Source organism: Xiphias gladius, chromosome 4 (assembly GCF_016859285.1).
Source record: "Xiphias gladius isolate SHS-SW01 ecotype Sanya breed wild chromosome 4, ASM1685928v1, whole genome shotgun sequence".
NCBI classification, from domain to species: Eukaryota; Metazoa; Chordata; class Actinopteri; order Istiophoriformes; family Xiphiidae; genus Xiphias; species Xiphias gladius.
In genome coordinates this window covers 10,469,935-10,614,113 of record NC_053403.1, presented here as the reverse complement: position 1 = coordinate 10,614,113, position 144,179 = coordinate 10,469,935, and the positions used below count along the sequence as shown (strand labels likewise).

Genomic DNA, 144,179 nt, shown 5'->3' with positions numbered 1-144,179 from the left:
TTGGCAAACTAAAATGAGGCATTGTTTAAATCAACTACAAAAGCCTTCAGTTGTAGACACATCAAGACAAATAGGTTTAGTTTACAATGAAGAAAACCAGTTCGCCGACACAGTTAAAGTTTGTATTGTTCTATTTAAAACTGCACTAATTTCAGAATTGACTGTTTCTTTTTCCTAAGACATTCATATTTCAGCATTTCTGTCACTACGTACAGTTTTACAGTAATTCAACAATTCCAGGCGTCTATTGTATGCATTCTGAATGTGCAGGCTGCACTCAGAGTCTGAAATTGTCAGGCAGTCACTAGGCTCATCTGTTTGCCTCATCTCTTATCTCTAAATTGTCATTTCAGTTGACTGACACCCCTGTAGTTAGTGGCCTGGAGTATTTAGATTGGTTAGCAGCCCTCAAGTATTTATAGTTTCCCTTTACCTTAAAGAAACGGGTTGAGGGAAGAGAAGCCGTCTCGAGGCATTAGTGTTGAATATAAGGCTACTGTACTTGATTAGCGTGTAATAATTAGCATATGCGTGTAATCAGCATTATTGTGCACCTCATAGCCCTGTGTGACCCTGCTTTGCATAAGACCACAGAAGAAGCGGCGCATCCCTCACTTCTCAACAAACGTGGTGTCAACTTTGCTTTGCTTCTCTCCTTCTCCTTTCTTCAGCTTTCTTTAGAGGCATTTTACTCCATCTCCAGCATGTTAAGAGCGTTAGCCACAATGCCAAGGCCTGGAATGCATAGCATTTGTGTTACTCTTTTTTATCTCCCTCTTGCTTATGATATTTAGAACTCATTTCATTTTATTATCTAATTTTGCTATACAGTTTCTATTTATAACTCACTCCCTTTTCCTGTGTTCTAACCGCTGTTCTGCTATCCATCTGAAATCGAGAGAGCCCTTGTGGCCGCACTGAGACAGTCTGCCTAATCCCCTCATTGAGCGAAGAGAAGAATGAAACAGGCCAGGGTGTGGGGGAGCTGGAGTGTTTATTCCCCATCCTTACCCCCACACCCCCCACTCATGGGAGGGCAGAAAGCCACCCCCTCACCAGCCTTCATCCCATTGCCCACTTATTACATTTCGCTCCCAGCTGTGTGTCGTCAGTTTTACTGAATCATAGTGTGGTTATCTTAGTCCCCGTGATAAGTAAATGTGGTATACTGTATACTGTAAACACCAGATCAAAGCCTTGTTCTTTCTATGATAATGTAAAGTTTGCCTTGACTCTGTTTAAATGACTGTCAGCTTATGCACTTGGTTAGTGACTCATTGGTAGTGTCTGAATGTCCATTAAACTAGTGGTGAGACAAATTGTATAAGGATTAGATTATCATGTGAGAAGCCAGCAGTTGCACAGTCACTTGTTGACAGCCAGGCCTGCATTTGGTGTTTGAAATCAATGGGATCAATCCACTTCTTTCATTCAGGTTTTTAAAGAGGTGGAAGCTAAGTTCATACTGAATGGAGGCGGATATCTCATTTTGCCTGAGCAGACTTGTAATGTCCAGGGTCGTGTTGAAACAACGAATTTTTGCTCTCATCTAAATCCCTTCATTTTAAGTGTAGTTTCTGAAATTGAAAAAGTGTTTTTTTTTTTTTTCTGCCTCTGCACATGTTTTTCATATTCCTAATGGACAGAGTTATTCAGAAGAGTCCTATAGTACTGTATCATCTTAATGGTTTTTTGGTTTTTGCTGGTTTGAGAGGAACCCCTCAAGTAGCATAGTGTATGTGTGTGGACCCTCAGCAAACGGGGTTGGAGTTAGGGTTTGTGTGTGTGTGTGTGTGTGTGTGTGTGTGTGTGTGTGTGTGTGTGTGTGTGTGTGTGTGTGTGTGTGTGTGTGTGTGTGTGTGTGTGTGAGGGGGAGGGGGAGGGGGAGCGGTGGGTTGGGTATTATCAAAAATTTCTTGTCTTTAGTTGGTTCCCATCTCATCCAGAGAGCACATTCAAGGGAGCGAACTTTGGGATCTCACTTTGTTTATGGATAGGAGTACATAAAAGGCCTCTTATAGCTCTGTCTCTCACTCTCACTCAGTCTTCTACCCCTCCTCTTCTCTACTCCCATAGCTTCTCCGTCTCTCTTTCTTTCTCTTTTCCATTTGGGCATTGGGGCGGGGGCCTTTGGTCATTAATAAAATGGGGAGAGATGGGGAGTGGGGGTGGGGTGGGGTGGGGGGGCGCTTGTCAGGCACAGTCAAGTGTAATCCAAAGTCTACAGCATCCTCTTCGACAACTATTTTAATGGAAATAGGGAACATATTGTATCAAGGCTACCATATCCTACTTGAAATGACAGTATCAAAAGTGGGAGTTGATACTATGGCAACAAAGCAGCTTTTTGCCAGCTAGGCGAGTCGGAGAGAGGGTAGGCTGTCAGGCCGCAGGGGCCAGCAAGCGAGGGAACGAGTGAGAGAGTACATGGAGAGGCGAGAGCAAAAGACCCATAGCCTTAACGCTTTTGTTCCCTGTCTTTTTTTTTTTTTCCCATTTTCAAATATGATGCAATGAGATGGTATTATGTTGCCATTTTTAATGCTATTATTCTGAAAGGGGAGTATATGGGAGGGGTAAGATGGGGGCATGGGGGAGGTTTAGGATGCGCACTCTCAAACTTGACTTAATCCATCCTGCTAAAAGCTAATGCACGGTGGCCTTGAACTATTCTCTCAGGAGATGAGTGATCTTTGTCCCCTCTTTCCCTCTTTCTCTGCCTCGCTGTTTTTAAGGGTTCTGCCTCTTTTCAACCCATTTTCAATGAGCCTGAGGTATTGTGTCCCACACATTATGAATCACACGCTCCTCCTATGGAGCGTAGATTGCACCTTGTACACTCAAAATGGAAAGTGAAGCTAGGAGGTCTACTTTGAAAGAAGTACATCTAGCTTTATGCTCCTTTTATTTAAAGATACAGCATTTTCTCTTCTAGCCTTCTTTAAATTTGTCCATTAATTCTTTAAAGTATTTATTTGACTTTTTGCAAATTTGGAGATTTTATTTTTGTCCCTCTGCTAACTTTACTTTCTTTCACCGCCGTTATCTTTTTATTTCATCCCTTAGAAAGTGCGAGAGACAGAGTGTGCCTTTTTAGACAATTAATGAAATGCTAAGACCCGGCTGGGTCTGGGCTGGTCCCATGTCCCAATCACTGCAGGGGCCAGTAAGTTGAGACACCCGGGCCCTAACCTCTAACCAGCCATGAAGAGAACAGAGGCCAGAGAAACCTGATCTTTGACTCGTAGAGCTCCCACGCACCGCCTCTTTCTGTGTGTGTGTGTGTGTGTGTGTGTGTGTGTGTGTGTGTGTGTGTGTGTGTGTGTGTGTGTGTGTGTGTGTGTGTGTGAGAGAGAAGAAGAGTGAGTGAGACCTCTCATTTTTCAGTTCTGTCGTTTTCGGTCCTCCCCTTGTCCTCCAAGGCCAATCTCTTAATCACAGGGTTTGAGAGGGCGAGAGGATTGAAAGGCCAGGTGACTTTCTTTCCTTACACTCTCACTGCTAACCTCATTGTCTGGAGATGGTTCGACTGTGTGTGTACAAACAAGCTTGAATGCTTTGTGCTATTTTGTTTACATTGTTAACTGTATGACCGGTCGAACCTTTATACTTAACACCTGTGCATGCATACCTCATGTACGTCAGTGTGTGCTTGCGCACAGTTAAGTGTTTTCTGTGTGCACATGATGGGATTAGAGTCACGGCGGTGGCAGATTACCTGTAAATGTGATCTGTTGTGATGGGGATTAACTTTGCAGTGCTACATGCTGTGAGGTAACATGACGCAGCAGGGACAGACCATGGTGAGAGGAGAGTGGAGTTAATGCTAGAGCACTGGGGCGATAAAGCTAAGATAATCCACTTCTCCTGTGACCTGAGAAAGAGGAGGAGTGAGGGGCTCATTGACAACTTTACCTGGAGCGAACTTGAAATAAGTGGGAAAGAGAAGGTTTCAGGGCTGGTGAGTCGCACAAAAACTCAGTGGGAAAGAGGGAGTGGCAGAGACTCAGTGAGTATACAGGCACCTCTTCGATTATAACCAGAGTAAGACAGCACTCCTATTATTGTAACTGTCATCTTAACCAGGCTGTTTCACCAGCGGTACTGATTTAATCACAGTAAGTGTGACGTTATAGAAAAGAGCTGTGATGGTCAGCAATATTTCAAAATATTTTTTACATGTACACATTGAAATGTGGTTTCTGTCTATGTTTTGATTCTGTTCAGGCACCACAAAGGTCACGGAAAGAAATGGATACAAAATGGTTTGTTTGTTTAAAAAAAGCTGTGTGGCCAGTGGTGGTGGGAGAAAGAATCGAACTTGTGTCATGGGGTGAGAGAGAAACAAATTTCATGTTACAGCTTACACTGAAGTTGAGGCCTAATTATAAGGGTTTGAATACTTTTATTGAGTTTGAAATCATTCGGCATCATGTACAAGGAGGAATTTAACATAATCATCTGTGCTTAAATCACAAACACACAAAGCACAATATTAGAAGAAAAGAGAAATTACCTTACAACATACAGGCGGTGTTAAAGATACAGGACAGTAATATCTTCTTTCCTGTGCAAGCAAACTTCATTCAATGTAATAAAATTTTCTCTCAGATACACAAACATACACCCCTCTCTCTCTCTCTCTCTCTCTCTCTCTCTCTCTCTTACAGACAGCACACATTGTACAGATGTGTGCAGAACTCTGGCCAGATTACATATTTTGTTGATTTTTTTTTCTTTTTTTTTAAAGCGAAAAGACGTAAATAAAACCCCTGCAGCAGACATACATTAAAAATGAGCCGTCAAACTTTAATACACTGTTACCTTTTTACCTCATGAACTTTAAAAATAGAAAAAAATGAAACAGTAATTGTGGCATATGCAAAACTTTTTTGGGCAACTGTGGAAGTCAAGACAAGATCTGGAAGACCAGTCTGGGCAGAAAGGTTTAGCTGACTCAGGAGCGTCGGACTGCTCAACTGTGCAGCTTTGATGCGCAAACAGGGTCTAGATGGAAGAGTCTTTAGAAGGAAACCTTACCTGCAACATCGTCGCTAAAGTCAATGTCTGAAGTAGGCAAAGTAACATCTGGAAAAGTGTTCGGATGAAAGGCCTTCACGTGACTCTTCTATGTAAACCCCGTTTGTGCATCAACGCTGCGCAGTGGAGCGGTCCGACACTCCCGTGTCACAGCTAAACCTTTCTGCAGCTGCTTCTCAGTCATATGGGGCTTTTGCTTCGCCTGTCTGCCCAGCAGACGTGCAGTTTTATCTGAAAGTTTTCTTTGTCTTCCAAATCCTGTTTCAGCTTCCACAGTTCCCCTAATTGCCATTTCTTAATGACACTTTGGGCAGTCACGAGCATCCGCGCAGTCTATTGCGATCCAGTACCACAGCTCTTCCACATATTCTACCTTTTATGAAGCCTATTATGGCCAGTTGTTGTTGTTGACAGTGTCAGAGAGGTATTAATTCAACTGTATGTATTACTGAGGTCATAGTGATGGTGTTGTGTCAGGCTGCAATATATTGAATTGTGTTTCTAATATTTTTTCCCCCTGATGTTTCTAAATTTAGTGGGCAAAACATGAAAAACACATCTCAGTATAATGCAGCCTAGTTCAACACCACTAAAAGCTACAACTTCAGTAAAAAACAAACAAACATGTACAGTAGTTAAGCTATTACCTCTCTGACTGTGTCTGTCAAAATGGACCATTATTATCTTTATAAAGGTAGAATTTATGGCAGAGCTGACAGATTGGATTGAAATAGACAGGTGTATCTACTAAACTGGCCACTGGCTTTATTTTTTAGTAATTTCTATTTGTGATATTTGTTTTTCAGTCAAACATGATATCGCAGTCCTGTTGGTGCTTTGCAGCTCTCATCATCATCATCATCGTTATCCTTATAACATTTTTATCAAAAGTGTTGGCTCTTTCCCACCCAATCTGGGTGGGATCCATAATTTTTAAGACCGAAGAGAGGACAGAGCAGAGAGGGAAGAGAACAGATGCCTGTGTTTTCCCCCCATTGAAACACCACAAGAGGAGTCTCAAGGGCAGAAAATCTGACTTATTATCGCAGAGCAAGGGAAATAAAGAGGAAAAAAACTGAAAGGGAGAGACCATGAGAGTGAAAAGACCACTCCTGCTCTCCCTCCTCCTCAATTAGTCCTGCACAGACCAGATGAAGCTCCCAACCTCTCCAGTTTTTCTTTTCTTCCTTTACACCACCTCCTTTCATTTTTGTTCAGCCATTTACTCAGCCTTCTAGTTAACTCTCCATCCCACAGTCACAGTCATCTGCTCATCGATCAGTCTGCTTCACACACCGTATGCTGCACCTACTTGCTCAACTGCTTGGCTCTTGTGATTCCTCCTCCTCCCATGAATTCTGACCTTCTCTGAATGTGGTCTGACGATGAAATGCTCATTCATTCTCTCTTTGTTTGCACATTGTCATGGGATGGCCATGTGCTGCCAGGACTAGTGAAGAGGTTTGGCATTGTGCTGTAATGTGCTGTTTGCTTCAGTGTTCTCTGTCAATGTCGAAACATCTCTTATTAATATGAAATTCATTCTCAAGTGCTTGTTGACAGCAACTTAGAATTATGCACACATCTGTGCATTGGCATACACGAACGCATAAAAAAAATAGACAGACCTTGGTGAGCAAAACATAAGTGAATTTGTTTGTTTTTTTGTTTGGTTGTTTTTTGTCTGGAGGCCATTTCCAATTTTTCTATTCAGTTTGCTTCATCTTTGAAGGAGTCTTTTTTTTTTTTTTTTTTCTCCTCCTTTTTTTCATTTTAATAAAGTCAGAGTAGATTACAGAAGGCTATACCTGAAAATAATGCAATAAGACCTTTCATTCACATTGTCCTTTTCTTCTTTCTATTGATAATTTTCTGCTGTTTATACTATTGGCAGAGGAAGTACAACCCGTGATTTTGTTTGTCGTTGTTTTAATCATATTTTCACCCTTTGAAACATGTTTCTGGTCAACAGTTTAATCACAAGGTGTATTAGCCCACAGGTAACCATAGCAAAAGTACTAACATATTGCCAGTTAACTCATGGGGGAAACTAACCTTAATGGTGGTTATACTGTGACATTACCCAAAACAAACTTTCTTTTAATAACACAAGGTGTATGCCAAGACGTTCCAGTGTGCCGGAAATAATGGAGTCAGTTCCCTGATGTAAAGGGAAGTAGGGCTGCAACTAAAGATTATTTTCATTATTGATTAATCTGTTGATTATTTCCTTGATTATCACAGAAAATCGTGTAAAAAGCCCTTCACAGTTTCTTAAAGCCCCAGGTTAATTTCTTGAGATTGCTTGTTTCGTCCAACCAACAGTCTAAAACCAAAACATATTAAGTTTGCTTAACACAATCTTCACAGCTTCAAACAATGGATATTTTGCATTTTTGCTGGGGGGAAAAAAAAAGATTCAAACGATAAATTGATTATCAAAATGGTTGCAGATTAATTTTCTGTCGATCGAATAAACGATTTGTTCTCTCAGCTCTAAGGGAAAGCATCCATTATTTTATTATATTGGTACACCATGTGCATCATCACTACTATAAAATAGCCATCATGCATCAGGTGGTGTGTCTGGCAAGAAAACCCTATCTTTATAAATACGGTTGATTAATTGATTAGCCATTGAACAAAAAAAGTAATCTGCAACAATTTTGATAATTGATTAAGTAATCATTTATCAAACAAAACTGTCAACAATTATCTTGTTTCAGCTTCTCAAATCTGAGCATTTGCTGATTTTTTTGCTTTTGTATCATTCTAAGTAGAATATCTTTTGTAATTTTACTCTGGTGGTCAGACAAAACAAGCAATTAGAAGATGTCACCGTGGGTTTTCAATCGACAAAATGTTAGCCAGAGCTTTACGTTGTGCCTTAAAGAAAATCTCGGTCATTTCTCGACAAATGATTCTTCCACTCATGTAACGGCCCCAAGGGTTTAAGGAAAATTCCTCTGCAAATCAAGGCAACTCTTAAGAGTGACAGCTTTAACAGTTTGCCGTGTGTGTGTGTGTGTGTGTGTGTCCGCAGACCAACCTACCCATCTTCAAGCTAAAGGAGTCTTGTGTTCGGAGGCGGTACAGCGACTTTGAGTGGCTCAGAGCGGAGCTCGAGAGGGAGAGCAAGGTGAGCCATTGAGGTGAACTCAGAACAAAGCCTCTTGAGTACGTGGCTTATCAAATCAGCATACAACGTGGACCGCATCGGCAGTGCATTTGTATCAGGGAGTAAGTTGTTGAAAGATCTTTTGAGCATTTGCTGTTTGAAAGACTTCACCAAAATATGCTGTCTCTGTTTTTGTCCTGCTATTGATGCAGCCTATAAACTCTCTGGTTTTTAGCCCCAGAAAAGGCATATAAAAATATTTTCACCCGATCACATTGTGCAGGTTCAACGAAGGATTGTTTTTAAGGTTGTTTTTTTTTAATGTCTTAATTGTAAGTACTAAAACCCTCTTTAATAAATTATGTATGGCGGTTTAACTGCTGCTCTGTGATTTTCTGTGGTTGTTCCGTTATCCTAGGTGGTCGTCCCTCCCCTCCCAGGAAAAGCTCTTATCCGGCAGCTTCCGTTTCGAGGGGATGATGGGATATTTGATGACTCCTTCATTGAGGAGCGGAGACAGGGTCTGGAGCAGTTTCTCAACAAGTAAGCGCTTCCGCATCTTCTTTCTCCCTTCGTCCACGGCTTTGCCATGAGGTTAAAACAATTTATTCTTTACAGTTTTTTCTCTTTGTAGTCGCAGTCGTTTGCAGCTTCTGCCATAGCGAGGCGTTATTTTAACTCTTAAGAACAATGAAACACTTTGTGCAATAAGTGGATTCAACTTTTTCACTTCTCTTCATGTTGTTAACAAACTGAACCTGTAGAGACAGGCAGGTCTTTTTCTCACTATCCTCCCTAATTCTGTTTTATAATTACCTCGCAAAGGACAAGAATAACCTAAGAGGACTCAAGTGCGCTCCCCACAACATCATTTTTCCCACATTTGTTTTATTGTTGATGTGTAATTTATGATAATTGCAGCTCAAATTACAGCGCGTGGTTCCATGGGATGGTGTGTGCACCTCTGCTTATTTTTGATCCAGCATGTCCTCATTTTCAGCTGCGGAACAATAAAAGTTACAGTCTGATTGTAATTATTTGCTTTGATTGCAGACTTGGCCATTATCTTTGTTTCATGTGCAAATGCAACAGTGTTTCCCGTTGGAATATTAAGTCTGCAAAGACAGTTGAGAAAATTAAAATCCATAAATATGTTTTTTAAAGAAGATGAGAATGTGTTGGCAATTAAGATCCCCCCCCCCCCGCTTCCAGTGAATGAAAGACTGCTGTTGATCATATCATTGTTCAGACTTAATACTGGCCGACGTGGCTGGTAGCATTGTTTAATCTGTGATTGAGAGCATTGTGAAGAGAAATCTTTTGGAATGGTAAACATGATTGTCGCCGTGAAACAAGTGGGAAGGAGGAGAAGAGAGGACCGGCGGTTTCTGATTAGCCTAGTCAAACATAATTCATGCTCCAGGTAAAAGCAAAGGGCATACAGTAAATCCCCACTTCAGAAAGCAAGCAAGGCCTTGGGATTTTAACATTCTAATGCTGCACCTTGTCCTCAACGTCAACATTTCCGAAACCTATTAAACAGGGTTTGTTTGGGGCAATCTTGATCTTTCCAGTGATTGCCCTGGTATTTGACCTGTTAGTGCCTCCCCCGGGCGGCTTAATTTGTCCGAAATATTTCCCTTTAGAGGCTATGCATGCATACGTACAACGTCATCATGTTGATCTGTTCTAAGACATTTTGTTTGAAAATGAGATGTTTTAGGGTCTCAGGTGCACGGGCTCATTCTCATTAAGCTCCTTTGCGTCATCTAAAATGACATTAAGGGAAGCCTGATGTCAAAGTGACTTTAACAGAGGAAAACACAGTCCGAAACAGGCAGTGTTTTCTAGATGTAGTGATGACATACAGCTGTAATGAAGGTGATCTAAAGTGCAGGTTAATTCATAGCAGGATATAAAGGTAGATGTTATGGAAAAATACATATACCAAAGCCCCTCCTTTTAACAGAATGCCCCCCCCACCATTTACACGAGACATGTAATTTTGCTCACTCACAAGTCTTCAAAATGTCAGCAAGCCCCTTTAGTAGTGAAATGATCAGTCAGACCATCATGCAGGTAGAGTTTTTCCATTATAACTGTTAACAAGATGTATTAATTGGCATAGTGATTATTGATTAGTCTTTTTTTTTTTTCTTTCTTTCTTTCTTTTTTTTTTTGCAGAGATCGTTGGTTTCAGAGTGTCGTTGTAGCCGTGTGGTTAGGATGAATACCATGTAGCTGTCCAGCTGGAGACCTGTTTTGCATGTTACCCCCTCTCTCTCACCCCACCTTTCCTGTCTATAGCTGTGTCCCAAATGCACACTACACACTAATTGAATACACATACGGTTAAATAGAATACTCTTACACGTTCACACTCGAACACTTAAAATGATTCCTAAACTTTTTTTTTTTTTTTTTTTGGAAATTTGGTCATTCATGCTAAATCCTTCCAGGTTTCTTACCTTAAAGCTAGTCCAATGCGTCAGTCTTGGCCCATTTTTTTTTTTTTCGTCCGTGTGTGTCCTTGTGTCTAAAGGTACATTCATGTCATAAAGCCTGGCCTTTGGAAAAGTTCCTCAGGCTTCAAACCTGCCTTTTGCTCTTGTGTGTTTCAGAGTGGCCGGCCACCCTCTAGCCCAGAACGAACGATGCCTGCACATGTTTCTACAGGAGGAGTCTGTGGACAAGAACTACACCCCATCCAAAATCAGACAAGCCTAAAAAGAAAAGATGGCTCTGCTTGGCCTGGTCCGGCTCGACCCCGCTCAGCCCAGCTTGGCCCGACAACCCAAAGCTCTCTTCACTGCTCCAGGTTTCTCTCAGACAATAAACATTTCAATGACAACCTCCCCTCCTCACACCCCCAAAACAATACTATTCACTGCGTCTTTTAGTTAAATTAGTGACCCTGATCTGTGTTTGTTTGTTTTCACCTTCTAATTGGAGTCAAGAATGTTCGACACATAACTGTGGTTCAAAGTAATTTATAGTAATTTCTCTTTATGTCTGGAAATGCCACTAACATGGATATATTATGTATTTATCATTTAGCTATGTCTTGATTATATTCATTTATATAATAACATTGATTGAGCGTTCTATGTATGCAAAGCTCTTGTAAAGACCCACAAGCATTTCCCATTATATATATATCCAATACTGGCATGTTGCTCACCATAACTAGCGACTAAACACACACACATTTCATGAGCCTTGACTTTCAAAACACACTTAGTTGACCCTCTGTTCAAAAGGAAGCACATGTGTGTGTGTGTGTGTGTGTGTATCAACCAGCACCTGCCCAGTTATCACAATGACTTTCTAGTAAGAAAGAAGTAATTTACACAGAGGGAGCTGCAGTATTTCTACAGGCTATATGCATTTTGAGATTTGTATACTGCTGTGCCATTTTTGTTTATTTTGAAGATTTTCCAATAAAATAGGTGAAATGTCTCCACGTATAAGTACATTTGTTGATTTGGACTTTTGACCTGTCTATCTATCCACACTTGATAGTCAAGTATACACTGCAAGCTGCTACACCCATTACAGCTATTCTAACTTTGTTAATACATTTATTATTCAATAAATACATAACCTACCATCTCCATTCAAAAAAACATTTTAAGCCTGTGGCTATTTAGAGAGTTTATTAAAACTGTCCTGAGTTTTGATTTAGAAATAGACTGGACTGCTTGTAAAGGAAAACTGGCAACACTTAATAATACAGGTACAAAACATGCTTAAATAATTCATAACTAATGCATAATGTCTGATGATTTAATGCTTATGAAATCAGTTTATCTGGTAGTTCCCCCCTCTGTTAGCCTAAACATGTCTGCCCATTAAAATAATGTATTAAAAACTAAAGTGCCACCCCATAGCTTGTAATTTTGGTAAAAACAAGGACTGTTGGGTCATGCAGCAACGTGTACGTAGATGCTTGCATCTGACTACCAGTTTGATTATTTAAAAAAAACAAAAGAAAACAAATTTCATATTTTCTACGAGAGTAGGTGCTGTTCTGCTTTCGGAGAGCCTGGTCAAACACATTAATCTGAATTTTTTTTTTTTTTTTTTTAATGTACAATAACTAGATAATAGTTCATTTGGTGGCATAAAACATTAATGTCATTGTGAGTCACGCCATGTGTGTCATGACAATCATTAATTGATGATCCATTAAGCATTAGCTGATCACATAAACGTATTATTTCTTAGTTCATGAAACATCATACATTAAGTCGTGAGTTAAAAGTTAGTGGTCAATTACTCAAGTATTTGTTTTATACCCTTATTAAAGGTGTCACCGGGAAACCTTTTGAAATTGTACTTAACAATTACAACATAGATAAATCTGAGAAAGGTAGCAGTATATTTTGCAATAATGTGAAGTACAAACATGCTTTGTAACTGCGGCTGGTAGTTTTATATCTAGGTTACATGAGAACCGTTTAATTCAGTGTATTTTATTCTCTTGGTTACAACTCTAAGTAGTTATAACTCTAAGTATTTACAACAGAATAAAAACATCACAGGTCACAGAAACATTCCCAAGTGCTGAATATTCTTTTATCCAGTGTTAGTGTCTAACTTCACAAAGTCGACCTAAACATTTTAATGCTGCAACCTCAAACAGGACACACCAACACAAACAGGACAGTAACCAATTAAATACAAACATCGTTTTCAGATGAGTGTAGTTTTACAGTCAGGAGGCAATGCAAGCATACCCTTTAAAAGTCTTTGCGCCCCCCCCCCCTAATTTTTTCATACAGTAGCCACCCCCTCATCGTTGCCCCGTGCGTTTGGTTTCAGCACCGGATCGAGGGACAGCGACTCACATCCCCCATTACGCATGCGCCACCTTTTTGGTTTCCTCCATTGGGATTGAACACAGCAATAAAAGATTGAATTGGTCTTCAAGCTCATTGGTCTCACAGACACTCGAAAAACTTCTTAATATATAACATTTCTTTGTCAGACATACTTGGCAGGTGCTTTCCAGAGTCTTTTTTTTTTTTTTTTTTTTTTTTAGGCGATATTTAAACACTGTAGGCTCTAGGCCCACACCAGAGATTGCAGTTTTCAGTATCATACAGGCAAATCTATAATGAAAATTACAGGCTAATCCTTAACTAGAGCAACTGTTAACAGGCTACTTGGTGAATTCCGGATGTGTTGCAGTCTTTGTTTCATTGGACCCTAGGCCTAAGCAGGCTATTTTGAGATAGCCGAAGAGATTTTGTGCTCAGCAAAAAATTCAACCCATGGTTACAGCTGCTGTGATTTGACATCCTGTCGACTGCTGGGTGGGACTCTAGGCCTTCAGCACGGCGCTCTCCCGTGCGCACTGGACCGATGGCGAGGACTCATATATCGCTGGACTTGTACATGTCGGAGAGGAGCCGGGTGATGGGCACGTTCCCGATGGTCTTCTTGAAGAACACCTCCTCTATGGTGGACGGGCCGACGGAGCGGAGCGCGGGCAGGAGCAGGAGCAGCTTGCCGAAGCGGCAGGGCTGGGTCGGGTACCTGAAACGCATCATCGGGGATCAAAAACAGCCTCTTTCTCTGGCTCTGCCTGACGCAGCCTCTCCAATTAACGCACATCTGTGACAAATCGCTGCCAACTGAAAACGCGGTTTAGCTGTTGCACCTGTGCAAAATTACATGAAACGACGGTGGCTCATTGCCTCATTAGCTTTGCCCCGTCATTGTGGCGGCTTCCAGTTTCACACAGGAGACGGGGCAGCATGCAAGCAAAAGCATCCCCGGTTCATCCTTTCAGCCGAATCTCACCTGGTGTGTATGTAACTGTTGAGGGTGAGCTGCGCCTCGTCCTGCAGTGCGGCGATGGCGCTGGCGTTGCGGAAACTTCTTAACTCGGTGCTGCCATGCGTAGGAACTGCGAGAGACAGAGGCAGGACTTAAACGGGTGCTGGTGTTACACATGAATAATGGCATACTGGTGATTAAGCCGCTATGAGAACGTTTGCGTTCCCTCTGCAGATTTTGGTTTGGACATAAGGGAAACTTGAGTTGGCTCATGGGCACTTTAGCAGAAATTTGTGGTTTCCCTTGTGAGCCTTTGGGACCCACGGGAAGTTTAACGACAAATACTGTCAGATACCCAGGGAGATAACAGTACTCACCGGCTTTGAATGTCACGATACATTTCAAACAGGCGAACTCTGTTGCATCGAGACGCATCTGTCTGAACCGGGTGACCACCTCTTGAAGTGCTTGGATCTCAGACATGATCTTATTCATCCGCTGAGACTCTGTGTTTTCAGTGTTCATCCCTAATGATAGCAATTGGAGAACATGTCATTACGCAGGGTTACACCGCGGCAGGGTTCACTCATTGACCGTTCGAGCACATGTACACCTGTAGCGCATGAGGCCCTCCGAGGCCTTTTGTTCAGATGAGTGCTCCGGTGCCGTGTACATACCCGAAACGGCGAGAAGAGTAGTGGAGTCCACGGGAATGGCCCACTGCGCGATGCCCAGGACGAATAACTCCCTCCAAGCGTCCTCCAGCAGAATCAGCTGTAAGAGAGGAATCGTTTCAGTGTGAAACGAATCGTATTAAGTACCAGCACAACAGTAACTCTTGCGTAAAAACATGATGGATATTTTATTCCATATCGCGCACAGTTCAGCTCGGGTGGGGAGGTGTGTGAAAAAGCCCCAGCTTCTAACGTCTTGTGACATCAAAGCTCCTAAACTGAAACTATAGCCAGTAGAATATCGATTCTTGACTGCTGTTTAAAAAAAAAAAAAAAAAAAAAAAGGGCCCCGCAAGATCAAATCTGAACTCCTGGCTTAACACCCCCTCGGGCTACTCCCTCAGACGATCAATCCCAAGTGTACCTGGTCAGATAAAGGGAGCGTGGAGAATGCGGGAACGCTTTTTGCCCACTTGATGCTCATGAACAGGAGGCGCGCCGCCGACTCGCACACAGACTCCGTGGCCACCTCGTAGAGATACATGGGGGTGCCGCTGACTTCGTGGGGATACTGGAGGAAGGGAGAGATTGCGTCGTTGTCGTCATGCAGCAGTTTGTGCTGTAAGGGAAACTCAGCTCAGAGAATCGCGCGCGGCGGGGGTCGAATTCCAAGCCCCAGCACCTGGTTCTATAATTGTTAGTGTTGCTTGTGGTGGATTTACAGTGAGAAATCTAATTGGCGGATTTGTGGCTCTTACAGGCCACTAAATCGGGACAGGAATTTCAACTTCTGACCCTTACAAAAAAAAAAAAAAAAAAGAACTGTAATCCTATAATAACCTTTGGGTAGGCTATAATACAGATATCGATGGAATATCATAAACTATTAAGGAATTGTATATTTTGGTAATTGCAAGTTTTACAAATGAAATGAAATGCTATAAATAGAAAGCACAGTATGCAGATTGATCAGTGGTTTCTGTTTACTTGGAGGTGGACAAATCCTTATAAATCAAGTAGAATTTACAGCTATTAAATCCGAGGAGATTTTAAAAAAAAAAGAAGAAAAGAAATCATAAAAAAAGAAATCATTGTTAAAAGAATTCCCAAATGTATACCTTCGGGGTGGGCTGTGCCAGACCCACGATGGCCTGTCTCTCCGGCGTGGTGGCTACTGTGCTCATCTCCAGGTTGTGGGGCTCCAGTTGCGTGACCGTGGTGAAGAAGGGAGGGCCGGGCAGAGAGGATCCCGGGAAATGGGTCGATGACCCGTTCACCTCTTTGTGGCCCCGGAAATATAGGGCGACCTGTTTGCGGATGGTGGACGTCCGGGGCCCCCTCTCGTGCTGAACGGCTGGGAAACGGGAACAGCGGGAGCACAGAGTGAAGGAGAGACCTCCGCAGGAGCAGTGGTTTGTTTATCGATCCCCTTTATTGCATTTTTCACAGAGGGATGCCTCGTGACACGTGGTAAAATGAATTCAGACTCAAGGTGCAAATGATGTTTGCGTAAAGGAAAAATGAACTGGCCGGAGTGAGCAGTAAACTGTCAGCGCTCCAGCAGAGTATAAATGATGTCCCCCCTTAAAACAAGTATAGACCAGGTAATTACAGACGTCTTTTTGAGCCTCGATCAATAGCCTCGAGACACTTCGCCCACCTGCAGTCCAAAACGCCACTGCACGGCGTGTCTCCTGCCAGAGTGATAGTGCGGCTCGAGCCATTTACCGTCTTTATTCATGTTCACTTCCAGGCACTTCTTCAGTCGGCACGCTCGGCACTGGTTTCTGTGGGTCTTGTCCACGGGACAGCCGCCCTGTGCAGGAGAAAGAGAGAGCGGGGAGAAAATAAAAGGAGTTATCGCTTCCGGCTGTAGTTCGCTCGGCTCGCACCGCAGCGCCATTATGTTCCTGGGGGGGGGGGGGGGCAGGCAGTCTCCAGGTGAAAGATCGGGCTATTATCTTGCAGTTATCGACTTCTCCCCCTGCGGCTCCAGCGCGGCCTCGTCCCGGAGGATAAGTACTCTTTCGCCGCCCTCCGCCGCCTAAATCCTCCCCCCTTCGAGTCATCCCATTAGATTGGATTACACCTGATATGTTACAGCGGCGAGGTGTTTAGCCCAGTACTTAATGGCCCAGGCATGACACAATTAGGCTCATCAACAGAGACTTAACGCAGCGCCAGAAGAGTAAAGCGAACGGAAACCTGCGCGTAAAATTCCACATTCCTTGCGTAAAGCCTATAATAGTCACTAATGGTTTTTGGATGAGAACCAGGGACTTACAAAGAGAGCATACAAAATCTCCCTGGAGATAAACGCGGCGGCGGTTGCTTAGTTTGGCCAGTGTAAGGAATCACTGGACGCATATCAGTATGACTGGCTACTGAGGGCTCGCTTCGTTTGATTTCCAGTGTGGTTCTCTGTCGGGTTTCTCGTGGTCGCTTGTACCTCCCACCTGCGCGATTCCCCATTAGAAGGACCAGAAAGGGGGAAACCGTCAAAATGTAGACTGACTATGGTGAGCACGCCAGTGTCACAACCAGTTAAGGCCAACGTTTAATAATAATAAAATAAAAAAAAAACAAAGAAAAAGAGAGAGGATACATGGGCATATGGGGCTTGAATAAATCGTAAAGAGGCCTCACCTGAGAGCCGGATTTACAGACGTAGGTCCTGTTCCTGCGGATGCTCCTCTTGAAGAATCCCGAGCAGCCGTCGCAGGCGTAAACACCGTAGTGTTTCCCCGAGCTGCGGTCGCCGCACACTTTGCAGGGGATGTCCAGAATCCGACCTGCGAAGGGCCCAGATTTCAGCTTGATAACCACTTCAGCGAACGAGCGGGCACCGAGGGGCACTCGTGCTTCACATGGACAAAATCTCACTGCGAGTTGTGAGGATCGCTTCATCGTGAATGTTTGAAATGTGGGTGAATTGCAAGGATTTTCGATGTTGACGCAAACCTTGAGAAAACCGTGCTTATTCTGAATTTTGCAGCTTGGTTCTGCAGTTCATATGAAGGGAGTTTCGCAGTTGGTTAACTATTGGAATTGGCTCTGTGGACATACGGTAAATGCCAAAAATAAACTTGTTTTGACACCCCGGGGAGCTATGGACAAATCATCCTACAAATTACTTGTTTTTGTCCGACTACCCCGCAAATCTCTCTCTCTCTCTCACTCACTCTCACTCACACACACACACACACACACACACACACACACACACACACACACACACACACACACACACACACACACAGCGAGAGAGAGAGAGAGACAGTTGACAGTGCCCCGCGCTTCGTCTGACCATGGGAATTCACTGCGCACATTTCAAGAATAAAGTTCGGTGGGAAGCGTCATATCTGAGCTCTCTAAGACAATGGCCCGAGGGCGCACAATGGAGACATTAGGGGAAAGTGTTAACTTAATGATTTTCCCCCATTGAACCTCGTCTGACTGCCTGGATCTCGACAAGCTGCCAACTCCCCCTCATAATGGGACTCGACAGCTGCTTTATCCCGCAGGTCTATAGGCCCCAGGATTAGGGAGTGACACTGCACCATGAGAATAATGCGCACCAACTCGTTTCACCAACTCAAATGAAGTGTATGTAAATCGACCACGGTGTAGATGGAAAAAAAAAAGTGATTTCTTTTTTTTTTTTTTTTTTGGTTGAGATTTAGTATTCAAATCTACTAAAAAGAAGTATATTTGTATGCATATGAGGGAGTCTATTTTTATTCTGGAGGGAAAAAGCCGTCTATGTAATTACACTGACGTTTTGCCACCTGCTCATTGATTCACCAGTGACCCGTCAAAAAGGGTAGCATGGGAATAACTGCTCGGCAGCGAAAACAATGACTTCGGGAGAGAGTTATAGGGCTTCAATTGGCAGATTATTAGGAATCAGAAGGCCGCGCAGGCTATTTAACTGTAGGCCACAGCCGTGTAATTGCTATAAGATAGAGAGAGAGAGAGAGGGGAAACTTTGAATGTAGTATTTATGTCTGTTGAGAGTTCCTTTATAAGCGAGAGACGGCCTGTTGAAAGTCACCTTCTGGCGACGAGACTTTCAAATTCTGAACCCACTTTATAATAAGGGGGACGCCCTCATTCGCAGTCGTCTGCAGGCCAGGCAGATGCCATACCGGTGTATTTTCAAGCGTAATAATAATAAAAAAAAAAAAAAAATCATGGCTCGATGATTGGAGTCACTCACTGAGTGGATTACATCAAACGAGACCAAAGCTACGCGCGCGTCGTCCTCATCTGCGCCCCCCCAAAAAGTAAAAGTTTCCAACGCCCGGACCGAAAATTCCAAGAGGAGCGACGGGGCGCAGAGGTTCAGCGACGAAAAGCTCAAACAAATATAAATAACTGTGTTTGCTTAGAGTCGGTTAAATTAAAAAAAAAATGACGCACGGTGATGTTGTGTAGGGGGGAAAACGTATTTAACTTCCCGCTGTGGGGGTCCAATTCGTCTCCATTGTGTGCGGTAATTGCTTGAAGATATGTGGCATATTCTATTAACGTAATCACCATCAAGGCGAGGAACCTACTAAAAGAACTGGAAATTAAGTTTTACGGAGAGAGGGACATGTTTCCACTGGCCACCCATAACGTTGAGTTCTGAACTTGAATGGCCGCGGCTGTAACGTCGTAGTGTGAGTTGTTGTTTTTCTTTTTTTTAATTCTAATTGGATCGTACCGCTTATCTAAAGAAACCAGAATACATCTGAGCACTGGAGGAAGAAACGTAACAGAAGTAGACCCCCCCCCCCAAATGGATAACACGTATTTGGATGTGGTAAAAGTTACACGAAAGAAACGCAAAAGCAAAAGGAAAAGTAAAAGAAAATTTCCCGTCTTTAGAAACAAAACAACAGCCTACTTCGGGCCTATATTATAAGTCTGGTTTCATTTGAATTCATTGTGAGGCCTAGTACAGGGATAATTGCAAAGGTTAAGGAAAAAAAAACCCATAAACCACAAGAAATTCCTCAAAAAATGTGATTTAAAAGCACTGACTACATCCATGATTATTAAATAAATGCTGATTTTTTTTTTAACAGTAGTGTAGAAACGTGTAAGCAGACAGAATCACGCCTTTAAAGGCAGATAAGCGCTGTTTTATTCACTTGTCCAAGTGAGCTGTCCAGCGGTGCCGCGAGAGGAGAATCTCCTGTAGATATCTTAAAATCAAATTTAAAAGCAAATGTGCCCCTCAGTTTATCGCATCATCTCTCTTTTAAAAGGACACTGAAAATGAAATTACAGGCAACAAGTGGCATCAAGTGGGACGTAAACGGAGCTTTTGAAGAGGAGCATTCAGAGCTTGGATCTAGATTATTCCCTCCTTTCCTCTAAAGTGCAAAATCCAGTTTACGAAAAATATATATCTTTAAATAAAATAAAAAAAAAAAAACAACTTTCCAATCCACCTGAATCCGCTTTAATTATAGGTCACAAGTTGACGCAGCCAAGAGTGTGTGTGTGTGTGTGTGTGTGTGTGTGTGTGTGTGTGTGTGTGTGTGTGTGTGTGTGAGTGCGTGCGTGCGTGCGGCCAAGTGGTGTGTGTGCGTGCGCGGGTTCCCTGCAGATCACTACTCTCATTTTTTTTTTTTTTTTTTTTTTGTCGGACCATGAGGAATGAAAAAGACTAAATTATTGAGGTGGAACTCTCGTGACATGAGGAAATAGCGAGTCGTGTAAGTGACCGTGCAGTCCACCTCGCAGCTGCTTTATGTGAACCTTCTTATTTTTAGTTTATTTTATTTTATTTATTTTTTACACTCCATGCCAGAGAAAGGCTTCTTCCTAGACCACTTATTCAAACACACCGGGCTACTCAGTATTCCTCAGGGGCGTCAGAAAAAGGAGAAAAGCGACACTTACTTGATTTGACATTCAGAATATCCAAACAGCCACTTGTTGATCCGGCGGGTTTGCTCATCATTGATACTCGACTTCAGAATAAAGTTCAGAATGAAAAATGTCCCCTCTCTCTTCGTGTTCTCGCGGATTACAAACAATCAAATGTGGGACAGCGGAGCACTTTCCCCCCCTGAATTCTTTCCCAGCAGCACCGAGATCGGCAAGTCGAAGTCCCGAGCTGCTCAACCGGACGAAGCGGATCTCCGATCGACGACCCCCCACCCTCCCCGAATTAAGACGCCCGGTGGTACATAGTTGTAGACGGTCTTCGCCCTCCGACGTGCAACGACCCTTGACGGGCGGAGACGCTGACTGCAGCCCCGGGACGGAGACAGGTCAACGGCGACAGCAGCCCTCCGGCTCGGCGCGCAACAGCCGGCGCATGAAGTTAAAAGTTGGAGGAAACTCTGCCTGGAGCATCCGACGGTGCCAAACCGGTGGGGGGAGAAGGGGAGAGAGGGGAGGGGGGGCAAGAAGAAAAAAAAAAATCAGTTTTCGGATATTCAGGCAGATGAAAGCTTGTTAAAACCAGGACACGATGTGACTTTGTGGTGCGAGTTCCCCAAATAAGCCTTGGTAATATTTATGAGAAGTGTCAGGGGTGGGGGGGCTGGAGGCTGGGGGGGTGGAGATCTCCACTTCCTTCATCCACTTGGCTTTCTACTCCAAACTCCAGCCTGACGTCACTGGCGTGTGTGTGTGACTGATCGCGTGAACGTGTGTGTGTGTGTGTGCGAGCGATGTGAAAGTACCATGCTCATGGATCCAGAGGCACAGCAACAACACACACACACACAAAAAAAAACAAAAAAACAACAACAACCAAAAACAAAAAAAAAAAAAACACGTGTGGCGCAGGCTACATGTTTCCCCGCAACATTTAAATGAGCTTTAGCTCTGGATGCATTTCTTTGAATCTCTCGCCAGTGGGGCTCAGACGTCGACGAGTGTCATGCTCGTCATTTCCTAGGTACGCGAGCACAAAAGAACAACTGTGTCACAGTCCTTAAGACTCAAGGAGAAGAGCTTGTGTCCAACCATAGACACTGATCATCCCAAACAACCGTCAAACAGCTCAGGTACAAATAGTGCTGATTTTTTTTTTTTTTTTTTTAAAGCTCCATTAAGATGAATTGTATATTTGGTATATTGTCACTGATTTCAAATAGATTGGTAAAGAACTGATCGCATCAAAAACATCCAGGCTTATTATAGAAATATTGCTTTATTTAACGATTTTTTTTAAAGGGGCAATGGGGCGGTGTCGCCGCACATAAGTAAGTTGTCTTTTCCTTTGTTAGCGGCTTATTTTAAAGCTGTTTCGAGCCTCGCTGATCACTGCGTTTTTCAGCCCGTTGCGGGTGCTCTAAACTGTTATTTCGGCTTATTCAGTGGCATCGGTTCAGAGGACTTGCCATCGATTGGTTAATGTGGTCAATCTGGTTAGAGCTCGGTGGGTTGACGGTGATACGCAGAGTGCTGCCACCTTGTACTGAAAAAAAACAACAAGGAAAAAACAACAAACTGTGAACTTTTTTTTTTTGCAGGACCAAAGGCTTATTTTCATCACTTTAGTTCATAAAAACAGTCTATACATACAAATAAAGAAAAATGTGTAAATTCAAAGTGTTGACTTTCCCCCTTTGTACTGCTCATATACTTGAGTTTTCCCTTTTCATTTTCCAAACATTATAGCTTATAATGAACCGCACTAAATAAATAAAATAGACAAATAAACAAATAAAACAAGTAGTACACTTATGCACTGCTGCTAATAGTTGCGAGAACAATAACAATAACCATAACTTTTAACTTGGCTCTTAATATCGTGCAGTTTCGGTTTTTTGCTGACTGTTTTGTACCGAACAGATCCATACATATCTCTGCACCACACTGAGCACTCTCATTTAAAATATGTAAAATTTCGAGGTGAATCTTCAAATATTTGCATTATTTTAAGTACACTTCTTCCATTATACTATACTCCACTACACTCTAAACTGCCCCCCCCCCCCCCACCACACACACACACACATTTGACTTCTTTGCTGCTTTTACTGTAGACCTGCTGTTTTTCACACTTTTGAGATCTGCCACTTTTACACCCAAACAGATAATAAATGTACACGTACATCCTATGTTGTACAGAAAATGCACTTGAACAATAACAATAATAATAATAATAATGATGATGAAGATGAAGAAGATGATGATAATAATAATAATAATAATAATAATAATAATAATAATGATAATGATAATAATGAGGATGAAATGTCGATATGATGTTTCTTTCACCCCTATAGGAGCCCCTGCCTCTGTGCTTTGGAATTAATGAACTGATTCATTTACCAAGTGTCTCAAACTAGTGCGTAAACCGGTTTTAGTTGGGTTTGCCGTCCACTCTGTTGCTGCACAACCCCCCCCCCCCCCACCCCACCCCTGTAGTCAGTGGCTGGACCTTGGACACCGGGGCCCAGTCGGACCGCGTCCGGCTGTCCGGAGGGCCGCGGGTCGGGCCGCGGGACCCGCGGGGCTGACACTTCTGACCTTGACAGCTTGCCGTGCTTTCACCGGCTAACTCCAGAAATCCATATTCTGTTCTTAATTGTGTCCATTCCCACGGTACACCGACGGCCATATGGACGCACAAAGTGTCGATTTAAGCGGACAGGGGCGAGGCGGAGAGGCGTAGTTAATTGCAATTAGCCATTGTTGTGTCTTCCAACCTGCCCTTTAGCTGAACAGCTACGGTTGGAGACTAACAAGCCCGAGGAGAAATCACTATGATATTCCTTTGATTTCCCTGCGGAGACCCATAGAAAACCTCTTTGGTCCTGAATGGAACGTTTTTAGCCACATTTTGCTTTTGTTTTTGTTTTGTTTTTAAATTTTTTTATCTCCTATAAATAGTCCGCAATAAAGCCTAAAATGCACCTTTATTATGGGGACCATTCTCTCGACTTGTATTTCTTTTTCCAAAGAATCAGTTCTTTGTAGGTAACGAGCGATTTTTTTTTTTTTTTTTTTTCCTATTGGTGATCAACTGACACCTTCACTGACACCGCAGACTTTCCCAGAAGCAGGATTAACGTTTCTAAACTGAAAACACCGGAAGTCGCATCGCCATCCCAACAGATCAATAACATTTTTTTGCAGTTATTGCGAAGTGCGCGTGTGTGCGTGTGTGCCTCTGGGTGCGTGCGTGCGTGTGTGCCTCTGGGTGCGTGTGTGTGTGCGTTTGTGTGTGTGTGTGTGTGTGTGTGTGTGTGTGTGTGGGTGGCTGCTGGGGTGGGTGAATGGTGAATGTGTGACATAATCTCCTTAACTCGTCCTAATCCTCGTCATTCACTGATAGCCTTTACACAAATATAACCAACATCATGGTTGCCCGGGGTTGCCTTCTTTCACTTTTTTTTGTATTAGTGACTCTCTTCTCCTCCAGCAGTCAATGAAATGACGCTAACAAAGGGGGCAGTGGCTTGTGTATCTGTTTTTTTTTGGGTTGTTTTTTTTTTTTTTTTAAGTGTGTGTGTGTGGGGGGTTCGCCAGCTCTGGCAAACATTTGAATGATCTGGACCTTGAGTCTCTGCCATTTACGGGTATATTTCAGGTTGTCGTTGTCGCTGCGGGCAATCGCCGTCCGGACGCCGGGCTTTAACCATCTTTTTATGCGTCGCTGTCACTCCGCGCAGGCCCCTAACCGACCCAGGCGTAAACCGATTGGCTTTGGGGAGAAGTCACCAAGGCTCCGGAGAGCAAATAATGGGGAGGATTGAAGGCGACTAAAGGCCCATGCAGCCATACGTCCCTTAAAATGACCGGGGGAGATCATAGTCAGTCACCTCGTAGCCCACAGACACTGCTGGTGTCCAGCTGAGGGGATGATCGTCTCAACTGTAAAGACACATTCCCTCAGGCATTTGATGCAGTCACTAAAATGGGACGTGTGTTGGGCTGAAGGGAAATAGAGGGGGAGGGGGGGGCAAAAAAAAACGTTACCAAAGTGTCAACAGACCTTTCCCAGATCATATGAAAGACGTGATAGTGTTCAATATGATTAAACTTTTCAAGTAAGAGTAAAATATGCAGCGTTGATTTCAGCACCAAGGACAGTTCTACAACAGGAGTCACTAAAACAGCTGCGGGTTACCTGTTCACGTGCTCCTCCGGATTTGAAATGGGTCTAAAGTATCGATCTATAAGTTATCAAAGTGACGGTTGCAGTGTAAATTTGACTGAAAACCGGAATTAAAAACCTGGACCGAAATCTATTTTTTTTTTTTTTTGACAACAATTTCCGTGCATAACTGGAGACTGGAGGGCTCGTTAGAAAGTGTTTGTCAATAGATTTCCAACAATGTCTACCTGTATCGTCGCCGAGGGGAGAAAAAGGGACAGAGAGGGATGTTTTTAGAAGCTGGCAACCCAAAAGTGGTTCTTATTATTGGCTTATAACGGATCGACGATTTATCAACAGTTATCGATGCCATTAATTACACCTTATAAACACTTTTATAATGGGTGACTTATCAGAAGTTAGATGCCATTGAGTCTGTTTCACCAAACATTTCCAGGGGGGGGTGTTTATGGGTCTTAAGCATCAGTCTGGTCAGCTCTAAAGATACAGTATCTTCTGTAAGTCAACAAAGTGGGCGTTTTTTGGTTGTTTTTTGTTTGTTTGTTTGTTTGTTTTTCATACTGGCGGCTCCGTAGGATACTGGAGGATTCGGTCTGGACGTGTGTCGGTGCCAGGAAACATAGATATGGAGTCAGTTTTTCTGACAGTAAACCCACATAGCTGGATCTCCAAAGTCCAAAATCCCTCGGGACTGCTACTCAAATGACTTTACTCTTTACTCCTGCCCTCGCCACACATTCACACACACGCTAGGGCCTCACCATGTGAGAGTGTGTGTGTGAGTGTGTGTATGTGCCCCCCCCCCCCACCTCTCAGAAAAACACAGACCCAGGACCCAAACCCAGAAACCCACAAGTCGGTGCGGTGCAGTTGGACGCTCTGACAAATCTATTTGGGGCAAATTGTCAGTGAGAAACTTCCGCTCGAACTGCCGTGGACAAAACTGGCTGTTGGGGAGAGCAAATCCCGCTGCATGAGGGTGGGGGACAATGGGGGGCGAATGTGTTGATGTGCGGCCGGTGGCTGGGGAGGGACAATGGACGGATTAGTCAGTCCCCTGGCTGACTGATTTGAGATGGCTCCTCTCAGCCTCTCACCGTGGGGAGTCCCATTGTCCCGCTTCTGATTCCCACTTCTCACAAACTCCAAACAAAAGTCAATCTCTTTCTCAAGGGGGGGAAAAATATCGACCCGTGTTTCAGCTGGGGAAAGTGACTCAAAAACTTATTTGCAAGAGATGGCTGACTCTCTAACTCCCCTTCCATTCTTTATGCCCCCCCCTCCCTCCTCTCTGCCTTCATCCTCTTCACTTGCAGTCTTTATTGCCCGGTGGTGGCGGTGGTGGATAGTGGGATGTTGAATGATCCCGGGTTTTCAGACTCGAGTGGGGCTGGGGGCACCTGTTGGAGGCTTAGAGGCGGCTTTGCGGCCGGGGTCATTAATATTAAAATATACAGAGATGCCATCACGGGCTGGTCTGAAATCGGTCTGATGTCGCCCCTGGGTTCCCTCTCTGGATGGACCTCTGCTTTCAGTCACTCGTGAAGAGCCTTCTTTTCTTTTTCTTTTTTCTTTTTTTTTTCCTCTTTCTCTGTCTTCTCTTTTTCTTTTTCCCTCCCTGAAAAGACTCGTTAACAAATTATGACAGCTGAGTAGAGGGGCTCGGGCTGTTCACACCGCAAAGACAAACATGTGAGAGCGAAGGAGGCCGCGACGTGATCAATGCGTCTACAGTTCATTTCATATTCTGCCTGTGGTGTGTGAAAGTGCCTGGAGTTTGCCAGACTTGAAAGAAAAACAAAAAACAAAAACAGATTCCAGTCACGCAAAGGTGAATATGTTGACCAGATCTGTGGGCGAAATATGCGTAAACATTTTATATGTCAGGTAAAGTTGCCATTAAATATGACAAAAAAACGAGCTTTGCTTCCGGGAGTCCAGTTGGAGCTCATTGATGGAGTAAGGTGAGCGGTTATTAGTGACATTTGACCTCTGTCGCCTCTGTTTACCTCTTTTCACACCCAGGTGTGCCGATGCACGCATTTCTATTTCGGTTGAGTTTGCACAGCGGGTGCACTTGGTTTCGAGACCTATGGTTCAATTAGGTTCCGTGTTTTCTGCCTTTTTTTTACGCCTTCGGATCGTTTCTTTTGAAGTAAGTGTTCTCCCCCTCAACACGTTGCCCCTTGGGTTAGTGTGTGTGTGTTTTTTTTTGTTTGTTTTTTTTTTGTAGACCCACAAGTCAAGTGAAATCAAATCAGAAGGGCAAACCTGCAAAGAACACTTTCCGCCAAAAGGGCAGCCGTTTCTAGTTGCCCGTCCCTGGTCTCAACTAGACTCGACTTTAATATTTGATTAGTTACGGATCCGTTTACCAACTTATTAAACTCAGTGGCTCCTTTATGAGGTTCGTCCGTACAGTCTAATGCAGACACCCACCTTTCCTTTCAGTGTGTGGTGACAGTTCGCGCAAATTCAGTTATGCGTTCATGACTGAGGTCCTATTATACTATTATACTGAGACATGGTCCTAATTTCTTTTAATGTCATTCCCATTTATGACCATGGTGGCAGACAACGGATACATTCCCGAGCTAACACCTCTGTGACAATGTCAACACAAACCGAGCATTACTGGCATCATAAAAGCAGCAGACAGCCACGTGAGAAATGACCAATAAATGTCTATAAATCAGAATTACATCATTTTTAGTTCTCCCCCAGGCATTAAAAATACCGATATCCAAAAAAAAAACAAAACAACTAAAAAAAATCTGTTCTTAAAATCACATCTACACTTTCTCCTTCACTGAAAGCTCCGCAATCTGTCAGTGTGCAAATATTTATCATTTCAAAAGTTCAACTGTCCACTGGAGGTTTTTCCATCGCTCTGCACACTGAGGGTCAGGGCAACAACGTGAAATAACAATAAGCAAAACGCTTTGCGTCCCACGTTCTGTATAAGTGGCGTTCATGCACACACACACACGCTCGCGGTGTCTAAACGGCCGTGTTTAAAACGCAGCAGCGGCGTGAGCAGCGCTTCGCGGCCGTCAGACGGATTCGCCACGGAATGGCCGCCGCCGGCTCCCTCCGCCGCGGCGCTCCACCTGCGGGCCGGCTCCGCGGGGTCAGGTTCAGCGGTCACGGTCTGGGGGGGTCACAGTTGGCCCTCGTCACTAACCCCCGCAGGGATCCTCCTGGCGCACAGGAGCTGTCATTAGGACCCTCACACACACACACACACACACACACACACACTTCCCCCGGGGGGTCTTAATACGCACCCGGACACATGGGGACCGGCGGGGCATGTGACCTTGTATGGATTTAGCCTGGGGTGTAAAGTGTGGGATGAGGCTCTTGGGAGAGGAGATCTAGGTCAGTGTGTGAGTGTGCGTCAGGTGACATGAGGAGAATATCGATGAGCTTGCGTCACTTGTGGGTGAGTCTATTGTTTTATGTCTGTGTTCTGGTTTTGGTCCTTTGTGTATTACCTCCGGTTTTCCTATTTCGGTAATGAAACGTCTTGCCACTTGTTGGCTGACCGACGCATTCACCGGTACCGATATATCTGCTAAAGACACTGGCCAGTGTGTTGGCGTGGTCGATTTACTGGTCTGCCTCGAGTATGTAGCACCTTACACAGAGCAGCAGCCGGTGTGGCACATGCAGTCGTTTTAGTTAAACCCATTCCGTGATTGCTGTTGTTTTTAGAGTGGGGGGCGAGGAAGATCAGCACTCTGTTTTCAGGCCACGCGAGGTTAACCTGCGTATGCGTGAACGTGTCTTCTGAGGTATGTAGTTAGGCTTCTGTCCACCAGAAAAATAATGGACCCCCCCCCAAAAAAAAGTCAAGGTACACTGCTTTGTACAAAGGTACAACAGTTAAACAGCCTTTATTATCGTAGCTACAAAATGTAAAAAAAAAAAAAAAAAAAGACCAATGTGTATCAACGGTATTTAAGGGTGGGCTTCAAACACACTAGTGAGAATTTGTGCAGCAGCTTTTGCCTCCCTCAGTGAAAACTCAATGAATGAACACTATGCTTAGGATGAGGGAAATGTAAACACATTCTGTATAAATATGGATTTTTTTTCTGGATAAAATATGAAAAGTAAAGCCCCCACCCCTTCTTTTCCCCTTAATTCTTTTAATTCTATATTTTTCCAAGCCCCCTGTGCTCCGAAAACCACATATTACCATATTTGGTGATTTTAGATTTTTCAGATAAACTTAGGAATAAAATGCTACTTCATGGGTTGAGAAGTTTGTACTTCTAGTGCTCGATAAACCATATAAAAACCCACCGGGTTATCTGATAAAGCACTGTCACAAAGTTGAAGACAGGGCTCTTTTCAATCGCTTATGAAACCCTGACATTTTAAAGACACATGCCGTGATAGTTTATATCTTTACTGATATCGCTGACACGGTGTTCGTTTCTTGTGTGGTTACAGGTGTGGCCTGCTGAGGGTGTTGTGGAAGATTTTTTCTGCATAAGACTCTGAACACAATTAAACACACAAAACACCGATAGGGTTAAAGTGTAGCATATTGTAAGTTACAATATAGGAGACAAACAAACCTTATCACAAGAGGTCAAAGGAGAGCCTCTCAATAGAAAGAGTCTTACAATCATCTTTATAGTGTTTCTTGGGACAAAAAAAGTTAAACAAATCATTCAGTAAGATAGAAACATCTCTAATGTTCACGCTCTGCCCATGCACTGGTCATAAATTGAAGACCAGACAGACATAGCTTGGCTTATTACCATTTATGGCGAAGCGACAGGCTGCTCCGTAGGTAGGTCCCCCTGGACTCATAAAACATCTGTCTAAGGCCCCTGGGAGAGACCTTGAAACTTCTATAGGAGCATCACCAAAAGTGAATAAATGATGAATGGACTTTTGCTTCACAAGGGAGACAGATGTTCCCACACTCCTTCTCTTGTCTGGGACCAAGGCCTGTTCTTATACTATTCACTTGTGTGTGTGTCCTTCCTCAAGTTAGCTTTCTTACTTTTGGGCATGTTTTCTTTTGTTTTGTTTTTTTAGAAAAAGAAAACATTTTGTCAAACTGTTGCAAAATTTTCCACGCGTTAAATTGAAACTACAGTATGTAACTTCTTGCTAAACAGCAGCCACTGGGACCTCAAGTGTAAATTACATGACAACGGCCGATACTAAAACATAGTGTAAGAGTCTCAGTAATATCAGTTGCGCAGCAATGCTATATCTATCAACATTAGGTAACATTAGCCACCTAAAGTCACTGGTCGTATCAGATTATGAGGCTGTAGCAGCGAAACAACTGAGTGTGCTGAGTAAAGTAAGGGAGAATTTTATTGCTCGAGAGTTAAACTTCTCATTTGAGAGGAAAGCTGTGTTGTGTCCTCTCTCAGAAGTTGCATAGTCTTACTTTAAAGGCTTTAATTGAAAATACTGAAGATTATACCTAATATATCATTGACCAGTTTACCTCATAGCCAACATCCACACATCGAAATAGCTCCATGCACATTAAAAATACATATTCTGATTGTCAGTTGTGGCGCAACAAATTTAAAAAGGATTTAAAATTTGAGAGTAATGTGGGTTGGCCATGTTTTTTGCTTCCCTTTCCCAGTTTTCATTGCTTATGCCACTAATAACATTAAGGCTGGGCTTATTACTGCACCTAGTAGACACGATTAAAATATAACGATTGAATTTAGCCTTTATCTGTTCATAATAAAATGACAAGATAAAGACCATTGGCCTTATCTGTGTCCAGTTATGAGTAAAGAAACAGGCATGGCAGTAACAGACTGTGTTATGTCGTTATGTGAAGGCCTTTCGTACGTAGTTGTGTTTCTATAGGACATTTTTTTTTTTTTTTTGCCTTTGAAAGATAAAGATGAGGAGTGATGAAAGCAGCTGGGAGACACGGGGTCTTTTAGAAACACCCAAACAATGATGAGGGCAAAGAGGCACTTATTTTTTTTTTTTTTTTTTCTCATATTCACCACATTTTCTCAATCATCTACCCCACCACCCAGCAGCCCAGTGCTTTCCCATCCTCAAATTCCCTCAAAGTTTCAGATGCTCACAATTCCACAATGCCCAGATGCTGTCCTTTGGCCCTTTACCCCCCTCAACCCAGAGCTATCATTCATAACCTTTCTGTGGAGCTGGGAGTGAAAGAGGTGGGATAAGGGAGAAAGGGGGGAGCGGAGAGCAACATGGCAGCTTATTTAGAAGACTTCCTTTATTGGAACATGTGCAAGCAGTTCACTCACAAAGGACTTAAATAGGATATTTTCTGTTCCCTATAGTTGCTTTCCCCTTTTAAGTGCCGAGGCAAAAAAAGTAAGTTTACAACTCCCTCCTCAATGGGGGCTCTTCACTCTCAGGTTGCGGGGACCTGAGTGACCTAGGAAAGTTAATTAGGAGGCGAACAAAGAGCGAGCTGGAGCAGAATGCCTCGCCTCTCCTCCAGCCAAAGATGTCATCCATTAATTAGGAAAATCTTTAAGGTGGCCTTATTGAATTTACAGAAAGCCCTGTGGTTGGCGGGCAACAGTTTTTTGATCAAGCCCTGACTCAAACAATGCCTTTCTGGGGGTTAAAAAAGAAGAAGAAGGGAGGAGATTGGTGGTGGAAGAAGAGAGGGAGAGAGGGAAAGGGGGGAGAAAAAGAAACGTATGGGTTTGCGGCGCAGTACAGTTTAATGGGAGGGGGGCTGCCGATTGTGACAGCTCAGATTCACATGGGTATGGGGGGCATAGTTTGGGGATGATGTCATGCAAAGGCAACCTGGGGGCTTGGGAAGTAAGAAGGGGGGGGGGGGGGGGTACTGAGCTCGAGCCACAGGGGCCACTCAAAGTTAACATCGCTGCCTGCATCTGGGCCAAATCCTTTTCTTCTGGTCCAGGAGAGGCTTTCCTGAACGCCAAGCCCTCCACCACCACTCCTCCTACTCCCTCGTTCACAGCTCAGGGCTTGCTTTAAAGCTAACCCCTCGCTAACTGCCTGGCTAACTGACTATTCAGCCCTGGCCCACTATGAATAATCTAGCTGGATAACGTGGAGCTGTAATGCTGCACCTCCGCTTTTACAAACTTTGCCAAGTTAAGTATCATGTTTTTTTGTTTTAGTTTTTTAAAAACAAAACTTTTTTGTCAAAAATATTCCGTACATTTCAGTGGACAGACTTCAAATGAAGACTTTTTTTTGACTTTGTTTTAGGTCATTTATTTTGTCCATTGTGTATAACACAGCTTCATAACAGGCTATCTACTTCAACTGTAGGATTCTGTTGTTGTCTTCATTCATGTATTCAAAATGTAATGATATTTATGCAGCAAAAGCTTTATTAAACATCCACTCTACTTCCTGTAACAGCATTCATCACCACAGAAACTGATTTCTGGCATAAGCTGCCCGAGGAGCCCTGAACTTTTATTACCATTAAATAATCAATTAAAGAAGGTTATACGCCCATTTATAAATACTGACAATGGGTTCCGTACACTATTAAAGGAACCTGGCGGAGATTGTGTCCAACGGTGGTGCTGAAGACCTATTCTTGTGTTGTATTGTTCACACTGTATCTCCTGCTCTTGCACGTGAGAGCGCATGTACACGGAGAGACCTTAAGTGATGCACATTTCTAGTGACTGCAGAGGCAGCAGAGGATTTTTAACGGTTTGTGGAGGTAAAATGCCACACACCAGTAGAAGAGGAGAAGAAGAAGGACACCCCAAGCTCACATTTTAAACACGAAGAGAGTCTTGTTTGGGAAATGTTTTATGAGGTAACAAAAATGCATTAATCATTTTAGATAAGCTGTAATAATACAAAATACTCAACTGTGACAAACAAAACTCATGACCTCCAGAGTGTATCTTTAAAATTATGACATGGTTGAAGTTTCTGCAACTTGTTTTTTTTTTGTTTTTTTTGTTTAATTGCCGTAGAAAAGTGAAGCCAACATCTAATCTAATGATTAAAGGGGAGAACATTTGCCCTAAATTTGGCAGCGGCTTTACTGGGGTTATATTGGTTCAGCGAAAACCTTGGGCCTCAGCAAATCGATTCAATTTAGTCTTTCCTCAGAAATGTAGTTTTTAAAGAAAAAGATCACTCATGTGTTTACTTTCGGTGCAGTTTAAAATTTGGGGGGGAAAAAAAAATGTGAAAAAAGTGAAAATGTCTTCCTGATTCTACTCTGATAGTCTCAAAAATAATGTCAGTTGACAAGACGATCTTGGATTAAGTTCATTTGCAGAGGAGAAACGATAAGACTTGGTGGCACTTGTGTGCTGCATTGTACTGTATTATCATAGGGGGTTATGGTTTGATTTGAGGAATGATCTTTCTTTCTAAGCAGGTATAAAAAAAAAGCACTCTCTATGCCACTCATTCACATCATATACAGTAAGTAACATCAGACTAGTCAGCAGTCATTTGAAGGGGAAGACTTTAAATTAGCCAGACTTTGATGACAGGGGGTTGTCGCTCCCTAATATTAATCACCCACTGTGGGTCACAGTAACTCAGATTTATACACTGAATCACTGGCACCAGCAAAGAGCAAAGAAAACACACCAGTACAGACTAAATGCTGAATGTCACATGCATGTTCATGCTATATGCTGCCATGCTGTCCTGTCCACGCATCTCCTGGGGCATGAACCCCTCACCCCACCCCCTGCTGGGGGACTAATTTGAGGGGAGGGACGAAGTGTTTTGTTGCTTGTCAGAAACAATCACTCCCGGCCCATTACATTTACAGCACGTCGTGCTTTCATTGCTGAAACGCACTGAGCTCTTGGGGGGGGGGTGTCTAACATTTTACTCATCGGGGAGATAAGAAGTTGATACACATCTGTTGAACAGGTTGAAACCCGTCAGATGCAAATGTTGGATGCCACGGACGGCCTTTTTGGAAATGGACAAGTCAGATTTGAAGTAAAGTTCCTCTGGTATCTTTTTCTCCAAGATGTAAGATTAAAGTGAATAACAACTTTATTTAGAGTGCCCTGTGCCGCCCCCACCCCTCTCTTGTCCTCTGTCCCGGCCCACCCGTCCGCTCTCTGTTCTGTTTGGGCACTGGAGGTTGTCAGACTGGGTTTATGTCCAGTTCACTGGAGCTGAAAGAAGTCAGTTTCGTGTCTTGTTATGGAACAAGACGTCTCTGCCTCTCGGGAGCGATGAGAAGTGGTCTGGGTGCGCAGGGCGAGCGGGGAGCGGGACCATCCGCTGGAGGCGACCAGCAGTGAGGAAGTCAAAGCGGCTTTTGTGTCGCTGCTGTCGGCTGCGTGTTTTGGTAATTATCCCCCCCCCTCCCCCTCCCTCTCTATATGAGCACAGACCGGGCTTTTCCAGGAGAGATCCCGACCCAACCGGCCCACGGAAGAGTGCACAACGCACCGTCAACAGAGATTAACTTCTCACAGTGCGGCGGAGACGCCTGATTGGGGGAGACGTGGCAAATACACGAAGCCCTCTCCTCCGTGACGTGCCGGTGATGAGCGGGCCGTCAGTCGGGCTGTCTCCAACTGTTGCGGTGCTGAGACAGGGGCACCTGTGGCGCTGACCCACCGACATACCTGCAAAGCCGTCACTGTCAGCAACTACGTCCCTCGTCCTTCGCTTTTGCATTATGTGAAATCCTATCCGGTGGCGGAAGATCGTTATACTTGATGTAAAAAAAAAAAAGTACAATACAAGTACAAGTCTATTACTGTTACGAACTCTTCTTTAATAAAACCATCGGAGAAGCTCGGAGGGGAAATGTCTCTCTGGTGGAACTGCAACCAACTCGTACACATCCGAAACGTGACAAGGGCCCCAACCAGACCCATATATATATATATATATATATATATTTGTCAGGGGCCACAAGCCAAAACAGTTGGAAACCACTAGTTCTTCATCATCATCATCATCATCATCCTCACCATCGCAGCCACGATCATACGCGTCACACTCACAACCGTTGCCCGCTTCTCACCTTTGACATCGCCATCATCGACAGCTTACCCGTCCTCTCTGCCCTTACTCTAACCCTCATCACCATCATCATCATCATCATCATCATGCAGTCTTACCTCGGCTTGGACTATAGTCGTCTACATACAGTTTAGCCTTTATTATATTACATTTTTGCCAACAACATCAACAAAACAAATAAAAAAACCAAACAAACTGTAATCTGAAATTTAGCATTTAACTTGTGGGAAGCAAACCGAGGAGCATCCGTTTCTTCCATTAAAACTCCCCCCTTTTAAACCCGGCTCAAGATTTGTCCCTTTCAAAGGCGCAGAATAGACCCGCCTTGATCTGCGTCGATTGTCATCCCGGGGCTCAGGGGCACTTCGGCGGCCAGTATAGCGGGCGAAGTCAGGGCTAATCCCTGGAAAAGGGGAGAATCACGGGAGAGGAGAAAAGCAACAATAACCAAGTCAAGCGTATAAAATGAAAGCGAAATCTCTATTATCGCTCCCAGCGATTCCCAGCGAAGTGCTGAAAATCGGGGTTAGTTGGTGATTCGAGTCAGACGCGGAGGGAAGAATATGGGGGTCCCCGCGGGTTGGGAGACTCACACGACGAAAAGGGCAATATTCTGGAGAAAGGGGGGAAGAAGAAAGACCCTCTCCCATCCCGACATAACCATTAAATGCAGTCTGACTTTATGTTGTATAGCGAGGGGGGAACAAGAAAGGAGGCACAGTTCTCCGGTGAAAGAATGAGGTTTTGGGCGGATTAGGGACGGCCCGAAGGATGAAGAATAACTTCTGCATAACTTTACAGCTATTTTCTCTCCCCACGCCAAGAGCCAAGTTTAAGGCTGAACCGGTTCGAGTTAACCCCTTTGCGCTGGCCCACTTTGAGACTCCCGCAGAGGGAGGTAAAGGGCTCATGGCCCGCCACAAATGCCGGAATCCCAGATCGGGCGAACGAGAAAAGTTATCGCGAGGTTAACCCAGTTTACAGGCGCAGAGATTCAGGATTTGAAAATACTTTTGCGTTTTCAGGTAAAGACCCTATGAGGCTTTTCTCCCCCCCCCCTTTTCTTTTAAGCCTTATAGGAGCCTGCATTGTTGGTTTGTGGTCTCTCCCTCAAAATAGTCAATATGTACCGGTTGTGGAATAAATGCGCTTGTTTAAGTGGTGCACCCAAATACAATTTTCAGGTCCTTGTACTTCACTTTAATACTTCCATTTTTTTTCATACCTCCACTCCGTCACGTTTTAGAGAGAAAAGTTCTAGTTTTTACTTTTCAAATTACGATTTTATTTACACGGAATGCATCAGTGTCCCAGTAACGATCTAGTTACTGTCATTTTAATGCATCTTTCGATGCTTTAAGTACATTTCGTCGATAATACTTGTGCACTTCCACTTTAAAAGAATTTTGCATGCAGGGCTTTTATTTGTAACCGAGTATTATTGCATGTTGCATTGGTACTGTTGCACGAGTGAAAGATCTGAGCACCTCCTCGGTAAAGGTCTTGCTGGAATGGCCCCTTTTTAGGCCTCGTACAGCTTTGATCTGTGCCCCCTCCCACCACCAAGGTAGGTACTTTTTAAATTTTTTTTGGGGCCCTCTCTTCTTTAAATGCTCATACTGTAGCCCATATCGGGCTCCGAATCAAGAGGAGCTTCTTGGACCGAGTCTTGCCACCACTCCTGGAGGGCTCTCATCACCACCATCGCTTAATTTATGGGCCTAATTAGTGATTTTTGTCCTCTTGGTTTTTTCCTCTATGTGTCGCATGCTAATGAGGGCATTTTCTGCCATCTGACAATAACGGTCATCTCGAGTAGTAATGATATGCCGGTTTTACTTAGAGCTCTGCTGATTAGCCCGCAGAGGGAAGACATCCACAAACTTGGGGAATAATGTGGTCAGTGCAGGCTGAGACTGACCTAGAAGCCTAGACGTTGTATTGATGCATAAACAACAACAACGATAATGATAATAATGATAATAATAATAATAATAATAATAGGAAAGATGTGTGGTTTTTCCTTTTATTTGTTCACGATTTTTTAAAAGCTAAACTACTGGACATCCATAACTGCGTAACAAGCTAAAAAAAAAAAAAAGCCCACCAGAAAGGGTTTGAGGTTGTGATCCCTGCCTCTTTCTGAGAGCCACACCGGAAAAATAATAAAGGAACTGGGAACGTCGGAACAATTAGGTGAACCCTGGTCAGGAGAAGAAGAGTTAATGAGCAGCCGGTGCCATGTGCAGCGAGCGGAGCATTAGGGGCCAGAGTCCATATTTACCGCCGGGGCTGCGCGCAGGCACCAGAATAGGCCGCTAATGCTGAGCGCATCCTCTCCCCCCTCATTTTCATTAGGCCCTGATGACTGCGGAATTGATGCGGCCCGCGAGTTATCAAGAGCCACTAATTTCACATTAACGACCATTGACTGCTGTCGCTTGATTCGAGGGGGTTTTTGACAATATTCACAATCAGGATTGGAGCCCAGATCGTTTACCTTGACTCCGTGATTATTTGCGCCGAGACGAGCGCACGTTGCAAAATTGTATGGCGTCAAAAAAAACCCCGTAAATAATGAGGAGACTGGGAGGAACGACTGTCTCTTTCCAACACGCGCGCACACGCACGCACGCACACACACACACACACACACACACACACTCTTTAGGCAGTGACTTACACTAAAATGTAAATAGCATCAACTCTTCCTTTGTCTTTTGTGATAAACTTGTTATAGATAAATAGATTCCAGTGTAGGCCTATTTAGAGTTTGTACATTTAAATGTGTGTAGTTGATAAGCCTGATAAATAAATAGGTAAATAATTCACTAGTATCCCTTTTTAGAAGGTTTTTAAAACAGCATTTAGGCAATTGTAATGATTTGAATACATTAAGTGTAAAGAAAATAAAGAAAATCCAAATAATGACCCCATCGTTTCAGGTGTCTGCTCAGAAGTTTCTAAGGGGCGTTGGGAGGAGACCAGGGGACCTTGGACTTCGGGAACTTTATTTTAGGTGGAACGTTATGGATTTGTCCACTGAACCAATGGAATCTGATTTCAATATAAGAATTAGTTAAGTTTACATTATGATGATGATAATGATGACGATGATGATGATGATGATGATGATGATGATGATGATACTTTTTCCCCCAGCAAAAGTGGCAAAAGTAGTATAAGTAGTAGGCTCCGTGAGGAAAAAACAGTGTAGACACATAGAAGTCAAATGAATGTAAACCAATAAAGAGTAAGACAGAAGTAGGAGAAAGCAGAAATGTACTAAACTTAGGCGTCTAATATTTGGTTAAGTAATAAAAGTGTAGCTAAAGTAATATGTCAGTAGTAAATGTGTATGGTAAAATACAGTAAGTATAAACATCAAAAGTTACATAGATGGTGTTTAATATGTTGTTTAATTCACACGGTAGTGTTCTAACAACTGTTCTGATCCCGGAGTGATGAGATCTCGCGAGATCACAGCCTGTCACATGATCACGTCGGGTGATAACCAGGAAATCGTGGGTTGTTTAGACTGCACGAAGAGGAGCAGATGTCCTAATCGGCCATGTCTCCCTACAAAAACTGCCCGTTTTTTGTTTCGTTGCTGATAAATATTTACGCTCTTGGGTCCGGCGACGGAGTAACCGTCGGCGCTCCAGATTCAGCGGACATACCGGGACAAATCCCGCCTTTGAGCCCTGTTGCGCTCAGCCCTCCCGTCTTCCAGCCCGCGTCGGACTCTTTGCTCCCCCTCAGTCTGCTGTCCTCCTTCCCAGAAGACCTGGAGGTCAGTGACTACTGCAGCGAGCTGCTCCACATATTTGGACAGCGCTACGTGACCTACGTCAACTGCCTGGTACCTGCGGCCCGACCTGTCAAAGTGTGTCAGCGGTGCTTCGCCAGTTATGGCAGCCTCATGGACATCTACGCCAACATCTCCTCGGACCAGGTAGGCGCCGAACCTAGAGTCGTTTTTTTTTTTTCTCGGTTTGGTTCAGGACGGGCCTTGCTAATGCGCAGTCGTCTCATGAGTCACGAGTCTTGTGATGTGTTTGGCTGTTGGTGACAAATTTGAGGAAACGGGGCTTTCATCTCCTCTTTCTCTCTTCTCTATCTTGAGTTTTTATCAGTAGCACCCTTTTAGCTGATCTGTTAGTCAAGAAGGAATAAACCTTTTGTAGATATAGTTGAATGCCAAAGCCCCCCCCCCCCCCAGGGGGCATATTTAGTTGACTTTTGAAGTGAAAAGAAGTAAATACAACCCCCCTTTGTTGCAGTAGCATTTGAAAAAAATCAACAGAATCTGTATTTTGCTCAGGAGTGGCCAAACTTTTGCACACAACCCCTAGAAGTGTGATTGAGCACATGTTAAACTGTGGCTGTGTCCCCTCAGATGGGTCCTGCTAATGTGAGCTGCAGGGACAGTCTTCTGCGCAGTGATCGGCTGATGCTGGTCTTTCTGCTGTACAGCAACCTGAAGGACATTTGGAGCCAATCAGGCTGCAACTGTAAGTCGTCTTCTCTTTTTTTTTTTTTCTTCTCTTTTTTTTGAGATTATCTGTGTTATTGGGACTTTGTGCCTTTTTGTTTGAACCTCTGACTCCCACACGTATGGGTATGCGTTTGACCGCAGAGGTCAGAGTGCAGGGTCAAGTAGAGGCAGCATTCAGTGAGGGTTTAATTAGAGTGGGCAGTGGACTCACCGAATGTTGTTTTTCTTGAATAATCATTAATTAGTTTAGTCTAAAAAAAAAAAAAAAAAAAAGTCAGAAAATAGTGAAAAATGCCCATTGAAGCGTATTTTAAGCACAAGGTGATGCCACCAAATAGCTCATTTTCCCCAACCAACACTCCAAAACCCCACAGTATTCAGTTTACTATCACATGAGACCAAGAAGAGCACCAAATCCTTACCATTGAAAAGCAGGAACAAGGGAATTCGGACCTCTTTTCTCCTGGAAAATGACTTAAACAGTAACATCTAATTGATTAATCTACTAATTGTTTTAGCTGTAGTTTGTTTCTGGCCTCAGGATGCAGAAGCTGGTGTAATGATTGTCAGACCAAAATAACTGAAACTTGGTTCCAATCTTGGATAAAATGGAGGAAAATCGTTGACGTTACCAAAGTGAAACCTTCACAAAATGCAATCACGGACGTGCTGTAATTTGTCCACATTTATTGAATAAATAGACCTAACTGATGATTGTTTTTTTTAATGTCCTTTCATGCAGACTGTATCACTAAAGGATTTCAGAGCCTGACCAATGACACGCTGTATTTCATATCAACTCTCAACCAAACTCTCACCTGCTTTGAGAAGTATCAACAGGTACATTAGGTAGCGATGTCTGTCGGTCTTTCTATTATGAGCTCATGTTCAGCAGTTAACCACGAAGGCTGTTGTCCTCTTTTTCTCCATTTTTCTTCGCAGGGGAACCATACAGAGCTATGCAAAAACTGTAAGAGCACATACAGAAGCCTGAATGAGCTGTACAGCAGAATGGAGAAGAATCACACTCTGTGCATTGACACGGAGGATGCGGTATGTAGCAGAGATTTCCAACCTAAAATGAGAAGAGAGGAGTTTGCACCCCCTAGAGGAATCTGTGAACACTAAAGGAAAATTAGTCAGAGGGGTCTTCATCCACTTTTAGCTGCTGACAGGATGAAGTGCTCAGGAAATGTTTGTGTCACGGCCAAAAGTTGAACCAAGTGACATTAATCATTAAGCTTGAAGGCTCACCCCTTAACCCTGGGAACAACGCAAGGTCCAACTTACTTGTTGTTTCACGGACTTTCATCCACATCCGTGGCCTTCCTCAGCAGAATCATATGCTCAGTGCACTTTGTATAGTCACAGTTGTACTAGGAGATGGAAAGTTGAAGTTGCATCTTTGATTCTATGATACAGAAATGTGATCATAAATACGGGAACCGTGGAAAAGGAAGGAAAGCTTGTCAATAAGAGCTGCAAGTTATAAAACCCCCAAACCAAAAACCCCTGCATACATTAACAGTTTAGAACAGAAACCTAAGAGTGTTGAATTGATGATAATAACACTGTCCTGTATTTGCAGTCATCTGGGCTTAAGTTTATGTAATGTTTGGCACTTTGCTTCATTTCAGATGAATATGACACGCAAACTGTGGAGTAAGAATTTCAATTGTTCCTTCCCCCGTGAGGAGACGGTGCCTGTCATCGCTGTGTCCAGCTTCATGCTTTTTCTGCCCATCATCTTCTACTTGAGCAGCTTCCTTCACTCTGAACAAAAGAAACGCAAGCTCATACACCGTGAGTAACCAGCTTAATTCGCCCATTGTCACACACACACACAGATTTTTTGACAGGGTTTTGAAGAGTTTGGGGTCTTTGTTTGGGGGAGGGGGGGGGGGCGGGGTCGACTGACTGTGATATTGGAGTTTGGCTGAGATGGAGGAGGAACGGGTGGGGTTGTTCTAGGTTGGTTTAAAGAATAGTCCTGCAAACCTCTGGGTCAAAGACAAGGTTGCAGGATTATTTTCTGTGCTGGTGGATGGTGGGCGCCTTGAAGGATCAGATAGCTTTTTTTTTTTTTTTTTTAGCAGTGGATAGAGAGGGGTGCTGTTAAGCATACAACGAATTGCTTATGATGGTCAAGTACATATTGAAGAAGAACCACTCGTGCGAGCGGATTTGATCCTAAGTATCGGGTGATTTTAAGAGAATCTGGCATATTTTCCTAGTTAGAGTTTCCTCTTTGGTGTCAACAAAATATACGAGTGGTACTGTCTGTCCTTCCAGTCATGTACAGATAGTTTTCCTTTTCCCGCATAGGGAAGAACACTTGCTTGACTTGAAGACGATAATGCCTTATTATAAATGAATCTGGATTTATTTAAAAATAGATAAATAAAAGAAACTTAACGCGAAATTAATATGTTCACCATATCGTCATCATCATCATGGCTTGCAATTTTTTCTGTTTTAAAAAATACTAGTTTAAACACTAGACACTAGTTACTAGAATATCTCAAAATGAAACAGCCAAAGCAGTTTAAGTCGACAAATAGCACTTTTGATCACTTCTGCAGAAGACGTTTATAGTAATGTAAATTCTCTCTTTACAGCCAAGCGAGCAAAATCCTACACCAGCTTGATGAACATTCAGGACAAACTGAGCTGAACAGGAGGGAGGTGGTCACTGAAATGGAGGACAGCGTTCTTTGGTCAAAAGTTACACTTTCTCACACTGTCTCGTGCCTGAGGTTTGACAGACCTCCAGTGACTGTATAGCCCTCAACAGCAGCCTCACTGGTTGCTTTTCAGGGGTCTGTGGTACCGATCAGCATTCAAAGGACTTCAAGGATCAAAATATGTGGAACTGAAACCGAAAGTGAAATGCACTGGGATTTTTATTGCACAAAATGGACTTTATGCACGTTAAACATTTGCTTTCATATCCCAAAAAATAAAAACATGCAGATTTTCTCAGATTTATAGCCAAAAAAAGAAAGGAAACAAATTTAGAAATTTTCAACAGACTGTGACGGCCTCTTACTGCCAGAATTAAAGATCAGCTTTGTTTTGTGAAATTTGTCAGATTTAAGCTTGGGACCTGTGTTGGAATCAATGCCAGCGCATCCTGCAGTCTGAGACACACAGCTGTTGCTAGAAAGAGCGAGTGGCTTGTATGCTGTGTGTGTGCGCGTGACTGTGCGCGTGAGTGTGTGTGTGTGTGTGTGTGTGTGTGTGAGAGTGAAAGTGAGCTAATGTGTGTATGTGCTCTATTTATGGGTTGGGTTGAGAAATGGGTTTTCTGTATCTAATATATGTCCAGAGGAGAGCTGCAAAAAGGAAGCACTTGATGTCCATTAGTGGTGACATGTATCGGCTGTAAGAAGGGGGGGGGGGTAAATAAAGACATAACACACATAATGTAAGACCACTCCGAAGTACTACACTGTGATGTTACCTGTTTTCCCGGCAGTATTTTTGTGGTTGCATAAAGCTTTTAATGTGCTTTGTTGTCATTTTCCACTGATGATTAACTTAATTTGTTAAGGGTCTCTGACCACTCATGACGGTGGGGCCTCCTCTGAGTCATGGATGTTGAATTGATGAATTTGCCCATTAAAGATGCATTTGCTGTGAAGTAACGTAAACTTTCATTTTGAATGCATAAGCCCGAATAAATACTTCTGCGTCATGAACGTAGTGCAGATGCATGTTCTGTAATTTAACCGCAACCATTCTTGTGCTGATGACAATTTCATTGTATTTGAATCTTTAATCCGAGAGGAACAACCAGGGGTTGTAACTAAGTATATTTATTCAAGGACTGTACTTGAGTTCAATATTGCTTAAGTATTTACATTTTATATTACTTTATACTTCTACCTCATTACATTCCAGAGGGAAATATTACCCTTTTTACTGCACTACATTAATGTGACAGCCGCCGGTGGCATTTCAGATGAACATCTTCATCCAAAATCTCTGATGATCTTATAAAATAAGTTGTGATTTTATTGATAAAACTACCGAACAGTATATGAACTAGTTAAAATGAGCTCCACATTGATCAGCTACAGGTGTAAAAATTCTGCTTACATTTTAATGTATCTGTAATAATTATTTATTATAATATATTGCACAATAATACAACAATACACCATGCATTCAGAAAGTATTCAGACCCCTTAAATGATTTCACATTTTATGTTGCATTTAAATTCATTTTTCCCCTCATAGGTCTACACTCATAATGACAAGGCATCGACAGAATTTTAGAAATTTTTTGCAAATGTATTAAACAGGAAAAACTCAAATATTACACTGACAACTATTCAGACCCTTTACTCAGTACTTAGTTGAAGAACCTTTGGCAGCGATTGCAGCCTTGAGTCCTCTCAGGTATGACGCGACACAGCTGGATTTGGGGATTTTCTGCCATTCTTCTCTGCCGATCCTCTCATTCTCCGTCAGTTTGGATGGGGAACATCGGTGGACAGCCATTTCCAGGTCTCTCCAGAGATGCTCGATTGGGCTCAAGTCAGGGCTCTGGCCGGGCCACTCAAGGACATTCCCAGAGTTGTCCCTAAGCCACTCCTGTGTTGTCTCGGCTGTGTGCTTAGGGTGATTGTCCTGTTGGGAGGTGAACCTTCAGCCCAGTCTGAGCTCCTGAGCGCTCCAGACCAGGTTTTAATCAAGGATATCTCTGTACTTTGCTCCGTTGAGCTTTCCCTCAACCCTGACCAGTCTCCCGGTCCTGGTCTCCCGGTTTCCCCCAGACATGATAATGAGAAGTGGAGAATTGGCTAGAGCTCGGCCAGAGAGACCATTGCGTTCTTGGTCACCTCTCTCACCAGGGCCCTTGTCCCCCCGGTTGCTCAGTTTGGCCAGGCAGCCAGCTCGAGGAAGAGTCCTGGTTGTTCCAAACTTCTTCCGCTGAAGATTTATGGAGGCCACTGTGCTCTTTGGAACCTCAGTGTAATTTACCACAGGTGGACTCCAATCAACTCAACCACTGCTGTACAATTTTCAAGTATTTTTACTTGAGCGTTTCCATGTTGCTTTATGCTTCTATTTCCACCGCATTTCAGATGGAAATATTGTACTTTTGACTCCACTACATTTACGTAACAACTCTCAGTTGCATTTAAAATACAAAAATTAAATTCAAACCTATTATGATCTAATATTGTATCGATTGAACCACCTAACAGTATATGAACATTAAAGTAAGCTCCACATTGACCAGCTACAGCTTTAAAATGCTACTTACATGTTATTGCATCTGTAATAATAATCTAATATCACAGACTGCATGATAACACAACTTACTGGAAGGAGCCACTCTGCATAATGAGCACTTTTACTTTTTGATACTTTAATTGCGCTTTGCTGATAAAAGCTGTCTAGTCTGAATGCAGAGGTTTTACTTGCAGTATTTGACAGTCTTGTACCGGTGGGCTACTTTAAGGGTCCAACTACTTCTTCCATCACTGGAAACAGCTGGCCTCTCCAAAACCAGCAGGGACCCAGCACCGGTCCTGCCAACGCACCAACACTAGAACTAATGAGCCCATGTTGCGCCGCGGTTAAAGCCGTTTCTTCACACAGGCACGGCCCTTGTTCTCAAGTTACGTGGCCTCGCGTTTCTTGCAACCGGGCTTTTCCTCCGTCATTAGCAGCTAATCTAAATGTGGGATAAAGATACTTGGCCGAATAATCGCAGCAACACATCCGTTAAACCCCTGTGGCTTTTTGGTCTTGTGGAGCGCGGCCACTGCTGGCCATCAGCAGGTCCAAAGAGCATTACGCATACGCCGAGTCATATGATCCGGTTTGCGGCCGGCAGAGCGGCTAAAAACACGGGCTTTTGGGCGTTTGCGCTCCCGCACGGTGGAGGGCGCGTTAGCGCGGCTCGTGTGCGGCGCGGCCCGGGGCTCAAGAATGGCGGCTTTGATTCCCGCTAAGCCTCCGTTGCTTTTTCTGAGGCCCACCCCGGGGTCCTTAAGCGGGGCTGAAAGTCAAGCAAAAGTCCCGGCAAAGGGGGGGATTGGAGGGCGCCACGTGACGCAGAGGGCCGGTGGAAAAGCTGTGCCTCTGCAGGATTCAGGGATTCAGGCTGCAGTGACAGTTGGGGCAGAGGCAGCCTTTAGAAATGTGCATCCAGATGCATCCACACCTGTAAAGAAAAAAAAAAAAAAAAAAAGGGATGCGTTTTAATTGAATGGATCTGCATGTTCGACCCAAACAGATCTACCATGGAGCTCCGGGGGCTGTAAAGTGCCTCGCACGGTCTGTGTGGTTTGGGGAATGAATGAATGACCTTAAGTTGTTGGCCCCACAAATGGAAAAGAAAAAAAAAAAAAAAAACAGTATTTTGTTTTTTTTCATTTTTGAGTGTCAACACGCTGAATTTACCAATCTTTGGTTTCCTCGTACTTGACCTTGAGAGACAGAGGTGGCTTTGGTTGTTGGTCTGTTTTTATTGACCTCGTGGACAGAAGAGACAGAGGATGAGGATTTTTTTTTTCTTTTTTCTTTTTTTCTTGGGGTTAGCTTCAAAAAGAACATTTTTTCATTATAACCCCGTGTCAAGTGTGCACACTTGGGCCACGAAGCTACATGTAATTGTGTGTGGGCTACTTTGCAGTCACTGTGGGTTTTGTCACATCAGTTTATGACAAACTGCAAGTGGCGGAGGCTGATTTACCTTCTCACTGAACTGACTGCAGTGAAGCAAAAAACACAATCCACCAGTAATCGTGGCCTAATGCCATGCAAAATTATTGTACACCTAATCCGTTCACAAAGAGCTTTGATTAAAAAAAAAAAAAAAATGACTGTGAGAATAATTCCGCAGTAAGTGTGACAGTTTATGTGGAAGAAATTAATATGATTTTGTAAACAGACTCATAACCTGACCTCGACTGTTTGCTCCAGTTCTCTGCTGGATCAAAGTGAAAAACAAATAAATAAATAAATAATCTGAGGTTTTTTTGTAAAGGTTTTGTTGAAAACAACGAAGGAATCATCACACCAAGGACAGAAAAGTACACAATGAGCACTAGAATGGACAGTTTATACACACTCAGAAAATAAATTGTTGCGACAGTCGTTTACCCGATAATTTTCATTGAAAACGATCAGAAATGTGTCCTTGATTTAGTCACTGTAGCACTGAAGTTTCTTGCATAGCTAAGTTTTTATGTCATAGTCCGAAGTGCAGTCACCCATTACCTTTAGTACATCAGCAGTGCGCAGGGATTAATACTAGTCAGTTTTTATTAAACGCACGCTGAGTTTTATCTAAAAGACATGGGCTATGAAAACCAAACTTTTAATCAAAAACAAAAACAAAACTGGATTCCAGAAGTTTAAATAGATGTAACTTTGTGTTCAATCCTTTAGTCATCATCTAAAAACCTCTTCAGATAAAGCAGTTGTTTGATAAAATCACAGGGTGCGGTACCAAATAATCACTTATGTGGTTTTTTTTTTTGTTTTTTTGTTTTTCTACTAAAATAAAAATGATCTCTCCTTACTGGACACTCCTGGACCGACCTTAAAATGGTGCATTTCTCGTGAGCTCTCAGCTTCTTCTAACGTGTGAACTTATTAGTTGACTTCTTTAAGGCTCAGGAGGGAATGAAGCAGGGATGCTGGAGCATGGCGGCTGAAGCTAAACTGAGGAGTGTTGATGTTTGGGGGGCTTAATGGTGACACAAACCTTTCCTTAGACCTTCTGCAATGACAACTGAAGACTGAAATAAATTGACAAGTGGCCTCCACTGCACAGACCTTGAGATCATTTTACTTACTACAAAATTTATCCAGGCAACATCTGAATAGAATTTTTTTTTTTTTTTTTCCTGCAGTAGTCTCTTTGTCTCTCTGCAAATCTGCATCTGTGTTTGCAGTGTCCGTCATTCTCTCTTCATATTTAAAGGTTAAAATTGTGCAGTGGTAGATTTAAGGGTATCAGGGTTATGTTGAAAAAAAAAAACAAGAAACTGTGTGCCTGTTTACAATGGATGCTCCAGCAGATGGCAAAAACACACTTCAGTTTGTTACCTTGAGACAAGACCAATACATTTCCTATTTGACAGAGGAGCAAGGGTTTTCATTTATTAAAACTAATTCTTGTTAAATGAGTGTTTTGCTGTTCTTTGACAAGCTCATGGCCTCCTCTAGACTAAATGCCTTTGAATTTTCTGCCGTCATCTACAATCATCCTCCGCTCCTCTGCATTCTTGACAGTGCATCCCATGTTACGAAGCAATACAAAATCGCCTTCAATAATCGTTAGTTAGGATTTAAGTTGTTATGCAACCCCCCCACTCCCCCCCATCCACACCAGCAACACTCTAAGCTGTCAGTTAGTTAACTGGCTGAAGGTCGGGCTCAGATTATGCACCTCTCAACCCCTGAGCAATGAATATGATGCTTTGTTGAACAAGGAGTAAACATATGCCCCTGGGGGTAGGAATTAGCAGACACACACACACACGCACACACACACACATGCACCCTCTCTCACAGAGCATATGCAGAGTGAATGGGGCTTATTATACACCTGTGAGTGGGGTCAAAGTCTGTCAATCCCTGGCTTATAGTATTATGATAGATTATAGAATCACTCTCTAATGGCAGTCATTCAGTTTGTAATCTCTGCAGCTTGATGCGAAAGCACTCAGCGTTCCAGCTAAGGGTCTGTTGAGAATAAGGCCTTCTCCTCATTCATCCCTTACTGCCCCCCCCCCCCTCACAAAGGTCTTATGACAAGTCAGCTGTTGGTGACATCACAGATGCTGGATCATATGTCAGAAACCTTTGCTGCCTGACTTGCATCCCTTGCAGCTCAGCAGCAACTGAGGCCACTTGAGGCCAAAAGAGCGGCGAGGTGCCCGCGGGGGGTGAAGGCCAGCGTTTGGGGCTGCCAACCGGCAGGAAGGGTGGGGGGCACTCTTTAGGGCAGGAACATCTGACCCATGTGTGGGTTTGTTTGTGTGGGCAGCCAGAGAGTGCCCATCTTGCCATCAGCTTGTGAGGACATCCATCATTTGTGTGGAGAGTGTGCGTGATGTAGAAAGTGCAGATTTTGTGCACGTGAGACCCTGGATTTCTGTTTTTGATCAGCACACGGAGGAGAGAGCCGGTGTTGCTTAATCTGCATGTGTTTGAAACGTGCCGCTTGTCAAAAACTGTACATTTAAGGGATATTAGTTCGTGGAACCTGAGCAGAATTTGGATCACAAGACAGTAGCGCCACCTAAAGTCAGCTCCTGAAAATGACACTAGAGAGACAGTTCACTGTCATTTGGCTCTGAAGTATAAATGCCTGATTGATTCAAGTGAACATTAGAGCCTTTAAATGAAGCCATGCCAACTGCTTCATGAGCCCCCCCCCCCCCATCTTTTAAAAGTATTCAAAAATAGAAATGATCCCACCAGAATTTAAATCACCCCTCTAAGCTCCACTGCAGTGAAGTGCTACGTTACTGGCATGTCAGCTAGTTTTATCAACCCCTTATACTGTGTACGACCATTACGTCCCTGTTTATTTGCTCCTTTGACTCCTGTTTCTGTTTATCAATGGAGTTTATCTGTGTTATGATGATCATATGCTATCGTGATGTTTGCAGACAGTAAATTCCACTTGAAATATCACCATCATCATTATCATCATATTATTATTATTATTATTATTATTATTATTATTATTATTATCATTGCATTTTCTCTTTTCTCCCATTTTGGACAGATACGGATGTTTTAGACTTGAACTCTACTGTCTCTTGTTGATTTTAAAAACTCCCATAAGGTCTTTCAAAGTGTATCCACAAACGTAATTTGCAGCTACCAACACTGCAGGTGTAATCTGGCCTTCAACCTAATATGAAACCCTTATGTTGTGTAGCTTTGTTTGTGGTCAAGTTACACGTGTTAAAATCCGTTTCCATTAAATGTTTATATAATTTTTTCAACCACCTATGGTTTCTAATCCAGGTAATCTTCGAACATGTACCTCTCCTCCATAAGTGCTCAGTGTTAGAGGGCCTTTTTTTGCCTTTATAATCGACAATCATAGAACTTTACCTCATATGAATAATTGCCTTTTACAGTATATGCAAAGGCCCTATAAAGTGCAAGCCTTGGATGCAAAGCTTTCCAGAAGATTTGACTGGTTAAGGAAAGAACAGTGATAATATATGTGCGTCACAGGCCGTGCAAAACTTTTTGTAGAAGTGTAGAACTTATTCCCCTGTAACATCTACCCAGAGGTTTGGAGACATTAGGGGATGCCACTAGATGTCAGCATCAGGCTATGTATAATATATCAGTGATCCCGGACCTTCTGCCCTTGAAACAGTTTTCATGGTGTATGAAAACCAATGCTTTTGTAACTGCCCACATACAAGATTTGCATCTTTGTCAAGATGAGACAAACAGATAATTCCTCTTAGGTGGAGTAAACCTGCATTTGCTTATGCTGAAATATTATAAGCATTATACAAGAGACACAACTATCTCCTGTGCTTTTTTTCAGCTACAGAATTGTCATAGAAACTTATTGTATAATATTATGTTTTTCATTTAAAGATAAGGACCCAAAATGTAAAGCTTGTTACTGAGGAGTAGCTTATGAAGGCCTATACACCGATCAGCCACAACATTAAAGCCAGTAACTGGTTTTTATTGTTGTGGCTGATCGGTGTATATAGTATTTAAAAGGTGCAAAGGTCAGAGCCATAGACCACTGACAATCAGAGCAACAAAATGTTCCCACATCCCTGGAATTATTATATTAACCGGAAAAGTAATGACTTTTTCTGGGGAGAAAAAGAATTAGGAGGTAATCTTATAAAAGGGAGTTGTCACAATCCCAAGGTCTACTGAAACTTATTCAAAACCCACAACCTGGCTATTTTGAAGTTGTCTAATTCACAAATTTTCTATTGTATAGTGTATAGTTGCAATAACAGCAGCTCAAACTACTGAAACTGTGTATTAACTGATAAAATAATAAAAGAAGAGGAATTATTTTCACAGATAGTTCTGTTTGAGATCATAGTTTTTTCTACGGTGTCATTCACTAGCATTACCTTTTTACTCATATAAATAAATAGATGGGTTGCAGATGAAGAACATCTAAAAAACAATTAGGTTTTAAAAAAAAGTATATATTTTGGTCATGTTGTTGTTTGTTTTAAAGCACTTTCTGCGTGTATAATTATCTTTACTGCTGAAGATCTTGGATTTCCGAGCTTGCGAACGGCACGCGAAGGCAGCACTCGCCACTACGGTGGCTCTGTCGCCATAGCAACGTTTAGACGAAACAATCCGCGGCGGTACGCCGCAGCTTCTTTTTTGAGGTCTCCATCACCACAGTATTTAACAGTGTATATCAGCAACTTTTACACAACATAATCCGAATATGGAGGAAGTTGACAAGAAACCAGAGGACGCGTCTGAACCCGCCGTGTTGTCAGAAAATCGGGGGACTAAGAGCGGGTAAGTCGGCTAGCTAGCTTGACGTTACTGTAGCTAAACACTGAATTCGAAATACCCAACGACTTAAAGAAGCAAGCACCACGGGCAGCAAGAACTGTGCATCTGTAATGGTGGCAATGTTACTGGATGAATGGGTTAATAAAAATTCATACACGGAAGTTTTTATTTACGTTTTATCACGCTCAGTTTTATTTATTTATTTATTTATTGGTCTAAATACAATCACAGAACGGTGAACACGCTAAGGGTCGAGACGCAAGAGGCGGACGAGGACCCCAGTGCGGAGCTCAAAGAGGAGGCCGATGAGGAGGCCTGGGAGAGCCTGCCTCAGGAGGAGGAAGAGGAGGAGGAGGAGGATGTGGAGGGAAGTGAACAGGTTTGTTTTCTAATTCTAAACGCCTCCCTGTCCGCTTCCTCTGTAGTTTCACTTACTTATTATTATTTATTATTATTACTTATTTCACTGTACTTTATACACTACTGGATAGCTTAATCTATAATATTACATCAGAATGTACTTGTTGATTATATTGTGTCGTAATAATGTGACCTAAAGCAATTAAAGCTGTCAAATAAATGTAGTGGTGTAAAAAGTAAAAAAGTTTTCCTCTGAAATGTGGTGGAGTAGTGTCATAAAATGGAAATAGTCATATAAGGTACAGGTACCTCAAAACTGCAGTTTTGCCGATGCAGTACTGTACAGTGCTTGAGTAAATGTACTTTATGTAGTTATATTCCACCACTGCACATTGCTACAAAAATGTCAAGTATGATCAATAAAAACTGACAGTATTATGATTGTGGTCCTTGATGTAAAGACAGCAAAGATGCAGAGGTCCAGGGAGCGAGGCTGTCTGATAGATAACTATATAATCAATAGAATCACTCCAAATAAACATCCAAGAAAAAACATTACACACAAATTATACATTTTAAATTACAGCTTTTCCAAAAGATGTAATATGACCTTCTTTTTAAAAAAAATACGCTGTTATTTATTATTTTAATGTATAAAGGTTGACAGAGAACTTTAAGGACCGAGTACTCATGATGGTATCAAACAAGCACAAGCACACATTGGCAACTCTAGCTCCTGGCAGGTGGTTCACGAGTCTCTTCTTATTAATATTACTAACCACACTACAGTGTTATGGCTCCGTCCTTCGAAGGCAAAAGGAGCTGAGCTGTTGGTAATGCTGTTTGCTAACACGTGCTCTTACACAATATCATATTTTAATTGCCTTTGCTCCACTTACTCCAGAAGAAGACAGTGAAACAACCTTTACTCGTTGTCTAATGTACCTGACGATATTGCTTTAATAATATCATAAAAAAAAAGAGACATATTATTTTACCATATATTTTTCATGACCTCTAAAAATGGGCAACAGATAATGTTAAGTAATGTTTCAGTCAAAGATAGCTTCTTGTAATATAACAAAAATAATAAAAACAATAAACAGTATTATAGTGAGCTACTATTTTACTTCATGACATTTACTCACGCTTGAATAATATCAGGAATACCGCAGCTTGAATAGAAACTGTCTTCTTTTATGTTAGCAGATCACTCCTCAGAGGATAACCAAGCTGCGGAGCGATTTGACAACGTTAGTGACCAACATCCAAACTGCTGCCGATGCCAGAGAGTCTATGCGAAGGACGGAGCTGGAGGAAGCTCGCAGAATTAGGTAATTTTAAAAAAAAAAGAAAAAAGAAATAAGTTTACGTTCATTTTCCTAAATCAACAACTTTATCGTGTACTTTTAAAAATGCCAAATGCTACGGGGGGTTTGGTGACTGTTATTATACAAGCTTGGGTTAAAAAAGGTGAAAAAATGTATGATGTACAACGTTTCTTTCATGTTATTTTCTCAATTAAAAAAAACGGTCAGAAACGCCTAATGCAAAAGAAAACCGTCCTTATCCAATTCTATTTCCCCCCTCCTGTTTGCCACTGTATTTGTTCCTTCTTGGGCCAGATTAGAGCGGCTGGAAAATTATGCGAAGTCCAGCCAGGAGAAATTTGAGGAGATCACCAGACGGTGGTCGACGGCTAAGGACAAGGTGATCCCTCAGGAGCTGCAGGAAGCTCTGAAGAGCCAGCAGCAGTTGTGTGCTCTTCTATTAGAAGACAAGAAAAAAGTCATAAATGACCTGCAACAGGTATCTCTGTCTGTCTATTTATCTATCTATCTATCTATCTATCTATTGATATTGATCTCATTTGATCACTTCCCGTATGTTTTCTGAACAGGAGCTGAAGGTTGGAGATGATCGCTATGTTAAGGACTTGAGGAAACAGGCGGAGGAGCTGGACCTGATGATGGAGAGGATGGAGGACCAGATCAAAAACCTGACGAAAGCCTACAGGGAGGAGCTGGCCCAGACTGAGGTAGGACCAGATCTGGGTCAAAAAGCAGCTTTAAATCATTTCTTCCCCTTGAATCAGATGAATGGGGGTTGTTGCATCAGGAGAGAGAATAGAGTCTCTCTCAAGATGAATAATTTGTAGTTGAAATACCCAGTATACTTTATGTCCACTAAGGAGGGTAAGTAAGCGCTTTTAAAATCTTACAACTCTTAGGATTTCACATTTTGGCCTGTCACTTTGGCGGCCGGCCCTTTTGTTCCAGACCAAAATATCTCAACAGCTATTGGATGGATTACCATGCAATTTCTAGATTTTGGATTGAAATTCATGGTCCCCAGAGGATGAAGGCTAACGGCTCTGGTCATCCCCTGACTTTTCCTCTAGCATCGCCATAACGTTGACATTTGTGGTGATTTGAGAGAGCTGTTAGCATGGCTGTAGATCCGTTGTCTTGTTAATGCCAGTGTTGTTTTTCTTACTACTTCTCACTAATGGCTGCACTTGTGTTGTGTTGTTGGTAGAGAGTTTATCAGCAGGAAAGTGAAATCTTGTTAACAAGAGACAAGACTGAATGGGAACAACTCATGAAGGAACTCTGGGACAAAGAGGTCAGGATAACTGGAATAAAAAAACAACACACACATGCACTGTCAACCTTCAGTCTTCTTTCATCTTCACATGTATCTCATATCCTACGCGTCTCAACTCTGTATCTAATGATATCTAATCTATTTGTAGCTAGAGAGGCTGGCACAGAGGAAGAAGAATGTGGTGGAGTATGAAGGGATAATTCACAGTCTGATGTTGGAGACTATGGACAAGCAGAGCATTCCCCAGCTAGAGCAGAATGCAAAGATTCAGGTTTGTACAAATATCAAGATGCACCCCAATAGCTTATGCTTTGAGTGAAGCTTTTGTGTTGTGAGCTCTATTTGATTAAAACAAGCTAGTGACGAACACAGCATTTTCCTTGGATGTTAATTTAAATAAAAAATGCTAGAGAATAGCCTCGGTGACCACTAACCGATATAGTAGGTAGTGGCTGCGATTGCGCTGCCATATGTTTCACCGTTCGACAAAGACAAGCTCAGTGTCGAGAGGCCCCTAAGTCCCTTTCATGGCTCCGCAGGTTTTGGAGAGAGAGCATCAACAAATACAGGCCACCGGCGTGATTGTGAAGCTAAAAAGAATAAGGCAAGAGAATGAGGTACAAGGACACAACTTCCGCCGGGCCCATATGAGGAGCAAGTTTGTCAGGTAGGACAGATTCTCTCACACAGACACACACACACACAACAGTTTTTAATACAAATTTTATTTAATTCACTCTCTGTTCCTAGCGACGGCTTTGTGTTTCAGTCTGCAGGCGGAGAGGAAGAACCTGCAGACCAAGATTGCTAGTCAGGAGAAACAGATTAGTAAGAGGGGGCGGTATTTGTTCAAAGACTACAAACGCAACATCCAGCAATACCAATGTATACAGAAGAAAATCAAGTGAGTTATAATTACCCTGCCAGTTTAAAGTAACACTGACATACTGTACGATTGCTTGCTTCTTATACCTGAATCTTTTTCTTCGCCTCCTCCTTTCTTTACACCTCCACCCCTCCCTTCACTTCATGCAGGCTCTTTGCAGTTGCTGATGCCAGGAAATTTGGGGAGATGTGGCTAACGATTGAAGCGGAGGTGAAGCAACTGGTTGAGAGGGCTTTAGTAATTGACTCGCTGATCTGGAGGCAGCACCTTGGTTTAGCCTGGGAGCGACCTCCGATGGCCTTCAGGGAGCTCTGTGGTCCCATCCAGCCTCAGACGCAGGCCCACGGGCCCGCCCGCCAGGCCGTCTCCCAGCCGTTCCACACTGGACAGGCTTCGCAGTGCAGCCGGGGGGCGACGGACACGGCGGACGGGCCTAGGCCGGAGGCTGGCGCTGAGAGCACAGGCATGGCGATGTGCAAGGAAGAGACCGCGGTGCGGGGTGAGAGCGATGCGGAGGTGGAGGAAGGGAAGCTGTCGATGGAGACACTGAAGAAAGTGATGGAGCTGCTGTGTGATGAAGCAGTGAGTTCAAGATTCACGTTTATTACAGAAAGTTTATCAAGCAGAAGTTTGTACAGAAGAATTTTACACAATTTTAGATAATTTCAAATATACGTATAATAGTAAAAACATTAGAGGGTTTGTCTGTATGCATACGTTATATTAAAGGAATGCTTCGACATTTTGGGGAACATGCTTATCCACTTTCTTTCTTTACTGTGAAACAAGATCAGTACTACTCATTATTTTAATCTGTGCAATAAAGCTTCTCTTGCTTCGCTAATAGTATTGAGCTAAGTCATTAGTATTAGTCACAGCAGCACAAAAAAAGCAATAATATGAAATTATAAGCATGGACAGCATTTCAGCCTTCCTTCTATCTCAGGGCTTCCTAATGGAGGATAAACTCCTGAAGCTGCTGGCTCCCCTGGAGAAGGAAGAACAGACTGTTGTGAAGCTGGGCTCTCTCCTTTGTGTGAGTTCACGAGCAGTTATTTCTCTCCTCATTTCTCACACAAACACACAGGCAGCTGCTTCACCTGGACCACCAGTTACGAGTGGGTGCAATGCATCAGTGTGTTGTTGGACAGTACGCAGGCAAACCCTGAACAGCCAGACAACGTTGTTTTCTCTTCCAGGCCTTTGGTGTTGAGGAGGAGGATGTGCCCAAGTTGGCTCTTTTCTTATTAAAGTACAAACATCAGCAGAGAGAGCAGACGGAGGTGAGACAGATGGATGCCTCATCAAAGACGTTTCCATTTGGACAAAATATGGCAAAACAAGATTGTTGTAATTGGACAGTTACTATTTCTGCGTCTTCTATCACTTTTCTTTCTGCCTGCAGGATGTTTGTGGTGAGCCGGGTGAATCCAGTGACCAGGCAGAGGCAGTGGAAACCAGCTCCACGTCTAATCTGACCTCTGACCTCATCCATCCGAACCATGTCCTGCCTGCTCTCAAAAGTTTCCTCAAGCAGCACGCAAGGTCCAGGTTAGACACACACCAACCCTCATTTAAACCAGTTGTTGCTGGGCATTGCATTGCTCTCCATTATGTATCTGTCTCCATGCCAACAAGTGCGATAGTATCGTTGTTTTCTGGACAGTCCGTGTGATTTGAACACGAATGTGATAGAGTAGTTGAGGTACGCTTTCTCTATGAACCAGCAATGCTAATGTGTTCCTGGTGTTTTGTAAGGGAGAGCTCAGGTCGCCAACAGACCGGTTTTCTACAAGTAGAGGCCCGGGACAGTTCAGAGGACGAAGCCTACTGGGAAAGTATGGCGAACATCATCTCTGAGGACAGAGTCAAACTCTGGGAAGCAGCAGAGAGCACACTAAAGCAATACCAGTGAGTAACGACTACACAGACACACACACACACACAGAGAAAACAAACCTCTGTCAGTACTCAAAATGCTTTTTGTCCATCCAGTTCCGTCCTCACAGAGATCTCTGAGCTCGTCCCTGAGACTGACAGTCTGAGGCAGCAGAACACAGAGCTGCGGATGCTGCTGCAACAATCTCTCAACTCCTGAGCAAGTGTGTGTTCATGTGTCACACTGTTTTTCAGATATTCACTGCAGGTAAAGGTTGAGGACTTTCCCCCGGCAGTGGTATAGAAAAAAGTAACAGCTGTGTACCGGAATGTAATGTATGTATGTAAATAATTGGCAGATTAAAAGATTGAAAATAATCCTTAGGATTGGAGATGAAATGGTTCTGTGATAGGTTAGTCTATCAAGCGAAAAATGATAAGCAACTATTTTGAAAATCGATTCATCGTTTAAATCATTTTTCAAACATTTTCTGGTTACAGCTTCTCCAAGGTGAAGATTTTCTGCTTTTCACTGTCAAGTTTGATAGTCTGAGGACATTAAATGTCACTGGGTTTTGGACTGTTGGCTGGACAAAACAAACAATTACAAGACATCACCTTGGTCTCCGAGAACAGACAATAATCAAAAATGATCAGATTAATCTATAATTAAAAAAAACATAATTGTTGATTAAAGCCTTAGTGTGTACAGTATAAAATCTAACAGAACAGAAATGAATGTGCCTCTTCTTAAAAAACATCCATCTGACATGTTTTATACATGCCCACAATCAAAGTGGAATCAGATTAAACAGGAACATGTATGAACATGTATATGAAATCATCAGTATTTGTAAAATGATTTATATTCATGTTAGAGAATAAATAATATTAAATCATGTTATAGTGGCAGATTTTGTTTTTACATCCCTAGAGGAACTAATAAAACAGTACAGAAACGTACAGCGACCACGTGTGTCAGGACAGTGTCGGGGTTTTATCCTGCAGCGTTGAGGAGCTTGTGGCCAAGCTCTGAGGGCAGAGAGAAGAAGAGCAGAGCCAGGAAGAGCAGACCCAGCGCAGCAGCCAGCAGCACCACACAGTGCAGCTTGTAGTTCCTCCAGGTCAGGATACACAGCGTCCTCACCGGGCTCAGCAGCCCCCACATGCTGGCGCTGGGACGACTGCACGGAGAGATTCAGACATGAAACAGCAATTTCAAACAGAACCGAAGACCATGCACCTTAAAGACGACTGGAGGTGGCTTAATTTTTTGAAGAACATTTACGTGTGCTCACTGCTTAAATATGGCAGTTGAAACATTTGAAACACTGAAACTAGCTGAAGTTTTAGCTGAAGTGGCAGTCGAAATAAAAAAAATACTGAAAGAAGTTGAAATAGTTCAGATGTAAGCACTGAATAAAGTTGAAGGGAAAGTTCTGAAAGGAGCTGAAAAGTCATTTGAAGTTCACACACAAAAAGGAGTTGAAATATCAGTCGAAGTGTAGATGATAGATTGAGCCGAAGTAAGTTAACATGTAAGCGACGAAAGCAGCTGCACTGTCATTTGAGGAATAAAAGATGAAAACACATGGACTTTCTCACACACACAGGTTGTCCGTGGAATTGAGTTTATTTCAAATTTCCAAAACAGAAAAAAAACAAAAAATAAATATTGCACACATTTCAACAGATCTATAAATACACAAAGTCATCGTAAAAACAGGCAAGTTCAGGGCAAACAACAACTGTAATCGGTGAAACACTTAATCAGAGACTGCAACACAAATGAGGTCAAGCATAAGCAAAATTGGAAAAGTGGATAACGGACACTGCAAACAATACCATCTGAGTTTCCAGAACCAACCCTGACCCCTTTACCACTCCGCTCAAGTGCACTTTAAACATACCTTGATATTATCTGTAATGTTTGTGTCGAGCTGGAAAGACATGCCAACACACATGACCTCGGTGGTAGGTCATCACAAGGATGCATGCATTTTGACATATAAGCATTTGTTGCATTTGCCGACTTTTAATTCAGTCAAATGATATTTATAAATAAAATGTTCTACTCTCCCGTGAGGATTTTATTGTTGTGACACAGGACGGTGACATGAAGAGAATTTACACAATTACACAAAATACTGACTGCACAAAGGGAATTCTGAGAGAACAGGCTGAGCTTGTATGGTCCACATGTTCATTATTAAAAAAAAATGGGACCAAAAAAAAAAAAATATCTGCAAGCACTGTTTGACCCAAGTCTGGCTTGGTTGTTTTGATGCAAGAGATTAAACCTTACAGTTTAACTGAACCCTGTAGAAAGCTTATTCATCATTTTTATTATTTGTTTAAATTTGAAGTCAACTTGTTCTATATATATATCTCATTGAATTTCATCAGGAAAATAGACATCTTTTTGTTTCTTCAGTATTATTCTTGAAGTGTGCAAAGACCGCAAGAGCTATAACAGTTAAAAAAAACGGTAACACTTTGATTTAACCAACCATATTCAGCATTTATAAGCAGCATATAAACATTTAATAAATAGCTTACAACACAGTTTAATATAGTTGTACGCAGATTTAGGTGTTTGTGGGCACACATGAGTGGAGGCTGGTGTATAAACAGATAATGAATGACAATATAGTAAAACAGGTAAAATATGTCTTCACAGGAGAAGTTATTATTGTTGACACATACTGTACATTCTTAAACACTTAAAATGTCCTTATACGTTCTTACAACTACATTAAAGTGTATGTTATACAGTAAACCATTTATCAAATGTTTATATAGTGCTTATAAATGCTAAGTATGCAGGGTTAAAGAAGAGCGCTACCAAAAATATTGTTCATTTGTTCCCTACTAACCTAAATCAATAGCAGACATTGGTGCAGTAATGGGAGATCTTACAGCATCACTTGAAATGAACGTCCATGCAGTCGTCTGACCACTGACCCAACAGTTAATAAATAAATAAATAAATTAAAAGCTGTATAAACAGACAGAGAGACATTCATCGTCATGTTGCTTGAAAAGAAGACGTTCTAAAACAGGCCGGGGGCTACTTGGTGGCATGTGACTGCCGTGTAGTCAGTTCAAGGATGGAAATCTGGATACTGATCATTAGATCTGTTAGGCCCGATGCAGATTGGATAGAGGATTGGACAGTTAGTGTTTCTCATGACTGGGGGGGTCGGGGGGTCTGGCTCTCTCCCTCTCTCCTCAGGGCATAAGGTCGAAGGTGCCAAACTGTACAGGAAGATCAGATCGAATTACAGAGGAGAAATAATGCAATCGGATCTCCAAATCGCCTTTTTGCTGAGACTGAGGGAGACTCCTGCCCCCCCACCCAGCCTCCCAGCAGGCTTTCAGGCCCCCAGCAGTTTCTTGACAAGGTAGCCTGGCATGCTGTAGAGGAAGAGGCCCAGCATGATGAGCAGCAGCAGGACAAGCACGATCTTGATGATCAGCCACTTGTAGCGGTTGCACACCAGGTAGCGGATGGCTTTCAGCGGGCTCAGGAACCACAGGAAGGTGGTGTCTGGGCGACTGGAGAGGAGGAATGGAGGTTTTTAGAGGAGGAGAAGAATGAATTTGGTGAAGAAGTCACGTAGGGGGATGGGGGAAGGGAAGGGGAGAGATGGGAGAGGTAAAAGAGAGAGAGAGAGAAAGCTGGCATTAGTGGTTGGTAAGCTATGTTGTTTTCAAAACAGCATGCTCACAACCCACATTTCTATAAATATAACGTTTCCAAGGATGCAAAGATCAAACCAAAGAGTAAAAGCTTTATATTAAAAACATATGCACAATGGAAATGTTGATAAAAATGGATGGATGATTGACCAACAGCTCCAAACATTTTTTCTCTTTTGATTGTCAATAATATTCTGGTAACTTTTTAACGTAACATTTTAAGGGTCCATAAAATCCACTTTATTTCCTAAAAATCTCTTAAGCAGTTCCCTGCAAAGAACCATATAAGTTGGTGCTAACTCACTAGCACAACCCTGATATTCTTATTCAGAGGACAGGCGGTGAGCTACACATGTAAAATGTGTCTCCAAACAAACACATAATTCATTATAAATGAAGAATTAAGTTTCCAGCAATAATTTAACGATTTTTAAATGTTCATTGAGGTTTAAATCAAGTAACTCCTTTCACTGAAATTTATCTGGTAGTCAATAATAAACTCAACATTTCTGAATGAACTAAAATAACAGTGTCAGAACTTTGTCTCTATTTTTCCTATAATTGCGACTTGGTTAGGACCTCCTTTTTTGTTTGTTTTGTTTTCATGGAAACAATAAGGAAAGATATAGTAACAGAATGTCACTGAAATAGACATAGAAGGACAATTTTTCAAAGGTGGATTAGGCATCCAAAATGAATCATTGCCCGTCTAAAAATAGCCTTGAATTTCTCCATACAGCACAGTTGGTCACTTATCAGATGTGTAATGGCAGTTGTGGCAAAAGACACTGGCAAGACAAGACACAGAAGAGACTATGCTACTGCTAAGACAGCGGAGGAGAGACAGAGAGGGGGTAAAAGACAGAATACAAAGAAAACTGAGCTTGGCGGCGCAGAGGAGAAGGTGCTACAGGTAGGACAGGAGAATCCAGGAAGTGCGGGGTTAAACAGAGAAGCAGAGACAGCGAGGAGGGGGCGGAGGCTACCGGCGCGTCAGGCCCCCAGCATCTTCTTGACCAGGTAGCCAGGGACTGAGTAGAGGAAGAGGCCCAGCATGAGCAGCAGTAGCGTCAGCGCCAGGGCCTTGAGGATCAGCCAGCGGTAGTTGTGCCAGATGAAGTAACGAATGGACTTCAGAGGGCTCAGAAACCACATTAGACTGGTGTCCGGGCGACTTTTTGCGAGGAGGGAGGAAAGGAGGGAAGGAGGAACGCAGATGGAGGCCAAACCGGGGGAGAAGGGTAAGGAGAAGAGGAGTCACGCACACACAAAGGAGGGAAGGGACACGGGGAGGGGAGAGACAGAGGGAGACAGTTGAAGAGATGGTTGGAGGAGAAACGAGTGTGAAAGTGTAACAGTGGCTTTTTGACAGCACAGAAAGCAGCTCCATGGTCACACAAGACCAAATCTCTATGAAGTTATATCAAATCTCGACTGCTTAGCTGTTTCCCTTCAATTTTTAATACACTGCTTTTTGCACTGTAAGAATGATTTAAGGGACACTTGCTGATGTCTGTGCCTTATTCTGAGCCACACAGCCATCCTCAGTTTTTAATTGTGGAAGTAACACACGTGTAGCTGTATGAGTGTTTGTGAGAGATTGATTCTACATATATTTCAGACAAATAAAACACGAATCTCACTTTGGTTTCTCCAGCGGATCTGGCTCATTTCGTCCGAGTCCTACGGGACTTTTCTCTGCTTCCTCTGCTGTCACCAGGTGAAGCTCTGCCTCGACTTTACCCTGCAATAACATTGCAACATATTAAATTAAAGGCGGCCTGTGGAGTCTTTTACCAATACCCCGTACGCAAATACTTAATTTTTTTTTTCAGGTTGAAGCAAGACTATGTAACTTTTGCTGAGCAGCGGCCTCTGCAGCCCCCAGTGGGGCAGGATGCTGGCACATTAAATTCTGTTGGCCTCGGAGCTGCGTACCCCTAGAAGCTAGAATGCTCATGTACAGAAATCAATCAGCCTATCAATTGCTCAGGCGACAAACACAAAATCATCATCTCGGTTAAAACCAGCAATCACGCTGTCCACTCATTCCAAGTCAGCATTCTCCTAATCTGACCGTAAAATATCTGAACCCACGGAAAATGTAGATGCTAGGAGCTAGTCTCCTCGGCTCTGCCTTGACGTCCGTAATGAGAATACCAAGCTGGCTTCTTCTAATAGCTAGCTGAAGACCCATTGTTGGCGGTGAAAAAAACAAACAAAGAATTTACCTTGGAACAACTGAATAAATGCACACACAGTATTGTCTTGAAAGGTTGTAGGCGCAGACGGAAATATTTGCTTTGAATTGACTTGTAATGAGCTTTGCTGAGGTGATTTTACGTCATCTTTTACTCCCTTAAGTGGCTCTTTAGCTGGTGTTTTGAAGAGATTTATAAGGGGAATTTTGAGATGATGATTTCACATGCGGTGCCAAACGACAGCTGTGATTTTGCTTGTGCTGATATGCCCAGTATTCCGCGACTCTCTTACTGTGAGCTCCATCTCATCGTTCTCATCACGGGCAACAAACGGCCACCAGCCTTTCACTCTCTTTTGTTTGAAGATGGAAATGGTGGGGAGCTCCTGCTCATTTCGGATCATGTCCAGGGAGCACTGCTTGGCTGTCTTGGCGCCACGGGGGAACCGGTTCAGGTCCAGCTCAATCGCACCTGGAAGAGGTGATAGTTAAAGCAGTCAGACAATAAGTGTGGTGATACTCTAAGTAATTTTTGTGGTAAAACAAATTGAAAGTTCTGTCGAAAAACAGCAACAGAAGAGAGGGAAGGTGCAGAAACATATTCAAATCCAACCAGCATCCACTCCCATCAGTCCTCACCCAGGAAGTCATCAGCGGAGAAGTGGTCGGCATCCCAGACCTGGAGCGTGAGGCGAGGAGGAATCTTGTATTCGGTCTCATCCCAGGAGAACATGGACTCTTTCTTAGAGATGACGATCTTCTCCTCAGCCATGAGGTAATCAAAGGGGAAGACGAAGCGCCAGTTGAAGTTGCCCTCACCGGTCAGGGAGTGATAGTGCACGTCTGTGTCCTGCTTGTCCTCCTGCTGCCCTTTCAGCCAGCTGTGGGAAGGTCACACACGGATAAGGGTCAGAGAGAGCAGAGTTGACCTTTAGGGTCATGGCTTGATGAGATGAGTGAATAGATTTGGTTATTTAGTCATGCACTTAAAATGCCTAATATGTAGGAAATTGGAAATGTCTGTCAGTTGCTGTGTGTTGATTTAACAAGGAGCATAGGAAATATACCAGTCTGATATCAAGAGAGATGATGCTAAGAGGCCAAAATCAAGACACATCATGTGAATCCCAAAGAGCAAATCAGATTCATGTATATGTGTCGCTGATATTAAGATAAATGTTCTGGAGCAATACATAAAAATCTGATTTGATGCTGGAGGTTCACGCCATTTTCAGAGCCATGCACAGACAAAGGTCGCAAAAGGTTCATCTTCAGTGTCTGGAGGTGGATCACAGAGGATCCAAAGCCTGTGAGGTTAGTCTGTGCGGGGCCGGAGCTCTTTCAGTGACAGTTGAGTGAGGCCGGCTTCATTTTGTTGGGAGGAGCAGGAGGGAAGCTGCACTCTCTGTTCTCAAAACGCAACACTAAAAACACGAAAAAGTAAGCTGACAAAAGATTACTGTCAGCCTAAAACATCTTGGTAAATACTGGAAAAAATTGAAGGAATGTGCCCTGATTTGGTAACTGAGATGCACCCGGCTACAAAAGACACAATGTCACTAAAACACGCCTGATCTCACGTGACCCAACAACTGAATCGTCACTACTGTATCACGACATCGGATCCATCCAAAGCAACCCCAGCTGTTCTACCGCTACTGTCATGGTGGGACATTTGGATCAGCCACTACAACCTGCAGCACAGAGCAAAACGGATCTTGATTTCTACAATACTTCATCATCGTCCAGGTGTTTGGGGTGGTTTGAGGTCGACACATCCACGGGTGTCAGCGGAGGAAAAAGTGATTTTTGGTTAAGTGATGCGGGAGTGAGAAGGCTCCACAAAATACCAACATCAGGAACTTAAAATAATAATCAAATAACCAGGCTGCAAAATGACAATGTTGTTAAAAACATTGGAGCTCTGACATACAGGCATGCATATTATTTGCATACACAGTATACTTCCATACAAGAAGTTTTTTTATTCTTAAAAATATCTGAAAAGTCTTTATTTAAAGTAACATCCAGTAGCAACTACAGTACAGGACCAAACCACAAGGAATTTTTAATTTCATTTATTACAGATGCTCCAATTGATATTTGTAATATTAACAATGGATCAAATGACAAATTGAAAAAGGGGCTGCTCGTAGTGATGCACCCACAGAGACAACTCCCCTGACTCGGTTCCCCTCAGCTCCGTGGAGCTTTGTAGCATCTTTTAACTAAACTGTTTTGGTTTGACAGCCGGCAACTTTACTGCTTAGGTTCATTCCCACCGATCTCATCAGTGTCCAGAGAAAGCTCTGGCAAAGGAAAAAAAAAAAAAAAAAACAAAAAGAAAAAAAAAACAAATGCATGCAACTGGTGCAACAGCAAACACACGAAATTAGCAACTAGCTTCAGAGCACAGTGGAGGAGCTAAAGGAGCAGATATTTCCCTCAAGAGTTGACAGAGAGCGGAGGTAGAGCTAAAACTGGAGTGAATATTGGACTTATGTTCATCAGGTGGACTCCAAATGAATGCTTGTGTTGCTCCATATCTGCTGGATGTGTAAAGAAGCAACTATTTGCTAACATTTTCACCATATCAACTTTATAGAGTGATAATATGTCAGTGTTATGTTTACAGCTTGTTGCACGGTGGTCAAATCAACAATATGGCTACGCTGATGTGTCAGTCGGGATGTTGTATGATGCACATTACATTGTTGTGGTGATTTGAATAGATTGGACTTTTCTGTCAGATTTCTTGAAATTTTGTGTTTTATGTGGTTTGGTCCTTACTGTACAAATTTTTCATTTGGCATTAGTTTACAGCGTGCTGACTGGGAAGTTTGACACAAGCGAGGTTTGCGTGCTGGATGAAGAGATAAAACAGGAAGTGGGAAAGATCATGACAAAGAAATGACCGAAGGGCTTCAGGGGGAGGGAAGAAGGGAGGTAGTTGTACGAGCCATGCGATGGGATCGTGTGTTTACCCCCTGACATAGATGTCAGACATCTTCTCCCCTGTCATGAAAGCATCGTCCTCTAGAATTACGTCATCAGTGTTCCAAATAACAACACGAAGCTCAAAGCTAGACACCAGCAGAGCATTGAACCAGAGAAGAGAGAGACAAGAGACAGACAGGAGACACACCACGAACACAAAGACAGACACGACAAAGGACACAAACACGCACACAGAAAAAAAAAAATGGAAACAAAACAAAAAAAACAAAGGTTAACTGCAAAAAAAAAAAAATTCACACACAGCTCACACCCACGGGACGAGGCTTGGTCGCCGCATCCCGCTGTACCTACCCCCTGACAAATATGTCACTGGACTTTTCCCCAGTGAAGTAATCATCGTCCTCCAGTATTACTTCGTCTGTATTCCAAATAATCACCCTGAGCTCATATCTGGTAAGGGGGGGAGGAAGGAACACATACACACACATAGTTGGACTTATATTTGACAGTAAATAGAGAGCTAACTAGTCAGACAGACTCACCAGAATTTAACCTGGGGATAAAACTACAAATTCTGTTGGAAAAAAAAAACTACAGAAATTTAAACAGTTTGCAATGCAATAAACACATTTCCCATTTAGAATGCATTGGATTTACGCTTTTATAATTATCAGAAAACATTATTAAAATTTATATATTGCTGATTTGCTCGAGCCAGGCTGTACCTCTTTGGTTTCCGTGGCGATATTTCAATCGCAGGTCCAGGAGCAGGCATGTCCATAGGAAACATATCCACCCACATCTCAATCCGGCCCTTTGGAAAAAACCACGCAAAACCACAAAAAAACCACGCAGTTTAATACTATTGCTTTAATCTGTTCTATAACTCTAGACAAGTGCGGCTCTCTCCTACCTGTTCGATGCCGGGCTTGTCAGGGTTCAGCAAGGGTCTGGTCTCCACGTGCTCGGGGACCAGCTTGCAGCCCACTCTTGGGATCTCCTCCCAGTGGTTCAGCACTGTCAGAGCCAAATGCTCCTCAGTCTGTTTCTTCAAACCTGGGAGATTGATACAAATGGAGGAAGAGAAGAAGAGAAAGGGAAAGCAAAACATCTAAATCCTTGAATCAGAATAGAACCGTCTTACCATATTTATTTTAGGACAGTTATAGCCCTGTCTTAATATAACAAAGAGTATAATTTCTAAGACTACTGTCAATATCTGATGACCTTTACATTGACTATAGGATCAACACAAATGGTGAATGCACACCAGAAGCGCTTTTAACGGCAGTAGAAGACCAAATGCGGACAAAAAGTTGGTGGAGTGCAGTCATCCTATTTTCACCTGACGTTGAGTTGGACTTCATTGAAAACCTTTTTGATAATGTCAACGCACAAAAGAACACTGTTTTTGTTATTGCTGCAAAACAGCAACAGGGAAGACGGAAAGAGGAATGGAAGATCAAAGAAGAATACTATCTTTTTGCAACAAAAAAAAAAATATGTGAAATGTAATGTTTGCATTTCCCAAGAACAAAGTCAGGAAAAAAGGTGGCATGAACCCCTCAACCCTATGGCCGTCAGCACATTTGTCAGCCAATTAACTGGAAACTAATTTGCACAAAAGCTTCACACATAACACTTTGTTTTTGAGGAACAGAGACATTGCTGGGTTTTTTTTTTTGGAGGGGCTGATCTTCTTAATGAACTTCAGTGCAGGAGAAGTACACCTCTTTTCTCTTATAAACTCATTATGTGAAATTTTACTCATACCTTTGAAACACACTGTCACCACTCTGAAATCAGAGGGTACAAATAATCTCAGGTCTCACTTTTACAAAGTATCAAAATGAATTTGACAGTGAAATAGTGACATTTAAAGTCCTATGTGTAGGACCATTGAATTACTTCGCAGCCGTAGGAGAAAAATGCAGCTGTACCATTCTCGTCTTCAATCTCTGTTGTTCCCAGGAAGATTCGACTCGCCACCTTGACTTTGCCTCCCGGCCCATAATGAGGCCCATCGATCTTGGCGTCCTTACAGAGCTTAGCCAGGATCTGGGTGGGCTTCATGGGGTCCCGCCAAACATTGTATCCATGGCTTACGTCAATAGATAACAAAGATGTTACTGAGATTCTGAGGTCAAAAAATAACCATAATGCTAATATGTGTAATCATCCAAAGACAATCTCAAGACTTGATTATAAAAAACCTTTATAAAACTTAAGACCTAGAAAAGACAAAGACACATTGATGCTCACACAGAGTAGTTGGAAGAAACGCCACAGGTGGCTCTGTATTTGCTGTAGAAGCGATTCTCCAGGTCAATTTTTGTCTCTCCAATCAGGTCGTCAGTGCCAACCAAGTCCCAGTCGTACACAGACACCGTTAGCATTGACTCCATGGGGAACGTGGCCTCAATATCAAAAGATCTGAACACAGGAAAAGTGGGACGAGTGGTGGATGGACAGAATGATTAGAGAATTAAAAGGGGGTACGATGAAGGAACCAGATTCCTGTTTCAAAATACTGCTGCACAAAAAATTTGAACAATGCTTTCTGACTGAGTCACAGGCCATGCTAGGTTGGGTTAGCTTGACAAAGGTTTCAGACATTTCTCCTGCAAGACAACAGAATGGGCCAAAGTTTGGAGAGAGGTATAGCGTTCTCTCAACTCACTTGCCAAATACAGGATTGAGCTGTTTGGAGATGTAGTTCTCTTTGTCTTTGACCTCTGACTTGCCCAGCTTGATGACAATGTACGGATCGGCCTTCCCATTGATATCAGCAGGATGGAGATCTGTTGCCTGTGGTGGAAAATAGAATTTAAAAAAAACGGAACGGAGCAATAGAGCAGAGAGAATATTTATTTAATTTTCCTTATTATGATGTGGTTTAATTTTTTAAACTGTAGTTTATACTCAAATTGTAAGAAGGTCCCTCACCCTGACCACATAGACACGGACAAGGACGTTGATTGGATCGTTATGTGGAATGCTCTGGAACATGCCCATATTAGGATCAAATCCTGCCTCTCTGGTGATCTCCTCAGACAGAGGTAGCTTGTACATGCATAGGGATCCCTGGGTCAGAGGGAACAACAGGTTACAATATAACTTATTTTTCTGTCGGCTCCTGCGGGTAGACGTGCTTGTTTTTACTCGGCGTTTTCCCACCTTGAATCTGCCAACAATCCTGTCGTCATCCAGAGCGTGTTCGTCATCGTCCCCAGCTTTTCCTCTGTACAGGTTGAAAGTGTGAAGCCAGTCTTCAAAGTTGCCATACTCAGTCTCCAGCTCCTTGTTGTACACCTGCAGAGGACATCAGGCACCTAAAGTGTGAGCATGTGCGTATGCTGGTTAATCTTTTGTAAAAGTATGAATGCTACTCACCACCAGCTCGTCCACTTTTGCTTTAACCGGTCGTCTCTCAGTCCCGTCTGCAGCCCCACTCTTCTTCTTGTCCTTGGAGCTCCTCTTCTCTTTGCTCTTTTCTTTTATCTTGGAGCCTTTCAGAAGAAGGTCATCAGGTTTGATGTCTGATACGATGGGTGAGTGGTGGTGGAGGTGGACAAAGCAGGGTTGGAGTCATGAAGAAGGGAGGCAGGGTTGCACACAGCACTGCACATGTCACTTAACATGAAAGCTGACAGGTGTGTTTATCAGGGGAGTAAGTTTCCCGGAAATCATATCCTAAATGTAGTCAAATGTTCTTGAACTCTAGAAAGGCATTTGCAGAACCAGCCTGTTGTTAAGTTACTCTTTAAGGAGGAAAACAAAGAAATGTTGAACGGTAGTTAGTACAAATGTTATTTTAAGAATGTGATATTGCAAGTTGTCAATAAATGATTACTGCAATTGAAAAAGAATGACACATCCTGTCAAACTCCATCTTAAAAACAGAGAGCACTGAGGCTGGTAGGAAATGTAGTTTAAATCTTACAACAATGTCACACACAGATGTCGTCCATCTTTTCAATTGTTTACAGTTTATACCAATAAATATTTTATGCTTTTATGTAATTAAAGTGTATGTAAGCATGTTAGTGCAGATGTAGATTTATTCAGCGATTCTGTATCGGCAAGCTTTCATGTGTACTGCAGAGCTGGGAGATGATGCTCATTTCTCTATGGGAAATGATCATGAATATGATAATGTTCTAGTCTGCTCAAAGCATGGATAAAGGGATGGATCCATGGGATGAAGGAGACGAAGAGCAGGAGGCACATATGAAGCCGCTATATGCTCTGTGCTGGAACTCACATCTCACATAGACAAAAGCCGCGTCTGTGAAATCTCGTTCACTCATTTACTACTCCCTTTATAACAGACGCTCAGTAGTTTACCTGAGCAGTCAGCTGTGCTTTTTGAACACTACTGAATCGTTGTCACTTTGCGTCGTCAGTGCTGGGTGTAGAGTCACACGACTGTAATTTTTCGCATCTCAAATGTGACACACCGCATTGTGGATTTGTCCTTGTAATGGACACTACTTTTGTCATTCCATTCCATCAAATTAAAAGCGTAAACAGTAAATAGGGAGTGATTTCAGACTCAGCCATAAGACTCTCATTTCACTCCCAAAGGGCCACTCCTTTGACTGGCATGAGTTTTGACTCATAACAAAGTTTTCTTTTTTTAATCTCAGGCAGTGCAAGCTGACATGATATCACTGCGTTGTCTTCACCCCGATGGCTATCAACTCAAAATACAAAACTAAGAACTAAGAACCATTCTTTAAACAATCCTAAGAAACTGACAGAAAATAGTCAAGAGTATGTGTACACTTGCGGAATCACAACTGAAAATCCAATACTGGCAACAAATCCCTTAAAAGAAAACGAACCAGGAGGAATCTCTGGCGGGCAGCCTGTCTGATCTGGTGGAATTCAATACCTGCCGCCTCTGCTGCTATCTCCAGATCCTCTCTCTCCTCCGCCTCCGCCTGGGCCGCCTCCTGGGCTCTGAGGGTCTGGAAAACCAGGCAAGAAAAATTTGCCAGTCTAATAGGACTTCATGAGTCAGGACAACCCCGTGAGACTAACAAAAAACATGCGTAGATTAGACTAGAACAGACAAACCTCCTTCAGTGTCTCTATTGAAGCAAAATATTTGGACCACCAGTCCAGCACACTCTCGTCTGTCTCATCTTCTTCCTCGGCTCCTCCCTTCTTTTTCTTCTTCTTCTTCTTCTTTTTCTCTTTGTCACTATCCTCCTCAGTCTGTTAAAAAAAAAAACGTTCAGACACTGGTGATTCAGAGTCACTTCAGTTCTTATTCACAATGGGCCACCAGTTAACTTAAGCACATATTGTCATTGACAAATTTCTAGGGGAACGATTACTCACCATGTCAACTTTAACAACAGCATCAGACATCTACGATACGGGGGCGTTACATAAAACAACACAAGGATTAATACACACAATGGATGACGCAGGTAGGAGCGGCACATGTAGAGAGGCAGGTAAAAAAGACTGGAAATAGAGTAGTGCTACTACTTCCACCATTTCCACATATAAACACATAGTATACTATAGAAACAAGCAGGCAATCATCTACAGTACATGATCTCAAAGACAAGCTTACAGCGTCTAACTTGACAACGGTGTCCATCTTTCGGAATGGAGGCTCTGCGTCCATGTTGACGACGATGTCACCTGCGGGGCGAGAGAGGGTGCGGGAGGAAAGGCTGGGTGAGGAGCGAGGCTGGGAGCCGCCATTGGTAAGGACCATGTAGCCGTTCATGAGCTTAGCTGGAGCGAGGCCAGCGGATACAGACGGCAGCAGGTGGAAGGAGACAGGACAGGGCAGTCAAGGACATGCAAGAGAGGAAAAAGATAACAGACGGAGGGAGGATGGATGCAGGAAAAGTGGAAAAAGCAAGCAGAGAAATCAGCAGAGTTAACCAAGAATGAAAATCCATTCTTTACTGACCAGAGAGCTGGATCAGAAGAGTTTAATGTAATTCCTAAAGTTTGTTTTAACCTTCCGTGGTGCACAGTATCCTGTGATTTTCTACGCCGTTCTGGAGCCCTGTCCAGTCGGCATTTTGAAAAGGTTAAAACAAAGTATAAAAAATGATTTGCAAACATTGTTTCACCCATGTTTGGTAAGAATCTAGAGGTCTTATTTTGAATGAGAGAAAACCCAGAACTGACAGAGAAATAAACAAACAAAAGTCTACATTCTGCATGTTTCAAAGGAATTTACTTTTCTTTCATTAACTGTCTTTGTTCATATTTTAAGATTAAAAAGTCTGACTGAACAACAGAAGAAGATGATGAAATGCTTGATGCGTTGCCAAAAAATAAGATTGCCACTGTAGAGATATTACACCATTGTCTAATGGCCAAGAATTCTACAACTCTTGGGTTTATAAAATAAAATACAACAAGAACAATAATTTAAAAAAAAAAAAAAAAACCTCAAGAAAGCAAACTGTAGGAATCGAGCTAAAAGTAAAGCTTCTTTTTGTAATTTCTGTAAGTGCTAACATTCTAAAATTTCTAGTTTTTCAACTGGCAGTAGAAACTTTAGAGCTTCTCCAGACGCATTTACAAAATGCCAGCTGATGCTGTCGGCCCCGTCATTAACTACTGAATACGTTTTGTGATGTGAATAAGAAAAGCAAAAGAATCTCCTCGTGTCCTGATAATTTTGTTGCTCATGCTTTTCATCTTAAAGCCTTGATTAGAACATATTGTATGTGACAGCAGTAAACTGTCTTTTAAAAAGGACACGTCATGCATTTCATCATCCAACTATTTTTTTACCTGGCAACAAAAATGTAGTGCTGCTCCAATCAAACACACACACGTACACCTATACCACAGTTATTAGGCTCCTTCCTAACTACTGAATCTATTCTTTCAGTTGAGTGTCAGCACCTGCAGTAGCCCAGTTGTTGGAGTTCTTGTCTGGGGCGCTGTAGATGAAACGTCTCAGGCTTGTGACAGCGTGGGACCCCACCAGGATGTAGCGGCCAAACGCTCTACAGTCCACCACCCGGATGTTGAGAGGAGGGTGCAGGAGCTCGTTTTCTGGAAGGTCCTGAGGACAAAGACAGAAAATTCTTCCTGAAGATTTAAGTAAAGCAAAGATGACCAGACCAATTTCAAGTCAAGTTTCAGGTTTATTACAAGGAAGTCGATGTAATATCTAAGATACATCTTTGTCGTGGCCTAAATATCAAATGGACAGTTGTACTCACCACCTCAAACCATTTGACCAGGGTGCTGAAGTTGGGGTTTTTCTTGTAGTTCTGGATGAGGACAGACTGAACACCTCTACCTGCACACTCTATGTCAACACGAGGCCGATCCACCTGAGCCAGGTTAATCCTCTTCAGGTCCCTTAAACCCCAGAACAAAACCTGAACCAGAGAAAAACAGCAGTCCAGCGGTGAGGAAAGGGGATTTTTGGAGATGAAAACACAGAGCTGGTGGTTAAAATCCTACCTCAATGCGGTAGCGGCTCAGGACGGGGCGGATGCCCAGTGGCACAGGAAGAATGGGCCCACGCTCAGAATCTGTCGGCCCTTCAATGGGAGGAAGGTCAGCCCTGCCTCCTTGACCAATCTATTTAGGAAAGAGTGAGGGGAAATAGACCTATGACTACCAGGTTGCAACAATTCTGAAGTTTCTGTATTTAGATCCAGTATGTGCACAATACCAGATTTCTTTCCCACAGTCCTAATATTTGTATTAATCCTTTCTTTCTTAATTTGACAACTTTAAAGGACAGCAGAGAAAGTAAACGTTAATGGTGGAAGAGAATAAAGAGAGTTACTGCAGTACAAACACTGACAACAGAGTAGCCAAAGAGTAAGACGTAGTGGGATGAAAAGAAAGAATGAAAAGAGCACCTTTATTTGCGGAACAGCAAAGTTATGGACAGCGATCAGTGCTCGCCTAATCTCCTCCGCATTGAAAGGAATCTGTAGGCAGCAGGAGGAGGAGGCACAGGAAGGAAAAAAGACGAGGCAAATGGATAGTATAGAGGAGAAAGGAGGAAAAATTAATATGTTAGTGGTTGGAAGGGGGGAAAGAAGATGGTGGCAAAGGAAACAAAGGGAAATGGTAATGTAAAAGGGCGAGTGGAAATGTGTAGTGAGAATAACAAGTAAAAAGGAGTATGTGATGATGCAGGCGGATTGATACAGGGAATGGGAAAATAGGTTGTGCAAACAGGCAAAGACCAAGAAATTAGTTAGAAATAGAGAGAAAAACACAGATTACATGACAGAGAGAAAGGAGATCCCTATTTTTGCTATTTTTTCAGTGGTCTTTTGTGCTCGTTTCACATCATCATTAAAAGCAAAATCCTCCTTATTCATCAATGTGGTTTATTCTATTTACTGTTATAACCAACCTAAAAAGCAGCGACATGCAATCTCTTAAGAAGAAGGCCCTTCGGAGTTGCATATGTGTGTGCATGAGTATGTAAACACATTCTCGCATAGTGTACCTGCAAAAGTTCAAAGGCAGCCAGCAGTTCCCCAGCAGTGTAGTTCCCTCTGTAAATCTGGTAGTACTCCAGCTGCGGTGGGAACCTCGGGGGGCCGTAGTGCTCGTCACACATCTTGATGGTGGGCTTCGCAAACGTCCTACCTATGAACTCTGCCTTGCCCTGAACACCACATTGTGACAGCAGGCAGTTGAGACAGTGAAGGGGACAAGGGAAGGGAGTTAGAAACGAGTGCGGGAGGTGCGGCTTCCATGGTGGCCACTTGGTGTCAGTATTGGGGAGAGTGGTCGAAGGTTACATGAGAAAAGCTTGTGAAACGGACAAAATCTAGTCTCATTAACAAACTAACAAATGCGTTGAGTGAATATTACAGTGTGATAGTACAAAAAAGAGGCGTGCTTGTCAAACAGAGATGTCTGTAAGCATTTTCTAATAAACTGTCTACACCTTTGTGTCATTTAAGTATTTGGAGGCAGATTTTCTCCACTGCACCGCTGTTACTGCCGCAGCTTTCCCTGCTGCTGTAGCAACTGTTGTTACAGATGAAAAAGGAAAAGTGGAGGAGTTGCATGTAAGTTTTTTCCAGAACTTTTCCAGAGCACATCAGCAGCTATATGAACCAGACAAGCAGCCACAATAACTTTTATAATAACAAATTCGCACAGGCTCTGAAATACTAATGTTTTCACACTCTGTTTAGCCCGCAGGGGAGCATGGGCAAGGTCGGAGTTAATGTGAGAGACAGGGTGGATGAGTGACACAAGGGTGGACAAACAGTCAGAACATGAGAGATGGAGAAGCAAAGCACTTTAAGTTTTATTAGCACAAACTAACTCCTTTAAAACTGTTTAACAAGCAGTTTCTCTGTGATGCATCCCTTCATTCACGTAGACTGTTATCCTACCACAGTGTCCTGGTCATAGATTTCAACTACAATGATTGGTGGGTCGTCTCTCAGCTCACTGGCCTCCCCAAACAGCTCCACATCGTCAAACACCAGCAGCTGGTCCCACGTAGGGCACAGGGTCTCGCTCAGGACCTGGAGAACACACATATCAAGTCAGCTTACACATAATCGGTACAAACACTCATTCAGCTACGGTTCACTGTCACTGTTTGTCATACAAGCACACACAATTTAAACACGTACACACATTCATGTTCTTACCTCAGTAACCTGGCTGTGTGTGGAGAAGAAGACCCGAGCGAAGGGGTCTGAAAGGCCACTGCTGTCAGCAGCAAAGAGACTGCGGGCCTGGTACATGTGTGCTCTCAGCTGGAACACCTGCTTCACTGTTGGACACACGCAGGTACACACACGTACACACGCGTCACATTAACTGACAATAAACCCCCTCTGTGAGGAATCTTATATTGAAGTTAGAAAAGTGAACCCCAAAGTAAAAGCGATCAACATAATCAAACGTCTGCTTCTGACTGAGTTTGTTTGTGTTTTGCCTCTAATTGATTTTAGAGTTTAAACTTAACGTTAAATCAAAGAAAACCTAACGCAAAGCTTGGTGGTGAAAAATAATGCAAAACATTATAGTGAAGAAAAAGTAAAAGTAACGGCAAAACTTTGTACTGCAGTGCAGGAAACTTAAATGATTCATCCGCTTCAAGTTTAGAATGAGTGAATGTTAAATGTGAATGTAGTTTTTCACTTAAAGAGCTGTTGTGACTCTGGATCAGATGCCCAGATGTGTTAAAATGTCACATTTAGTCATTTCTGGCGTTTACAGTACTTACTGTTGTAGACAAGGCTGACAGGGGGGACAGAGTGAAGACCGTGCCCATTTTAGCAGCTTTAATCTCTTCGAAACCGTTAGGCAGTCCACTGAGGAAGTCCTTTCTTTGCTTGTTGAGGCCCAGCCACAGATACAACTCCAGCTTAGCCTGAACGGTCCAGCCTGCAGGACCGAACCCCTTCTTACCAGGCAGCTGTGGACACAGAACACAAGTCGACTGAATAATTATGAAGAGTTTCCTGCAATAAAGCAATCCACTGTTGGCAAAAATACTTGCTGTGGAATCACTTGCACAGAATTAAAATCATCTCTTTCGTATTATTACCACATCTCAAGCGTTAAGCAGTAGAGACAATGTTACAACAAGGACGAATCCATAGTTATTAATAATATCGCTGATTTTCAACCTTCTCTCTAGACAGCTGTCACAGATTTACAAGCCTATTCACCATAATACTTGTCAATACTCATCTTGCAACTATTGTGACTATTCACCAGTACGATCATCTCACAGTGCACTTAGCAGCAAATTCTAACTTTACCTTACATGGTTTCAGTTTTCACTAGTAAGAATAATGAGTGGTCTCTTTCAGGTGATTCAGAGTAAGCAAAGTTCCTTTTAATGTGAGAAGTGAGCAAAGGTTGAGTGAGAGAGGAGCAGCAAGAGTCGGTCATACCTTGAGGAAAACAGCTTTGACTTTACCACAGTCTTTACCAGTTTCCTCATCCACTATGGAGTACAGGATGTCTTTGGATGGAATCCGGGCATAAGCGACGCGCTTGTTGTTGCTCATCATCCAGATGAAAACATCTGGGATGCTGTGCTGAGGCTGGACAAGATAAATGCGCAGAAGCGCGTTCATTAATCCCAGTGGCTTTCCCGAGTTGTTACCTACCGTTCTGTGAGATGAGTACAGCAGCACGGACGTAAATCGGTACCTCGTCAGCGAGGAAACGAAGCTTCTGCAGGAAGTTCTGCGCCAGCTTGAGTTTGTCTCTGACTGTGTTCTTCTTCACCTGAGTCCGAATCTGCTTGGCCTGCTGGCCCATGCTGTCCTGCAGGGGGACAGATCGGCGACCATGAAGCTTACTTACGAAGGGGAACTTCACCGTACACACTTACTGTACATACTGTAAACACGTGCACACATTCAATGTGACCAGCTGCGAGTGGATTTTCTTCAAACAATGATAAATGCTTTGATTCAAAGCAACTCTTTTAAAACTGCACGGAAGTGACAGACTTTACAACACCTTGCAAATGAATGGAGTCCCTACACATCCATGACTTTTGCTACCAGTTCAGTAACACCATAAATCTTTTTTCTTTTCTGAAACAAGTTTGTGTTCTTCTGCAATACTTCTACTCCTTTTCAGTAGTTTGCACATTCCCTGATACACAGTGGCGTAGGGCAGCTACAGGCAAGTATGAAATACAGTCTCTCTTTACTTTCTCAGCGTGTACACTTACTTCTCATGCATCACTTATGCATATACCTGTTCAACACAATGCATATTATTCACATCATAACCACTAAATCACTGCTCACAGAGCTGTTTTTTTCTGACAGAGCACTTCAACACTTCCTGTTGCATTTCCTTTTGAAGCAAATTAAAAGTCAACTTGCAACAGAATACAAACATGAATCAGAGGGGACGTGAGTTGTGAGGATGAGGTAGCATTGAAAATGTATTGCAGGGAATTATTCAAGGGAGTGATAAAGTATTTCAGAAGTTCCTCGCGTGGCCTTTACAGGGACTCCATACTTTTTAGTCACTAAGGCGCTGAGATTAGTGAGTGAACAGCAGCAGAATTGATTGCATTCATCCCAGCTTCATCTTCTCCTCTATCACTCACAGCACTTCCTTTCTTCTCCATTTGAGATAAATAAATCATACCATCTCTCTCATGCAGGACTTGAGCCGTTCTCGATCCAATTTGGTTCTGCCTGCCAGGTTCACATCCTTGTTAGCCAGAGTCACAAACCGACTGGAAATGAGAAAAATATACAGAACAGGAAACACAAATGTGGCTTGACTCTATGTACAAATAAATTCTGTATTTTGCCTTATGTTATTCTTCTGTAATCTAAAAAATGCCGTGGAGACTTCCATTATACACACAAGCAGGGAACAACTCAGAGTTCCACAAAAAACCAAAAGCACATAGAGAAACCAATGAAGACACTGCCGCCTTCTTTCACTGCAACAACCATAATGACTGTTTTTTAGAGATGATTAAGTGCTGAGATTTGCTCTCTTCAGTGGCTTCTGGGGGGTTGATGAAGACTACAGAGGGCAGCTAGCAATCCTTTTATTGTTTTTTTCTTTGGAAGCATTCAATACACTTTCAGCTGTTTTACAGCTGAAAGAAACTTACAGCTTTTCTCTCAGTATGAGGAGAAATTCTCTGCATCAGTACTGACCGCTGAGGCCCAATGCCAGTTTTGATACAAGACAGAGACAAATGAATACTGTTATGCAGCTTGCCTGCAGCCAACGCTGAGCTCCTCCAGCACTCCCCTGAGTCTGCGCTCTGGAAAGGCCTTCTCTGTCTTAATGACCTCCTGAACGTCATTCAAACCCTCCTCCTGTAGGGACACAAAAACGCTGGAACTTAGCACAAAGCAAGTTGTTAGCACAAGCTGTTAGATTTTAAATCCAAAACATCTTTTACAGAAGCCAGATACCTGCTATCTGCACATACCAGTGGTGGAATGTAACTAAGTATATTTACTCAAGTATTGTACTTAAGCACAATTATAAGGTTTACTTGAGTATTTCAGCTTTATGCTACTTTATACTTCGACTCCACTACATTTCAGAGACAACTTTAGTTACTAGCTACTTTGCAAACTCAGGTTTTACACACACAACGTTATGAGTTTATAGAATATGGTGCATTGTTATAGGTCAAACTACCCAACACAACATGAATGTGTCAATATAATAATAACATTACAATAATATTCAATGATTTATTACATGGTTATAAAACACTGAAGAGCACCCTCCTGATGCATAATGACGATGATGATGATGATATTTTAACGTCTGATATTTTAATTTCTTTTTGATGTTAATGCTTAGCTAATTTTACTGAATGCAGGATTTTTACATTGAAGAGAGAGTATTTTACATTGAAGCATTGCTATTTTAACTTAAGTGAAGAATCAGTATAGTTCTTCAAGCACAAGCACATTCTAGTGTCTACTATAGCATACTTACAGTAAATCAAGAGACACACATTTCATCCACCAGTCCTTGTGACACGACAGTAATGTACTGTAATTGTAATAATGTAGGTTCTACCATGTCTGACTTATTTTTATTATTATTCTTGTCCAAATGTTATATTTTTATTTTACTATAATGTGTTATAATGTGTTATAACTTTTTTTTATTGTTGCTACAGCACATCAGACTTTTAACCCATCCAGCCACCTCAAACGTCCACGCTGAGAAAAGGGTGCATACTGACCAGCTTGTCAGCAATCTTATCCATCATATTGGAATTGTAGAGTCGTCTTCTTTGGTCCTGCCACCAGCTCTTGATGTACACACATGGTTTCTTTTCAAAGTAGGGAAGATGGAAGTAATTCCTGCAAAGTAAAAACAAAATTGCTTGGACCACAGTCTGAGACCCTAAATTGTTACTCACTAAACTGCAGTTTAGGACTGGACTGCAACACGACAGTATTTTCTTAAAACAGCTAATTATTGCCAGCAATCTGCTCCTCGCCGTTGTTAATTGTACTATTTCTGATAACTGTAAAGCACTTAACAGTCAGTTCAAAAGGGCTAGTCTTGGTTTTTATCATACTGAAAATAAATAGTCAACACTTTAGGTTTCTAAGCACCCTTAATCTTGCCCTTGCGACCCCTGACCCCTGACCTGTCAGTGATGACAGGCTTCATGAGCGGAGTTGAGGAGACCGAGACCAGGTCCCCGTCCTCGTCCGCCTCGTCCTCACTGGAGTTCTGGATGAGCTCGCTCTCCTCCTCTTCATTCTCCCCATCCTTCTTCTTCTTCTTCGCTGATGAGGGCTTGCTTATACCATCTATCTGGTTGCCATAGTTACCTGTTACACGGCAGAGCGTTCCAGGTTAAGGTGTGTGCGTGGTTGCAGTAGCCACTGATTTTTGTACACTGTCACATTTCTCTGTTTTACTGTAAACTTGTAGAGTGGAGGTAGGTATTAACAGGATGTGGGAAAAGTTTTATTTACCTATCGTGATTTCAAAACTTATGGTTTTATCACCGATCTTCCTGTCGATCATGGTGGCCTCCAGGAAGGAACCAAAGAGGAAGAACTCCTCTATTTTCCCTGTGGCGCTCTGATGGAGTGAGGAGATGGGCAGTAAAGAAAAACGGAACATTTTATCGGTGCAAAGTGATTTCATTTTATTGTCTGTGTCTGTGGAACAGTTGCTGCAGGAGCTCCTTTTTATAATTCACTATACACATAAAACCCACCTTTATCTTCTGTTAATTACTGAGCCACTTAGTTTATACATTAAATTCTTAAGTGCACTAATTTCTACTATTTAATTCATTCATGTGGTCGTTATTAAAACATAAAATATTAATCAAATTGCTTCCACGGCAGCCAATGGAGCTTGGTCCTAAATCCAGTACACCTGGTGGCTGGACTCGATTTGAATGACACACCAGTATACTTGAGCTGACGTACTGGCCCAAACCTGGCACAGATGCTGCATACGTTGTCCACACGGAAATGTCCATACAGTTCGGAATGGTCCCCAAATTGTCACAGTGATGGGAGATGTTCAGTGATTTATGATTTAAAAGGTAGTTCCAATTAACTGCACATCCCTACGCACTCAAGGGGGGCACATAAATAAAAATACAAGCCTTAGTTGCAGCCGAGTCACTCTGCTTTCTGATATAATCAATAAAGTGAACCCAAATCTTAACAAATTTACAGCATGAGTCAGATGAGGAGCACCTAATCTCCTTCAAATAAAGAAATGAAACCATATCATTGAGCCATTTCTTAAACAAAGAGGGGAGGTAGATTTCCATTCTCTCAGAATAACCATATAAATTATTATACTAAGTAAATGAAATATTTCCTCCCATTTCCTCCCATTTCCTCTGGGCATGCCCGAACTTTAGGGCATGCCCACAGGAAATGGGTCAAACAAATAGCTGAAACCAAAGGGAAGATTTTATTAAGTCTGGTCTTTGAAAAATGAATGCAATGCATGACCTTAATCTGTACTATCTGAAGTCTGGCATTAATGGAAGCGTCTTTGATCGTGGCACTGATTCTTGGCCCAAACCAGGATTAGTCTCTCCAAAAACCAGGACATATTTGATTACCCACAGCTCGCACTCTTAAAGTCTCGACTGACAATTTTTTTTTCTCTCTTCCACCTCTGAAGTCAGTTATTAATATCCTTTCCTGTTCTTACAAATAAGGATGACAAATACACTTCTCGACAGAATGATCCAAAACCACTGGCACATACATTTTACTTTGTGAGACAAAAATTAGTGAAACCAACCTCAAGTGTAATATTTAGAGGGGAGATAAAATGAGCCAATTTACAACATTTCTTTGACTGGTATTATTTTCTCAAATTGGTCCATCTTTAAAAAAAAAAAACAAAAAAAAAAAACAAAGGTACCTTGCGACTGTCAAGTGTCTCCCCTGATCCCAGGGGAGTCATTTACACCCTACCAGCCAAGAGGTCGAATATCTGGCCAGCTTGCCCTGGAGCACCACATCTGATGTTTCTAATTTCCCTGGTGAGCAGTTAACTACACGTGTGCCAATACAATGGCAGTGCTGGTTTGCAGCATCACACTGTTTATTGTAGGGTCAGGAGGTCAGTGTTCTCATGGGTCACAGGTCAAGATAACAGCTTTTCTTTGACTTTGCAATGAGTAATTCCATCACATAAAATCACCTCAAACAGATACACAAGGAAACAAAAACAAAATAAATTACACAAAAACCCACTTAGCTGTTTTAGCAGTCAGGTCTCACCTCTGAGATGTTGGAGACAGTCTCAACCTGAACGTCAGCGGAGCTGATGATCTCAGGCGAAGTGGTGTCCAGGATCTCCACAGCGATAGAGAGCAGGAGACGGGCTCTGAAGGACACACCTTCTCCAAGTCCCTCATTCAGGTCCTGGTGCTCGTCCATGAGAGTGTACTGACGAGTGGAGCCGTACATGTTGACCCAGGCTGGGCCCAGGGTGGGCAGGAATCCTGGAGATGGTCAATTGAAAAGAAATGTCAGTAGGAGATGGCATGGTAATCTAAAAAAAATCCTGTTTCTTTTTCAATATTTCACTATTGTTTTTAAAATTTTATTTAAGTCTTTTGGCTGAACTTTTGACTCTTACTCTCAGCCCTTACTGCCGTGCTGTTGTTTCAATGCATTTTGCAGTGATCACTTGTAAATCCAACATCGTGGGCATTTCTGTGACTGTGTTTTCTTTGCATTGTAAGCTAGTAATGGTTGAATTTCTGTAGGTTTTATTGAAAAATGATGGAATTCGCTGGCCATGCTCACCTCTTTTTCTATAGATTATATAGAAAAAAACCACCAACTGCTACTAAAGTAAAAGTATGACTTCCGATGTGTGAGGATTTTTCACCTGGAAACACTAATTAAAGACTGAAATGAATAAACTTTTGTGACTTTGCTTTAAGTTGAACTGTTTAACACATAACACTATAACCATGTTTGATGATGTCTCATTATGTGGCTCACTTGCAAACTTCCTCTCAGTGTATCATGTAGTTTGGTTTAATATGTGCTAATGAGTGTATTGATTGGAAGACAATTTGAATGTCACCCATAAAATTCATACAGCCACTAGCAGAGGGTCAGGTCGTGTGGCTCGATTCACAATCTAGCTCTGCCAATTACTCCATACAGTAAAATATTAACTAGTTAAGTCTGACTAATTAATGTACCTGGCAGCTAATCAATGCTAATAAAACAAACTGCTCGCATACTGCCCTGTGTGTTTTGACCCACCTTTATCACCATCATTTGATATCTTGCGTAGGTCAATAAAGTGGGTTCCTATGGCAACGTCGTTGACCTTATCCGAGTCTCGTATCTGGACCTTCAGGCGTTTGCAGAGTGGAGGGAACAGTTCAGTGAAGATGACCTGCTCGTTCCAGATTGGTTCATAACTGCTCTTCTGGACTGAAGTCTTCCCCTGGAAACACATGAAGGAATAACACTGAACTCAGAGCTGGAGCTGGAAAGCAGAAATACATTTTGTGGGTGGTCAGCTACATGTTTCTAGTCTTTATCTTATAGATACTGACACTGTTGTTTTAATAATATTAACTGTAAATAAGCTACTCTACGTCATAGGCTCCATCTAACTTGCAACAATTTGGGAAATGTTTGTTCAGGATTAAATTGGAATTGCTTAAAGGATAGGTTCACAAATCTGTCCTAAAAAACAATACTCACATGCCTATATTTACACTGAAAAAGTATTTATTCACTGCAATTACTTCTTGTGCTCATACTGACCACAAAAAGAACCCTTCTTGAAGCAATTCCAATGTAAGAGATGGGGGACAAAATCCACAGTCCTTGATTTGCGTAGTAATGCATTTCAAAGTTCAGGAAAAGCAAGTCCCAGAGGATTTGAAGATCACAGCTCACCAACCTTGTGGCCTTCTCTTCTATTCACTGCTACGACAAACTCTCCTCAGATGGGAAGACTTAATGTCTTCCATTTAAAATAAACAATGGTCACTGTTACTCTACCATAATATACACTTTTTACTAGTTAAACTATTTGAGTACTTTTAGAGCTTGTAAATCCACCTACAGATATCTGCACTTAATTATTACCAAATGCACAACGTGTCCTAGGAGAGTAGTAATAAATCCCTAAGGGAGTAATAACAACTGCTAGAAACTATCAAAGCGTAGTAGAGAGCAGGATGTGGAGGGACTTACTTTCTGCCCAGCAAACTGCACTTGAACATAGGGGTCCACCAGGTCTCTGTTCTCTCCTATGAAGGCCTTTTTCACATTAGCCATGATGCTGGTGTTCATTTTAGGAAGTCCCTCAGCACGGTAGATCTTCACATAAAACCTGGCCCACTGCCTCTCTGCTGGGATGCCCTCTGGGAGCAGGAGGTTCCTGGAAGACAGACAATAGCACAACATCTCATTGGGAGACAGGACTGTGGAGTTATTGATTAGATTCAAAAGATTCAAAAGTTATGTTTAAAGTTTTGGAGAGTGGTCTTAGCAACCAGATTTCTTATTAAACAGTATTTAGCATTAACTATTCAACATAATGTATGACAGTTAAATTCAAATCACATTCTTGTTGTTTGCCGTTTTGTTTTGTTGTGTTGTTGTATTTAAATGGTGTGTGTTCTTATGTAATTATGTATCGCTTATCTTATATTGCCATTTTTGCCAGATCTGTCTTGTAAAAGAGATCATGCATCTCAAGAGACTTCCTGGTTAAATAAAGGCTACATAAAATATATATACATATACATATATATACAGTATAGATTTATTAGAGTTAAAGAAGAGTTAAAAAAGTAAATGTTTAAATGGAAGGAAATGAGCAATGAAAACCAAATGCTATGTATAATCTATAAATAAACACATATACTGTCCTATAACTTGAAAAGTCGTACATAATCTATTATACACTGCAAAAAAAGTGAACATTTTCAAAATCAATTCAATCGGATCATTAACGGGTCATTACCCTTCTACGTCGTCCTCATCGGTCTCGTTGGCCTTGTGTGGGGTTTTGATGTTGTCGCCCTTTCCGACCACAGCAATGTCACACTTTATATACCCTTTGCATCCAGCGGTGATATCATCAGGATCAGACAGGATGGCCCACTTGTGGTAGAACTGGTGTTCTGGGATAGATGTCAATCAGTTAAAACAACCAAACAAGAGTTCTTATTTAATCCATTTTCACCTTACACCAAACTAAAAAAAAACTTCATGTTCAGTGTAAAATACACAGTAGTTTCAGGGCAAATTCATTTTTGACACTGAAAATTTGAAATGAACTTAAACAAGACAAATCAAAAACTATGCACGCATGTTATTAGCAGTTATTATATTCTTAACAGAGCTACAGCTTGTAGTTTACCAGGCTGAGAGTAAACAGTCCCAACATCCATCTTGAAGGTTCCCACCAAGGTCCCACTCCGAAGAAGGTTTTTAGAGTGAATCACCTAATTTGACAGAATTAGGAATAAATTATTAACAAAGTTCAAACTGTACTAAGAGGGCTACAGGAAGATGGATGGCTATTCACTTAATATTAAACAATGGGCTTCATAATTCCCTCAACCTTTTACATTAAACATTAGCAATGAGTCCCTTAGACCATTAATTAACCTAATTAATGCAATAACCAGCAATATCTTTTTATGGCTTTACATCCCAAAGAGCAATAATATCTACTATTCTCTGCACCACAAAGTATGAAAGTGTTTTATTATTTTCAGTTATATTTTTTTTGAAGCAAAGTGCTCTAAAATCTAACCTAAAGAGTCAGAGTGAAATCTCAATTACGTAATGTTCACAATCAATGTACCAAAACATGTATCAAAGAAGCAAAAAATTTGGTAACAGTTTGCTTAACTGCACTGCAGTGTGTACTTTCAGGTTACACGTTACTTACTGAGAGCTTGATGATCTTGTCAAACATAACATCAGGAGGGACGTGGAAGTCAAAGACAAAATACTGCATGGGAAAAAAAAAGGATTTACTTTACCCATCATTAGAAAACACATTCTTCCTTTAGATTTGCTCTGGGAGTAAAATGGGTCAAAACAAGCTGTTTCTAGATATTATTCAGATATATCAAATATCAATGCAGAGGTCAACTGAGGAACTGCGGCAATGAACAGAAATCTAATCTTTTCATTCGCAGGATATCAGATGCCTTTATACTGCAGTGAGAGTTTTATTTGATGTTGTGCAGAAAAAGTCTACGCTGGGAGACCCACACAGAGAAGTGAATCTTTAAAAACACATTTTATGTGAAGACAATTATGACACAGCTCCAGCAACTCAGTTTTTCAATTCGTTAGAAGTGAATATGAGAGACTTGAAAAGAAATGGCTGATTTACCCGTCTGCATCAAAGTCTTTCCATGCCTTTGCAGCAGGTGTCTATGTATAGGTAAAGCTATATAATGCAGCTTCCGTGCACCTCTGCCACAATGTAACTCCAGGCTCTGACTAGCGGGCTAAGCTGACACCGCAAGAACTCTTACTGGTGCCACAAGATTACTTTGAACTTTCTCCTTGTACAGTACGTTTTTTTTTTTTTTTACACCTACTGTTTTACATGTGCCCCCCCCAGGTCCCCTTAATTATTATGCAGATAAATTATGTAAAGGGAAAATTAACACACAAAAAAAAGGAAATAAACCTTAGATCAGAATCTGTTTTGAAAGATGCTCAATATTAAAGGATTAGGAGCGAAAATCAGGAAATCCCTACTTTGGACTGGGCCAATCAATCTGTTGAAATCAAATCCTACCTCTGCTGTTCAGGTAGATTTCAGGAGCTGCCACGAACTATCTAGTTATGAATGTTACGTTTAGTTTTTAAAGTCAGTAAATCAGTATTACATTAGCCCATCAAAGAGAACAATGACGTCATCCATCCTGCATTTCTACTGTGTGCATGTCAGGGTTACATTTCTCCAGAAATCTGCAGATGAGACAGGAAGAAGGTACTGCCTGATTTCTGCATGATGAGAAACATCTCTTGCCACTTAATGTGCCACTGGCATGAGATACATTTACTGTATGATCCCAATTGTTAGCACCCTTCAACTGGCCGAACTGGTCGGTTGGTTGATAATTCTCTGTGGGGGACCCTTTTCACGTACAAGTAGTCATATGACACATTGTTATTATAGCCACTCAAATATGCAATCAAATGTGTGATTTTAGCTACCTATTAATTTACAAAATAAAGTATTGCACTATTTTACAGAGTCTTATTAACGATGCATTCACCTTTCAGATTTTGAGGACTGTTGTATGTAAAGTACAATGAATTTTATGTGCCATGGAACATGTGTTTTTATCTCTGCAGTTGTGATGAATCCAATCTTTTCTCATTATTCATTAATGCAAAAATATATGAAGAATATGAGGGACAAAGAGAGGCTAACATTCAGTGGAACAAAGGAAGTTAGTTTATGTTACATAAAAATGTGTCCATTGCCTTCTTGCAATGTGAGTTTTTAAAGCTTAAAAAGTCTCACCTCATTGTAGTACGGGCAGTTGGTGGACTCCTTCATAGATGTGTACTTCTTGTCATCTCCAATCTCCACACACACCACAGGGTCCATGTTGAGGCCTATCAGCTGCCGAGCCTCGATCACAGTGATGCTGATCTGATGGGAGATACTTACACATTACTGTACATCTGACTCTGAAAGCTAAAACAAGCCGACTTTCCTCCAACAGTGAGTCAACCAGCAGCCATACTATCATCATTAGTCATGCAACTATACAGTAATTACCCTGAGAACAATTGAGGCAAACAATCCAAATCGATCTTTCACATGCTGATTCAAGTCATTGAGGGCTTTTTCTAGATTTTACTATTTTAGTCTGTGATTTGACTTTAAATCTGTGAAAGGTTTGAGGATTCCAGCAATATCCCTCTGGTTTAATTAGTCTTTGGATAATGAAGAGGAACAGAGGGAAACAAAAAAGAGAGAATAAGTGAGAAAGGATGAGTCTGCAACTCACAATAACACCAAGACTTCAATATGGTGTATAAATGTATTCATGTATTGACGTTAAATAGGCCATGGAAATGGGCTAACACTGGAGGAGAGTTGCACTTGGTCTAGAATTATTCTTTCACTTCTTTTCACTGGTGTTGTGGTTAATAAATTCAGTGTGGTAGTCACAGCAGGCAAACAGCCTTGATTATAAAGAAAGCAAAGATACATATTCCTGGATATATATATAAATGTCAGACACATAGTTGGACACACAACCCTGCAGTAAAACGACAAAAATGCCATTCTTACACTTTGGTTTTTGCACAGATTAAACAAACAAGCTATAACGTGTTAATTAGTGAGAGCTTTAGAGGTGCTGATAGGCAGACTTTTTTTTAACTTTGGACAGAGCAATGCTACATGTTTCCTCCTGTTTTCAGTGTTTGCGCTACGCTAACCGGCTGCTGACTGTAGTCGTATATTGATGGAAAACAATGAAGAGTGGTATCAATCTTCTCATGTAACTCCCCGCAAGAAAGTGAACACGTGTATTTTCACAAAATGTCTGCTGATGGAGCTGGAGCCAGGAGACAATTAGCTTAATTTAGCATAAAGACTGAAAGCAGGTGGAAAGGAGGTAGCTTGTCTCCTTTCAAAGTTCAAAAATCCATATACTGGCACTTCTACAGCTTTCAAATGAACATACTGTATCCCGTTAGCTTAATCCGTATACAAATGTGAAAATGACCATGTGTGGTTTTAGGAGAGTTACTGTATGTGATGTATTTATTAGCAAGCAACAGTTTATCCATCTGCAAGGCACTTCTGTGCAGTGTCTCCGCTGATCGCCAAGAAATAGTTACAGTGAGGTAACGACATCCTACATGTTATTTATCGAGTTTTCAGGTGCTGGGATTTTTTCAAACTTTAAAAAGAGCCAGGCTATCTGTTTCCACCTGCTTCCAGTATTTACAATGAGCTAAGCTAATCGCCTCAAGGCTCCAGCTTAGGGCTTAACGCACAGAATTGTGCAAGAGAATGTCTTCTCCCGGCAAGAAGAAGAATAAACGCACTACTCAAAACCCAAAGGATGCTTCTATCCTGCAATACTTTAAAGCATAATTTGCTCTTACATGGAGGCTACACTTCAGTTTCTTCCTTTTCCTTATATTATGACATCATAATCACACACAAATCATCACATCAAAAATATACATACATACACATGGTCACAGTATAATATTACAATTAAAATAAGATACATACTGATACCCACACCCACACCCATATCCATCAACCTGCACACACTTGTATGTGGCAATATACAGGTACAAAGGCATACAAGTGCTTATGCAATCGCAGACAAAAACCCAGAAAAACACGTCCACACACACACACACCTGATAATCCACTGGTCGGCCAGAGCTCGGTTCCATCTTGATATCTGGCTTTGACCTGAAGAAATACGACACAATCAGTGATTTTTCTACAGTGAATGAATGGATTACAGGAAAAACTGAGTGAGAATGGGCAGTGGCTATATTTTAGGTTTGAATCTTAAATTGTGAATATTCTCATTTTTCCATCTTCTCACTAGGAGAAGATAATCCTAAATATAGGAGCATATATATAGTATTAAATGGTAGCACTGTGCAGTCTGCTTCGATTTATTCAGAGGTATCAGCAGTTTGACTTGTATAACACTGACAGAAGCCATTAAGTCTCTGTGGCTATTAGAATGCTTTCCTCTACCATGTCTGAGCACATGTGTGTTAGTGTATGAAGAAATATCATACCTCTTATTTGACACATTGGTGGTGACGGCGGTGACAGAGGCCAGAGAGATGGCATCTGGGTCCAGTGCTCCAGCAAGACGCATCGCCTTCCTGTCCAGGTCCTCCATGTCCAGGACTGCTGGCTCATCTGGACAACAGAAATTAAGTTATTCAACTATTAAAACTAACACTTGGTGGATATCTTAAAGGATTCAAGTACTTTTTATATTCTATGCATACTAATTCCACCACTTCTAAGGCTGTACATGAATAAATAACAGGGTAGTTCCCCACCAGAGTTTTGTTCCTGTCAGTGTGATGAAGACTTGAAACATTAGACATTCATTCCCATGAAGCATTAGAGCTTGATGTCGACAAACAAAACTTACAGATAATAAAGTTAATTATTAGCACGTTTATGGAAAATCCAAACAGCTAAAAAGGTTTTGAGAATTTATTTTGGTGTCCACATTTTCTGGGCACAGTGGAGACTAAAATCCAGCCAATGGCCCCGGGTAGGAGAGGCCATTTTTGTCCGCTGCTTGTTTATATGATCAATAAAAACTTGAGAAATAGGTTTCAACATGTATTACCCTCTAGATAACTTTCAAGATTTAAATATGAATTGGGAACTCACAAAAATTAAAGTTAAATAATTAATTTTAGGTCAAACTGGTCTTGTGTTGTTTGTTATTTTACCTCCTTTCTTGTGATCGTCTTTAGAGCACTTGATCTTGCCGAGCTTCATTGCTGAGAAAACTCCCCTCCCTGCTCTAGTGGAGGAAAAACAGACAGCAAATGGGAAGAGAGAAAAAGGGGAACTGATGTTATGAATATGAACTTGTGTCTGATTCACTGTTGATCCACCCACAGATCAACCAACTCCACGTGTCTCATTAAATTCACTCTCCGTACTCTCAGTAAGCTCAGACCCTCCAAAAAGAGTGATTAAACTCATCCCCTATGTTCAAGTGCAGTTTGCTGAACTTCACTTCAGTGAAAACCCAGCTGCCCACTTTTGGACATAACCAAAAATGCAACTCAAAACCATATATAACGTCCATATATCATGGACATCTTTGTAACCTGGCTAGACGTTTAATTCCAGTGGATTTAATCCCCCCATCACCACCACCACCAATTCTCCAAAAGTATCCAATGTCTCCACATTGATATTATCTGGATCACATTTCACCACAACAACAAAGAGCTTGTGATGTCAGCAGCGTTACGACAAATGAGTGGCCTTAATAATTAAAAATGAGTATGACCGTCCAATTTGCAACGGATATGGATACATGTCCGGAAATTAATGCATAGGGGAGGTTTTCCTTTTGTTTCCTACAGCATTCAGAGTCGAGTGTATCAGAGCTCACTTTCTGGCCTGATCTTTCCCCCGTTATTCAACCTTCAGCTTCATTTCATGGAATATGGAGAACTGGAGAGTTTAACAGAAATATATGTCAACATCTCATTTGATAGGTCCATGGTAGAGTGCCAAGTGTGATTATAGAGTAAAAGCCTTGGGCCCAGAGAATAGCAATAAAAGGCCTTAAAGACTAAGGAATCACTCATCGAAATAAAGGTGAAAAGCTTTTCCAAGGCCAGTCACAATTAAAGATTCGCTCCTTGGATTCTAAAGCCTCGATCATGTCTGTAAAACACAGTTTGACCAGTATATTTACAACTGATGGACAGGTTTATAAAACTGACATGCATGAAAATTTTTGAAGAACACCTTGGAAAATATCTTTAAATGCAACGTCTGTTAATTTTAGTGCTGTAAAGGTTAGTTGATCAATTGATTATTCAATTGATAGAAAGTTAATTGTAAACAGTTTTAATAACATAATAATTTAGGTAGTTTATCAAGCAAAAAAGACAAATGGTTGCACATTACAGCTAAGAAACAACGAGGCTTTGTTGCTTTTTCAGTTTTAAATGTTTGTAAATTGAATATTTTTGAGTTTGGATCTGAATTTGAAACATCACCTTGGACTCGAAGAAACTGCGATGGGCATTTTCAGTATTTCCTGAAATTTTATAGACTACATAATAACTGAAAAATAATGAATCAATACTGACAACAATTGTGAGTTGCACCCCTATTTACTGTAATTGCTAATTCAGATGTTCCGTAATCCAACCCATCTCCTTGTCTCCTTATAATGTAATAACAAGGTACCAAAAGAAACCTGCACGCACACAATGTATAAAGGAGTTTTTCATACATACCACATGAAAGACCGAACTGATCCTTCTCAACTCCACAGAGAGATCAGATCACCATAAATCTGCCCCTACCTTCTTCCTATTTTGAACTATATTTCCACATTCTTCCCCTGTCAGGTGAAGATACAGACCAACCAGGCAGATCACAGTTGGAAAGATGAGTGGATGATGCAGATGATAGGAGGAGAGGGAGAGAGAAAGAGGTGGAGGTACACGGGAGAGGAGGAGGAAGTGGACGAGGATGGAGTGGGTGGGGCTCTATACACCACTGCCAAAGAAAATGAGAGTCCAAACAATTCCAACAACTCTTTTAGAGTTCAAAACAAACTGATACGCACTTCATGTAATGTTGTACTTTTATATCTTTATATTACAAAGAGGAAATGTTAATATATTACATTGGTGCAGCCACACAAAACACACATTTGAACTTGTACTACTATACTAGTGAGGACATTGTACGATGTACATTCCTTGGAGGATTACTTTAACTTTTACATCAACACTACCCTAACCTACGGGTAATTATGATCTTGACCTTAAAACAAGGCGTTAATCCTAAAATAAATGTTTAACCTTGTGGGGGCTATGTTTTTGAACTCCCACAGTTTGCCCACTGGTGCTCACAGCACATCTGGGTCAATTTAGACAGGTCAAGCAAAAGTTCGACTTGTCATAAAGCTGACGAATCCAAGGTGCGAGGCTGAATCAACAAACAATCTGCAGCTCTGTTTTGAGATACAGTCCCTTCCAAAATGACCCACATTGCCTTTAGGAAAATGATTCACAGGGATGTTTTCTGATCCGCCACCTCTATAGATAAAAGTCTCGTTAAGTTTGGGTAACTAAAACTATTTGGTTATGGAAACAGTCTGTTCATGGTTAAAGGAAACCAACATTGACTGAGAATGGATTCATAGGGAGTCATATGTGTCAAAGAGAGACATTTTGCAGCCACCTCTCCTTCTTAAAGGTTTTGTGGCACTTGTGGCACAACAATATCACGCAACTTCTGCCTTTGCTTCTGAAAAAGATTTGCCACAAGTGGTCCAGGTTACTTGTCAGGAAAACATATGGGCAATGCTGTGGTTATTGTAATGAGGACAGTCTACATATATTAGAAGCATATATCAGTATATCAGCAGTTGTAGGTAGAAGGCCATTAAGCTATAGCAGGTGAAGAGAGGGATCTACTGCAGGTCTGCCATTGGTGAAGAGTAAATCCTCCATGCACATGTAGGGATTTTTAACCAAAAAAAGAGAATAAAGTCACTGGAAAATTCTAGAAAACAAACAAAATGAGATACAAAATATTTAAATTACTTGTCTCTCACTCCTTTCGATCTCTTTTCCTTTCCATGGCTGAGCTGATTTTAAGATGAAAACAAGGACAAAAACAATTGCTTCAAACAGGAGGCCATGTCTGAGTTTAAAATTAGATGAACCTTGAAAGTTTTCAATTTTTTAACAAGCCATCCTTCTGAGCTGATTTAGTGATGAAACCTTCAATGCCAGTAAGAAGGCAAAGAAATTTCAGATGTGGTTACCTATTAGAGTAACGGAAATGTGCAAACTCACACTGTACTAAGGAAGTTCGCAGGTAAAACATACAAAATGTCAAACCTTTCAAGAAAATAGAGAGAAGGAGAGATTTGTTGAGAATTCAAGACGATGGTTTACCTATTCTTTTCTCTCTTCTTCTTTTGCTTTGATCTGAAATAAAGACAGTGATTATCATCTGTTACTTAAACGGTAACGTCTAAGAACTGCGCATCAACCGAACAAATAAACAAACACCTTGAATGACAAGTACAGATCATTCAAGCTTTGTAGATAAAGAAATACAAAGCTCATTATTGTATGCAAAGCACAGCTATTGCATATCTAAAAAGCACAGAACTTGGGCAACATATGCACGTGAACTTCAGGGAGAAAATGAACTGTACTTTATGTTTGGGGGGGATTGTGAGAAAGTCAATACTAGATGACAGCATGAATAAATTGCCTCTTTACATGTGTAAACTGCAGCAAAGATGAATGATCTAACTGAAGCAGAATTATTCGCAAGGTTTTTCGCTGGTACCTGGCAGCTTGATTTCCATCTACTCCATAAAACAGGGTTTTCAAACTGTGCATAAAACATTTTCCTGAAAGTCCTGAATTCATCTTTAATGCACATCTCAAGCAGTGGGATAAGGAGCAGGGGGCGAGTGGGTAAATTGCAGGTAACTCCATCTGGCTTTGAACTTGCTGCAGATAGACGGCCAAACAGGAACATGTGTGTACGAGTAAAGAAATGGTGGGTATGCAGTATTACAGTATTAGAGGTTACTGACCTGTCACTCTCAACCAATCTAGCCATTATATGGTAGGCATGAGACTCTGAGGCTTGGGAGTAGGTACGTCATGTGACCAACCGCAACGGGCAGTCTGCATCGCACTCGCTGAGTGATGGCAGAGCTAGTGACTCCGATGCCCTGTGTTTGTTTCTGCCAATCTCGCCACAAAATTGAATAGCTGATCTAAGAAATTAAGGAAACAACTCAGTGCCAATAATGTGAACATCTACAATGACAAAAGTTCCAACGATGAGGGTGACTCGATTTGCATTCACAAGCTTTATGTAGATGTGCACCAAGGTGATAGTAACCCCAAGCTGATGTAAGTTCTGTCACGTTGTTCTGCTTCATGCTGCTCAGATATCATTTCTTGTTCAGCATATAAGCAATTGTTATGGTCCAGTGATTATAAGAGAGTCATGTTATGTTCTGTCAGGGAGATTTAGTCTCTGTGTTTATCAGATTTTAGAGTAATCACCTCTTATTCCAAGATTGTTACCCCACTGCCAGCACTGAAGTCACAGCATTCAGCATTTGGCTTAATTTAGCTAATTATTTTGTTTTAAGTATTTGGAGCAGATCGTTAACAAGCAAAACCAACATTCAAACAAACGGTGTATAGCTCCTATTAAATCAGCTGATTCAGTTTTATGAGTGTCTCACCAGCTTGGAGATATTGTTGTTGTCTGAAATTTGTAATTTCTCCATCCCAGAATAACATGTCAAAGTTTATTCAGACTGACTTGTAATTGCAGTCTAAACAATATGACAGCATAATACAACTTTGTAGGTAAACTGTTAATGTATTGTTGGGCTATTTAATAGGCATTTCACTCTTTTTCACTTTTACTCCTGTGGAGTCTTTGTATATGCTTCCTAGATTAACTGCTATGTTGTACTTCCTATCAGGATTAAATGTTGATCTTTCACTGGTGATACTTTTTTTTTTTTTAGGGACAACATAACACACCTGTTCTCTCTCTCTCACAGACACATGGACTGGATTTCGGTGCTTCCAGGATCCCCTGGACTGGAGCCAGACAAAGATCGGTTCTACCTGATAGCACAGTTGGGGAATGAAAACTCTCACTAAACCAAGAACTTTCTTACCTGAATCCACATTTGATGTTCTGCAGTCCTCTCTCTCTCTCTCTCTCTTTCTCAAAATAATTGATCTCTGTCTTTGACTGACTTCTTCCTCTGCTCTGGGCATCAAGTAATGTTTTTCTCACTTTCCACTTTGACTGTCGTGAGACCTCTACTTTAACTAACAACAGCTGATAAAACAGAACATCAATATTATTTATCCCTGTGATATTGGCATCTCTTCTGAAGTGCTTTTGTGTAGCCACATTCATTTGTCTACAAAGAAGTTAACTGAATCGGTAACTGATATTCTTTTCCTGTGATCTTGCGAGAACTTTACCCTCATTAGTGTCACATAATAAGAATCTTATGCAAGTTTAATGGCCTGAAACCCAAAAAGTGCTTTGAGCCCTCATGGCCTACATACAGCAAACAGAACATTTTTAAAAAGATCTTATATTATTGTGTGTTTATTTGTGATTTCCTGTGAGTGTGCGATCATATATAGAGTAAATATACTTCCACAATATTTTACAGTGTGTTTGTGAGTATGATTGAGGCAGTAAAGGAAGACTTTTTACATAATAGAGACTGAAGAAGCAAGAAAAAAAGAGAAAAAGGATGGTAAGTACAATGAAGAGGAAGGAGTAGGAGAATGTCCATCACACCACACCCAGTATTTCAGTGAACATGCATCACTTTTAAAATTTTAATATCCACTCCAAATAGCACTCTTGCATTTTTTACTCTGCTATTGCATCAACTGGGCTAGAACCAAAAAAATCTCTAGACTCTCTGGCTTTGACTCTGCAATGTTTCTTTTTTTTTCTCGACATCCCTGATGACGTCCAAGGGATTCCAAGGACATTTCATTTTACGTAATCTTATATATAATCATCTCTAATGAAATAAAAGCAGCTCCAATAAATCCCAGGGTTTTTAAACTCTTATCTGGGACAAACACACAGGTGTGACCCGAAGTTAGGATTTACCCCCAGAGGCATGTCTTCACATCGTAATCAGGGCTTGGGACAAAAAAAAAAAAACAGCAGAGTGATACTTACAAACTTACTTAAAGTTTTCACAATTACACACCACACTATCACTCATAACTGAGAATAAGAACCACCGCAAACCACAGCAAAGCATAACAGCAGAGCTTAAAAACTGAGAGCAGTCCCTTGAGAGAATACAGCTACATGAGAAGAAACAAGAAATTTCAAAGATTCAAAAGACAACTGCTTCAATTCCAGCACCTGTCTCAGCAGAAGGAAACGAGCGGGAGAAAAGCTGATAAGTAAAAAATATAGCCTTCAGGTAATTAAAAACCAAGTACGAATGATTGAAAATGAAGAATCAAATTTTTATGATTGTATGGATAAAAAATTTAACTTTGAAGATATTCTATTTAAATTTTTATGGCACTTATCTCTGAGCTCCAAACGTAAAGGGACTCTGTGAAGCCTTATCTATGATTGCATGATGATTGCAGCGTGTAAGCAATGTCTCGATTTAGTGAGCTGAAGATTTTTCATTTGCTGACAAAAAAAAAAAAAAAAAACTGTCCCAAAATGTAATGGGTTCTCTCCTGGCCCATGCCCACATGCAAATTGGTTCAGTACTTTTTGTGTAATCCTGCTGACAAATAAACGAACAAACAGATGGGTGAAAACAGAACCTCCTTGGCGGAGGTATTCAAGGGCATCTGTGCTGAAGTAACCTGCAATCATTAGCATGTCTGGCTAACTAGCCTACCACCTACTGTAGAAACAGAGCGTTACTTCAAAGGCCAAGGACCATGTTATTAACTAACTAAGGGTTACATTAAAAAAGGCTGTTTCATGATGAGCACATCACCGTGTAGTATTTTCTCACTGTGTGGAAGCACTACGGGTGCTATCAGAGTTTAGGCTAACATTAGTGATGCAGTCCTGCTCTTTAGCCAGGATTTAGATCATCATAGCCTTTTCTTTTCTAACCTTGAAAGTGAAATACTGTTTTAAAATGCAAACAAGCGAAACATGGTAATGTTAGAATGAAATAACAATCTGATTCCACATTTTTTCTTACCAGTAATACCTGGACTATAGCTCAATGCTGCAGTACAACAATGTTGTTTCTTTAGTTCCATTTCTTTAACTGTACATGGATCTTCAACTTATGAAGATGCTAACTTTAGCCTCAGTATTTTAGCACAATGTTGTGCATGTAGTGATCAAGTGATATTCAAGATGTCTCTTACAAGTTTTTCGTTTTAAAACGAGTCAATCGAGTGGTGTTTTTAACCAACTTGTGGAGCTAATGCTAGCTTAGCTAGCCAGATACAGATGATAAAATCTGCTAGTAACAACTTTCATTTCAGGTGGCAAAATGGATGTTCACTGGGTAGAAAAGACAAGCCTGATCTTGTCTACTTTTGTGTTAAATTAAGGACAGATTTTTTTTTTTTTAATTAATAAGAATTTTGAAAGTTAAATATCCCACTGTTATCACTGTACACTGCATGTGTGCTGTGCAAGAATGGAAAGCTTGACAGTAACAGTAACTTTGGGTGTGGGGCCTAGCAAACGTCAATTACGTGATGTAGCAGTGAACCAATAAAAATAATAACAGGGTTAGTTGTCCCAAAATATCACCTGCAACAAAACTAACACCAGTGAAGGAGATGTCAATCAGGCTAGTCTGTACAACCCCACAAGTTCATGAGCAGTGTTATCAACTACTTTCAACAGAAAAAAGCCAAAGCCTGCCTGAAAAGTGGCTAGATATCACTGGACGACATCACACACTAATTTGCATAATAGTGACGTTAAAATGTAACTCCTGATCCTGAGAAAAAGTGTAATCAGGCAACATAAGTGAAAACACCTGCGTGTGTAGGGCCTTTAACAACAACAGCAGCAAATAACAGTAAAAGCACAAAAATTATAATTAAGATGAATATATCAATACTGTATATGAATGGCATGGTTTCTTCATTAGCTGACATATCTGTTATGATTGTTTCCACAGGGAGACAGTGCTGCAGTGAGCTGACCCACTGAGATGAAGATGAGTGAGATAAAAGACCACGCAACACGTGCACCATGGCGTTGTGTGATGATAACATCATCCACATGTGCCAGAGTTGTCTTTGAAAAACACAGCAGTTTACACTGACGGACAAATCAATCACACACTTGGCAAAAATTATAATAAGTAAATCAGCACTTGTTTGAGCAAATTATAATTTCAACAGAAGCTCTGCTCAAGCTGAACTGTCTCATTTGAGTGATTTGATGTTTTGCAAATCAATCATGCATATTTAATTGGTTTCAATAAACACAATTACTATTTACAGAAAAATGTTTCAGTGGGGCAATGCGGATCAATTTATGCATTGTTTCAAGAGGAAAAAAATCCTGTCTTGTTAGCCTTCTGCACCAGTGTGAAAATAGGATCATACCCCAGTGTCGAACCCCATTTCATCTCATTTTCTTCAATGTTTAATGTCCACAGATCAGATGACAACTGGAGCCTTAAATCCATTCTCTCTCTTCTTGGCACATGTGCTCCACTGCAAGCACTATCAAGCAGATCTGCTCCACTGGCAGTAAAACCACTCAGGAGGCGATTCATTTATTAGGAATAACGAAACCCCTGCAAAGCCGCCTCATTGTTGTGCTGCAGATAGCACAAAATGCTTTATGGGCTCTGCCATAAATCACCCTGCAGGCCCGGATATCATGTGGAGGGAGGCAGAGGAGAGGTGTGGCAGTGTGAAGGTCAAGTTCGACTGCACTTTCACTCAATTGAGGGGGCGAGGAGGAACCAATATGCCCCAGCAAGTCACCTGAACTCTCCTGCAGTCCTTTTGTACAGTTACAATGAAATTTGATGCCAACTGAAAACTGAAAAACTCTAAGCAGCATAAGGTACATGACCATTAGGCTGCAGGTGATACAGCAGAAAAAGACAGCAGTGGGCGGAGCTCCGTGTACCAAGCAGACACAGTTCTTCTGTTTGTTATTCCACTCTGCGTTCGTGTGTAAACTCAGAACAATAGTTGTAAATTAATGGAGGAGCTTGAGTTTGTATGTCTCTCAAGACTTCCAGCAGCTGATGAGAACCCTTTAGAAGTTCTGGGATTATCATAATTAATGCCTGGGGGGGAGGCACATAATTCTTCATCAAATGTATCACACTCAGAGAAAAAATATTATTAAGGTGACGTTGCTGTGAAATATTACATTTCCATGAAAGAGGAGGTAAAACAGACACACAAAAACCACACCAAACTCACTTAAAAGCAAACAGATGGCTGTGGAAAATATACCTTGAGGCTGAACTGTTAACGACATTCTCCTCCTCTTTCTCCTCCTCCTCATCTTCCCTGGAAGGTTAAGAAAGTCATCCCAGGTTATCATCTACTGTACATTCACGCTCCATTACCGGAAGATGTACAATTGGCACTGGCCGGAGGCGTCAGAATTCAGGACATCTTTACAAAGTTTAATTCTGAAAACCTCTCAACCAGAGATAAACTGAGCAGCTGGTAATTCAAGATATAAAAGGTTATGATGAGAGGTTGTAAGGCTATTTAAAATCTTTTCACAATCCCATCGGTCTGGCCAATGCCGACTTGAGGCGGATTAGAGCTGGATTTGTTGACTAGGTTGGAAGTTACTGGTATTTTCTCAGCAACTCATTTGCGTCTTTACCCAAGACAAAAGCCCGATGGCAGGCCTTACAGAGTCTGACTGACAGCTCTTTGCTACTACGGGAACTAGAGGACAGGTGCCCTCATTATGCAGCAAGGACGGAGGCTTATCACCCGAGGAAAGGTGAGGAAATGTAAATTAAAATGCCAGAAATATAGCATAATTAATAATCTTACATACCTGTACTGTATGCTCAATATGAGAGTTAGCTACATGACTTTGGTGATTACTTTCACCCCACTTTTATTGAGCGCTTTTACAGTATTTCTCCACAGCAATACTTTCTTTTTTCTTCGTCGACCAAATCCAAACACTCTATCTGTTATATAACACCCGTGGGATGCTCTAAAACTTAGATTAGTCAACTTCTCTTGTTCCCCCAGGCTGCTTCGAGTCTCCTATCGGCAGACGCTGGACGGTTTTTAATTTAATGCTGTAAAACGGTGCAACACACAATTTTCACACAAAATTCACACACACTTGCCCATTCAACATGCGGTATAATGATGGAATTAGGGCTCTGGTCGTGCAGATAACCTCAGAGGAAATCGATACCACCCACAGATTATTTCACGTACTATTCAGCAAAAACATGGCAAGCAAACCACAGGGAAAGACCAAGCACCAGTGCAAAGAGGACGAGAGCAGCCTGCAGGGCAGACGGTCTTACAGTGTTTCCTGCTAAATCTATATAACTTTGTACAGCCTTGGATTACTTGTCTGTTTTTATGAAATACCATATCCACTACACGCTAAACTGTATAAATCACACCATGCAACGTTAGCCTTTTTTTTCTTCCTTTTTTCATTTAAAAGTTGAGAAAGTTCAAGTGAAAAGCAAGGTGTCCATGAAATCTGATAAAATAAATAAAATAAAAATGATCTTTTTTTTTTTTAACCTCGTGTGCGCTAGTGGGAAAGTTCTTTAGAAAAGTTTCTACAGTATCAGTCCCTACAAGGTTGTCTCATCAAACATCACGACATTCATCATGAAACTGACAATGAGAATGTTGATATCAGCTAGGCTCAAACATATCTACATGTTCATTTCTTTGCACTCAAGTTGAATCCAACTCTAATGCGCCAAATTCAATTCTGTCTTATGAGATAATTATGAGAACAGATCGAACTTTTTTTTTTCAAATATCAAACATCTAAAGTAAATTTTATATCTAACGCTTGCTGTTTTCTACAAAACTCAAGTTTCATTAAATCTTTAAGCACAAATATTGACCATGGCCACTTTCAAATCATACACTGAAATGTTTCCAATATGCTGTGTGCTCTGCACCATAACGATCACATTTGCAGAGCCAATCACAGACAAATGATTCGCAAAACAATAGTATCTGCTCGTAACTGTGCTTTTCTGGGCATCACATTGGTGTCTGGCAAGTAGGTTAATTGGTGGATGTGCCCATTGTCATTAGGATTCCTGTGCATTCCCCTCCATAATAATGACAGATGTTGCATCAGGTGGACAGCATGAGGCCTCATCAATGTATGAATGTTGGATCCATCTGCCAACCTCAAACCATTCAAGTTATTTTCTCAACCATGTGTGCCTCAGTAGTTACTATTAATGAGCTCTTAAAAACTGAAGTACACAATTAAAACAACACGTTTGTTGTTTGCTATTGTAGAGATCAATTTAATATTCAGTGGCAAATCAACAGCATTTCACAGCCCGATTCACTGTGTTGTAATCATGTTATCATTGAGACAGTTTGACTCACTTTCTGAAGGTGGGTATGGATCCCTGCAGCGATCGTCCAGGGGACATTCCTGAACCGTGGCTTTGTCCAGATAGCAGGCTGTCAGTTTCAAAGGCAAACATCCCGTCACGGTCATCAGGGACTTCCAGGAACTCCCCGTCGCTCCACATTCCCACCGTGCCATCCATCGGCTGGTATCTGATTTCTATGGTAACGCTGGTCTTAAAATGGAGGGAAAGTTGATGAAAAATTAGCTTAAATTATCAGCAGACAACATACCTTCACTTCCATAGATGTCACAGTGCAGTTATTTAACTTCAAAGCATTTGGAGGAAAGATTATTATCTTAAGATATCCAAACATTTTAATAATAATAATAATGATAAAAGTTGACTAATTTATCCACCTTCACCTGTTGAGCAGATCTGTTCATTTCTGCCCTCAGCTGTATTGATGTGTCTGTTAACCCTGTACCAAAATTAAGGCAACTTTATGACATGTCTAATCTAGAAACTCCTACAGTGCCAAAATCTAATTAATTGTAATTTGTTTGCTGTAATTTGTATTTTCCTTTAAACTGATTCTTCCATTTTAGTAGCAATAGTAGTCATTTTTGGCCCATTGTGTTTTTTGCTTGATATCTGGTTATGTTTTATACATTATCCTCTTATCTTAGATTCGCTAGCAGCCTGTTAAAATGCCCCAACAACTATTTGATGACTATATGATGCCCAGAAAATGAACAATTCTGACTCTGGTGATTGGCTGATTTTCCCTCTAGTGCCACAATGACACTGACCTTGTGGTTCTTAGTGAACTGTCTGCATTAGATGGATTTCTGTGAAATTTGGCATATACATTCATGTTCCCCTCAGGATAAATTGTAATAACTCTGATGATCCCTTAACTTTTTATGGAGCGCCATTTTCAGGTTAAAATTTTAATATGTCCAAAAATGTGGTTTGCTGATTTTATCTCTTCGTTTTGTTTCTCATTTTCTGTTATGTTAAGAACATTGTAACTGTAATTTTGAGAAGGAATATATAGGAATACTATATATTAGGAATATATATAGGAATACCCTTTGTCATTTTTATTATTAATAGGCTACAAAAAGACTTCGGCACAGCGGAAAACCCTGATGCTAGACTGTCGACCTGTCCAGGGTGTAACCCGCCTCTCACCCAATGTCAACTGGGATTGGCTCCGGCCCCCCCCGCGACCCTCAAAAGGATGAGTGGTATAGATAATGGAAGGATGGACATCAGAAAACTGAGTTCCCTACCTTGGGTATATGTACAGTCTGTACGCAGGTATATATACTGTATATTCATGTTTGTATATAAAATGTTGTAATATTTTTGCTTTTCTCATTTTAGTTGTTAATCTCACAACACACATAGTATAACATAGCATGACACTGCACCGTCTGCCAAACCAAACTTGCACTCAAAGAGTCCAGTGAAATTACCAAACAGCCAACACCTTAAGGTTTAGTCTCAGCATGTCTATATCAGTCCATTTAATATTGCTTAGAGAAGATTCTCAATATAGGCGACATACTTTAACAGGACTATAAATCATCTCCCCTGCCTGGTGTTTTCTGGAGGAATTTAGATTGACAGTAACTGTTAGTTTAATGCAGGCCAGAAACATGGGGAGTCTGTAGTTTGTCTTCGGTATCTTCTGCGGAGTCGTACTTGCACAAGTATTATCCTCCTGACAATGACCTGATCTTTATTACGAAGCAGCCAATTTATTCTACTGACAATGACGGATGAAGGGAAAATACACATAGGGCTCTTGTTCCTCTCTCTTCCTCCATCTCTCTCTATGCCACTCTTTCTTCCTTACATCCTCGCAAGGCAATCACTGTAGTCCATGAGGGTTGAGATTTGTTACTATGGCAACCACACCAGTGCAGATTTGTGAATAAAGTGTTGCTCTCAGGTTATGTCGGGTTTAGTTTTACCAGTTACTGTACTGACATTCTCTTAATTGTGTGTTTGTGTGTGTGTATGCGTGTGTTTGCGTGTGCCTTGATGTGTGTTCATGAGAAGCCACTCACACATGTGTCAGTGTACGTGTGTGTGCGTGAGCCCTAAAGCACTCCCATGCTGTGTGTCATCATCTCAGAAACATCACATCAGCACTCCCAGCTCCACTAACACATTTCTGCACCCCGGGGTGCTTTAAAACCTTGTGCGGTTAAGTTTTCCCTCACACATCCTATTGTGCTGCTCTCATTTCCATATACATATTCCCTCTTACATCATGTATTCACCAACAAAATCATCCTCACACTCATCTTCACCACTGAGCTGCAATCTGTTTAGCTGTTCTAAACACAATTGCCAATCAATAGAGAATATTTGCATTGACGTTAATGGGAAGTGTCCTAATGTGATGATGTATTGCTGTATTTCCATCAGGCCCTTTTTGATGTGCAGATCGTAAACGGCTTTTAATTCTCCTATTGCCTCCCCTGAAGGTGCAGTGGAAGATGGATTTCTCCATTTAATGTTCCTCTGTTTCCTTGTAAATGCATTATGCTGGGTAATAAAATTAATTTCAATTCTACTGGTGTAAGGCGAGTCCTATAATTTGACAACAATATACTGTTTGATTTAACCATTTGTAAACTGTTTTTAAATTCCCCTTTAAGTAAGGTTAAGGTTGGAGATTGGACCTACCCACAGCTTCTGTTAAACCTGCCCTAATTATTTCTATGACCACTTGGGTCAGCACAACAAGCTGTACAAAAACTTTGTCATATTATCAGTTAATAAAGTTGTTATGGTGAAAATGTTAGCAAACCGTCACAACACATCCAGCAGATACGTCGAAGCATAGCTTTCATTTGGAGCTGTCCCATATCAACTCAGCTCTGTTTTGTTTTCCAACAACCCCTCAGAAAAATGCCGGGCTCTTTAGCTGCTTGATGCGCCATGATCACCAGCAAGCTGCTAACTTTGTCTGCTGTTTGTTGCTGGACAGGTAGCATACAGTGGGTTTATTAGAGCTTTTCACTCAGATGCAGTTACTTGCTGGGGCCCAAAACAATGTGAGAGTGAAACAAAACAGTATATAAGGCTCTGTATTGATCAATGCAGCCTTAAGCCATGTTCTTTCCACAGATTCAACAGACAAATCCTTACTGGAAATTCTTCTGTACACATTATCTACCAAGCGGTGCAGCGATAGGAACAAGCTCTCCAAAAATTTTAACTTTCTCACAGCGCAACCCCTATAGATTGCTGCCCCTCCACTGTGAGCCCAGCGTTTCGCCTTACCTTTATTGATGTGTTGTTATCATCGATGAGCGTGTCGGTCAGCTCCAGGTGTCCCTCTTCAGCCACCTTCTGAAGTACCATACAGAAGGTCCCCACCAGTCTGCAGGAAAACATCAACAGGGAGCAGAAATCAATGAGATCAATACATGGCATTATGTGTGTTTGTCCTTTGTCCCACCTCCGTTGATGTCTGTTTACCCCTGTGTAAATCTAAAGTGTTTTTAGTCATTGTAACATTGATACTCTATATATTCTTTCAGTTACACTTCTAAAATTGACATATTGTACTTTTTTTATTTACCAAAAGCATCTGTTTGCCACTGATCTGTCTCACAGTGAGCAGTTGAGCGTCAGTGATAAGAGTCATGAACAGACTGTGGGTTATGTGCTGCCATTGTCACTAGCTCACTACGGTATGTCACACCTCAAAGCAATTTAAAGAAAATAGATAGTAGCTCAAATACACAATCACAATGTCATTCAATCCCCTTTTTCACCTAGCTTCTCCTCTTGTTTACCCATATTTTGTACACAACTGTGAGAAGTGTACATTTACTGTAGTTATATCAACACCCAATCATTCATTTGCTGTTTATATTACACAGAACTAATATAAACAATAGATGTGAAGAATCCTCGTGTGACACTTAAAATCATCATATATTAAATAATTTGAAAAGACAGTTGATAGTTGTTTTGCTTTTGCTGACAAAATGGTACATACTGTGGTATAGCTCAGGGTAATCGCGTTGTGTTTGAGCTGATTTATTTGTTAGTTTCCATGTGGTAATGGTAAGGCAATGGCTTTCCTTTTCAGCAAATATGCAAATCCAGTGCTTGCATATGCAATGATAAATGTTGAATGGCTAAAAAGCTGGTAGTGTATTTTTGATTTATTTCTCAAATACACGTTACCATTGGACTGTCTTCCAATTGTAGTAAGGTTAATAAGCTTCTACTGGTTTGTTTTGAGGTGTATCTGTACAGCTGAGTTTTCTTCCTCTTCTACTGCTACCTCTTCTCATGGTAGAGTGAATTTATGTATTCCATAGTACATAGACTATGGGAACTCTATTTTGTTGCTAGATTAAAAAAGACAATATTCAGAATTAAAACTTTGGGTAATTCAACAATTAAATGCAAAAATATCCTCTTTTGGTTGAAAACTCCAAGAAAATTACACAAACTGCCCTTAAATTGTGGCCAGAAGTGTTGCTTGTTTGAATGTTTACCCCAAACAGCAGCAGCAGGTTTTGGTCCTTTGTGACTTGGTGTGGATTTCCATTTCAAAAAGCAAACTACAGTACTTACTATGCATCAGATCCATCTGAGTAACACAGTTTTACATTAATTTTAAAGCTAGTATGTTAATACTGCTGATCCCACTGAGAACCAACTCTCCACTCTTTAGCTTTTTTGCACCTTTTAGCTGCTTTCAGATGATTAGTCTGGTTTGTTGATTTATATGGTTGCCTCCACACTTCGCTCACCAAGCTGTCTGTACACGTTTAAAACCATGGGCAACACTCCCAACACATGAGCTCAGACCCACTGATTACGACCTACCTGCCCTCTGTGAAGTGGTAATCCGTGTCTCATAAGATACTACAACTAGCATCATTAAGAATAAAAAAACGTGGGTGTGACAATGAGTAAAATTGGTGCTGTATATAATTATATTGAATAGGCAATGCCACCGATCTGGAAACACGTCAAGGTAAATGCTTAAAAATATATTTAAAACTAGCAAATGCGCTCAGTAGAGCACAGGCCTGTGCCAAGGCCAATGACAAACCACATACACCTGACTTCAGAGGAAAAAATTGAAATTCATAGTAAATTATCCCTATCTGCTCCAAAATGTAATGGGTTCTTCCCCTGGCCCATGCCCCATCCCTCCAGCAGGTTTGGTGCAAATCTGTTCAGTACTTTTTGCGTAATCCTGCTGACAAATAAACCAACAAACCAACCAACAAACAGACACGGGTGATTACATAACCTCCTTGCCAGACGTAATAACTTCTATTGTGCGACTCAGGTCAGAAAGCTTATTCTCCAAATCTTTCAACACATTTCAGCACCAGGCAGCAACTCTCGGCCACTTCTCTAAAGCTCTTATCAATGTCCTCAAGGACCAGTAAGTAAATGGATAAAGAGTCATGCAACAGTAATTCACCCAGCACACTAAATGAAAAGGATCAAAATTTGCTGTTACTTGGAGTTTGCAAGAAAAAAAAAGTTCTCTCAGTTTGTTTTAATTTAAAAGTAAATAACTGGAGGCTTTAGAGGCTCAGTGCTGACCTTAGATCCAACTTCAACATGTGTGACACATTTTGCATTTAACTAACTTTTTTCTTCTGAATATGCATTAAGAGAAAACACTTTTACACATTTAGATGACTCAATGAACCAAATTTAAGTCTGGCAAGGTAACTGAAAGATTAATATTTTTTGGTCACCAATCACCAGCAGTTTCCCTTGTTCTTTATATAAAACCTCATGGTTGAATGACTGGATTATTTCAGTGTTATCATGCCGTATTCAGACCTCATCAGAGTTACTGTAACTACCAGTTTCTGATTTGTAAACAGAGTTCTTGTCAACATTCAAGTCATAATTTTGTACAGAAAACCTTCTCTGGAAGCTCCAATAAATCCAGCTTGGAACCCTAATAATACAGAAACCCAAACAAACATAGATGCCTCATGTCAGCCCAAGCCCATCATTCAAGGTGATTAAACCCAAATGTATTGGATATGGTTTTATATTGTCAATGCACAGTATTTTTAACCCGCAAACAACCCACTGTGTAACCGTACAGCCATCTTAAGTTGTCAGATGATGCTCACTAAGCAAGTCATAAACATGGGAATCTTTCCAATCTCTTACACTCCATACCATATTACATGAATGTAGCATCAGGCCCAGAAAACACACCCTCAAAGGACACTAGAGGAAACAAACATTTATAAGACACATTGATTATTGTTGTTAAAATATACTGTGTAAGATCATTAAACATAAGGTTCACTTCTATGCTGCCCAGGGATCCCTCATAGAACAGAACAGTGAGAAGAAACATAGTACAGTGCCCATTTACCTTAGCCAATTAGAGCTGGTGAATAATTTAAAGAGTTTCCTGCAAAACAGTCTGTTGTTCTCAGAGCAATCAGTCCCACACACAGAACATGCAGTCCAGCCCACACTGAGCCACAGCCATATGCAATTTCTACTATAATGGTCACACACACACACACACACACACACACACACACACACACACACACACACACACACACACACACACACACACACACACACACACACACTGTAAATACAGTTGTGTTTTAAATTTCAGTGCATATGTGACATACCGTACCAGATGATACATATGGAGCAACAACAGAATCATTTGGAAGAGCAGACACACAATCACCAGGCTGGATATGGGTTTGCAGGGAGAGATAATACCATAAAACACGAGCATTCAATTAATAGCTTTTACAATATGCACACACACACACACACACACACACACACACACACACCACACACCACACATAGAGGAAATCTGCAGGGATGATATGAGCCTCCAAACAGGACTATATAAACTGACAATCAGACAAGAATGAATGAGCGCAGTACACATAAACAAACAGACACGCTGTACACAAGCACACCTGCACCTCAGTATTAAATTCATAACCAAAGAATAACAACAAAGGCAGCTTGTGGCATCTTATCAGTGAGCAAATAAAGAGACGGTGCTGCATGTTTATCACCTGCTATTATTTTTCTATCCCCCTCCTTCTTTAACTCCATCTCTGTCCTCACCTATACATTTTCTTTCCTCTAGAGTAAGTGGCGATGAATTCAACCTATCGTACGAAATAAGGCTACATTTGTCAGCAGAGCTTCAAAACTTAATAATGCGGTGAATTTAGACTCCCAGAACTTGACTTCACTTTGAATTCCAGAAAAATGTGTTTCCCCTCAGACTCTGGCAGACGCTTTCTCTGTGAAGGCGCATATCTGTCAGGTTCCCTGCGGAATAACTTTATACAGGCTTGACATGACTCAAGAAGAAAGTCTGTAAGGTTGTTAACGGTTTTGTGGAGAAAACGTTTTCTTTAAAGACGAACAGAAACTTTTGCCCTGAAAATACAACCCCCCTGCAGTATTATCCACTCTTTCCTTCACCAGACAGTGGTGATCAATGTATCCAGGGATACTTAGAACAGCAAATGGTCTGTCTTCTCCTTTCAGCCATTGTAACGCGTGTACAAGTGTTGAATAATTGAACTAAGCAGGTCCTATCATGTTCTGGCTCACTTTTTAGCACTTCAAAAGGTGGCATTCATTATTGATTGTAGTTCTGCAAACAATTTACTTTCATCTGCTCCATAATTCAGAGCTCTCTTCCCTTTCAATTTGTATTATTTTTCTTTGTGAGCCTCAAGTGTCCTTTGCAAATGGAGAGATGTGAGGATAAGGAAATTGCTGGCTAAGGGGAACTGGAGAGACAGTAAGCACAACTTTGAAATGTTGACCGAGAAACAGACAGAGTTGTTCTCAAGGTCACACTAATCCACCACAGGGGCTGGCAACACAGCTGGAGCACAGCGTGAAATGGAAATGTTACAGCTGACAGGTGTGTGATTTGGCGTTTGATGAGCATGGGAAAACACCTCTGGCAAGCAGTGCCCCCCATCGGTGAACACACACTGATATGTGCACTGAAAGCAAACATGTCTCTCAAGAACGAATATCTGTTGATTCATATAAACACAATCACTTGTCCAGTGTTTCTCCTTTTCACACATACACACACGCACGCACACAGAAGAGCTTAATAGAATTTTTTTAAAGCCACAAACAATAGAAAAAGCTATTAAGCCTTGTTTTTTCGCTGTCAGCGTCCATCAGCATGTCATGCCAGTTCAAGTGTGTGGTTAAGCTACTCTTGTTGCTGTGATGGCTACAGTGTAGAGTGTTTCAGCTTCACAACAGCTGTGTCATAGCACTAAATAAACATTAAAAACCAATGGGAATACACTATGCCCCAGATGCGATTTATTAAAATGTCAGCTTGTCGAAATAGAGGGAGGATGAAAGAAGGAGTAGTCGTTCTTTTTGAATGACATAGAACAGAAAAGATGAAATTTTGTTCAGTGTAGATGTCCATCAATATACTGCAGCATTACATACACCAGTGTCTACAAAATACAATTAGGACTGGGTGACGTGGATAAAAAAGTCCAACACAGTTAATGTTATTTTGATATTGCTATATTTATACATAGTTGATTTTATGGAAAATTAGCAGAGAAACAGTTTATAAATAAAATAACCAAACAGGAATGTCTGTTTTTTGGCCAATGCAGCGATTTAGATAACTTAGATTAATTGTGATGATAGACAATTTTATATCATCTACAGTATCTGTCAAAATGCTACGGTTACGATTATCCATCATGGGGGGATCATGAATGTGTGTACCAAATGCCCTGACAATCTGTCCAACAGTTGTCGAGACATCTCACTCAAAACCATAAACCTGCTGGTCATACAATGTAGATGAAAAGTCAGATAATCCCCCAACTCAATAGGATTCATCCTCTAAGGAACATGATTGTCTCTACCAAATTAAATGGCAGCAATTAAATATTTGTGGTGGACCAACAGACAGACCAACTTTACCTTCCCTAGAGCCAAGCTGCTAGCATGACTAAAAAGTAAAACATGGTCATTGGTTGAAAACATTGGTGTGAAACACAAAATAAAATAAAATTTGATTAGAGATCCACGGTGTTCATTCAAGTGATTCAGGCATGAGAAAAACAGGATGAACAGTTGCAGGTTTATTTTTGTAAGCTTGCCTTTTCAGACTAGGCTGTAAATTGTCTCAGCGTGTACAACATGGAGAAGTTACATACTTTTTGGGTAGCAGAAAAATCCCGGTTGCGGGGTTACAAATATCCTGTGGCTAAATCTAAGCCAGAAAGCTAATATAAAGACAGAAACTCAAGAAGGGAGTGAAAACAGCAAGGGGGTGATTTGATTTAGTGCTGAAATCAGGAGAAGAGAAAGACAAAGGAAGATTCTTTTGAGCAAAGAGCAGCTATGTGAATTGTAAAAGATCATATCTCACTTCAGAGGAAAATGGTTGCCATAAAAAAACAAACTATTCTATAGATAAAACAGGAAAATAACATTAAAAAATCCAGCATACTGAAATTGTATATCCACTCTCAAAACAACAGAAAAGTTCCACGTGTTTTTCAAAAGAGAACACGGAGCTTGTATACTACCAGATTTTTGAACGCATAGTTCTATCTAACTGATCAATATTTGTGTCGGTGCTTCTCCCCGTAGAGCAGCAGCAGTATAGATAAAGTTTTTAGTATTCAAGGTTGATGTTCAGATAATATCACTGACATTTAGACTTTAATTCATTCCCATCTTCTTTAATAAGATGAGACAATATCAGAGTGTGCATAAACGTCACAAACATCGGTGAGTTGCGTCACCAACACCTCATATGCGTTCGTATCATATTGCTCCAATTTACACCAAACACCCTCTTGAGGAAATAAAACATTTTAGTCAAAGCATTAGTCTTGCCCCAATGGGCTTTATCTTTGGGGCAATAGTGATAAAAAAAAATTACACAAAACTGCATAAAGAAAATACAAAATTACTGATGTCTCAGCCTGATGAAATTATTGCAGTCAGTCTTCTACAGTAATACAATAAGAAATCTAATCTTTGTATTTGGAAGCTGCTTTAATCTACTCTTACATTTAGGAATTATTTTCTGATAAATGGTGTCACAATACCAATATAAATCAATATAATGCATTCTTATTTAAAAAGAATCATATACAATAGGGAACCTCCACCTTTTTCAAATTCCGTGGTGGTGAAGGGCTGAAGTGAGGACACCCACCACGTTTTAATAGCATGAAAATTTATTCAATCTCTCCCGTTTTAGACAATTTTAGTCACTGTATGTGCTCTGTGTACCAGCATAATCAGGCTTTGCTTTCATTTCATTCTACCTTGACTACTGAAGTGTTATTTACCTGTCTTACAAAAAGCTTTAAACAGAAGTTGAAGTGCTTTTATGTCCATATGAGCCACACATAGCCTGAGATCCCGAGGCCTCTAAGAGGGTGTTCAGACTAAAAAAAAAAACAAAAAAAACAAAACAACAACCCTGTGTTAAAGCAATAGAAGGAGCTGTCAGGTATCACTGAGACACGAAATACGATCCAGGAGGTCCAGTTAAGAGTATGAAAACAGTAAGAGGGAAAACCATGGAAATACAGCAGAGTCATGGCCACAGCGGCATCTTCCTGGATAAAGCTGCCCTGCGTTTTTTTTTTTTGCTGTAGCCTTCTGCGTTAGCAACCTCGTCGCAATGACGGACTTGCCTCATTCAAAAGAATGAAGAGGTTGTGTTTTTTTCTTACGTCAGTCTGAACGGGGACTTAGCTGTTCAGACTAAAGACAAGATATGACAGGTCCTTTACAGTAGGAGACCTGAAGCTCCAGTTGAGTTAGTAACATATTTAAATGAGTTTTTACAGCATAGTTTCATCTGAAAGCTACCCCAACTTTCATTTTTGAGTTTTTACGATTATGATTCGATTAGAAATAATTAATTCTTAAATGAAAATCAAGGCCTGCAACCCTCCCAAAATGAGTCTGTCTGGTCTCCCAGGGAGAAAGACGAATGGGGCAGGCTGGATTTCTTTCATAATTCTTTCAAATCACATTTCATAATGGCCTGTTCAACCAGTTATCACGTATTTAGGCTAGAAATGTAGCCTTAAGAAGGTTCAGCCCCTGAATTAGGACACAGTGATAGTAAGCTTGGTGCTGATGATCAAATCATGGCAAAAAAAAAAAAAAATTAATAATTCAAATTCTAGTTTTAATGACCCTGTGCTATTCCTCCATGGACCCCATGGGAGTCACTGACCTCAGGTTGAAGACCTTGAATATACAATCATACAATCATATAACCTCTTTGCTCCAGTGCTTAGTAACTCACCCAGTGTTCTCCACAACCTACAGAATATAAAAACATATCTCTGAGCCACAGGGGAAAACAGATAATAAAACATGGTCTATATGCCACTGCAGCAAAGAGACCATCATGCAACACTGCCTTCTCTTTGTGTTGTGGTAATGTGATAGCACTTGTGGTTGCTGGGTGTGACACACTGACCTTACAGTGTGTTGGTGCCTACGCTGATGAAAAAGATTAAATACCCTGGTAATGATGCAGCCCATGGACATATGGAGCAGGTGTGAGAACAACACAAGCTATGACTCATCTTGAATTATTTACCCATTTAAATGTGTGTCAGGTTGTGTTTACGTGTGTGTTTAAGTGTCTTTGTACGCAACAGTACTTGTGTGTGTGTGTGTGTGTGTGTGTGTGTGTGTGTGTGTGTGTGTGTGTGTGTGTGTGTGTGTGTGTGTGTGTGTGTGTGTGTGTGCGCGCGCACATTAGTCTGAGTGTATATTATATTATACATGTCGGTGCATCTTCAATTGAGCTTGTTGTGTTATAAAGCACTGAGTGGGTGAAAACGTTTCTTAATTGTGTGATTTAAAAGTAGTAACACCATTTTTTTTCCCTGTGTTCTTACTGGCTTGAGTGCCAGTTATATGCTTATTGATGCTTTTTACCGTGGTTGGAAAAACAACCAGGCCAATCACAGCTTTTAAGGCTAGATAAGGAATGGGGGCATCATCTATCTGTAGTGAAAAATAGCGGAAAAAAAAATAGCCCTGACAATGGTAACAAACATGGTGGGAGTTTGATGCAGCTGTACAGGCTGTTGTAAGTCAACTTACTGGAAAAACAACAGCATATTTCCTTATTTGATGTAAACAAGACTACTACAAGTCTACAGCCATGCTAGCAGCTCTTTCAGACTGTGCTTAGGCACAGTGGTGCTTTTAGGTAAGTGCTAACGTCAGCATGGTAACATGCTGATCAAAACTCTGAGGTGATGATGGCACTAGGTAAAGAGTCAGAGGATCAACAGATTCAGTAGAATCCATCCTCTGGAGATCATGTGTGTCTGTACAAAGTTTTGAGCTCATCCAAATTTTAGACGTTGAGATATTTTGCATGATAAGTGAAAACCCTGACCTGCTGGTGATGCTAGTTAAAAAGTAAGGGGATCGCCAGAGTCATTAGGATGCATCCTCTGGCCATCATGAATATCTGTACCACATTCCACGGCAATCCATCCTATAGTTTTTGAGATATTTTACTAAACAAAAACGTTAACCTCGTGGCGCGGTACAGGAAACATTCTCTGGAGACCATGAAGGTCAGTATAAAACCACATGGTAGTCTGGACCACCACTTTGGTCCAGACTGAAATATTTGTTGAAATATTTCAGTCTGGACCAAAGTGGTGGTCCGACCGACAGATAATCCAACATTGCCATCCTGAGAGCCACAACAGCCACGAGCTAAGACAGACACAAACACAAACACGATGCCAGATTGGAAAATGAAGAGAAATACCAATTCAGTCTGATTATCCGGCTAGCTGGACTGCAAACTGAGTTTTAGACATTTCTCTGGTCAGTTCTTAAACCTTTGACCCTCCGTGATTTGTCATGTGTGGCTGTGAAATTCTCGTGCTGTTTCTGTTTTCCTCCTCCACACAGTGGCACCAGAAAAAATCGTGATGACAGTTGAGGGCTGCCCTGATGTAGAGCTGATACAGCATCTGTCTGCACACCTGCCACCGGCTTTTAGCTCTGCGTCATCTTTGTAAGTGGATGAAAAATCTGCCGCCACCTGCAGTACACACGTTGGCACACAACAACTATATTAACATGTGGCAGACAAGATACGGTCACATAGATAAATTATAAAGACAGCGGTACACACACACACACACACACAGACACACACACACACACACACACATTTTACCACCTACATACACACATAGACAAAGCAAGTTCTAATGACTGCGTGGGCAATGCCATTTGTCCTTACTCTGGACACATCAACGACCTGATTGGATTTGTTACGGACACAGGAGATGGACAGGCCTCCTTGCCCAACCAGCCTATGTATTTTCAGATCTGGACATGTCAGCCAGAGGAGCTACACTGCAGGATAAACTTCAAGGGAAATGAAGATGAAGAAAAACAAGGAAAGGAAGTGGAGGAGGAGGAGGAGGAGGGGATGGAGGAGGAGATGGAAATTTATTAATTAGCCAGTTTCCAAACATACCCTCTGCAAAAATGATGTCTTTGAAGTAATTAGAGTGTTGTGCAAGATCCTTGAGGCAGGTTGGAGTGTCAATGCATTGCTCAAGAGCATTTTGGTATTTATCGTAAGAACTGTAAATGGGTCATAACTGAAATATACCGTCCTCATCTTGGGATTTGTCAGTTAAATCATACAGAAAAAGACATCAAACTGTTAAATAAACGTCTATTTTTCTGAATTGTTTACATTCTCATAAATAAACTTGTCAAGCCAGGATTATATCAAACATACAAGTACAGTACAATCACCCACTCGCTTACATTGCAAATAACTGAAGCAGATATGTTCAGCATGAGATCCCAATTGCCCTGTCCACTGCAACAAGCTGTGCGTTTTTCAGGTTCTGATTGTTTGAAGAGTGTGAAGTGACCAATGTGCCCATCACTGAGAGGCTCTGTGGAAACCACTGAGCCCTGAGTGTGGTTTCCACTCAATTGTTTCACGGACAATTGAGTCAATTTAGAGCACACTCTCAGGGAATACAGGTCTTATTATGCTTTAGCTGAGAAACAGCTAAAGCAAGTGTGTCATTCTGAATTGGTAACAGGCGGTGACAGGAAGGCAGGAAGGGCACTGAAACCACACACAGCTTACTGTGAAATCCCATTTGGTATGGCAAATGTGGTTTAAGGACAAGTTGGGAGCAGCAGTACGCCTTACCTGTTGGAGAAGACTTTGCTGTAATTGTACACTTGGATCTCCAGCATCTCGTTTCCATCCAGCCTGCTGGCAAAGGGCCATCGAAATGTCTGAAAAAAAAAAAAAAAAGACAAAAGGCTTAAGAAAATAGTAGGTCTGCAACTATTACCATTACATTAACTGTGTGAAAATGGCTGTCATGTTTTCCCCCCCAAATAAAACCACAGCATGTTGTTTTTATATTTTTGTGTTAGCACTGAGCTTTAGAGGTGCTGGTAGGTGGATTTTGTTAGCTTTGGACAGAGCCTATCAGTGTTGGGCAGGTTGCTTCAAAAATGTAATTAAATACTCAATACATTACATATCGCTTGACTGGAAAACAGACATTACTTTCGTTACTCAGTCCAGCTCTGTCAAAGGTGCCTTTAAACAACACCAAAGCCTCCACAACCATACGTCAAATATTCTGTATTTGGCACATGTAGAGGAATTTGTGGTTTAACAAGGAGCCAGCCTACAGTTTAGTGGTATTCACTGACCACCTGGCTTAACGTTAGCCACCGTGAAGCTTTGGAGTCACCGGAGCATATCTCACATCTCCAGCCCCTGCACCAAGCTAACATGCACAGCACCAGTCTGTCCGTTGAAGTGATATCGACCCTAACTCTCAGCTAGAGAGTGCAAACTATTCTCTATTCCTTTATGTCAATCAGAGTCCGGAACCAGATTCAAGGCCTCGCGTCAGCATATATCTGTTCCTCTGAAGTGTCCTAGAGTTTAAAAGAAACCCTACCAGCTACAGAAGTGGCTTTTCTGGAAGGAACAAAGCATCACAATGTTTTATGTATTAAAACATTATTATTATCAGGCAAAACAAGAAAAAGCAGCAGCCAGGCAAAACTTTACAGTAATGAATACTTGAAAATGTCTTGGTTATCCTTGAGAAAAAAAACGAAATGTAAGAAATGTGAAAACACCTTTGAGGCATTTTCACTTTAATTAGCTCTGAAATAACAGTTTAAAGATTTTTCAGTTGGCTCATTTCATGTAGCTTTGACAGGAAAAGAAAGAAATATGGAAGCTGTATTTTTTTTTTTTATATATTCATGTTAAATCATGCTAACCAGAAATCTCCTCAGTGATGTCTTTACTAATTGGCGTTGTTAGGCTGAGCAGACACTCAGTATGGTACTTTCCTGTTTTTTTTTTCCACACATAGTGCATCTCTCGTATAAATTACATAAACCCTGAGTGTTTATCAGCAAAGAATTAGTTTGGAGCAGTACAGTCAAATAATTATAAATTAAGTTAAATAATCACGTACAGTTAGGTACAGGACGAATTTGTATTGGTTAGTGACATTTTCACTAGAATGCCTCTAGTGAAATCAGACCACAGTTATAAAAAAAATTAGAAAAGATACTTCATAAAGAATGAAACAGCTAATGGGAAACGCAGTAAAAACAGGGAAAAAGAGACATAAACAGATTTCAGATGATACAGGTTTACACAACCTGAACTCAACACGCAGGTTGTTCCAAAGTCTCAGTCTCTTGTTTTTTTTAATCTACACTGAACGACCAGTAGGATCCAACTTGATGATCTGAAGCTATTATAAGGCTTCTATAGGAATAAATTATTTGGCGCCTGTAAAGTCGATCCAAGCCTTGAGAGTCATCTTGAATTAAATGAATTGTAAAACTAAGGTAGCCGAATTGCAACACTGCAGCGATTTTGTTCCTGATAGAATTTCATAACGGCATTGAGGACCTTGTCTAGATCATCAGTAGATATAATCTTCATATTTATAGTACGTCTGATTTCAAAATGGCCAAAATTATGGATATGCATGTTAATAAAACTAAGGGTCAGGACTAATGAAAAAATACTTGTATTTCTGTTAAATGGATGAATTCATGGAACAGTTTTAGTGACGGACTGGAAATGTGCCCCACACTGTCAGTTTAATTTAAAAAAAAAGATCTAACGAACAAATATAGAAAATATATCACCAAATTACATGTTTGTGTTATTGGGCATTGACTAATTTAAGTTTTTTAAGTCAATTAGGTCTTGATTTGTAAAAAAGGGCAGTTGCAATAAGCTTCAGCCTACACCTTTTCAGTCTATAAATTACCTGATCTTGATTCATTCTTCTTTTTGATTTGTTATTTGGAAGTAACTCCCCGACTGTCATTGTCTGTTTTTCTTTTTTGTTTCATCCCAAGTAGTTACCGTAATTATCTATAGACCAAACTAAATTCCAATATCAGTATTTATGGAAATGGGGAAAAAAGCATGAAGAATCCTCTCTACCCTCTTAAAGCTCTCATTTAAACTCAAATTAGCAAGGAAATATATACAGAACTGCCTTTAGGTTTGTTCCTGCTGGCTTTGCATTGGCAGACAGAATTATTCATTAATTCATTCATCAGTTTAATTAAGATGGATACTTTAAAGGACTACATTAGGAATATGATTTCAATGTAGCTACTTCGTGTTGATTAGGTATGACAAGGCTGCAAAATTAAGTAAAAAACAAAAACATTAATTGCAAAGGTTAGAAATGACGGATTCATGTGTTGAACCACACTCAGTAAATCACCTCAGAGCCTTCTCCTCTGTACTACAGTACCATTGGAACAGAGGCCATGTGAGGGCAGATGGATGAAGGTTGCAGAGGTGATTTAAAACTTATTCACCCCCTGCTGACATTGGCCTGTCATTCAGGAAAACACTGCAGGCTCTCAGGCAAACGATCCATCAGGCCTGTCCCATTATCGAATCATGGGGTTCCCACCTGCTACTTTGAGACTTGCCTTCCAGGATCTGAGGACACTGTGTGTGTGTGTGTGTGTGTGTGTGTGTGTGTGTGTGTGTGTGTGTGTGTGTGTGTGTGTGTGTGTGTGTGTGTGAGTGCGTGTGTGTGTGTGTGTGTGTGTGTGTTGCATTAAACCATCAGTCTGTGTTCCCTGCCCTGAGGCCCTGCAGTCTGTTGCTTCTGCTCCCCAACTTCATCCAGGCATGACCAGTGCTGCTACCTCTTTCTTAGCTATTTTTCACACATTCTGCACTCAAACACCCTGGGAGTGATGGTCGGTCATCAGCTGAGAATATGCCTAATAGAGCTGTACCACATTTCATTTACAACTAAAGCTCCTCCAGTTTGTTTCAGCAGCCGAAAGAGGAGAAGGAAAGAGGCCCAAGTATGGTGTTAATGTTGCACGGATGACAGCACACACAGCTAATAGAGGAAATGATGGCTAATATACACATACCATCGAATAATACAGACTGTATCTCAAATGATACAGACACGCAACTGCAAACGTGATTATGTTGTGCTTATCTATCCCCAGGGACACTAGGCAAACACATTAATTTCCCCAGAGTAAGGAGACAACTCATTTTAATCTGTGCCTGCAAAACGCATGTGCAGCATGTGTTGGTGGAGGTAGAGCCCTACCAACTTAAGCTTCCGCTTGCAGCCGAGCTTTGCTTGTCTTCATTCTCTGCTATAGCAACACACATGCAGGAATCCACAACGTGAAGGAGTAAGCTGTTTATGTTGCCTAATGCTTTCACAGTCACCATGACGCACAAAAGCGCCTCCAGTGGTTTAAAATACCCACGCAGTGCAGACAAACAAAATGAGAGCAGAGAATCCCATAAGGCGAGAAAGTGGAAAGGTTTAGTGCGCTTCAAGTGTGCACAAGTTATTAATAGAGCAGCAGCACAGCAAACAATTGAATGGAATTTGGCTACAGAATACAAAAATCAAACACTAAACTACATATTGACGACTGCATTTTCAAAAAGGTGCCATTTTTCTCAGAAGAAAGCTATTTCAGACAGTGTTATGCAACATTAAGCTGCAAAATATTAACATTTGTCAAGCAAAGCAGTTCTCCAAAACAACTGTTTCTTATTTTCTGAAAAAAAAAGTAGGTATGCAAAAGCTCATACTGTTATTCAGACGAAAGAGATACCTGTTATTTTTTCCAAGTAGTTTGCCTGCACACTCAGCCCAAATTTCCTTTACTCAGCTCTATTTAATTACTGTATTGCACAGGGACAACAGACATTAATAAATAACATGATTATGTGATGACTGTGATTTGGCCAAATGTCTATTTTTAATCTGCCGTCTCTGAGCTGAGTTAAAATTTAAACACATTCAGAAGCACGTTGACATGTTATATCAGCCTGCTGAATGTTGCAGGCACTTGTATTAAACGCACTGGATGAAATTTACTGGCATTCATTATGTCTGAGTCAATGTCATGGTTACCCCAATAAAACTTTTATGGGATAACTGTATTGCCCATCAGTTGACCATCGTGGACAGACAAATACATTTCCCAAGAGGCTTATAAGGCTGCGTGTGAAAAATTATAACTTTTTTTTTTTTTTTGGAGAGAGAGAGAAACAGACCACAAGGTTAAAATGAACTGAACCGCCAACAGGCAAAAGATCCCAGAGACGATAACCCGTTTTTTACAGTATGATATGACCTTTAAACAACAGAGGATAGTGGATAAAAGTGATGATGTACGTTTGGTCCAAATGATACAAATGGGATAAAGTCAATAGTTTTTGCACTGGAGCAATAGAGCACAGAGTCTTTGGAGATCTTTTCACACACTTAGACAAATAATTTAGATATTTTCAAGATAAAAATGGTGTCTTGTTCATTCATAATGGTAAACTCGCATCCACAAGTCTACAGGGACGACCAGAGTCAATCAATAACTCTTACCAAACTGACCTTACATGGACCAATAAAAAAGATACTCAAAAATGCTCCAATTCTCTGTATAAATGTAGTGAAGGAATGGAAAGCTATTCATAAGGAAGGAAAGTGTAGAGGTAGCAAATGGAGAGTTTCTTTCTACTAATCAACTGTCAAATAGTGTAACACCAAGAGTTAATTCATACAGGAACACTTTGTGTAACTAGTGCTCATTAGTCTCTTTTCAAAGGAGTAGTCCGGCTATTTAGTATTGCACTTCCAAGAAGGTAAAGGACAACAGATTTGAAAAAGGATGGTCAGAGTTAATGCAGCAATGGCCAAGATATTCTAGCACTTAGTCGCTAGTATGGGTCAAGCTCCAAACACACTGGATCCTACACTCCCCATAATGCAACTAAATAGCATCTCCCATCCTTCAGGCCTTTCACAGCCTCTATGCCCCCAGTTTGAAGTTGAGGCTATCTTTTCATCTATCAGTGTCAATTGTAAAGCGAAACAAAAACATTGTTTCACGCACTGGTAATTTTGAGATTTTTGGATATTTTACTTCCATAACCTGTCTTCTTTCCGACTAGTTGGAAGAAAACATCAAAAATACACATTTAGGTGTTTATTTTACTAAACTTTGTCTATTTGCATCTGTAGATTACAATTCCAATACATACTTTAAAGACTGTTTCCTCAAAACAAGTTTTTTTCCCTCATACTCTGACCCAGAAATCTCCAATTCAGTAGCACTTACATACACCAAACTTTCCAGTTTTATTCCTGTCTATATTCTAAAGTTTTTTTATAGAGGGGTTTGTTCATATATTATTAATAGCCTGATTTATATAACATTTTCATACCTAAAAACACGGTGAAAGTTGATTTTTTTCTTTTTAATGGCTGTGACAGTATTTTCTCATTTATGGAGTGTTAAAAAGAGATATTAAAACTCCTCTCAGTAAAAACCTTTGACTCTAATATTTAAATAAAATGAAACAACAATTTTGAACTTGGCTTTAAACATATTGAGATTTCTGTTCTGGACATTTATCCAAATTAGTGCATATTTAATGAGATAAATGCCTCATTTGCATATTTAAACATAACATATCAGAAAACAAATATAATAATTGTCTTAATGTAAGGAATCAACTGGTGAAGTTTCTTGGTAATATATCTATCAGTTAAAATCTTTACCCTATTCACCTAGTGTTCTGACTTAAATATTTAAGACAAGACACTATTTAAACTCCCTCCAGAGCATCGTAAGACTTTATATAACTGTTTTTAAAAAAATGTGCGTACTCCATGTTAAAGCTCCCCCTTAATCCATTAGAAAAAAGCTATTATGATGTTTTATTAAAGTTTGATCCTCAACAGCATCAGTAAACACACCCCAGGTACACCCACACACGTCTTCTCTGGAGTATGTGGGAGTGTACAGGCTGTGGTTGATTGACATGCCCCTCAATATTCTGTTAGCTTTGTTAACACTGTCACAGGCCTTTTACATGGAAGACACTTTGACAAAACACAGGTGCAATATTTAGCTGCTTCAGTGTTAGGGTCCTGGTGTTGTTTATGCTGGCTCACTGTCACACTGTCACGGCTCACTGGGACACTTAACCAGAGCAGGGCCGTTGTTCATGTTTTTAGTGACACCTGCGCTTTTCCTACTATGACAAGTCTAATAAGCCAGGTTGGTGGAAACACCGGTAGGACTGTGCAGGGCCTTTAAATGCAACAAAATGAAAAGAAACACACACACAAAAAAAAGAACATGAGGTTACACTGTCTTCTCGTTCCGTTTCGTAAAGTGTGCAGCTCTGCACAACCCGGACTCGTAGCTGTCAAGCAGTCACTGTGCCTCAAACACTGACTGACGTAAACCTGCTGCAATCCGTCTACTCTAATTCAGTCTAACTCTGTTTATGAAAATGTATCACAGATTATGTGGATGAAGGAATGTGCGATCGTGATCTGAAAGGCAATCACCACTGCGCTAACATATAACAACACTGGTCTTATATTAGATCCCCCTCTCTATCTCATGAGCTTGTCTGAAGAACACACACATTACTATTCCCAGGTCCTCCCTTTGACCCTTTGTACAGGATGATACACAGCCTAATTGGCGGAGTGAGGCCGCTTAATAAAAGTGACAGGTATGATCTCGCTAACCGGAAAACCGGAAGCCTCGAAGCCACAGTGGCCAATCAGAGGAGCTAAATGCTTGACTGAAGAGCAGCTATTACCGCTCTGATCCCACGCCTCACCACTGTGGCGAGCAGACAAATGACTGGGCACTTTCCTCACTTTGACCCTCCCTCCTTTGAAATCCTCATAACTGTTGCCATGGACACTGAGGATGAAAACACATCTATAATTAATTATGAACAATATGCTCTATCTTTCACACAACAAGGGTTGGGAGCAACATGTTATATTTACAGTTAGAGCATTCTCTATGCAGCTTGTGGTCTTTTCTGCTAAGTCTACAGGCTTGTTGTTATTTTATGATGATGTAGCCCTCTGCACTTCTCTCTGCAGGTTTAGATGCATTTTGAAAGGATAAAAAAAATAAGGGTACACTGCAGAAATAGGCAGTTGAAGCAATCTTCTCATTACAGCAAGCTTTACCAGCCAGCTTCATATTCTATACAATGTACAGGATTGTGAGGAAAGACTTTCTCTGCATTCTCTGAGTTTGCTGTCATACACAATACAAGAGAGAGTCCACCTCTGCAAAAGTAAATTACTAAATGCCGGGACTTCACTTGGCTGCATACAGTAACCTGAAATGACGTTTCATTATTCTGTTTCTGTCAATCATATTCTCCTTCTCTCTTTTTATGAACGTAGTTTTGATTACACAACAGCTTTGACATTTTGAATAATTCAACTTCTCATTTTAGTGACATTTATCTTCTTACCTCTGATGCTTGAGGAGCAAATTTTGAGAAAATCTATAATATAAAAAAAATGTTGCCATTAACTTGCATGTACATTCATACTGGGCATATACTGTAGTTTTGCACAACATATACTGTAGAGTCTGTATAATGCTTTCCTATAGATTACTTAGTAATTTACATGACATTAATCTAAATCTTTTTATGTCAACAACAATTTTGGTCTGTCAGTTTATCCGCCACTTTGCTCCACAACAACTATGGGATAGATTGCCATGAAATTTGGTAGACATTCATGATCCCCTCAGGATGAATTGTAATCACTTTGGTGAACCCACTGATTTTCTTTTAACGCTATCATCAGGTCAAAAATCACCTCCCTTTTGCTTGTGCTTACACACTACACGTGCACGTGCGTGGAGATGAAACAGCATCTCTGATGAGAAACTCGATCTTGTCCAGTTCACTGACATCGCTGCCTACACGCCCACCTCACCACCACCACTGACCCAGTCTCAATTTACTTTTTCCAATTGGACTATCTATCACTGTTTTCATCTCCATCCCCGCTCTGTTGCTCATATGTCACTTTCCCTGCATGCTCCAATGTTTCTCCATTCATCTCGGTCTAATTTACAGTATGTGTCGAATGACATGCCACGGGTGTGCACATACCGACATTAATCCATTCAGAGTATTTCATACACCCACAATGCAAGTACACTACGTTTATACGTGATTGTAGCAGCCACAAAACATGCTTTGGTATTTTTTTTGGGTGATATTTTCTGTCTTATTAAATATTGCTGAATTAATGCTATGCAAAAACAACTATTAATAACAGTAGTTACTGACAATAAAAAAAAGTTGTTACTCCAAAATACTACTCCTAAATGGAAATTAAATCAGTGAAAAATTCAGTTTTACTTTCACACACTAGCAATATCACGCTCTTGAATTTGAGTGGTTCTGCAGACAGGTATGAAAATCTTTCTCCACTTAACTCTAATAAAACTGCAATTACCTCCCCAGTTTCTGCTGTGGAAGACCAGATGGTGCAGAGATAATGAAGAATGCACTCATCAAGTAAGCTGCTCTGAGTCCTTGAAAACAGACAGTGCTGTGCTGGGAGATAACATTCACCCCTCTATTTGAAACCTTTCTGCTGAGATGGACTCTTTCTTTTTTTTCTCTCACTTCTTCTTTCCAACAACAGAAGCTCAACCTTCTGTTCATCTGGTGCCTATTTGTCCAAATATGTTGTGTTACAAGTGGCAAGGCAACAGTCTGAGCTGGGAGTTGATCTAATTTAAAATCATGTATTTGTGAAGGACAAGAAAATCTGCGAAAAATGGATGATGACAGATATTGTTAGAGCAGATCAGCTCCAACACAAACAAATGCACTCTTATCATAGCTATACTGGACAGTACCCCCAAAAGGGCTACAGCTAAACATGTCTCACCTGCTGTTCACTAGGATCACGCAATTATAAGCAAATCAAACATTCACTGGGACCAGTTCTTCTAAAGGAAATCTATTTGGCTTTATTTCAGTTGGTTTCTAAGTTGGATGCTTTGAGACAGAAATCCATTCAGACATAGCTGGGGAGTGAAACCGTTATTTTATGTAGAAACTTTAGCTAAAGACACCTATTGTTTGAACCGACTGGACTATGTGTCGTTCAAGTTTTCCATTTTTCTTCATATTTGGTTGTCACAGTACCAGATAATATGTTATAGTTCAGTGAATTTTCCGTGAATTGCTTTACTTGGTCTACTTGATTTTTTCTGCCAGTGTTTACAGAGGCAAAGTGTGAATCCTGAGAGACTCCCTAAAGCACAGGTGTTACAGGCTGATGCACATGGGCACACACATACACAGCCAAACAGAACTTGCCGCTTATATATTTTTGTTTTCCTAAGGGTTCACAACAATAAAGTAAAAATATAGCATTCCCTACAGAAATTATGTTTTTGTTATCCGTCTGTGTGTGCATCTATGTGCCTGTGCACATCAGCATACCTGTTTAATTGTGCCGTACTGTCATTTGAAATCCACAATACTAATGCATAAACCACAGTAAAAATAAAAAGGCAATAAATTAGGTTCTATACAGTAAGTTTTCCAACTGTAATTTCTACTGTACTCATTTTGGCCGCTCAAATTTCTGCTTTCAACTGACCTCCAACTCTAAGCAGGCAAAGAAAAGATTCTGCTCAGATCATAATTTATTCAGTTTACTCAGAGATGGGAAAGCACCTCCCTGGAGCCGCCCTGAATCTTAAAAACTGGTTTTTAGCACCATTAATATTCCAGTTCGTTTCTAGTCCAGAGACGGCTGCTACTAATTTTCTACTTCCTGGTGGTCAAGTCATTGGTATGCAACAGCTTGAATATGACTTCCAGAAGTCTAATGCATGGTTTTTTAGTCTCCTCTGTTTTATAGGATATAAATGCTGCTGCTGGGTATGATGTATATTAGTTTAAAAACCTCACCCTGATAGTGATATGCTCTCATATAAAAAATAAGCCGTACTCGAGGCCACTAACTCCCCAAACTTGATTATCAAGGAAGTCTGGGAAATTCTGTGGAAGTGATTTCACTGTGGTCTCTTCGTATTCTCTTTGGTAAGCCACAGCACACCCTGGAGCCTTAGTGTATTTGGCAATTAACAAAAATGGACTGACTATATTAAATGTATCAGTAAAAAGTTCACTGACAATATATTTTATTTGTTTTTAGTCTTTCAGTCGGTAACAGTAACCGCTTTTAACAAATACAGCATTCCTAAAGTTTTTTATGGTCATATTGAGGCTTTCACAGCAGTTGGTTAAGGGCAGGGAAAGACTGTCGTCTGGTTTAACACAGAAAAAGTTCACAATGACTTCGGACACTATGTGTTTATTAACATTTGACCAAAAACACGATCTCTCTCTAATTTTAACAACGTGCTTTCGTTGCCTTATCCTAACCACAGACCGGAATCAGGATGCACACTCCAGGCTCTGGTGTTACCGTTGTGCGTTTTGTACATCCGCCATCCACCTCCCAGAGACTCCAAGAGAGTTCATAAATATCGCGCTTCTTTCATCCAAAAAAACAAAAACCAAAAAAAAAACGTTGCCTCTGAACATAATCCAGCCGGCCATTACGTTTGTCACCACAATGTAATTGGGAAAACAATTTAGTAATATATAAACATGATTTCTAGGAGACAGGGTTGCCCAAGAGAAACGGTTAAGTCTGCGGTTTGTTGGGAGCAAATGAGGAAGTATTGTGATGTTTTAAAGCCACAAAGTTCACAGAGAAAGAAGGTCGGAGTGTATGGATGGGTTAATAAAACATTGGAATTTAACAAAGGAGACCGCTGTTTGTTTTAGACTACTCATGGTCAACATTGGTTTCTTTTAACTACGAATGTGATCGTTCCTTAACCTTAACCAAGTGTTTCATATTGTAACCGTGAAGACAAAGGTCCCAAAGGTCCCCAAACCGTTTTGTGTCTAAATCTAACAAAACCTTAACCATATTGTTGTCAAATCATAAAACATATTTACCTTTCCAACTGTGATTTCTATCGGCTTTGGAGAGCACAGACAACCACGTTGTGACATCCGATCAGAAAACACTTACACATGTTATTCTAGAGAGCATGGACAAATGAAAGATATAATTTGGAGCTAGCTACACAACTACTAAAACCAGTAAGGGATGCGTTTCACCAAATCCGCAGTATGCAAATGTGCGATTTGCAGCATGAGACCATTTCCTCTCACTCTTTTACCCGTTTCACAAATCAGAACAGTGGCCATGATTGCGACCCCTACATGCATATACCACAGCCCTGCAGGACTATCATATGTATCTGCAATTTTTGGGAGCGACATTCGTGAAACATAACACTGCCACCATTTGTGACACCAGCTGTGCGTGCACAACGCCATGAAAAAGTCATGGGATTCAGAATTCTGTGCTGCGTAATCGCAAGACTCTCATTAAAAACTCAGCAACACAGTAACATTTACTACACCGTAGGGCTGGAGCAGCTGGAAAAGGAATATTCTTGAGCTCATTATGTTTGAATAATAATTCCCTTTGCCTTGTCTCCATAGTTCAAATCTCTTAACATCTTGTTTGTAAGCCAAACAAACACACATTCCTAATAAAAATCTGGCATGTACCCTCTCTCTTTTGAACCCACATTTTGAAATGGACACATACACGTGTACAGTAGCTATTATATATCTCTAGACCCATTCTCAGTGAACCCTGTGGCCACATACAGTACTTGCAGGGCTTTCTGTTCTTTGTTCCATTTATGTCTAGCTAGTGAGGGGGGAAGCCCTGGCGTACTGCAGCTAAAAGCCAAGTCCCACCATGGAATGAATAATGAATACAGATTCCCTATACAGTCTATCCGCTCTTAGTTCAAAGGAGTCCTGCTTATTCATGCATAAAGCAACAAGACACACAACTCTATGCTAATGGCCCTCAATTCCAGGGGCTGGACTGAGCTTACTGAGCCATGCAAATGTTCCAGTGCTGAGGGTGACTATGTAAGATGAGGAGGATGTGACGAGGAATTGCTCTAAAATTTGGGTTGGATGGGGGCGGCTAGGGAAAACAGTACATATACGCTCGGGCACCAGAAGCATGCAACACACCCAAACACATTATACACACAGTTTAAGGAATACTGGAAGCACAAGTCATCCCATGGGCAGCCTGGACATTTTATTGATGCTGAGTGATTCTAACGACCTCCCGAGCAATACAGGAGCATCGGGTCAGGCTGTCACAAGAGATTAGTGCCAGCCACTCAGTTCTATACCAGTTACTGTAGTCAGGCCTCAGGGATAATATAATGCGCCATTATAAATATTTCTGACAAATTTCTCAGTTTTGTCTATTTTTCAGTCTTCCACTTCACCAACAACACTACACAAACTGTATGTGTGTGTGTGTGTGTGTTAGCCAAAAGTATCCAGTCATTTAGCCATTTTCCTGATTACACTGAAAACAAAAGCTCTGGTTATCAGCAAAGGAAGCAGCTTTCTGCTTGTGAGTGCATCATAGGAACAATGTTTTTCTCTGCAAAAGCAAGTAGCTCATAGAACAACAACAAAAAAAAAAAAAAAAAAAAACTTTGGTAAGGCTTCCCCTGGGAAGGTACTGTATGTTTTTGAGGCACTTTCTCTTTTGTTGTTCTTATTTAATTCCCTGACTCTATCCCCTACCTCTTTTCTGTCTCCTTTGCTTCTGCTCTGTGAGGATTTCTTCCAGTATTTCTCTCTTGATCCCTCAGCCCACATCTCTTTCTTATTTCCCTCCTCTGCTCTCTTATATGATTTTTTGCATTTGAATCCATCATTATGCTGGTTTCTAAGTGTGACAGAAGTCTGGGAGAATCCTATTGGGAACATTTCCCAGAATCCCACAGCAGCCAATGTGAAGAGAGACTGACCAACCAGCACCAGAGGGGCTCAACTGATTCCCTTTTGGGTTTCGCAAAGGTCTGTGCTGTTGCTCAAGATAATGTGAAAATTAGTGGACTTACAGTATATTGGAATGGTAAAGAGTTCATATCCACTGAACTTTCTTTTTCAAGGTAGAAGGGAGTTCTAGTGCAAAAGGGCTATTTAAGGGACCAGCTCTTCATCACTAGAGCTGTGGAGTGTCTAATTTAATTGCAACAGAGCAATTATTCAGTGTCATGCATGGGTGGAGGCCACTACCTCTGGCTCACCTCTCAGACCGTCCTGATAGGACATCAGTGAACAGTAGAGGGCCATTAGGAGACATTTGGCAAAACATCAGCCATTTGCAAGTGAGAACGAGTAAGATTTTTCGATCAGAACAGTATTGAGGAAATTAAGACATGATCCTTGGGTGGTTCAGTTGTTAGCACTGTCTTCTTACAATAAGGATGAGTTACTGGGTTGAGTTTTTATGCTATCTCAGTGTCTGCATGGGGCTTCTCCATTTGCTCCGACTTTCTCAGACAGTTGATGTGAATGTGAGTGAATGTACATGTGAAATCTTAATGAACTCACTCGTGTCTAAAATTACATAAATTCACTGTAAGTTTCATTATGTGATCACTTAAATCTGAGTGCACACGTACACGTGCATTCAAGGTTAAAAAAAAAAAAAAAAATCGATTCCGGAGAGGTTGTGGTTTCTATTTAGTCAAGAGATAACTGCTGATTGGTCATTATCCAGGTGTGTATGTGTGTTACAGAGGAAATGAAGAGACTGACCTCATTAAAGTGGGCCACCTCCTCACAGTTCTCTGCCACACGGCTGTAGAAGGACAGACCTGAAAGGTAAGGAGGAATTCTGTGGTTAAAAATGATTAAATGGTTCAATAATGACATTGTGATTACTGTGACTTCAGTTCGACTGGGTGGACACAAAGCATTAGGCATTTATAAAGTCCCAGTTGCAAAAAAAAAAAACTAAGTACATTTACACTAAGAACATGATTTCTGTCTTGTCTCCTATGCCTTTTTTGCCTCCTGCATGGACAATGTACATTCATGTTCTCTTGTAAATCACTTGTCTTTTTGTTTAACGATTAAAATAAAAAATTTAAAAACACAGAAAAAGCTAAGAATGTGAATGCAGGACAAGTAATGGAGTATTTTTACATTGCAGTATTTCGCCTTTTTCTGAATACTTCTTCCACAACTGTCATATTTAATACATGAATCAAAAAATGAATCATCAATTTTCTGAGAGACACTGATCAAGATTGTCCTATTACTTTCTAATATCAGTGTACTTTTGTCACATTAAAGACCAGTGAAATGACAAATGAATGACTTAAGCAACTGAAAAACATACAAACGAGATGGGCTGTGTGAAGCCACAGGAGATGGAAGAGAAATGCAGACAATTAAAGGGCTACAATAGGACTCACTATGTGACAGACCAGAATCAGAGAAACCAATAGAGAGAGGAAAGACTTCAGCATAATTGAAATAACATAAGAAATTAGATTTTAGTCAGTGTTATAGAATCAGAATATACAGATTCCCACGTTCTCTGTTAACTGTCTATCACAACAGCTGTGTTGGTGAAGTGTGTATTCAAGGTTGTACACTGGGCAGAGAGCCATTCACTGTACAGCAACTTGACCGAGTCACGCCTGTGTTCATCTGGTTGCTCTGTGATGCTCACGAATGGTGTCGGACCGCTGTGTGCATCCTGTTTTGTCGCGGTAGTTTGCTTTGTGTGTGTATGTCTGTGTGTGTTTGTATGTTCCCATATATATGTACACACAACCCAACGCACCCACCCACACACACACAAGACTCATGCGACCTCATTAGTATAATTTTTCCGATAAAAGCTGCCCATTTTGAGTCTCGCTCATAATCTCTGTTGCACTCTGCCCCACTTTCCACAACCTTATAAAACCCTCTACCTTTGAAATATTTTTAGGAAAATAAACACCACTTTAATGTCAAAGACGGAGAGAGAGGCAATATTCCTCCTACATTATTCAAAACAGAGGCGTCACTGTCATTCCACTGTTTTCATCTAACTAGAGATGTGGGTTTAGAGACGTGGTTTTATGTAAGGTGCTCCACGCCAAACTAAAACAACATTCTGCTAATCATGTTGGCTTTTGCCCTTATTGGATGCGTGAGGAATAAAGTGATAGAGAGCAGAGTGAAGAGAAATAACCAACCTGTGGTGGATGAGAGAAAAGTGGAAAGTATTTAGTTAATCTAATTTAATGTTCAGGGTGTAATGAAAGTCTCCCTTCCTCCCTCTTAACATCTCATCTTTGTCATTACATTCTGTGATTTAATTTTACCTTATTTCCTGACTTATTTATGAGCTGAACATTAAATGGTTTAAATCCCAAACAGGTACCACAATTGAAACTAAACCCACGGTAAATGTAAATGTTTCAGCATGTAACGCATAAAAGGGCGCTTCAGGGAGGAAAAAGAATATAAATGAAGTCTACAGGATAGAGTAGACTGCACAAAGCTCTATTTCAGTCTCGGAAATAGGAAGGTACAGTTTAAAATATGACAAACAAAACTGTCCATTCAGCAGTGTGGATGTCAAGTGTCTGAAAGTTAGGAAGAGGGCCGATAAGTGGTAAAAAGAGTTGGAGAGAGAGAAATAGCTCATCTATCAACTGCAAACGAATATCTTAAAAAGTGATTATGACACAGTGTCACAAAAGTGGAAATAATGACTACATTACATCACATTAAACTTTGCTTGTGATCCTTCAGGCTACTGTACAGAAACCCAGCCTATAATCATCAAGAGCTACAGTGAGCAGCAGATAACAGCAAGGATTCATCAAAGACTTGTCATGAAATCAATTAACTTTTGCAGCTTGCCTTTGAAGATGACTTAATTTATTCAGTGTCTATGGTATCAGACAATAATGAACCGGCTTGACTGGACAGGAAACTGTCACTGTCTTCTTTAATGCTTTTTTATATCACATCTTGAATGCAGTCAATGCACTGGTTCATGGCTTTTATTTTCTCAAAATATTGGAAGTTTGATTCTGGGTTATGTCTGCTGTTAGACAACATTAGGTCTCTTTTCCTGTCAGACATAACATGTGGAGTCAGCCTAACATCCATACCATCTCCCACCACCAGTCTTTATAGAAGTCATTTATGGTTTGACATGCTCAGGACGGGCTGGGCCTTCCTGGCAGACTTCTTCCTCTACAGACAGGAATTTGCTTGAGCTGAAAGCACGCAGGAAGCTCTACTGACAGACTGCAGGGAGAAGTACAACTCAAAAACCCACAGCAGTGGAAGCGACTGGGGCCGCAAGACTGTAAATAGAAGAAATGCCACACAATATGTATCAAGTTTGGAATCGGGTGGTAATGAAAATACAAATTATTATGTATCGTGTTTCATAGAAGAAAGAAGTTGAGATGGAGAGAGTAGAAAAGGATAAATGGTTTCTTTTCAAGATGTGAAGAACGTAATTAAATTTCCCTCACTTACCATCTGTTGCAAAGGGATTGCAAATAGATATAATTGAAGACATCAGTCTATTTTAACCACTTAAATGTAAAATTACACAGTTTCATGGAATGTAACAAGCACTGAGCAATAAAAAAAACAGTATTTAAAAAAAAAAATAAGGTGGGTGTCCTGGTGAATCAGTGTACGATAGGTTTGATCCCTGCTTAAATCTCTCTCTCGCCCACCTTTCCTTTGAATCTCTGCTCTGTTATCTAATGATCCATAAATAACAAAAATGTATAACACACCCTTGACATCTGACCACTCAGATGAAGTGATTTCAGTTTTGTTTTTTTTATTCAATCTCATGCTTTCTGGGTTTTCCTAACAGTCTCCTATAAATAAAAAAGCGCTGTCATAAGGCTTTCATATTTGAAGTAACCTTAACATTAAGGGTTGGACTGAAAAATTGAGCCCCTACTTTCCAGACACGGAAAGACTTGATGAAATGTTATCTGGCCAGAAGAAAACAATAAAACAAAGTAATTTAGTGACGTGTGGGAGAGTATTCATGAAGCTTTGTAAGAACTTGGCAGAGGCTGGAGGTAAATATGTTGACAGTCTTATCTATGTTTCAGTCAGCTTAACAGGATGAATAACAGTAAGTTACTTTAAAAAATGAAAAACCTGGTGGATATTGAATAGAAACGCCTCACACGTTGTCACACACCCAGTATTTACTGTGGAAAACTTGCTATAACCAATATTATGGGGGTATTATTGCAGCAATTGCGTGTGGTGTGTTGTGAAACTGTATCTGAATCAGTTAGGGTGCACCGCAATCTGCAAGAGTGTGCTGAGGTTTGTGAACGTGTGCAAAAATGCCCTCGCACATTTTTTTTTTTTTTAAATATTCGACGTGTCACATGACCACATGAAAAAGACGCGACAGAGTTGAAAGTGGTCGCTCATGCTGACGAGCCTCCGGGAATTTTCACCTGACTCTGCCGCTCTCCTCGGCTTTACAGAGCTTTATAACGAGTTTTCTCTTAATTAATCGGCGGTGTTATATCCCGCAGGTCGTTTAGAAACACTTACCGTTGTTCTGAGGGTGTCTCCACAACCCCCAAGGACTCCTCTAACCACCTACATGTCAGAAATATTCCGTCAGCTGAACGGTTTTTGGCCCGTTTCCCAAGTTCCGCTCGTGTTCCCTAATCGAAACAAAGATGGCAGCCCGCCGGTGTTACACAATTTGTGACCCTTGTGTAATTACAATACATTTTTGTCGACAGCTAGCTATTAAAACGAAAAATGTGATAAAGTGTTATTTAAAATTTAAAAAAAAAGGGCAAACAAACAAACCAAAAACTTTACAGTGACAATATGGCTGAAATTCCCAATCAGGTCACAGAATAAGATGTGACACCGGCTACCTGGAGAGGAAACAACGTGGGAAACAGGTAAAACAAACAAACAAACAAACAAAAACCTTTTTTTCATCCAGTTGGTTAGAAGAAATATACCGTCTGAACATCGGTAAGTCTTTTTAAACAGCCGTTTTTTTCAAACATTGCAGGTTAATTTATTCGGCTACACAGTAAGAGAAATCGATGGTTAGCTATCTCTGGGGCTAGCGCAGCACCCAACATCAGACAGTTCCTAGCTAGTAGTTATAAACTAGTAGCTGGTGCATTTATCCGATAAAGAGACACACAGTTCCCACAGGAGTTCGTAGAGACCAAAAAACAGAGCTTGAAAGAGAGTAAATATCGGACTGACTTACTCCAAATGAATGATAATGTTCCTCTGTAACTGCTGAATGTGTAAAAGTAGCAGCTGTTTGCTAACAAGTTCGCCATATTGACTCAAAAGGGGAAGATATGTCAGTGTTTTGTTCAGAGCTTGATTCAGGGGCGTAACGATGAGTTACCTTTTCACTGAGGTTCGTTCTGTCGCCGCGATGAAAATCTGTGACTCTCTGCAGCTAATGCCTGAATATATATGGAGGGTCACAAATGTCTTGTTTAACAGCTATCAAAATTTGCATCCCTGTCTAAATAGTATGAGGGGCATGTCAGTATCGATTAAAATAAAGTGTGTGAAGTATGGTTATAACCGGGCAGGTGTGTATACTGCATCCAAAAGGTATTTACAGACATTTTATGTTAACTACTGCTTGCAAATGTTTTTTTTTATTTAATTTTTTTTTAATGGTTGGCATCTATCATCTGACCTGCAACTAGAAAGAAGATTTGATTTGGATGTCTGCCTTTTCTTTGTAACAGAAACCCCCCGTAATCACACAGAATATTACATAAGTGAATGCCAGTGAAAGTGTGCTGTGGCTTGAACTGAAAAGGTTTTGAAAAAGCATTGACTTAATCACATACTGCAGGGCAGAAATTGGGGTTAAAAAAAAAAAAGCGCATACACACACATCTTTACTTAGGCTATTTGGAATTATAGACAGATGAACTGCAGCAACTGTGCTTACAGCTGGACCAGAGGGAGGAAGAGGAAACAATCAAATCCTCGTCACGGATGTCACGGTTCATGTAATATCAAGACCCTGGTGAGTTCACTGCACCACAGAGCACAACGCTGAAACCCATCCTTTTGCTGAGTGCACAACCAGACACACACACACACACACACACACACACACACACGCACACACGAACACACAGAGCAGAGGAAGAAGGGAGGTAGGGGATGTTGGCTTTGTTATATCCTACACAACCATGGTGCTGACAAAAGGAGTCTAAGCAGAGATCAGCCGGGACTGAACACCTGTCATCTGTCAGCGAGTGGACTGGACGCTGTCCAAGGTGCTGAAACACACACTCACCTCTCTTCCTTTCTCGGTCTCTCACACACACACAAAGAAACGTAGGGTATCGACGAACGAGTGCACTGAACTCCCCTCGATTGGCAGTACAGCGCTACAGTGATCCCTGTTTCCTCTTAACAGCAGGACAGGGGGGCTGTGATCATGACCCTGTAGGAGCTGTAAAACGCTCAAAGAACCAGTGGGCCGGCAATTACCCCGAAGGTGTGACAAACAAGACCAACCGACCCCCACCTACAGTAATCAATGCCATCAGCTTAGTCAATAGTGATCTATTGGTCTATTTCCCTTATTATATATTTAATGAGTAAAAAGTATACATACCATTAAACACTGAGTGGAAATATCGAGTGAAAACAGTGAGAAAAATCCGTAAATCCCTAAATCATTTCTCTTGTGTGGTCACTATACATAACTAATAACAGCCGATTCATGAAATATCCCTATAAAGGCTTAGAGTTTAACTGGGATTTGTGTGTACCCTGGAAGTAACCTCTTAAATCCAACATCTAGTGGAGACATCGAGTGAAAACAATGATAAGAAATCACTCTAATGTCACTATATTCCCAAGGAGTTACACTTCTGTGTGTGTGTGTGTGTGTTATTGTAAATATTTAGTCTTATTCATTTAAAAGTCCTATAAAAATTTAGGGATTTTTGTGTATCCTAGTATCGTTTTGTATTTTAGGATTTCTATATTAAATACGTTAGTTAGTGATGGAAAGGCGCGGAGAGATCTATTTTGAAAAATTGTGGTCCAGTTTTCTTCTTTGGATATAAAGCGCATCGGTACATCAGGGCGCAGCGCGTCCCCGGCGACCACTGATCCAAGAAGGGCTTCCCCAACTTTTTACGCAACCAGGACCGCTGGTTATCTGCCGTCGTCCGGTCCTAGATCAATCAGATCAAGGCACGCCACACAGCGTGCTTCAGTTTCAAGACATACCCACAGAAATCTTGCGGGTCACGGTGCCCTACCTCTGAATGTAACTTTGGCGATCCTGTCACCTTTCCCCCGAAGGTGAGCGACCGTCTTCAGGTGAACCATTAGAGCCATCATTGGTCCAGCCTGACAGGGGGGGGAGTAGTTTTACTCCACGCAGAGGAAAATTTAACCGCGCGATCTGTGTTTAATGGTCTTCAGGTGCGCCTCTCCTCGCGTCTGGATTCGCTGGAGCCAAAAATCCCCTTTTCCACACGAGCAGCATGTAAAACACTTTACATTTGTTCCGGCAACCAAATGGGCGCATTAATCAAGACCATTTCCTCCTGCTCCGGGGCTGCGGAGTGTATCGCGCATCTCTGAGCTGGCACTTGGTTTTACTCTGCTCGTTGTACAGGAAGGGCGGGCGGGCGGGTGGGTGGGGTGGGCTACAGCGAGGGGATGGTGGATGCTCTAATTTTAAAATCTTAGTCCAGCCCTGGGATTTGAGGGAAGATTGCTGCCTCCTTTTTTTTTTTTTTTTTTTTTCCCACTGCCTGAAATGTACTCTACAGTCATGCGCCTACTGTATATCTTACCAGCTTCACATTCTTCATCTTCATTGCAGACCAGCCTGGACCAAATCAGTTAAGCAATATCTAAATTATATTCAGCTATTTTAAATTCGTCAAAGAGAGACCATTCCAAAAAATGTTGCTATGGATAACAAAGATTTAAAACAGAATGCAGATTTATTTTTCTTTAATACAATAGGTTACTAAATGAAGATTTTAATGGTAACGGCCTTTTAGTTTTATGTCATATCCCATTTTAAGTCTCCTTCAATAATGCTATGAAGATGCTGTCATGTACGGTGTTGTAGGGTTAGATTTCATTTTACTGTGTAAAATACAGTTGCCAGGCAACTCCTTTTTCCCTCATGGTTCTCCTTGAGGATGCCCGAGGTCAGGGGTCAGATGAGATGTGCTTTGCCAGTTGGTCCCGGTCTGGCGCTGGGCAGTGGTCCTTCTTTCTATCTTGGTAACAAACAACGGGAACCACAGTCTGGCTGGTGCACTGAAATGCATGTATGGGTTCCAAGGAAAGACCAGCAGGTAAGCAGCTGTGACAAGGGTTTCCAAAACAGCGTCCAGGTACCTGTCCCTTCCTGAGAGGTTCTCTAAAAGAAAAATTAAGAATAATTACTCACCAGATGTTATATTTCCAGGAGTACCACAGTTGCACTGATGGCAGCAGGGCATCTTCTGACAGCGCTGTGATGTTTCTTGTCCTCAGCATCCCAGCAGTGACATTGTCGGACCATCAGCACAGCTTACAGTATGGGCCCACTAACACAAGGACACCTATGGCACATATGGCACCTTTTGTATGCGGGGATGACAAAAGAAATAAAGTAAAACTGATGATAGAACTGGAACATGCCGCTCATTTTGCTTCAACTCCATTCACATAAACTCCGCTGGACGGTCATGTCTTTGTACAGTATAACAGGCCCAATTCATCACAAGCATCTTGTCTCTCCACCCGAAGGAATTAAACCAGGACCAGACATAAATAAACTCAGATTTAGTGTAGTTAGTATACTGAGCTGGCTGAGGTGTTATCTGAGGAGCAATCCAACCCTCTCTCGCTCTGCGTGTGTGTGTGTGTGTGTGTGTGTGTGTGTGTGTGTGTGTGTGTGTGTGTGTGTGCACCTGAACGAGTGACAGTGTCTAAGCACATTTGCAGGTTTGCAGGGATAGAGTGAAAGACAATTATCTGCTTTGATAGGATTGGTTTTTTTTTTAGTTTCAGCATTCTGCTGACTCATGCACATGCTGCAGTAGTGTTTGTGTGTGTGTGTGTGTGTGTGTGTGTGTGTGTGTGTGTGTGTGTGTGTGTGAGAGAGAGGGAGAAGCTACTTGAGACTCAATCAGCAGCAGTAATGAGTTTAAGGTTTTAATGGCAGAGACCATATAAAAAAACAAAAACAAACTTCAAGTAATTTATTGGCCCCTGGGGACCATTAAGAAGATCAGTAACACATGTATTGATTTGGTGGCAAGTTTGGCTGGTACATATGATTTTTCCACGAATCTTTTTTGCAGTGCAGATAAAGGGCCAAGCCAACAGAGGGAGGTGTTGGTCAGTATTAGAACCACCTGCAGAAAAGCAAATACTGGGGTCTTGTTCTTCTAGAGCCCACACAGGCACAGATACAGCAGATATATAGATAAAACATCAATACGGTAAGTCCACTACTTACCATATTTATAAACATTGTGTTAACTATATACGCTCCAATTCTGACAGTTTGAATGAGAATGTTACTGATAGATGATTAACCTCTGAGCTGTGAAGACTCTCGGTTAAAGAAATATGAGCTCAGTAATTGCCCATCTGTCACATTGCTGCTGGCTTTATGGGACTTTTGCTTTTATAACAGAAAGGTCAAGAGGTTTCACAGGAAAAACCCAGAAGATCTCCGGGAAACCTGAAGAGCTCTCTTGAAAAAAATAAATAAATAAATAAAATGCCGCAAAGGTGTTTACTGAGGAAGAAAATTCCCAGTCTGTGATAGTCTCCATGGTATAATGACATTAGCTTGGTTTATTGGACACAGGTTATACTAAAAAAAATGTGGCTTGTTGCTCCATCTAGTGGTTAAATGACTTATTTGGAAAATGGATGAAATTGTGAGCTTAGATCGTTTGTTTGATTCTTACTGGCCCACAGTCCTGCTCCCTCTCAACCTGGTGCAGTGTTGGTGTCATGGAAATGTTTACTCCTGAAGTGGATCAGGTCTGCAAGAATATGACTGGAACAGGACAGGACAGGTGGGTCCGAACTTCTTTTCCAGAGGCAGCTACCTTTTATTTTAAAAAAACAAAAACATATCATATAGTTTTAAATTGAAAAGGAGATATTGTATACACTTGTAAACAAAATCGTGAAGAGCATTCAAGGACAACGCGTTCAAAACCTCAGATCTGAATAAATCTGGTTCACATCGGTTTCTCACACCCTCTCTTGTTTTTCTCAGTCTCCACCTGCTACCAGGCCTCAGTTTAGGATGAAGTCAGTGTCTCACCCTGAAGAGGGAGACAATTTGTCAGTTGTTTTTTTGTTTGATTTTTTTTTTCTTTTCCCCTTTTTCTAATTTTATAAATCCCAAATCAAAGAGGAACACTGCAAGCACGTTTAAATATCTAAAAAGTGGGCTATTTTCATGAAATAAAAATAGTACTTGAATAAGGTCAAATTGTAACAAGCTCTGAGACTGCTCATACTTAGACAGCACTTTGTATCGCAGGTTAAAGGCTGTTTTTAGCCAACTCCCACGCATATTAAGTTTTGAAAAGTAAGCCCCCTTTTTCAAATAAGAATCGACTGGAGAGACTTGGCGGTTTTTTTTTTAGGGTTTTCAGAAAGAAGCCGCAAGTTTACGGCGAAACCAGTTGTCTCATCGGAAGAGGGGAGGGGAGGGCTGGTGTGTCCCAACCCCTCCGCATCCAGCTGGTGCGTCGCTCCGCAGCAGTAGCGCGCCACACTCACTATGGCCTTAGCCGCAAGCAGGACACTCTTGGCGCTATTCGTTACGTTCTGCGCGCCAGGCTGCGGATGGACAGGTAAAGGAGTTGTTTACTTTTTTTTCTTGAGCAGGTGCACGGTTTGCACTAATGTTTCATTCGGTTTGATCATTTGCTGGGGCGCTGTTGCTTTCTCCCCGTGAGTGGATCCAGTTTGATTGATCAGACAGTTGCGGTGTGTGTGACTTTGACCGGTATATTGCTGCAGTCTGTGCATTAATGCTGCATCAAAATATCACATTTTTATTTTATTACTCCCAATCTCGACACTGTTATTTTGAAGGGAAAGAAACAGTAAGAATGTCTGTGTGCGCGCGTGCATATCCATCTCTGTGCGCGCGAGACTTAAACATTTCCAAATCCCCAGTTGCTGCAGATGTCATTTTTCAGGAAAACCAAATAGATTGATTGCAGCTATTTAGAGCGCATTAGAATATTCAATTTAGAGTGTACAGTTTGATTCGCCATTTGCAGATGTGAAAGAGTTAGTTCAAGTGAGCAATTACAGAAACTAGGGGCTTTGAGAGTATTTTCACAGTTGTCGGGGGAAACTATGATGCTGGACTCTTAGGAGCAGTCATGGAAAAAGTCCTTACCTCATACAGTAGATACATCCTGGTGTAACTGTGATGAACAGTTAGAGGAGGATGATAAATATCAGGCTACTTCCAGAGATATTGTGGAAAAAGAAAGAGTGCTTTTTTTTTTTTTTTTTTTAGTGGTTTCGGGCCAAATTGCTGATTAATTTGTCTGACTGTGGAGATAGATGACCTGCTTCTAAAATTCAGTTTCATGGGAGAATAGAATTTGGGGGGGTTCAAGTTTTCTGTCTGTCACACTTCCTCTTGGCAGTGTTACTTTGCTGTCTGCTTTGAATGTCAGATCGGCCGTCAGCCAGTAGGCAGTAGAAACGGGTGAAATATACCTCAAAAATGAATCAAAGTGCTTTTAACCCACAAGAAAATGCAACCTGCTTCAGGGTTTTGGTATCAATTTATCCAAAAAAAAAAAAAAAAAAAATACTGCATGCCAGAACAGTGATAAATCAAATAGACACAGTATTTTTTGACAAGCAGAGACTGTGCAAACCACAGCAGCACACATGTTTTTAAAATTTAAGCACTGTTTGTGCAGTTAATTTCCAGGGAAAGAAACCCAAAGTCCTCCAGACAGAAAAAAATACCCAAAATATCAAAAGTGACTTAAAACCTGAGGAGTTCTGGAGGCGAGTAAGCTAAACCTTTTGGCTGAGTGTAAAAGCCACCCTTTCTTTTTTGACCTACTTGATCTGTAAGTTTCTATATGTCTCCTTCTCAACTGTAAGCACTTAGTGTATGAGGTCACTGCCTTCTGTAGATATTGGCAGCTGCTTTTTGTTGTGGTCCTTTCCTCTGGGTCGTTTTCTTTTCCACCTTGTAGGAAGTACCTTCAGAGCAGCCGTGCACTTTTTTTTCTGCAACAGCCAGCTTCACAATCTGTCACTTCTACACAATCACACCTGGGAGCTACTTAGTACAACCGCAGCTCACTGCCGCGGGCCACTGAGCAGTATGGGTGGAGCATTTTGGAGTTAAATACCTTCCTCTCGGGCATTTTGACAGTAGTTGTTAAAAAGGGAGAGGAGAGTGTTACCCATTAACTTTCTCCACTCACATGTCATCAACTTGTCAGTCTAAAATTCTTTAGAACAGTAGGTGAAATTGGGCTCGCGGGAGTGTCTGGATGCCTCAGCAGGAGCAGCGCAAATAGAGAACAGAAACATCGTGTATTTGGATCATAAATAAAATGTCAACTTCTTCCATGCAGCCACAGTCCATCAGCTCCTTGAAAGTGATGAGTGTGGAGAGTAATTGGGATAGAGAGAGAGCGGAAAGAGGGAATCATGTCCTTGCAGGCCAGTGGAATTTAATTTCTCTGCTCCACTTAACAAGCTGGAATTCTGCGGGAACAACACACCACAGATCTAAAAGAAAGCACTCAGAATCAGGAATTTCATAACTTCGGTTTTTTTTTGTGTGTGTGTGTGTGTGTGTGTGTGTGTGTGTGTGTGTGTGTGTGTGTGTGTGTGTGTGTGTGTGTGTGTGTTTTTGCTTCTGGAAAACCTGAGAGTTACAGAGAGGCAGGGGCAGCACATGTCTAATATTTCTAATATTTTCCACAATACTATGTATGTTTGATCACCTGACATAGCTTGACCCAGCCACCCCACCCACCTGCAACTTGGCTGCCTGTCAAACCTGCCAGCGATGGCATGTCTCCTGTCACGATGTCATTTCTGGACGCCGTTCCAGTTGTTTAAATAAGTACCACCTGGGCTGTGAACGCACTTGTCACAGCACAGTGGATGTCAGCATACTAAGTGTGTTGCAGGAAGATATAACATGAACTAACACTGTAACGTGTCAGTTTCATGAGTTAGAGGGTATGAGAATAATCTGGGAAGTCTGTTGGTTCAAGAACTGAGCCTGTGACCACAAACACTGAAATGCAAAATATGTTTGTGGCCTATTATTGTAAATGCCATATGTCATAAATATGATATATGGATGCATGTAACCCTCCCAACCAAACAATTGCTCACTCCAGGTTCTTGCTTTAAATTAAATGTGTTCTAAGTCATATTGCCGAGTTAAATCAGGTTTAACTCCCAATAACAAAATAACAGCATCTAGTCTGACATTCTCTTGATTGATGTGCCGGTGTGAGGAGGGCAACAGCCATCTATGGTCATGGTCTTAGCTGGTGTGTTGACTTTATGACAAAGTTGATTACTGGAGAGAGTTTACCGAAGGTCAGACGGGAGAGTAGTAAAAGACTGAAAGAGGTGCTACCAAGAATTCTGTAGCCCCCGGCAAGATCTGACACCAATCCACCACCTAGATGAGTCTATGTTCACAGAGGCAGCTGTTTTTTTTAAACATAGCCAAGCCCCATATGTCAGAAAAAGAAAGCATATGAATCAGATCTTTTGAAGACACAGTTCAACTGTTTGCTTATTTGCTCTCTTGCTGTTTACCTTTGCTACGTCCAGAAGACAGCTAACATAGCTGAGCATAAAGACTGGAAACGGGGAGAAAGAGCTAGCAGTCTGTGTCAAGGTAATGGAATCTGATGACTAGAACCTCTAAAGCTCAGTAATGCTAAACAAACAAGATATATTGCGTTAATTCGAGAGCTTGTCCGCTGTTTCCAGTCTTTAGCTAAGCTAAAAGTCTCCTGGGTCTACTTTCATATTTAATGGAGAAACGGGAGAGTGGTACTGATCCTTTCAGCTAACTCTATAAATCTCTCTATAAATTTCATTCCAGAATAATTGTTCCAATTACTCATGATAATCCACAGAACGACAGTCTTTATAGGGAATATTTCCTCAGTGAAAGTACTTTCAATAAAAGTAGTTCACAGTGTCTTCTGTGGACTATCCAGACTAACTTGGACATTGTTTCAGGGCACATACACTTTGCTGTTGATTTTTGTTATGTCATTTCTTTGGCATTCTGAGAACCACAGACACTTTTTCTATTTCTGTTGTTTGGGCAGCAGGAATTTCAGAGACTAAACACTCAACACCTACACAAATAAAACCAGAACTATCTGCATTGCTGACCAGTGGTGACTGAGAAAATGTTTTATGGTCACTTTTTTACTGTTGGTTTGAATTCCCAAATCTAAAAAGGCAGCACAATCTGACCATTAAGACTTAACTTCAAGTTTGTTTTTCACAAGAAGGCCCAGCAAATAGAGACTGCATGGACATCTCTGAGACTTCATTCTTGTTGAATGGCTGTTGTACTGCAACAATTAAAAAATATATCAAAAACAGGAAAGTGGAAACTTCCACGTCACTTGCTTCTGGGCCTAACAATTACAGGACAGAAAGGACACCTCAGTCTTTGGGGTCCATGCCTCTGTCTTTCCTATGACAGCAAATTATTTTTCTATCTAAACACCTACATTTGTACATGACTTTGATCTTGTTTCTAAGGACTTAAGGAATTCACAGTCTTAGCTCAACACAGAATCACCTCACTTCCGATGAGCCTCCTCTCCCTTTACAACCCCTTCACACATACCTCCTCCCAGACACACACACACACACACACACACACACACACACACACACACACACACACATTCACTGGTAATCCTGGTTATTGATGGGAGTTTGTGGAGGATGACAGTTATTAGGGGTTAAAGGCAAAGTCATTAGGGGTGAGCGTGGGGTCAGCGTCTGTGAGACAGTGCGCTTGTAAAAGTGGCGCAAACTGCAGGTGCACAAGTGCAAGTATTTTCTAGAACAGTTTCACAGGAGTCCTTTGACCTCGGGGCTTACCTGCGTATGCCTCTTATACCAAACTACACATGCACATACACGTGTGTGTCTGTCTGTGAATCTTGTCTGTGCATGTGTGCCACATATCCTGTACCCTTCAAACAGGATATATGGCACACAGAACTACCTGCACTGATGACCACTGGTGTCATTATGTCACTGTCTTTTCGATGAAAGAAAGGCAGTGACTTAATGACCCTCAGGCCTTGCCCTCATTCTTCACATTCTACAATACTTTCCTCTGTCTAACTCAATCATTGTCCGTCTTTCTGACTTTCACATTCACAATGGCAGCACAGAAAATGTATTACCACTTCGGTTTCCCCTGGTAACACCCTGAAACCAAGTCTTCCTCCACAACATTATGATGTTACAGCCACTCAGTTGGTTAATGGCTTCCCAAACTGTTTATTCTTGGATATATCATGAATGTGCTCTGCTCGAATGATACTTGATTGAATCAGAAATATTAGGTTTGCCCTTGTATCATAAATTTACAAAGAGGCCAA

General features: G+C 41.3%; 6 protein-coding genes and 1 long non-coding RNA gene across 12 annotated transcripts in view; 5 read left to right on the top strand and 2 right to left on the bottom strand.

Moving 5' to 3' along the window:
• snx3 (sorting nexin 3) overlaps positions 1–11,617 on the top strand; it is a 13,385-nt gene extending 1,768 nt beyond the window's left edge. The window contains exons 2-4 of the mRNA XM_040124484.1: positions 8,084–8,179; positions 8,577–8,701; positions 10,780–11,617. Coding sequence (XP_039980418.1) covers positions 8,084–8,179; positions 8,577–8,701; positions 10,780–10,885 — 327 coding nt within the window. The 3' untranslated portion in view covers positions 10,886–11,617. The remainder of the gene's footprint in view (positions 1–8,083; positions 8,180–8,576; positions 8,702–10,779) is intronic.
• Positions 11,618–13,536: 1,919 nt separating this feature from the next.
• On the bottom strand, positions 13,537–20,580 carry nr2e1 (nuclear receptor subfamily 2, group E, member 1). Of its 2 annotated transcripts, none has more exons than XM_040125731.1 (9): positions 20,512–20,580; positions 17,263–17,408; positions 16,345–16,432; positions 15,735–15,970; positions 15,041–15,187; positions 14,620–14,716; positions 14,320–14,469; positions 13,967–14,072; positions 13,537–13,699 (listed from the first exon to the last, which is right to left on the bottom strand). In XM_040125731.1, the coding sequence occupies exons 1-9, from the start codon at positions 20,570–20,572 to the stop codon at positions 13,537–13,539; spliced, it is 1,194 nt and encodes a 397-aa protein (XP_039981665.1). In that variant the 5' UTR covers positions 20,573–20,580. The 2 variants fall into 2 exon arrangements, with proteins under 2 accessions (XP_039981665.1, XP_039981666.1); XM_040125732.1 differs by having other exon boundaries at positions 20,545–20,569.
• A 17,586-nt stretch (positions 20,581–38,166) lies between these two features.
• On the top strand, positions 38,167–42,889 carry ostm1 (osteoclastogenesis associated transmembrane protein 1). The gene is made up of 6 exons (XM_040124459.1): positions 38,167–38,645; positions 39,090–39,204; positions 39,931–40,028; positions 40,131–40,241; positions 40,826–40,991; positions 41,807–42,889. Exons 1-6 carry the CDS (start codon positions 38,262–38,264, stop codon positions 41,860–41,862), a joined length of 930 nt encoding a protein of 309 aa, XP_039980393.1. The 5' UTR covers positions 38,167–38,261; the 3' UTR covers positions 41,863–42,889.
• Positions 42,890–50,522: 7,633 nt separating this feature from the next.
• Positions 50,523–57,237, top strand: drc1 (dynein regulatory complex subunit 1 homolog (Chlamydomonas)). 3 transcript variants are annotated; one of them, XM_040125642.1, is made up of 16 exons: positions 50,523–50,702; positions 50,931–51,078; positions 52,266–52,393; positions 52,685–52,868; positions 52,960–53,097; positions 53,598–53,684; positions 53,815–53,937; positions 54,206–54,333; positions 54,436–54,570; positions 54,702–55,134; positions 55,499–55,588; positions 55,752–55,835; positions 55,958–56,103; positions 56,311–56,463; positions 56,548–56,654; positions 56,932–57,237. In XM_040125642.1, the coding sequence occupies exons 1-15, from the start codon at positions 50,626–50,628 to the stop codon at positions 56,648–56,650; spliced, it is 2,157 nt and encodes a 718-aa protein (XP_039981576.1). In that variant the 5' UTR covers positions 50,523–50,625; the 3' UTR covers positions 56,651–56,654; positions 56,932–57,237. The 3 variants fall into 3 exon arrangements, with proteins under 3 accessions (XP_039981576.1, XP_039981577.1, XP_039981575.1); XM_040125643.1 differs by lacking the exon at positions 56,932–57,237 and having other exon boundaries at positions 52,269–52,393; positions 56,548–56,821; XM_040125641.1 differs by lacking the exon at positions 56,932–57,237 and having other exon boundaries at positions 56,548–56,821.
• An 878-nt stretch (positions 57,238–58,115) lies between these two features.
• On the bottom strand, positions 58,116–133,104 carry otofa (otoferlin a). Its single transcript, XM_040125045.1, is given in 47 exon segments — positions 58,116–59,988; positions 61,776–61,876; positions 62,626–62,804; positions 62,972–63,213; positions 65,642–65,740; positions 66,016–66,104; positions 66,204–66,346; positions 67,231–67,391; positions 67,553–67,723; positions 67,971–68,098; positions 68,237–68,374; positions 68,468–68,602; positions 68,684–68,829; positions 70,188–70,263; positions 70,373–70,513; positions 70,640–70,669; positions 70,881–70,951; positions 72,182–72,344; positions 72,505–72,666; positions 72,752–72,871; positions 73,761–73,922; positions 74,665–74,799; positions 74,929–75,053; positions 75,510–75,555; positions 75,558–75,701; positions 76,186–76,338; positions 76,448–76,564; positions 77,408–77,498; positions 77,999–78,099; positions 78,990–79,110; positions 79,404–79,590; positions 79,738–79,846; positions 81,526–81,749; positions 82,528–82,714; positions 83,476–83,662; positions 84,251–84,410; positions 84,650–84,734; positions 85,187–85,249; positions 86,789–86,920; positions 88,660–88,714; positions 89,056–89,182; positions 89,734–89,807; positions 101,128–101,327; positions 104,400–104,499; positions 115,378–115,466; positions 129,274–129,332; positions 133,072–133,104. Coding segments are annotated over 45 exon segments (5,808 nt in total). The 5' UTR covers positions 115,425–115,466; positions 129,274–129,332; positions 133,072–133,104; the 3' UTR covers positions 58,116–59,807.
• Positions 132,960–137,951, top strand: LOC120788857. Of its 2 annotated transcripts, XR_005707317.1 has the most exons (4): positions 132,960–133,436; positions 134,473–134,548; positions 136,976–137,085; positions 137,856–137,951. It is a non-coding gene; the product is annotated as an uncharacterized LOC120788857 (long non-coding RNA). The 2 variants fall into 2 exon arrangements; XR_005707316.1 differs by lacking the exon at positions 137,856–137,951 and having other exon boundaries at positions 136,976–137,143.
• Positions 137,952–139,303: 1,352 nt separating this feature from the next.
• Positions 139,304–144,179, top strand: part of fndc1 (fibronectin type III domain containing 1) — a 38,030-nt gene continuing 33,154 nt past the window's right edge. For both annotated transcript variants that reach the window (XM_040125044.1, XM_040125043.1), the window contains exon 1: positions 139,304–139,376. In XM_040125044.1, the coding sequence (XP_039980978.1) occupies positions 139,304–139,376 (73 nt within the window). The remainder of the gene's footprint in view (positions 139,377–144,179) is intronic.

Excerpts from the sequence above, each read along its gene's own strand:
- nr2e1 (XM_040125731.1), bottom strand. The coding sequence starts at position 20,572 with ATGATGAGCAAACCCGCCGGATCAACAAGTGGCTGTTTGGATATTCTG. Across the intron at positions 14,717-15,040 it reads CGCTCCCTTTATCTGACCAG|CTGATTCTGCTGGAGGACGC; the intron begins GTACACTTGGGA and ends CCTCTCTTACAG. Across the intron at positions 14,470-14,619 it reads TACTCTTCTCGCCGTTTCGG|GGATGAACACTGAAAACACA; the intron begins GTATGTACACGG and ends TGCTATCATTAG.
- ostm1 (XM_040124459.1), top strand. The coding sequence starts at position 38,262 with ATGTCTCCCTACAAAAACTGCCCGTTTTTTGTTTCGTTGCTGATAAAT. Across the intron at positions 38,646-39,089 it reads CCAACATCTCCTCGGACCAG|ATGGGTCCTGCTAATGTGAG; the intron begins GTAGGCGCCGAA and ends GTGTCCCCTCAG. Across the intron at positions 40,992-41,806 it reads GAAACGCAAGCTCATACACC|CCAAGCGAGCAAAATCCTAC; the intron begins GTGAGTAACCAG and ends CTCTCTTTACAG.
- drc1 (XM_040125642.1), top strand. The coding sequence starts at position 50,626 with ATGGAGGAAGTTGACAAGAAACCAGAGGACGCGTCTGAACCCGCCGTG. Across the intron at positions 53,098-53,597 it reads AGGAGCTGGCCCAGACTGAG|AGAGTTTATCAGCAGGAAAG; the intron begins GTAGGACCAGAT and ends TGTTGTTGGTAG. Across the intron at positions 53,938-54,205 it reads AGCAGAATGCAAAGATTCAG|GTTTTGGAGAGAGAGCATCA; the intron begins GTTTGTACAAAT and ends ATGGCTCCGCAG.